Genomic DNA, 103,781 nt, shown 5'->3' with positions numbered 1-103,781 from the left:
TTATGTTGCAGGTGCTTGTCTGTTTGAATTCTGAAGTCCCAGAGCAGTTTAATTTTATCATTTTCTATGACTTTCTCTATTTTATGATCCCATCAGTTTTTGCTTACAGGCAAATGATATTTTTTGCAGATCTTCCAATGCACCATTGTTGCTACTTTGTCATGCCGCTGCTTGTAATCAGTCTGTGCAATCTTCTTGCAACAGCTTACCAAGTGGTCCACTGTTTCTTCAGCTTCTTTGCATAGGCGGCACTTACTGTCTGTTGCTATCTTCTCAATTTTGACTTTATATGCATTTGTCCTTAAGGCTTGGTCTTGTTCAGCCAGAATTAGCCCCTCGGTCTCTTTCTTCAATTTTCCTGCTCTTAGCCATTGCCAGGTCTTGTTATTATCTGCTTTCCCAGCTATTTTTTTAATGTATTGGCCATGTAGTGCTTTGCCTTTCCATGCCTCTATTCTGCTCTTCATTTGGTCTTTCTTGTAGGCCAATTTGGTCTCTCCAGTAGTCAGTAAGCCTTCCTGATATGCTAATTTCAGTGCATCTTCATCATTGTTCTTCAGATATTCTTCCAAAGCCATTTTTTCTTCTTCAACCATCTGATGTACTTGTAGCATTCCACGCCCACCCATTTGCCTTGGTAGATAAAGTCTATCAATGTCACTGCGTGGATGAAGGGCATGATTCATTGTCATTATTTTTCTGGTCTGCCTATCCATTGCTTTTAGTTCTGCTTGAGTCCAGTCCACTATTCCAGCTGTGTACCTAATGACTGGGATTGCCCAGGTGTTGATTGCCTTTATGGTATTTCCTCCATTGAGTTTGGACTTTAAGATTTTCTTCACTCTCTTGATGTATTCACCTCTAATCTTTTTCTTGACTTCAGTGTGCTTGATGTTGTCAGCTTGAAGGATACCCAAGTATTTGTAGTAATCTTCCTCATCCAGACTCTTAATGTTATTTTCGTGGGGCATCTTGATTCCTCCAGTTTTCACTACTTTTGCTTGTTTGATAGTAAGTGTGGCACATTTGTCCAAGCCAAACTCCATAACAATATCTTGGCTATATATACGGACAGTGGTATTATTATTATTATTATTATTATTATTATTATTAATCGTCGCACGGTCAGCCAGATGTTCAGACTGGATTTGGCATTTTTGTCCATCTATCCAGTCTTTCCCAAGGACCTGGGACAGGCAGATGTGGATGTTTGATGGTGTTACAGATCTCGTCGCAGGATGGAAGCAGTTCCTAGCAAGGCCGCCTTTTGCAATTGACTAATAGCGAATTTGTCAATGCCAATTGTGTTCAAGTGGTGCTCCAGCTGTTTTGGGATTGCACCCAAGGCGCCTATCACTATTGGTGCCACCCTTGCTTGCCTTTGCCACAGTCTTTCTATTTCTATTTGTAGATCTTTGTATTTTGTGATCTTCTCCGGTTCTTTCTCGTCTATTCTGCTGTCTCCAGGCACTGCCATGTCCACTATCCAGACTTTTTTGTCTTTCTCATCGACAATTGTTAAATCCGGGGTGTTATGTCGCATGTGCTTGTCTGTTTGAATTCTGAAGTCCCAGAGCAGTTTAATTTTATCATTTTCTATGACTTTCTCTAGAATAATAATAATAATAATAATAATAATAATAATAATAATAATAATAATGACAAAAAAAGTCTGGATAATGGACGTGGCAGTGCCTGGAGACAGCAGAATAGACGAGAAAGAACTGGAGAAGATAACAAAATACAAAGACCTACAAATAGAAATAGAAAGACTGTGGCAAAAGCAAACAAGGGTAGTACCAATAGTCATAGGCTCCTTGGGTGCAATCCCAAAACAACTGGAGCACCACTTGAACACCATTGGCATTGACAAATTCGCTATTAGTCAATTGCAAAAGGCGGCCTTAATAGGAACTGCTTCCATCCTGCGACGATATCTGTAATACAATCAAACATCCACATCTGCCTATCCCAGGTCCTGGGTAAGGACTCGATAGGTAGACAAAATGCCAAATCCAGTCTGAACATCTGGCTGATTTTGCGATGATCAATAATAATATAATTATTATCTTTTATTCATTAAACATGAACCTCAGTTAACTGAACATTCAAATTGGCTGGCACTGATAGTTAATACAGGTTGCTTCTTCTTAATAATAATAATAATAATAATTTGTTTGGCTTTGGCTTTAAGCAAGCGCTGGAGATTTAAATGACAGCCAGTTGACTTTTTCACACACACTCCGTCTTAAAACCTAGTTCTGCAAATATAGGACTTACGACCACAGTTGAGCCAAAAAATTGCTGCCGTTAAGCGAGACATTTGTTAAGTGAGTTTTGCCCCATTTGACCCACCTTTCTGCCACCATTGTTAAGTGAATCACTGCAGTTGATAAGTTAGTAAACTGGTTGTTAAGTGAATCCAGCTTCCCCCACTTCACTTGTCAGGTCGCAAAAGGGGATCACATGATCCCCGGGGCACTGCAGCCGTCATAAATGTGAGTCAGTTGCCATGATCTGAATTTTGATCGCCTGACCACGGGGATGCTGCAAGGGTCGTAAGTGTGAAAAACAAATCACCCAGTGGGCTTTCATGCCTATGGTGGAACTAGAACTCACTATCTTCTGGTGTTTGGTCCAAACTCACTCTGGCTTTTATGCCTAAAGCAAGACTAGAATTCACAGCCTCCTGGTGATTGGCCCAAAGTCACCCAGCTGGCTTTCATGTCTAAAGCAGGACTAGAATTCCCAGCCTCCTGGTGATTGGCCCAAAGTCACCCAGACGTCTTCCATGCCTAAGGCAGGACTAGAACTCACCACCTCCTGGTGCTTGGCCCAAAGTCACTTTGTCAGCTTTCATGCCTAAATCAGGATTTGAACTCATGGTCTCCCAGTTTCTGGCCTGGCACCTTCACCACTAGACCAAGCTGGCTTTTGGAACCTTGTTAACAATACCACAACAGGTTGTGACTACAGGCAGCAACACGAGTGGGGCTGCTTTAAAGCACCAATTCTGCGGCTGTGGTAACTTTGTACATTCATAAAATGTCCGATCATCCAGTGAGAAATATCTGATTTTGGAGCTGAAAGTAGCACTTCTTCTTTTGAATTTCCTGCACAATGACCTTGCGAGGTAGTCAGGGCTGCAAAGGTTTGGTGGCCAAGGACAGACTAGAAAGGGTAACGAACTACAGTCCTCGACTTAATAACCATTTCTTTAGGGACAATTAGAATTCACAACCGTGTGAAAAAAGTAACTTATGACTATTATTTATTTATGTTTTAGTCCATACAATGTTTATCTCTTATGATCGTAAGCTGCCCAGAGTTACCTTGATGTAAGACTCGGGGGGAGGGCAATAAATTAAATAATAAATAAATAAATAAATATGGACATAAGACTGCCCAAAAAAATATTTTTTCCTCATCTGGCACACTTCATACTAAGCCATCTTAATTCCCGCTTTTTAAGTCTGGACAGCAAAGAGTGAAGCAAGTGAAAAAGATTGGCATTAAATAGGGAGGTGCCAAATATTTTGCACGCTGGCACCACGCGCGTTTCTCCAAAAGGCAACCGGACTTTCTTTGTTTGTCCTTGAAGAGGTTTCACTTCTCGATCCAAGAAGCTTCCTTCCGTTCTGACCGAACGGCGGAGGAGGGAAGGATTGATATTCCTTTGCAGTCATCTGGTCGTTAGTACTCCCTCCGAGAGTCATTTAGGCCACTTGGAGATATATCTGTGCCCTCAGGGTCACCTGAATCAGAGTGCAAATTGGGTGTGGAGCCTTCTTGGGACTGCTGAAAGGACCGTGTGGTAAACAGGAGAGAGGTAGTGTCGTATCCCTCCCCCTCTGTTGAGAGAGGACTGTTCCGTCTTAATGTAGGTGACCCCTTTTTCAAACCCCTCTCTCAACTGAGGGGGAGGGTTACAATGCCACCTCTCTCCTGTTTACAATACGGTCCTTTCAGCAGTTCCAAAGTTCCACATCCATTTGCACTCTGATTCAGATGAGCCTGAAGGCACAGATAAACCTCCAAGTGGCCTCAACGACTCTCAGAGGGAGTACTAACGACCAGATGACTGGAAAGGAGTATCAATCCTTCCATCCTCCGCCATTCGGTCAGAACTGAAGAAGCATCTTGGACTAGCTGTATTCCTTGAAGTCATCTGGTCATTAATACTCACTCTGAGAGTCGTTGAGGCCATTTGGAAGTTGAAAGGACCGTGTGGTAAACAGGAGAGAGGCGGTGTCGTATCCCTCTCCCTCTGTTGAGAGAGGACTGTTCCGTCTTAATGTAGATGGCCTCTTTGACTCCTCTTTCGAACCCCTTCCTCAACCGAGGGGGAGTTATAACATCCCCATCTCCTGTTTAAACAGAGTCCTTTTGGCAGTTCCAAGAAGGCTCCACACCCAAATATTTGCACTTTGATTCAGGTGATCCTGAGGGCAGAGATAAACCTCCAAGTGGCCTCAACGACTCTCAGAGGGAGTACTAACGACCAAATGACTGCAAAGGAATATCAATCTTTCCATCCTCCGCCATTTGGTCAGAACTAAAGAAGCTTCTTGGATGAGAAGCAAAACATCTTCAAGGAAAAACGAGAGTCCAGTTGCCGTTTGAAAAAGCACCTTGGGGACAACCCTGACCTGGTTGACTAAGAATTTTTTGTGCGTTCGTAGTTTTTGTGCGTTCGTAGTTCCACATTTTTATTCAAAGTTCCCTGTTCGAGGGTAGAATGGCTGTGCAGGTTTGAAACGAGGATTTTTCTGAGTATGAAACACCTTATTGAGGTCTTGGGGCTGTTTCCAGGATGCTCACATAGGGTTGCTTCCTCTGGCTTGGAAAATGTTTTATGAAATTGCACACTTGGCGATGTGAAACGGATCGTTTTGAACCCTGCTGTGGTGTGAGTGTGAGCATATTTAGTAGAGGGCAGCTGAAATCGAATTTTCAGTCTTCTTGAAGCTACAGGTAGTCCTCGACTTATGACTAATTGCTTAGTGACTGTTCAAAGTTATGACAGACGTTCTAGTTCTGAGCTTCTCATGGGGGAGTCCTCCTGAGGTCATGTGACTGCATTTTGGGGGGTTGGCAACTGGCCCAGATTTAGGACTGTGTGCAGCATCCTGGGGTCGCTTGACTCCCATTTTTACGACGTTTTCCATTAAAAAAGGGTGGGATTTACTTCTGATTTTCAGCAAAACCGGCCTGCAGTAAACAATTGTTTCGCTTAACGACTGGAGAATTCGCTTAACAACCACCAGCAAAAAAGGTTGTAAAAATCAAGGTTGGTCACGTTTTACAACCGTCGTGATTTAGGGCTGTCGTAAGAAGGCTCCGTTACGGTCGTAATACATGTCTCCAAAATCTTTGGGGATATTCCAAGGATGCTGTGGAAATAGAGTATATCCCAAAGCTGTAATGTTTAAAAAAAAAACTGAGCAATTTGCTATCCTGTTCCTAGTCCCTGTGTTTGCCGAACACTTTCCATTTTGCTACTGAATTAAGCCACTTGGGAGGTTTACCCCGCGCACTTAATCAAAAACTAATTAAACTGGCGGAATTCCATGAAGATAAAACAAGCCGAACGCTAGCTGACCTTAGCAGCTAAGACAGGGGTGCCCAAGCTATGGGCTGGGGCTGACTACTGGGCCACCGGGTTGTGGGATAGGCTGACCAGTGCATGCACATGTGTGCGTGCTCATCCTCCCCATGGACCCATTTGCACATGAATGTGGGGCTGGCACGTTAGCGCCTGCACCCCTATGCAAATGGGGCCACTAGCCATGTGGATTGTGTGGTCCATTTTTGCATGTGTGCGGGTGCTAGCCGCGGTGGTGGCTAGCACCTGTGCATGTGCACAAACAGGCCGCTAGCCCCGCACGAGTGCGGGCGGTCCCGTTTGTGCACGCCTCCGTTCGCACGCGCATGCACACACACACCAATTTCCCAGCTGCTCCCTTTCCCTCTGAGCCGCTAGCCTGAAAAGGTTGGTGACCTCTGAGCTAGGAAAATGTCGTGGTAAAGTCTTTAACCGGGTTAAAATAAATCGCCAGATACTGGCCAGGTATCAGTTATACATAGAACTGTGGTTTGTTAGTTCATTTTTTTGAACTTAAATTGAGAACGTTTAATGAATATTTGCAATGCAGGTAGTCCTCTACTTACAAATATCCATTTAGTGACCATTTGAAGCTTAAACGGCACTGTTAAAAGTGACTTTTTTCACGCTTATGACCATGGCAGCCACCCCCTGATCACGTGATCAAAACTTGGACGCTTTGTAACTAGTTCATACTTATGACCGTTGCAAGGTCCCCAGGTCATGTGATTCCCTTTTGCAACCTTGTGTCAATGGGGAAGCCAGATTCACTTAACAACCGTGTGACTAATGGCTGAAGTGATTCGCTTAACAACGGTGGCAAGGAAGGTCGTAAAAGGGGGCATAACTCGCTTAGCAACAGCCTCGCTTAGTAACGGAAGCGTTGGGCTGTTGTGGTCGTATGTCAAGGAGTACCTCTATTCTTCGTCAAAAGAGCGCTTCAACTGGGAAGCCACAATCTGAGAGCAAGTTAACTCTTGTTCTTTACTACAGGCATTAGTGACGAGATTTGTTTGCAATTAGTGTGTAACACAATCCATTCGGCTCTTTTTCCACAGCAGGGGCGTTGCTTAAGGAAACTGAAATCCCGAACTAATCGTGCCCATTTGACAACAATCCTCATAAATCTGGAAAATTCCATTCAGGATTATAGGTAGGCCCCATTCAGGATTATAGGTAGGCCTATACGTTACAACCGCCCTGGAGCCTTGCCGTCATGGTCATAACTCAGGACGGTTGTAAAACAGGTTGGTCCTGTGACCAACCCGATTTTACAATCATTTTTGCGGCGGTTGTTAAACAAACACCACGGTCGTTAAGTGAATCAGTGGTTTTTCTCTGGGCGTCGTAAAACACAGGAGATTCCTCAAATTACGACCGTAATGGAGCCTGTCATTGTGATTATCATTTGGGACGGCTGTCAAGCAAAGTTGGTTACGTAACTGACCCGGTTTTACGACTCTTTTTCCCGCTGGTCGTTAAGTGAGTGGCACGGTTGTTAAACGGAACCAGTGGTTTGCTATGGGCCTGATTTTGATGAAATCTGTGGCAAATGCTAGTTTTTGGCACAACTGTCAGGGGTCGTGAAAACAGGGCAAGTAAGCCCGTGGGAACTTTGAACCATTGCTAAGCAACTGGTTGTAAAAATTAACATTATGCCACTTTGAAATCTAGGGGTTGCACCCCTATTAAGGCAGACCATTACTCTAGAACAGGGGTCTTCAAAGTTGGCCCTTTGATGACTTGTGGACTTCAACCCCCAGAATTCCTCAGCCAGCGTGCCTAGCTGAGGAATTCTGGGAGTTGAAGTCGAAAAGCAGGGGTCTTCAAACTTGGTCCTTTCATGACTTGTGGACTTCAACTCCCAGAACTCCTCAGCGAGGCACGCTGGCTGAGGAATTCTGGGAGTTGAAGTCCAGAAGTCATCAAAGGGCCAACTTTGAAAACCCCTGGTCTAGAACATTTCTGTCGATAATATATTGGTTTTTCTGTGAATAAGGAATTTTTGTTTAATTTTGGCACCTTCCAAAGCAGTGGTTCTCAACCTTTTTAATGCCGCGACCCCCCAACCGGTCGTAAGTCGAGGACTACTCAACCAGTCGTAAGTCGAGGACTACTCAACTGGTGCAGCACCATTTGCAGAATGGGACTTTTGGCGGGCTCAGCAGGGCAGAGACAGCCTGGACAATTCCTATTGGCTTTTGAAAGCCAATAGAATTAGACTCTATTCAAGAGAGTCTATTCTATTGGCTTTCAAAAGCCAATAGAATAAAAGGGAGTAGCACAGCTAAGGAAAAGGGGAGAAAAAATGGCGGACTGCGTTGTTTGGCGACCCCCGTGAAATGGTTATTCGACCCCAAATAGGGTCCCGACCCACAGGTTGAGAACCACTGTTCCAAAGGTTAAGTTAGGGTTCAAGAAAAGGATTTTATCAATTGTGCTTCAAATCAGACTGCAGGACCAGTTCAATATAGGTAATCCTCGACTTACAAGTTCATTCAGCGACCATTAAGTTAAAATACCACTGAAAAAAAGTGACTTGTGGCCGTTTTTCACACTTTTGGCTGTTGCAGCATCTCCATGGCCATGCGATCAAAATTCAGACACTTGGCAACTGACTCCTATTTATGACGGTCGACGGAGAATTCCAGGGTCACTTGATCCCCTTTTGCGATCATCCGACGAGCAGAATCAACGGGGAAGCCAGATTGCCGAACAAGCATGTCACTAACAACTGCAGTGATTCACTTAACAATCGCGACAAGAAAGGCCGTAAAGTGGGGCAAAATTCACTTAACCAAGTTTCACTTAGCGACAGAAACTTCGGACTCCAATTGTGGTCGCAGGTTGAGGACTACCTGTACAGTAAAAAGGCTTGAGATTATCTTGGGAACGTGTCCCAATCAGAGCATCGCTTTTTCCTCCATGTTGCGTTACTATGCAAGGCATCCAAGCAGATGTAGACAACCTGCAATGATGATGCATTAATTTGTGCTACCATTTTTGTTGTGGTTGTTCAAAATCCTTTTAAAATGCTTTTGAGCTTTTCTTCTACCAGCCGGTTTTATTTTGGCTCCTCATGAGGACTAGAAACTCATTTTCCAAAAAAGGAATTCTCAGACACCTAAATATCTCGTCTCGCTCACTTCCCGCTGTTTGGCCCTGATTTTGTATGTATTTTGTATTATTTCAAGAGCAAATCTTCTGTTTTTTCTCAGTTTCTTATTTTGCTGGGAAAGTTGAGGAAAAATTTCGAGAGATGATTGAATCCAGAACCGTGCTTTTCACCCATGGCAACTTCAAGATGTCTGGACTTCAATTCCCAGAATTCTCCAGCCAGCAATGCTGAGAATTCTGGGAGTTGAAGTCCAGGCATCTTAAAGCTGCCAAAGTTGAGAAACGCTGAGGTAGACTAAGGTAACCTTGACACTATTAAACTGTGTGGACCGAGTCCCAGAATTCTCAGGAAAGACTTCGCTTGCTAGGGAATTCTGGGAAATCATTCTATGTATTTAAAACATCCCCGATAAGGATGGTTGAGGAATTCTGGGAATTGAAGTTCAACTTGATAGTTATCAACATTACGAGACGTTATGGGTGACAATCACCCATGACAGCCGTAGGGGTAGGCAACCTTGGCTCTTTTATGACTCGTGGACTTCAACTCCCAGAATTCCTGAGCTAGCCATGCTGAGGGGAAAGGGAGAGGTTTCCAAGCTGAGCCATGGCTCAGGAATTCTGGGAGTTGAAGTCCATGAGTCATAAAAGAGCCAAGGTTGCCTACCAGGAAGGCAGAGAGGCCCACATTTTCATTCAATGACCTGTAGAGGACTACAGGGGTGACATCCCAAAGCTGGTTAGCAGTAACCTTGGTTAGTTTTCTTCTGCGACTTATCCTGTCAGGTTAATCCAAAAGGTTGATTTGCTTATGCTTCAGTGTTTTGGGAAACTTCCCCCAATTAAGTCACATACAGCCCGGTGGAATCAGGGAACCAGGACTTGAAAGAACTAAGGTGGACAATTAGGCCAAAATTCAGTTAGTCCTCGATTTATGACCACGTTCTGTCACTAAGCGAGACAAGTCCTTAAATGAGGTTTGCCCCGTCCTACCACCCATCTTGCCATGGTAATTAAGTGAATCCGGTTTCCCCGCTGATTTTGCTCGTCAGATCACAAAAGGAGATCACATGACTCAGCACACTGCAACAGTCCTAAGTACATGCCAGTGGCCCACAGTGGTAACGTTAACAAGACAGGTGTTAAGTGACTCCAGCTTTCCCATTGACTTTGCTCCTCAGAAAGTCACAAAAGGAGATCACATGAGCCCAGCACACTGCAACCGTCATAGGTACATGCCAGTGGCCTGCATTTTAATCATGCTGATTATTGGGACGCTGCGACAGCCATTAAGTGTGAGGGCGTTTGTCAGTCACTTTTTTTCAGCGCTATTGTAGCTTTGAACAATCCCTAACTGAACGGTCGTAAATTGAGGACGATCTGTTCTTTGGCTATTGTGTATTTTTCAAATAATTTTTCGGGGTTGTTCTGCTCCTTAGCACAGATACGATTTGCTGCATGTTGCAGTCCATCGGCTACCGCCATTTCTGTCTCGGCAGGAGATGAAAACAGCATCTTTTCTGATTTGACCCTATTTCAGGGATCTCTAAACATGGCGGCTTTCAGACCTGGGGACTTCATTTCCTAGAATTCTTCAGCCAGTCTTGCTGGCGAGGGCAGGAGTAGGCAACCTTGGCTCTTTTATGATTCGTGGACTTCAACTCCCAGAATTCCTGAGCCAGCGAAGCTGAGGGGAAAGGGAGAGGTTTCCAAGCTGAGCCATGCTGGCTGAGGAATTCTGGGAGTTGAAGTCCACGAGTCATGAGGGGGCCATAGTTCCCCCATGCTGGCTCAGGAATTCTGGGAGTTGGGAGTCCACGAGTCATAAAAGGGCCAAGTTTTTAAGACCCCTGGTTTAAATATTTAAATATTTTTTCCTCACAGTCACGTGATCAAAATTCAGGCATTTGGACAGGGGTAGGCAACCTTGGCTCTTTTATGACTGGTGGACTTCAACTCCCAGAATTCCTGAGTCAACCATGCTGAGGGGAAAGGGAGAGGTTTCCAAGCTGAGCTATGCTGGCTCAGGAATTCTGGGAGTTGAAGTCCACGAGTCATGACGGGGCCAAAGTTTCCCTCATGCTGGCTCAGGAATTCTGGGAGTTGAAGTCCACGAGTCATGAAGGGGCCAAGGTTGCCTGCCCCTGGGCTAGGGAATTCTGGGAGCTGAAGTCCACAAGGCTTAAAAGCTATCAAGACTGAAATCCCCTGCCCTATCAATTCATCCCCATGATGCATTGCAACAACAAACCATAATTCGTTTTCCTAAAAATGAATTATTTCTGGATACTTTCAAGATTTTTTGGAAATGAGATTATGAATGTGCAAGAAAAACAGGCTACACCTGAAATGCAGCACAAAAGTTTTCATTACCGGACATCCTGATTTTGGAAAAGGGCTGCTACAGAAGTGTATTACAGGTAGTCCTCGACTTACGATGACAGGAACCGGAACATTCACCGTTAAGCGGTGCAGTGAGGCTTCACATGATCACAACTTGCAACCTTCCCTGCCAGCTTGTGAGAAGCTGGCTGGGGAAGGTCACAAATGACAATCACAAGAAGGTGAGATGTTGTCACGATCATAATAAATGCATTAAATGAATGCACCAGATGGGGTGGTGCAGTGGTTACAATGCAATATTGCAGGCAAACTCTGCCCACTGCCGGGAGCTCGATCCGAACCAGGCTCAAAGTTGAATCAGCCTTCCATCCTTACGAGGTCGGTAAAATGAGGACCCAGATTATGGTTTTTTTGGGGGGGGGGACAATATGCCAACACTGTAACCCGCTTAGAAAGGGCTGTAAAGCACTATGAAGCGGTATATAAGTCTTAAGCGCTGTGACCAAGCAATCAAATCGTGATCGCGTGACTGCAGGGCTTCGACAGCGGTTGTGAAGTGTGAGAAACAAATGGTCGTTAAGTCGAGGATCGCCTGTATTCTCAAGCCAGTCTGTGGTCAGCACGCTCTGGAAGGGAAATGTTTTACACACTCCTCCGTTCTCAACAAAAACCCGGGTGCGTTTGCACACTGACCCACAACGCCTTAAAGGAGGAATCCAACCGAAAGAAAAAAAAAATAATAATCCCGACAGTCCCTTTTTTTTATCTCAATCATCTTGCATTTGATCTTTTCTTTTCCTTCGAGATGGTTTTCTTTAATATAATTTTTTTAAGTCATTCCCCAACCTTCCCACCCCCTCACCTTAAATACACAACAGAAAGACAAATCCCCCCCCCCCCAGTTCTGGGGTGTGGAGTTGTGGGGCGAAGGAGAGTTGAGAACGGGGTGACGGATCGGCTGTTCTTCCGTTCAGCACTCCCCCCCCCCTTGTAGTTTGTTTGGTATCTGTGTAAGGGCGGTGGGTTTTCCATTATTATTATTTTTGCGTCTCCTTCTTTAAACCCACGAGTTTCCATCTTCTTCGTCCAGTTCTTAAAAATTCACGTCCGTTTGTGAGGGAATACAAAATACACTGTGGGGAGGGAATCAAAAGATCGTCCCCTCCCAAAATTAAGTGTTACAAAAGCAGGAAAGAACGCGACGGGTTTAATTTTTTTTTTCTTCTCCTTCATCTTAAGTCTTTTTTTTTTAAAGGAAAATTATTTCCAGTTTGCTTTTTATGACTTTTTGTTGTTGGTGATGGTGGGTGTTCTCTCTCTCCTTTTTTTTTTTTTTTTGGTTATTGTATAGAAGTTTTTTTTTTTTTTAAGAGCTTTGGATTCCTAAAGAGGGTTTTTTGAGTATTTTTTTTTCTTCGTTTTTTGCAAGGTTTGTCAGCACGCAGCGCCCGGAGCGGCGTCTGCGTGTTTGACGAGAGTCAGTCAGTCATTCAGTGTTCTTTCTCTCTCTCTATTTTTTTTTTAGTTTTTATTTTTTTTTAAAGCCATCGGAGTAGGTTTTTTGCGTCGTTTCCCCGCGCCGAGACAGAACTTGTCGTCTATCAGGAGGAAAAAGACAGTTGAGGTTGTCGGGTTTTATTTGGTTCCCCAGGACCAGAAAAGACCCAGCTGGGGTGGGGTGGGAAAAAGGAAGAGGAGAGAGACGAAAAAAAGAAAAAAAAATTACGGGAAAGAGAAAACTCTCGCCCTGTTTGGTTGCCGATCAAATCCATCAACAGTTCAGGAATTTGTCCTTGATGGTCATTAATATACAAAAATGGGCAGCACATGCTTTGTTGAGGGTTGGTGTTAGGTTGATGTGGGGAGACTGAATTTCTCACTTAATCCCTCCCCCATCTTAAATTTCATCTCCTCGGGTTTATCTCCTTTTTTTTTTCTTCTTTTCTTTTTCTTGTCCATTCTTTCTGTTTTGTTTTTGGCCTTTTTGTTTTCCCCGTCGGTAACGCAGTAAAAGAGTAGAAGGTTAAGTGTTAAGAGAAGGAGCTTTTATGGAAGGGGGCGGGGAGATGTAAAGGTGTGTAAGTGTGTGCGTGAGAGAGGAGACTTTTGAGTATAGGGTGGTGGACGTCAAGATTGGCCAGCAACTGTCTTCAACGGGGTGAATGAAAGAGATCAAGAGAGATGGTAGCACCGATGGGTCAAAGGGAGGGTTTGGGGGCCACCTGCGGTAGGGCAAACGGAGTTATGGGACACGTGGGTGAAGAATTTTGGAACGCCGATGTGAAGATGGGTGACGTGGTTTGGATACTATAAAAGGAGGGGGACATCCCAATCTCTCGGCGTCATTAAAATAGGAGGAAACGTCTTGAGATGTTCCTGGCAGGTGGGAAAGAGGTTGAAGATGTCACTCTGGAGCCTTTTTTTCAAGAGAGGGACCCGTCTGTAGCACAGGAGGCGGAAGACTCAGGAGTACAGAAAAAGGTGGGAAGGAAAGTATGGAGGAAGCAGGAAGAGGCGAGATCACGGGCTGTCGATCTCATTGGATCTGGCCACACAATCTCGTGACCCGGGAGAGGGGGAAGAGGTAGGGAATTCGCATCAACAGGTCCTCAGGGAGACCTCTAAGTGGGAGGAAGGACAGAACAGTTCAGTGTGAAGAAAAGCTACGGTAGTAGGAGAACATGTGCAACAGCCAGGGTTGAATTGGGTACCCTCTAAAGATGAAGCTTAGTAAGGACCTCAGTGGACGAGTTGCTGTTCAGCTCAACCTCCGGTCACTCTGTGGAAGCGGAGTGACCTTTGGAATGAAAATTGCAACGGGGACCTGGGCCCTTGAAGTCAGCCTGGGGAGGGGACACAAGGAGTATCCCTCTTGAGAAAACCTCGTGGCTGGCAGTGAGAAATGGGGGCACCTAGGTCTGAAATGAACCTTGAAGGACGGTTGGGTGGAAGTAGAGGGGTGGTCCACGCAGGCGTCCACCCACCCACAGGTCCGTTCGCTAGTCAATCTCTCTCCATTGGCGGCAGTATAGCATCCATCTCTATAAAGCTAGTAGTGTCGTCGAGGTAGAGTTACTTTTTGGATTGGAGTCCGAGTGAGGTAATTTGGATTCCTCTTTGGCAAACACCGATGCGGTTGCTGTGGTGGAGCTGGCCTTGCGCCGGTGAGCGCTGGAGCGCAGGTGGGCTCCCAACGCCTCCCGGCCACTCACGAGGACCTCGCAGGCCAGGCAGTGGTAGGTGCACACGGGCACGCGCAGCGGAGGTGGCGCGGCCGGCGACTGGCGCCCGAAGTAGCAGAGCGCGGCTTGATGGGCGACAGCTGCCCCCTCGCTCTCGAAGGCGGCCTTGCACTGGCGACAAAGGTACTGGTGGGTCACGTCGACTGTAGAGATGCCGGGAGCCTCGGACACCTCGACGGGGGGCTCAGGTGTGGGTGTTGGGAGCAGGGGGCTGGGCAGCAGCCCCATAAGTGTCTGAGGTATGACGGGGTTCATGGGGAACAGCCCCTTCTTCATGCCGTAGAGCTGCTGAAAGTACGCCCCGGGCAGTTGTGCTCCGAAAAGAGAGGGGGCGGCTGCGGCTGCAGTGGCCGCTGCTGGCAACGGGAAGGGCAGGAACTGGCCTCCCAGCAGGGCCGGCACTGCAGCCTTCAATGTCTTGAGGTTCTTCAGCGTGACAGCAGAGGACAAGGAGGGCTCCTGGACTGAATTTGAAGTCAGTTCAGCCTGACTGTCACTTGGGGAGGTCTCGGGAGCAGGAACAGGCTCAGTTAAGGGGCCGACCTGGCCAGATTCGGGCGGCAGATGCTGAGGTAAGGAGAGGCCTGGCTGAGAGGAGGTCAAAGGGGTGCTCAGGATCCCCGCAGAAGAAGCAGGCGTGCCTGTTGGGGTGGGAGAAAAAAGAGAGGTGAATCGAGGAAGGCTTCTCTCGCTCATTGGGGACGTGTGTCCTTTCCAAAGGCCTCCCCCCTTTTTTTCCCCTGGTTCCAATTGCAAAACCATCGTCCCGCCTTTACAGGTTGACCATTTCCTCTCCTCCAACCTCACTACTACGAAACGGGAGTCCACCAGCAGTCCTCGATGCAAAAATGGAGGAGAGGATGGGAAATTCCTCGGCTTTCTGCATATATAATCATTTCCCTCCCCCCCCCTCACAAAAAAAGAGCAAGAAGGTTAAAGGATGGAAAGTACCAAAGTGAAAATGAGGATTAACGAACCAGAGAAGGAAACCAGAAAATAAAAATGCGGGTAGGCCAACCTTCCAGGTCAAACGTGGAGCAGAACTTAGAATTTGGGAAATGCTGGAGGACACCGTGGAACATCAACGGTGTTCCTGGAAAGATCAGAACGGGGCGTTCCTACAGCAGGGAGGGCGTTCTACACTAAACGTACAGTACGTTGTAGAGTACAGTGCACTGGACAGTAAAGCCCACTGTGCAACTCAACTCCGAGGCGCTACAACAGTGGTGGCGAACCTGTGGCACGCGTGCCAGAGGCGGCACTCAGAGCCCTCTCTGTGGGCACTTCTCTGAATTGCTGGTGGCGGGCTGCAGAGCCCCAGAGTGTGCCGGTTGAGGGGCCGGCAGGCTGCGGCTGCTGACGGACACTGTCGGCCCCCCATGCTGGCCTCTGTGTGCGGGGGCCGATGGTGTCAGGCAGCAGCTGCCCCGGCCCCTGCCTTGCCTTGCCCTGAGATAATGGCACCCCCACCCTGCCTCACCTCACCTCGCAGGACGAGCCTCCTACCCACCACCCCACCTACCAGAGACCCCCTGGATCTCCCCCAACCCTGCCCGGCCCTCACAGGCATCCCTCCCCATGAGCAACATCGAGGTGACCACGCCCACCTTAGCCACACCCACCCAGTCTGCCATGACCACCACAGCCACGCCCACCCAGTGGGCCACACCCACCTGGCACCCGGCAATAAATAAGTGGGTTTGGGGTTGCAGTTTGGGCACTCGGTCTCTAAAAGGTTCGCCATCACTGCTCTACAACGATCCTTGGATGCCCGCCGTTCTACAATCCCACTCACCTGGCACAAAGGGGGGCTTGGTCCCAAGAGAAGATGGCACGGCTGTAGGAGTCACCGGCACTCCCAGCCTGGTTGGGGAAGGTGCTCCTTTGTCTGACACCAGCTCGTAGCGCTTGCTCTCACTCTTAAGCTGGGATTTGATGGCCTCCTTTAGCCGAGCTAGGTGGCCACGAGAAAAGAGATGCCCACGACAAGAGACGTAGAAATCGTACTTGACTTCACAGTAGGGGCATTCAGATGGAGCCTGAGCAGCGGAGGGGGCCTCGTCACCGCCACTGGTCCCGCCGGAAGCAGCCTTGGCCTTTTTCTCTTTCGCCCGCGCGTTCTGAAACCAGACCTGGATCACCCGTTTGGGGAGTCCTATCTCCTCCCCCAGCACCTCGCACTCCTGCATGGTTGGGGTTCGATAGATCCCATAGCACACCTTCATGATCTTCAGCTGGAGGCTGGACATCTGGGTGCGATACCGTCTCTGCCCGAAAGAATCGTGAAACTCTCCAGAACCTCCATCCATCGTTCGATTCCGGTGGCCACCGGAGAAGTCCAGGTCAGCCGAGGAGGAAGAGGAGGAAGAATCGCTCAGCTCTCCTCCAGACAAGCTTCGGTCTTCGTGCTCCTTGGGGACTTCTTCAGCCATTTCTTCCAGGCTCTGTGGTTCCATGACAACTTCTGGCTTAGTTAGAAGGGGCTGGAGGTTAACCACAGGGAGGTTGGGTGTGAAGGACCCACCATAATGGACAGGGGTGTCCCGTGGTGGAGGGTTGAACTTTGGGAAAGTGTTGGGTTGTGTTGGTGGAGGCTTGCTGGTTGGAGTGGTGACACTGGTATTACAGCGGAACTGGCCCTTTCGCTCACGAGCTCTTGTGTTCTGGAACCACACTTGGACCACTCTCTTTTTCAGCCCAACTTCCTCAGAGATGCAGTCGAGCATTTTCCGGGTGGGGTTCGAATCTTGCATGTACCAGCGGTAGAGAATCTCCAGTTGCTCAGGCAAAATGGTGGTACGGAGACGCTTGTCCCTGGGGGGCTCATTATCTCCCCCGACAACACTGGCAGTTTCACTTCCGGTGGGAGACAAGGTCCCATCCTCGTGTTTTCGCTTTTGTGCACGTGAAGGATCTGGGTTGACTGGGCGGTCGCCAAATACTAACGGGGTCGTGTCGAGGGGAGGTTGAGGACCAGTCGAAGCCAAGGGAGGGCCAGCTGCTGGCAGGTGACTAATGCGGTGAATATTGAGGAGGTCGCTGCTTGAGAATACGGCGGTGCACTGATCACAGGGGTAGTTCTTGGAAATATCTGGGGGTACCGAGTGGACGGGCTGCTCTTCTTCCACGGGTTTGTCTCCAATACCATCTGTCTTCATATCCCTACTAGGGTCCAAAATTTCTCGTTTCTCGTCCCCTTCCTCTTCCTCCTCCTCCTCCTCCGGCCCTTCATTCTCTTCCTCACCTCCATCTTCTTCCCCCTCATCCAGCTCATTGTTGTAACACTTCTTCAGGTGGCGCATCAGCTCAAAGATGCAGCGGAAGGCCGTCCGACATTTCTTACAAGACGGCTGCACTGCGGTGTTTCCACAGTTGCCCATACTCGCTTCGTTCCCACTGCTCTTTCGGGCTTTCTGGCGAGCATTTTGGAACCAGACCACGATGACCCGATTGGGCAACCCCAAGAGGGCAGACAAACGCTCCACCTCACCATCTTTGGGATAAGCACTCGACTCAAAGAAGGACTGCAGCGCCTGTGACTGGAACTCGGTGAATTTGGTACGAGAGAAACGTCGGGTTGCGGGGAAGCTCCCGCGGGGAAGCTCCAGAACTCCAGACGATGCGCTCTTGCCTTCCTCTTCCTCCCCTCGAAACCAGAGAGACTTCAGGCATTCAGGAGGTACACAGGGAGTCTCGCTTTCTGGTGGGGGCATGACCACCGGCAAGGGTTGCATCAAAAACGGAGGACAGAGAGAGGGAATCTCCAGCGGCAGGGAGGATTGCGTCACAGTGACGGTGGTATTCTCCAGGACGGTGGTGGTGACGGTTGAAACGGCTGCTGCTGCTGCTGCAGTAGTGGTGATCGCAGTTGTCTCAACTGGGAGCACGGGAGGAGGCGGGGGATACATGCTGTCGTAACTCTTCCGGAACTGCACAGCATAGCGATTGAGTGCCTCGAAGGGCAGGAACCGCCGGTGCACGTGCTCCTCGTGGGTTTTCAGGATGAGCATGTTAGAGAACTGTTTCCCACAAGTGCCGCATTGCAGCTTGCCCATGGGGGGACGCAGGGGCACAGTCGGGGGCACGGTGGTGGTTTGTTTGCCCTCGTTGTACTGGATCACTAGCTCGAAGCCGAAATTCTCTAGAAGGGCTTTGGCGGCCGTGCGAGAAGCCTCGTTCCCTGCTTGACTTCCATCTACTTCTTCTCCTTCAGTCTCTTCGGCTGCCTCTACCTTGGAGCTACTCGCGGCCATGGGGGCCGGTTCTTCTTTGGGGGGCAGGGGTGGGAGCAGGACAGGCGACGGGGTGGGGAGGGTCAGCGTTGGCGTGGTTAAGGCCAATTTGGGGGCCACCTTCAGGTCATGTAAATAAAAGGGGAGCAGCAGCTGCTGCTGTTGTTGCTGCAGTTTAAGAAGGGACTCCGGCACCAGAGGAAAAGGGGGCAGCAGGGGTGGGGTGAAAAGGGGTGTAGGGAAGCGGGGTAGTTCTGCCGCAGGTGGAGTGAGAAACGGGAGGGCAGGCACCTGGACGCAGCTGGGGGCCTCAGTTTCCAGAGGGGTGTCGTTGGGAGGCTCCAGCTCAGCAGGGGACACGTCCACCTTGCCGGCGGCTTCCATCTTGGCCACGCGGGAGCGCGTCTGGTGCAACACGGAGCGCATGTGGATCTCCAGAGTGGAGCTCTGGTTGTAAGAGACCCGGCAGGTGGTGCACTTGTAAGGTTTGTCTGAAGAGGGCTGGAGAGCCCCGGGGGCGCCGGGCTCCCCCCGAGACGACACGGTAGGGTCCGCCGAGGCCTTTTTCATCTTGTGGAGATGGGAGACCGAATTATAGTGCACCAGCAGGATGTTCTTCTGCGTGAAGGACTCTTTGCAAACGGTGCATTTGTAGGGACGGGCGGGATCCAAGAATTTGTCCAAGGCGAAATTGGTTGCCTTGCGGTAGGACAGCGGGTGCCGGGAATCCAGATTAGGCAGGATGGGTGGAGAGGCCTCGGGAGGGTCCGCGAGGAGCGGGGCTGGCAGCGGCTGCTCTTCGGGGGTCATGTTTGGATGCAAAGGGTCGTCCTCTTCCGGCTCTTGAGGAGTGACGACGGGAGGAGGAGGAGGAGGAGGAGGTGGGGGTGGCGAGGCAGGAAGTGACTTTTCGGGCTGCTCCTTAGGAGGCGGGGAGGCGGCGACACAGGGTGGGGGGGTCTCAGGGGAAAGTACCGGTGTCGGGGAGGCTTTCTCCTCTGCGGCTGGTGCTGTTGAAAGGAAAGGGAAGAGAGGAAAGAGTTACAGGACTGTCAATATCCCTTTAGAAGGGAGCCAGTGTTGGCTAGTAATGAAGGCAGCAGGCTAGTAATTAGGAGACAGTGAGTTCTAGTCCTGTGTGAGGTATGAAAGCCAGCTGATTGACTTTGGACCAATCACCAAGGGACATTGAGTTCTAGTCCTGCCTCAGGCATAAAAGTGGCTGACTGACTTTGGGCCAATCACCAGGAAAGTGAGAGTTCTAGTTCCATCTTAAGCATAAAAGCCAGCTGGGTGACTTTGGGCCAATCACCAGGAGACTGGGAGTTCTAGTTCCATCTTAAGTGTGAAAGCCCAGCTGGGTGACTTTGGGCTAATCACCAGGAGACTGGGAGTTCTAGTTCCATCTTAAGCGTGAAAGCCCAGCTGGGTGACTGGGCCAATCATCAGGAGACTGGGAGTTCTAGTTCCATCTTAAGTGTGAAAGCCAGCTGGGTGACTTTGGGCTAATCACCAGGAGACTGGGAGTTCTAGTTCCATCCTAAGCATGAAAGCCAGCTGGGTGACTTTGGGCTAATCACCAGGAGACTGGGAGTTCTAGTTCCATCTTAAGCATAAAAGCCAGCTGGGTGACTTTGGGCCAATCACCAGGAGACTGGGATTTCTAGTTCCATCTTAAGCGTGAAAGCCCAGCTGGGTGACTTTGGGCTAATCACCAGGAGACTGGGAGTTCTAGTTCCATCTTAAGCGTGAAAGCCCAGCTGGGTGACTGGGCCAATCATCAGGAGACTGGGAATTCTAGTTCCATCTTAAGTGTGAAAGCCAGCTGGGTGACTTTGGGCCAATCACCAGGAGACTGGGAGTTCTAGTTCCATCTTAAGCGTGAAAGCCAGCTGGGTGACTTTGGGCCAATCACCAGGAGACTGGGAGTTCTAGTTCCATCTTAAGCGTGAAAGCCCAGCTGGGTGACTGGGCCAATCATCAGGAGACTGGGAGTTCTAGTTCCATCTTAAGTGTGAAAGCCAGCTGGGTGACTTTGGGCCAATCACCAGGAGACTGGGAGTTCTAGTTCCATCTTAAGCGTGAAAGCCAGCTGGGTGACTTTGGGCTAATCACCAGGAGACTGGGAGTTCTAGTTCCATCTTAAGCGTGAAAGCCAGCTGGGTGACTGGGCCAATCACCAGGAGACTGGGAGTTCTAGTTCCATCTTAAGCGTGAAAGCCAGCTGGGTGACTTTGGGCCAAGATAAAATAAACGCATTTATATTAATTACTTTTGAAAGTGACAGTTCTGATTTCGGGTGACCGTCTGAACTAATCCCTACAGTTTTCTTGGCAAGATTTTTCAGAAATGATTTGGCATTGCCTGCTTCTCAGGGCCCGGGGAGACTGACTGGCCTGAGGTCACCCAGCTGCTTCTGGGGAATAAGCAGACTCAAGATCCCCTGATGTTTAGCCTGGTGCTTTTGCCATGACACCAAACTGGCTCTCCACTGACTTAATTGCTATTAGAATAACCTGTCAGATCAAATTAATCTCCATCCAGATACTCAAGTAATCTCTTTCTCACACACTAAGAAGTTATTTTCCCACCCAGATTCCTCTCCTTTGCTCAGCAGACCCTTCCCCACCAAAAAAACAAAACCTCAAAAAGACCCGAGGATATGAATGAAACAAGGCAAAGTAGTACAGATAGTCCTCAACTTACGACCGCAACTGAGACTAGAATTTCTGTTGCTATGCAATACAGTTGCCAAGCGAGTTCTGCCCAATTTTACAACTTTTGCCACAATTAAGGGAATCCCTGCAGTCATTAAGTGAATCACACGGTCACTAAATGAATCCCTCCCCCCGTTGACTTTGCTTGTCGGAAAGAAAGGAAGATCACAAATGGTGATCACGTGATCCCGGGATGCTGCAGCTTTCAACAGTCTCTAAATGAATGGCTTTCAGTCAAGGACTGCCTGCATCCGCCATCTGTGACCTCCCGCTAGCTTTCCCAATGACTTTGGAGGCTCCGAAGGATGATCACATGATGGTGAGATGCTGTGACATCATAATGGTGAGCTGGGCACTAAGTGAGGACCAATTGCGTATCCTAATTTCATGAACGTTTAGTGAAACTGCTGGAAGTGGAGGAGGAAGGACGAGGATGAGGAGGATAAAGGAGGAAGAAGGGAGGAAGAGGAAGATAAAGGAAGAGGAAAAGGAGGATAAAGAAGGATAAAGAAGGAAAAAGGTAAAGGAGGAGGGAAGGAAGAGGATAAAGGAGGAAGGAAAAGGAGGATAAAGGAGGAAGAGGAAGATAAAGAAGGAGGAATGAAGAGGAGGATAAAGGAGGAAGGGATTAAGGAAGGAGAAAGGAAGGAAGAGGATAAACGAGGAACGTAAAGGAGGAAGGAAGGAAGGGAATGAAGGAAGGAAGAGGAAGATAAAGGAGGAAGGAAGGAAGAGAATAAAGTGGAAAGGAAGGAAGAGAAAGATAAAGAAGGGGAAGGAAGGAGGAAAAGGATAAAGAAGGAAAGTAAAGGAGGAAGGAAAAGAGGATAAAGGGGGAGGAAGAGGATAAAGGATGAGGAAGGGAGAAAGAGGAAGATAAGGAAGAGGAATGTAAAGGAGGAAGAAGATTAAAGGAGGAAGGAAGGAATAAGATAAAGAAGGAGGAAGGAATGAAGAGAATAAAGGAGGAAGAAACGGGAGGATAAAGAAGGAGGAAGGAAGAGGATAAAGGACAAAGGGAGGAGGAGGATAAAGAAGGAAGGAAGGAGGAGGAAGAGAAAGGAAGAAGAGGATTAAAGGAAGAGGATGAAAGAAGAAGGAAGCAAGACGAGGACAAAGAAATAGAAATAATCTTCAGCTTATGACCAATACTGAGCCCAAGATTTCTGTTGCTAAATGAGACGGTTGTTGTGAGTTTTGCCCCATTTTACGAACTTTTTTCCCACCTTGGCTAAGCCAATCACTGTCGTTGTTAAGTTGGTAATTCAGTTGCAAAGCAAATCCAGCTTCCCCCCCCCCTTTGAATTTGCTTGTCAGAAGGTCGCAAAAGGGGGAATCGCGTGACTCCGGGACGCTGCAACCGTCGTAAATATGAGTCAGTCGCCAAGCCTCCAAAATTTCGATCACGACGGGGCTGTTGCGACGGTCATTAAGCACGAGAAAGGCTCCTCGGTCACTTTTCCCAGTGCCGTTGCGACTCTGAACGGTCGCCAAAAGAACGGCGGTAAAAAGTCGAGAACTTACCTGTAAAGTGGAATAAAAGTGGAATAATCTTATCACAAAGATAAGATTAAAAATTAAGAAATAAATGAACCATTTACCAATAAAGGGGCCGGGGGCTTCTGGACCAGCCTCTTGTTCTACGCCGAGGGTCCCACCCGGTTTGGGTGGGTCAGGAGGGAGAGAGACCCCGGGAACGACCCTGGTGGCGAAGGTCATCTCCACCGTGGTGGCCTGAAGTAGAAAACAGAGACAGGGCCCGGTAAATGTCCCTCCATCGAAGTAGCTCATCTTCCCTCATCCCTTAGCTCCAAATTCCCTCTCCGATCCTGTAAAGACAGGCACTCAACCAACAGGTCATCCCAAAAGTGCTTTTTTTTTTTCAGGAGGCCACTGGGCATCCTTGTTTTTTTTCTTGGGAGACGTTTCTCTTCTCGTCCCAGAAGCTTCTTCAGCTCTGAATGGAAGGATTTATATTCCTTTGCAGTCATCTGGTCATTTGCATTCTTTTAGAGCAGGGGTAGGCCACCTTGGCTCTTTCATGACTCGTGGACTTCAACTCCCAGAATTCCTGAGCCAGCCATGCTGAGGGAAAACGGAGAGGTTTCCAAGCTGAGCCATGCAGGCTCGGGAATTCTGGGAGTTGAAGTCCACGAGTCATAAAAGCCAAGGTTCCCCACCCGTGCCCTATATCAGGGGTCCTCAACCTTGGCAACTTTAAGACTCCTGGACTTCAACTCCCAGAATTCCTGAGCCAGCATGGCTCAGCTTGGAAACCTCCCTTTTCCCTCAGCATGGCTGACTCAGGAATTTTAGGAGTTGAAATCCACGAGTCATGAAGGGGCCAAAGTTTCCCTCATGCTGCCTCAGGAATTCTGGGAGTTGAAGTCCACTGTTGGGACCAAAGTTTCCCTCATGCTGTCTCAGGCAGAGGAATAAGGAACTGATTAGAGCTAGGCTAGGGCTAGGCAACCTTGGCTCTTTCATGACTCGTGGACTTCAACTCCCAGAATTCCTGAGCCAGCCATGCTGAGGGAAAAGGGAGAGGTTTCCAAGCTGAGCCATGCAGGCTCAGGAATTCTGGGAGTTGGTCCACGAATCATAAAAGAGCCAAGGTGGCCTAGCCCTGTTTTAGAGGATTGTTGAGGCCACTTGGAGGTTCATCTGTGTCCTCAGGGTCACCTGAATGGTGCAAACGGGTGTGGAGCCTTCTTGGGACTGTTCAAAGGACTGTGTGTACACAGATCTGTACACTGGGGAAACAACACAACCACTTCACAAACACATGGCCCACCAGAGAACAAACCCATCAGGACATGATTCAGCCTTTAGAAGACCATGGCCGCTCTTTTGAAGACAGCAAAGTCCACATTCTGGACAGAGAGGACCGCTGGCTTGAAAGGGGTCAAAGAGGCCATCTAAGGTCAAAACTGTACAGCCCTCCCTCAACAGAGGGGGAGGGACAAACACCATCTATCTCCAGTCTACCACACAGTCCTTTCAACAGTCCCAAGAAGGCTCCACACCCATTTGCACCACTCAGGAGACCCTGAGGACACCGATAAACCTCCAAATGGCCTCCACAATCCTCTAAAACAGGGGTAGGCAACACTGGCTCTTTTATGACTCGTGGACTTCAACTCCCAGAATTCCTGCCAGCATGAGGGAAACTTTGGTTTCTTCATGACTGGTGGACTTCAACTCCCAGAATTCCTGAGTCAGCCACGCTGAGGGAAAAGGGAGGTTTCCAAGCTGAGCCATGCAGGCTCAGGAATTCTGGGAGTTGAAGTCCACGAGTCATAAAAGAGCCAAGGTTGCCTACCCCTTTTATGACTCGTGGACTTCAACTCCCAGAATTCCTCAGCCAGCATGGGGGAACTATGGCTCCCTTGATGACTGGTGGACTTCAACTCCCAGAATTCCTGAGCCACCATGGCTCAGCTTGGAAATTTCTCCCTTTCCCCTCAGCATGGCTGGCTCAGGAATTCTAGGAGTTGAAGTCCACCAGTCATAAAAGAGCCAAGGTTGCTTACCCCTGCCCTAGACCAGAGGTGGGGAACGATGGCCCCTTTTTATGACTTGTGGACTTCAACTCCAGAATTCCTGAGCCAGCATGGCTCAGCTTGGAAACCTCTCCCTTTCCCCTCAGCGTGGCTGGCTCAGGAATTCTGGGAGTTGAAGTCCACCAGTCATAAAAAGGGGCCATCGTTCCCCACCTCTGGTCTAGGGCAGGGGTAGGCAACCTTGGCTCTTTTATGACTCGTAGACTTCAACTCCCAGAATTCCTGAGCCAGCATGAGGGAAACTTTGGCCCCTTCATGACTCGTGGACTTCAACTCCCAGAATTCCTGAGCCAGCATGAGGGAAACTTTGGCCCCTTCATGACTCGTGGACTTCAACTCCCAGAATTCCTGAGCCAGCATGGCTCAGCTTGGAAACCTCTCCCTTTCCCCTCAGCGTGGCTGGCTCAGGAATTCTGGGAGTTGAAGTCCACGAGTCATAAAAGAGCCAAGGTGGCCTAGCCCTGCTCTAAAAGAATACAAATGACCAGATGACTGCAAAGGAGTACAAATCCTTCCATTCCCCCACCCATCCAGTCAGAACCTGAAGAAGCTTCCTGGGATGAGAAGCGAAACGTCTTCAAAGAAAAAAGAAGGAAGTCCAGCTGCCTCCCGAAAAAAGAGCCCCCTTGGGGCAACCGTGCCCGCAGGCATTCAACAGGTCGAGCGTCTCCCCAGTCCGGCGGGCAGAGAATCGGACTGAATGGTGGGGGGGGGGCGAGCGGCTAAGGTCCCCTCCTCCCCGGGAGGCCCGTGGTCCTTGCACCCACCACCAGCAGCAGCTTCTCCACACATTCGGCCACCACGTTGTGAACGTGGCTGAGGTGGAAGTGGAGGTTGGCCCGGCCGACCAGCTGTTCTTGGCACAGCGGGCAATGGAACTTGGGCTGCACGGCATGCTGGGAAACGGTGTGGGCCCGCACGGCTTCGGCTGATTGGTCGGCGTAGTTGCAATAGGGGCAGCAGAAGACCTGGGCAGCGCGAGAAGAATTGAAAAGAGAAAAACCAGAAGCAATTAGAAAGGAGAGTAGCCGGAACACCAGAAAGGGTTCAAACGGATCAAGTCGCCCCCCCCCCCAAAAGCAGAGCTGGCTTCGATCAACCGCCATTTCCCAAGCCAAGATGGATCTGGGAGAGGCTGGGGAAAAAAAAGTCAAGATGGTGGCTGCAACTGGGTTGGTTTGTTTGTTTCTTTTTACATGCACCTGGCATGCAACAGCAAGGCTGGCTGGGGAATTCTGGGAGTTGAAGTCTACAAGTCTTCAAAGATCCCAGCGATAAGGTGATTGTCACAGCTGGTTAGAGTTGCCTGCCAGGGTCATGTACAAAAGACTTGGTTGGGTCCACAAGGAGGGAGGGAGGGAGGGAAGGAGGGAGGGAAGGAGGAAATGAAGGAAGGGACAGAAGAAGGGAGGCAGGGAAGGAAGGAGGGAGGGAAGGAAGGAGAGGGAGGAAATGAAGGGAAGGAGGGAGGGAAGGAAGGAATGAAAAGGACGGAAGAAGGGAGGGAGGCAGGGAGGGAGGGAAGGAAGGAAGGAGGGAAGCAGGGAGGGAGGGAAGGAAGGAGGGGATGAAGGAAAGGAAGGAGGGAAGAAGGGAGGGAGGGAGGAAGGGAAGGAAGGAGGGAGGGAGGAAATGAAGGGATGGAAGGAGGGAGGCAGGGAAGGAGGGAGGGAAGGAAGGAATGAAAAGGACGGAAGAAGGGAGGGAGGCAGGGAGGGAGGGAAGGAAGGAAGGAGGGAAGCAGGGAGGGAGGGAAGGAAGGAGGGAAGGAAGAACTGAAAAGGACGGAAGAAGGGAGGGAGGCAGGGAGGGAGGGAAGGAAGGAAGGAGGGAAGCAGGGAGGGAGGGAAGGAAGGAGGGAAGGAAGAACTGAAAAGGACGGAAGAAGGGAGGGAGGGAGGAAGGGAGGGAAGGAAGGGAGGGAAGGAGGGAGGGAGGAAATGAAGGGACAGAAGGAGGCGGGGAAGGAAGGAGGGAGGGAGGAAATGAAGGGATGGAAGGAGGGAGGCAGGGAAGGACGGAGGGAAGGAAGGAATGAAAAGGACGGAAGAAGGGAGGGAAGGAAGGAGGGAGGGAGGCAGGGAGGGAAGGAGGGAGGGAATGAAGGAAGGAGGGGATGGAGGAAAGGAGGGAGGGAGGGAAGGACAGAGGGAAGGAAATGAAAAGGATGGAAGAAGGGAGGGAGGGAGGGAGGGAATGAAGGAAGGAGGGAAGCAGGGATGAAGGAAAGGAAGGAGGGAGGGAAGGACGGAGGGAAGGAAGAAATGAAAAGGACAGAAGAAGGGAGGGAAGGAGGGAGGAGGGAAGCAGGGAGGGAGGGAAAAAAGGAGGAAAGGAGGGAGGGAAGGAAGGGACGAAAGAAGGGAGGGAAGGAAGGAGGGAGGGAAGGAAGGAGAGGGAGGAAATGAAGGGAAGGAAGGAGGGAGGGAAAGAAGGGGGAGGAGGGAGGGAGGGAAGGATGGACGGAAGGAGGGAGGGAGGGAATTCAGAGTTATTCTTAATCCACCACCTTAGAGCCAAGAGTTAATTTGTATTTTTGCTCAATTTGGAACACCAACGAGGCTTATCCCTCGCCCTTCTGCATAGTGGTTTTCCTTTAAAAAAAAAAAAAAAATCTTAAAACGACCGACCGACCGACAGAAGCTTGGAATCTGAACAAAAGCAGAGAGCAGTGGGCTTCCAGCTCCCCACCTGGACGTGACTGGTTGAACAAAGCCGGACTCCCGAAAAGGGCAAAACAAGGGCCATCATCCCCAGCCCCTGGATCCTCAGGCCCCTAGCCCACCCACCCCACCAGAAAGGCCGGCAATTAACGCCCAGCCCAGAAGGGCTCCAGAAGCTGAAAATATGAGCGGCCTTTTAAAACCCTTTGACGTGACAGAGCTCCTGTTATTAGTCGGTATAAAACTCCAATCCGTCATTATAATTTTAAACAGGAGGGGAAAAAGAAAGAAAGAAAGAAAGAAAGAAAGAAAGAAAGAAAGAAAGAAAGAAAGAAAGAAGGAAGGAAGGAAGGAAGAAAGAAAGAAAGATAGAAAGAAAAAAAGAAGGAAGGAAGGAAGGAAGGAAGGAAGGAAGGAAGGAAGAAAGAAAGAAAGAAAGAAAGAAAGAAAGAAAGAAAGAAAGAAAGAAAGAAAGAATCTCGGCTAGGCTGGCAGCCCCAGCGCCTGGCGCTCCTCTGATTAACCTCCTCCGTTCACAGTTGACTGCACCCAATTGGCGTTGCGTGGGCGAAGCACCTCTCTTGCCCCCCCTTTCCGCCTCCGCAGACAACGCTAATTAATTTTAGTCTTAATTCAGAAACATCTGCCCTCCTGCTGGGAGTCGGCAGGCAGACCTGTGCTACTTTCTGTGCATTTGGGGAAAGGGGCAAGGGGGGGGGGCGGTTAAGACCCTGCAGCCCGAAATCTGGGTGGAAGGCAGGCATGGGGGGGGGGGGGAACCGATGGTGAGAAGTGTTGTTAAGAAGGCTTCCCCTCTCCACAAAAACCCAAGAAACGGATCAACTTACCGTAGTGTCCCCCGCGCTGCCAGAAGCTGCCACTTCGGTCTCGTTGGAATCTGTGGAGGGGAAAAAAAAAACCACATTTGGCCAATAAAGGAGGGAGAAAGGAAGAAAGAAAGAAAGAAGGGAGGGAGGGAGGGAGGGAGGGAGAAAAGAAAAAAGAAAGAAAGAGGGAGGGAGGGAGGAAAGAAAGGAAAGAAATAAAGAAAGGAGGGAGGGAGGGAGGGAGGAAGGAAAAAAGAAAGAAAGAAGGAGGGAGGGAGGGAGGAAAGAAAGAGAAAGAAAAGAAAGAAAGAAAGAAAGAAAGAAAGAAAGAAAGAAAGAAAGAGGAAGAAAGATGGATGGGAGGGAGGGAGGGAGGGAGGGAGAGAATATGGAGAGTGAAGGGAAGGAGGAAGGAAGAAAAAGGAAGGAAGAAAAGAGGGAAGGAAGGAAATAGGAGTGGTAAGGGAGGAAGAAGGAGGAAAAAAGGGGAGGGAATAATGAGGGGTGGGAAGGAAGGAAGGATGGAAGGAAAGAAGAGGGAGGGAATAGGAAAGGAGGGAGGGAGGAAGGAAGAAAAAGGAACAAAGGGATGGGAATAGGGAAGGAAGGAAAAGAAAAAACGAAGAAAATAGGAGGGGGAGGGAGGAAGAAGGAAGGAAGAAAAAAGGAAGAAAGGGAAGGGAATAATGGGGGAGGTGAGAAGGATGGAAGAGGAGGGAATTGGGGAGGGAGGAGGAAGGAAGAAAGGGAAGGGAATAAGAGGAAGGAAGGAAGAAAATGAGGGGGAAGGGAGATAGAAGAAAAAAGAGAAGGGAATAATAGGGAGGGGGAGGTTGGGAGGAGGAAAGAAGAAAAAAAGGGAAGGGAAGAGAGGTGGGAAGGAAGAGAGAAAAAGAAAGAAAGGAAAGAAAAAAGAGAAAAAAGAAAGGCCACCAAGTGTGCAATTTGCATGAAGCTGGAAGGGTGGGTGCGGGGGAGAGATTGGGACTTGCAATTCTCCCCCCCCCCTCTCTCTCTCTCTCTCTCACACACACACACACACACACACACACACACACACGTAGTCCTCGGCTTACGACTTACGATTGAGCACCACATTTCTCTCGCTAAACAAGACACTCACTGAGGGGCTTTTGCCCCATTTTGCAACCTCACTGGCCACCGTTGTTCAAGTGAAGCCCTGCAGCACTTAAGTTAGTCACCCCGTCGTTAAGGGAGTCCAACTTTCCCCACTTAGACTTTGCCGGTTCAGAAGGGCCTCACGCGACCCCCCCCCCCAAGGAGTGCTGCCACCGTCACAAACACGAGTCAGTTGCCAAGCGTTCCGAATTTGGATCAGACGACCACGGGGAGACGCGGCAACGGCCGTTAAAGTGTGAGGAAAAAAACGGTTCTAACTTTCATCAGCGTCGTTGTAACTCTGAACGGTCGCTAAACGAACGGTTGTTAAGTCGAGAACTAGGCCCCAAACTGAAGCCACCCAAATCCTGGCTTGTTGTTCAGACCAGGATTGAGTAAAAACTCTCGGTGGGTTGAGGCTTCCCCCAATGGGGAGTCCCCACCGTGGGGTTTTTTGGGGGGGGTCATCACCCCCTCTTCCCCAGAGGAGGACAAAGAAAGATCCATCTTTCATTGATTGACACAAAATGCCTCAGGTTTCCAACTCACGATTCGTTTAGCGACCGTTTCGAAGTGACAACGGCACCAGAAAAAACTGATTCACGATCGTTTTTCCACATTGACGACCGTTGCAGCATTGCCACGGTCATTGTGATCAAAATTCAGATGCTCGGCGACCGGTTCGTATTTACGACGGTGGCCAGCGTCCCGGGGTTATGTGATTCCCCCTTTTTGCGGCAAAGTCAATGGGGAGAGGGGGATCAGCTTCATTTAACAACCGGGTTATGAATTTATCAACTGCGGTGATTTTTACTTAATCACAGAGGGAAGCCAGGTCGTAAAAGGGGGCACCATTCGCTTCGCAGACGTCTCGCTTAGCGACAGAAATCTGGAGCTCGGTTGTGGTCGTAAGTAGAGGACTACCTGTATGGGGCGCGTGGGTTGCATTAACCCATGGAGTTACTCACCAGCGATCCACGTTTTATTCTGCTTTTCTCTTTCAGGGGTTAAGCTATCCAGGACAGATTCCTTCCCTGGAAACGGAGACAACAAAGTGGGAATCAAGGTAAATTTGAAAAGACAGAAGCGAAGTTCTCCCAAACTAACACAGGTCGTTCCTCAACGTACAACAGTTCATTTAGCGACCACTCAAAGTTAAAACCCCAGTGGGAAAAAAAAGGGACTTATCATTTTTCCCCCTTACGACCGTTGCAGCGTCATGTGATTTACCTCCTGGCAACTGGTTCATACTTACGACGACTGCAGCATCCCCGCGATCATGTGATCAAAATAGGATGCTTGGAAACTAGTCAGTATTTATGACGGTCGCAGTGTCCCCGGGGGCCATGTGACCCCCTTTCGCGACCTGTCTAGCAAAGTCAAACGGGGGAAGCCAGATTCGTGTTAACCACCGGGTTACTCATGTATCAACTGCAGTGATTCGCTTAAGGACGGTAGCAGGAAAGGTTGTAAAAGGGGGCAAAACTCGCTTAACCAACGTCTCGCTTAGCAGCAGAAATTCGGGATTCACTTATGGGGTCGTTAAGATGGGGACGACCTGTAGCGGGTGGTTTTCCAATGTGCTGGAAGTACCATCCCCCCATCTTCCTGGAACTTGTAACCCGGTCTGGGTTTGCGCCCACTTCCCTAAGGCATCAAACCAAGTTTGCATAAGCTAACATGTCTTGTCCTGTCTTTCACCATCCAGGGGGCCTGGAAGACCACAAACTCGAAAAGATGCCAAAAGAGAGAGAGAGAGAGAGAGAGAGAGAGAGAGAGAGAGAGAGAGAGAGAGAGGGCGGGAATCCCATCCAGAAGGCTGTGGAAAAACCTGAATGACGCACGATGCAGGATTTTATCCTCATCGGCGACTAATTAAACTCTCAACCTGAGTGGGATCGTTAATATTGAACGGGCTGGCCTCCCTGGCCGATAGACGCAGCCCGGCTACCATCGGCAACTCAATTAACACCGCTCAATACGCCCGCCAGGTTACAAAGACCCCCATTTCTCACTGACAAGGAGCTAGTCCCCCTCACAACACGTACGGCTCGCCGTGGAGAATTCCTGCATCCCTAAGCCCGCCCGGGTCCCGTTCAGTCGCGGCTTTAGCCTGGACGCGCCGCCGTTCTCTCCGGCCGCCCCTTCACCTCTTCTGCAAAAGGTGACATCTTTGGCCCATGGTCCTGAGCCATCACTCCGCTTTCAATCACGCGTGCCCACTGGCAACCCCTCCCCTCTATTTTTTTTTTTTTAAAAAAATTCCCGTCCTGCTGATCCCTGTTGACTTCCGCTGCCAGGTAAGCACGCAAGGTCAGGTGGATTGCAACCAATAAATCAGAGCTGGGAAGATGGCCAATAGCTACCGCTTGGATAGGGTTCCCCAGTACGGGAAGGGGGGGGAGAAGGGGGTGGGTGGGCAGCCTCAGCTGGGCGAGGGAGAAATATATATATCTTTCCTTCCACCCCCTCCCCTTCATCATCTCCCCGGCAGTGGTCTGCCTACATATCTCGGTCTCATTTCTCTTCTCCTTCATTCTTCCTGCAGGTTGCTAGGCAACCTCCCCCAGTAGCTGTCATAATCCATTATGAAGCTGGGGGGGGGCACGGAGAGAAGGAGGCTGGCGGGGGCTGGAAGAGAGGAGGAAGAACGGGGACGCACCACGCTCAGCGGTTCTGCACTCCAACATCCACGGAGCGAGACCCGGAGTTAAACACTCAGCAGGCTTAAGAAATTGCACAGTGTTTGCTACCCCCTGGGGAGGGGGGGTCTCAATTCCCACCCACCCTCAGGAACGAGAACGTGTCCCCTTCTGCAGACCTCCTCATGGGAACGCGCTTGTGGGTCCTTTCCCGCTGCTCCCCACCCATCAATCTCCCTCAAACTCGACTCTTCGCGTCCGTTGGGACCCAACGGCCGTCGGCGTGGCCCACGGCGTCATCCCGCCTGTGATCCGAGCGGCGCGGCGGTTACCTGCGGTGTTGGCGGGCACGAAGCAGACGTATCTTTCGAGACCCAACGTGCCTTCGCCGTTCTGCAGTAGCTGGAGGCGCCACTGGCCGTGAGCCTCGCGGTGCTGGGGCGAGCGTAAATGCTGGATCATGGCCAGGCGGCTGGGCGCGTCCGTGTTGCACAGGAGGCAGCGGAACTGCGTGGGTTCGGAGGCGGGCAGGGGTGACGAGGTGGTCTCCATTTCCAGAAGGAACTAGGGGCGAAGCGAGAAAGGGATTGCACGTTCTTAAGAGAACAGCCCTGTGTCTTCCCCATCAGCATTCCTAGTGGTACTGGTTTCCTAGTGAGACTACTGGTCTGTCCCCTTTTCTCCATACCCGCTTTGGACTTAAACCTCCTTATAGAGGCCTTCATCTCTACCCCTTTCTAGAATAGGGCTGGAAGGGACCTTGGAGGTCTTCTAGTCCAACCCCCCCTTGTTCAAACACGAGAGACTGTACTAATTCCGGCCAACAGGCTGTCTGATCTTTTCTTAAAAACCTCTAGTGATGGAGCACCCAGAAATTCCGGAAGCAAGCTGTTCCACTGATTGATTAATTGTTCTCGCTGTCAGGACATCTTTCCTGGGTTGGCTTTCTCTTTAATGATCTGTTTTCCAAAAGGACCAGAAGGCAGAAGAAGAAACCACGGAAGGAAACGAATCAAGGAGAGAAGCAACCTGGAAAGAAGGAGAAACTTCCTCACAGTGAGAACAATTAACCAGTCCAATGGCTTTGCCTTCAGTACTTGTGGGTGTTCCATCGTTGGAGGCTTTTAGGAAGAGACTGGACAGCCACTTGTCGGAAATGGTGTAGCAGGGGTTCCCAACCGGGGGTGTGAGACGATATTCCAGGGGTTTTGAAAACGAGGGTTTTTAAAATTGTAGTGTATATTTCGTAATTCGTTGCTGTTATTTCGAACTTTTGTAAGGGGGTGCGAGAATATATCAGAAGCGTTCGAGGGGTGCGGGGTATAGAAAAGGTTGGGAGCCGCTGTGGTATAGAGTCTCCTGCTTGAGTAGGGGGTTGAACTAGAACAGGGGTCCCGAACCCCTGGTCCGTAGACCGGTACTGGGCTGTGGCATACCAGCAACTGGTCTGCACAAACAAGCCCCATCCGCGAGACGCAGGCAGCACACAAAACCACGCATCCTCCGGTCCGCGGACAAACCTCTCTCCACGGAACCGGTCCCTGGTGCCCAAAAGGTTGGGGATCTCTGGACTAGAAGACCTCCAAGATACCTTCCAACTTTTTTTGTTATCTTCCACCCGTTACTTCCTCGTCCTGCCTTCAGTGCTTTTGAGAATAGCTCAACTCCCTCTTCTTTGGGGCAGCCCCTGAGATATTGGAGCACTGCTATCATGTCCCCCCTCGTCCTTCTCTTCATTAGACTAGACATCCCCAATTCCAGCAACTGTTCCTTGCATGTTTTAGCCTCCAGTCCTCTAAACATCTGTGTTGCTCTTCTCTGCACTTTTTCGAGGGTTCAAATTCAACCTAATCAATGTCCTTTGGGGACAGCTGCTGCACCTCTTTTCAGTAACACTTGTACAGGCAGTCCTCGACTTACAACAGTTGTAAGTCCGTTTGAAGTTACAGCAGCACTGAAAAAAAAGTGACCTATGACCGTGTTTCACATGTCCGTTGCAGCATCCCCACGGTCAGGTAATTCTACATTATTCGGATGCTTGAGAACTGGCTCATGTTTAAGACGGTTGCCGTGTTCCTGGGGGTCACGTGACTCTCTTTTGTGACCTTCCACCGAGCAAAGCCCACGGGGGAATATCAGATTCACTTAACAACTGTGTGTCTAAGTTTAACAACTGCAGCGATTCGCTTAGCGAACGTGGCAAGGAAAGCCGTAAAACGGGACAAAACTCGCTCGGTCTACGTCTCACTTAGCAACCTAAATTCTGGGCTCCATCGTGGTCATAAGCCGAGGACTACCTCTACCGACTATTATTCTCCATCCTATTTTTCTCTGCCTCCTGCCCCATTTTGGTACCTTATAACCTTGCAGGGCTTCCTGGTGGCCGCTGCCCGCCGCGTGAAGTTGAATTTTTTCCTTGCTGTTGGTCTCATATTCACACAGGTTGCAATGCAGGTGAAGGGGCGGTCCCAGCGGCAGCTCCACCCCCAGGTGTGCACTCAAGCTGCCCCCTTCTCGCAGGTGAGCGGCCAGCTGGTATTTCAAGGCGTGCTTGTCGGTCTTCAGGTGAAGCTGGAAGTTGGCTTTCAACTGGGTGCCGTACGCGCAGAGGCGACAGCGGTGCAGGTCCCCGGAAATTTCTTTCCATTCCACTTCGGGCAGGGAGCGTGGGGCGGAGGCGTGCCGCAGGAGGGCGTCCAGGCTGTCTGTGCTGAAGACTTGGCACACCAGGCAGCTGAACAATCTCTGGGGGGCCAGCGGATCGGGTCCAGATTGGGCTGGTGGTGAGGAGGGGGGAGCAGGTTCAGGAGAGAGAGAGGTGGGGGCTGCAGAGACGAGAAACAAAGTGGGCATTGTGAGTTTCGGGTATCTACAGGGCAGGGTTTCCCAACCGTGGGAACTTTTCAGATGTATGGACTTCAACTCCCAGAATACTGGGAGTTGGTCCACACTTCTTAAAGTTCCCACGGTTGGGAAACCCTGCTATGAAGGAGTGAGAATTATGAGGAAAGTATGGCTCAATGGTTAGAATGCAATATTGCAGGCTAAGTCACTGCTCACTGCCAGCAGTTCTATCCTGACCGACTCAAGGTTGACTCAGCCTTCCATCCTTCCAAGTAAAATGAGGACCTAGATTGTTGGGGTAATAGGCCGACTCTGTAAAGCAGTGATTCTCAACCTTTTTAATGCCGCGACCCCCAACCGGTCGTAAGTCGAGGACTACTCAACTGGTGCAGCACCGTTTGCAGAATGGGACTTTTGGCGGGCTCAGCAGGGCAGAGACAGCCTGGACAATTCTTATTGGGTTTTGAAAGCCAATAGAATTAGACTCTATTCAAGAGAGTCTATTCTATTCGCTTTCAAAAGCCAATAGAATAAAAGGGAGTAGCACAGCTAAGGAAAAGGGGGGGAAAATGGCGGACTGGGTTGTTTGGCGACCCCCGTGAAATGGTCGTTCGACCCCAAATGGGGTCCCGACCCACAGGTTGAGAACCACTGCTGTAAAGACTAGAGAAGGCTGTAAAGCACTATGAAGGGGTACATATGTGCTATTTGCTAAACTACTTAAAAATTGAGGTTGGTACCGCAGCATCGAAAAGCAAGTTGGATTATAACACATAACGTTGCATAGACATGATGTCCACGGATGTAAAAGAGAGACAAATCAAGATGTCAGTGGAGATTCTGAAGTAATGGTGGACCATGGATGAACCACAGGACAGGGAATACAGTCAAGCTTAGGGTCCTCGTGGGCAAAACCATGAGGTCCATATGGACATCAGGAATGGTGTCCACTAGGGAAGGTTCTTACCTGCCCCCAAGGTAGCCATCTTCCGGCCTGCTGCACTGAGATGTTGGAAGCCTCCGTTGAGCAAGAGTGGGGGTTGTTCCATGGGTTTGTCTGCCCGCAGAGGTGGGTTGCTCCCCGCGTGGGCCTGGTGGGGATGAGAGTGGTGGGCATGGCCCAGACCCTGTGCCCCATAAAATGGAAAGAGCTCGGGCTGAGCCTTGCCTCCAGGAGGAGTCTGAGGTTGTCCCAGAAGTCCCGGTAGGGTCAATGGCAGCCCTTGATGGAGCAACAACATGTTCTGCATGTGCTTCTCGGACGTCATGTGAATCCGTAAGTTACGGGAGATGTTAGTCTCGTAACTGCACACCTTGCATTGCCAGGACGACTTGCCTTTCGACTCCTTCTCCTCAGGGGAAGACGGGGAAGGCGCCACCGGAGGAGCCACCGGTGATCCGCTGCCTCCCGTGGCTTGGTAGCCCTGTAGGTTCGCCAGGTGTTTATCGGATTGCATATGGATGCTGAGGTTGCCCTTTGTAGTGGTGGAGTAATTGCAGGCCTCACAGCGGTAGGGTTTGTAACCGCAGTTGTAGCTCTCACCGCGGGCCAGTCGTGGGTGGGGACCGCCGGTACTACAGTAGGCGCAGTGGCTGTTGTTCTCCGGATGTTTCTCCTTCATGTGCACGTCCAGAGTCTGCTGGTACTTGTAATGCCAGTTGCATTTGGGACACTTGAGTGTCTTGCAGGAGTTGCGCGAATGCAGGAGCGACATGTGGCCCGACAAAGTCAACCCCGAGTACGCCATCGCCGTAAAATCTTCCCCGAAGCTAAGCGACGGTCCTCCTCCACCGTTGTGGCTGTTGTTCCCAAGTCCGTTGTTGACCTCAAACCCAACCGTCGCCACTTCGTTGGCCATCCCTACACTACTCAGGCTATCCGACAAGTCGGTGGGGCTGATGTCGCGGGCCAGCCCAATGCACGTCCGGTTGGTGTCACTGGGAACGCTGTTGGCTTTGGGAACGGACTCGGCTCTGCTGATCTCGTCTGCTAGGTCCACACGAGGGACCTTGTGTATCGGTCCTTCTTTCGGGAGCTTGTCGTTGGTCATGTCCTTGTTGACGTCCTCCTGGGGTGGCCCCGTGTGGTCAGAATTTGGGGCTTTGCTCAGCGGTGTCTCTGAGGGAGCGGCGTTAGCAGCCAAAGGTGCGCTTGATGTAGCTGGTGAACTTTGGTCTGGAAGCAGTTCCTTCTCTTTTTTTCTTTCATCCAGTTGTGCCGCCACCTCCTTCTCCTCCTCCTCTTCCTTCTCCTTCTTCTCTTCTCGTTCCTCCTCCATGGACCTGATTGCCCAGTGCGTGCCGCCGACCCTTGAATCTTTGGTATCTGATGGCTCGCATCGTCTTTCTGGGCTCTTCTCGTTTTCCTCCTCCTCTTCCTCCTCCTCCTCCTCCTCTTTTACATTCACCCATCTGCTACACATTCTGGCATTGAGGTCTGCCTTGGTGATGGGGTTATTTGGTTCTAGGAAGCCCAGGTCGGTGCCCTGGAGCACAGCCGAAGCCCCTCCATCCAAGTCCTGGTGTTCCTCGTTGCTGAGCTGCACGTCGTGCACCGTGCGGGCATGAGACGCCAAGGTGCGGCCCTGGTTGAATGAGAGGCGGCATGTCAGGCAGAGCCAGAGAGGACCCCCTGGCATCGTCTTGTCTCGGCCATGGGGGGCTTCCTCATTCTCCACGGGGGAAGTGGGGTCATCTTTGGATTTGGTGGCAGCGTTTTTGGCAGATGTACTTTGAGCTGGGGCGCCAGCCAGTCGGTAACTGTAGAAGGCGCCTTGAGGGATCACCTCGCCTGGCGCTGAGGTATTCTGAGACATTTGGTCAGCAGACATAAAGCCTTGGTTAGGACCTCCACTGTCCTGGATGTGGAGAATGGACACTTGAGGAGTGGCGGTGACGGGGGAGCCCTTTGGTAAGAGAACGTGGCCACTAGCGAGGAGGTACGCCGAGCCGTCGGGAGCAAAGAAGAGCTGGGCCTCGCGCCCACCGTCCTCGTCTCTGTGGTCTTGCGGCTGGACCCCATCTTCGGCCAGCGGCAGGTCTAGAGGGAAAAGGGGCGGATTTGGCAAGGATGAGCTGGGATCCTCTTGGAGCTGTGAGGTGGATGAGATGGCGGCGGGGAACTTGGCCAAGCTGAGCGCGGAGGCTTGCGCACTGGCGCAGGGTCTCATGACGACGTCATCAGGAGAGGGCGAGGGGGAAGAGGAAGGATCCCAGAGGGGGGGTTCTTTGGTGGGTGGCAAGGCAGGAGAGCCCTGAGCAGGCCGACCCGCGGCCCGGTCATCCTGTCCGTCTGCCGGGGGGACAGCAGTGGAGGAGTGGGAGGAGGAAGAGGAGGAGGAGTTAGAGGGGGCGTCCATGGCGGTGCAGGCGGGAGGAGTGCGGAGGGATCATCTCAGCACAGGAGCCGAGACCCTGCAGAGAAAACAAAAGAAGTCAAGCACGTGTGAATCCCACCCTGTCACAAGAGGACAAAACGGTCCTTTACTCTAATACGCATTTAGCGTTGTGGCTAATACAGCTAGCAATCTGTCCGAGGAACACAGGAATCTTAGGAAGTGTTACAGATAACCCTTGACGTACAACAATTCGTTTCGTGACTATCCAAAGTTACAACAGCACTGAAAGAAAGGGACTTATGGCCATTGTTCACACTTACGACCGTTGCAGCACCCTCACGGTCACGTAATCAAAATGCTTCCCAACTGACTCATATTTATGACGGTTGCAGTGTCGTCCCTTTTTGCGACGTTCTGAGAAGTAAAGTCAACGGGGAAACAACTGTGGCAAGCTTGTAAAACCAGACACGGCTCACATCACGACCGCCTTGCTTAATAATGGATTTTCCAATACAGGTAGTCCTCGAACTTACAACAGTTCGTTTAGTGACCGTCCAAAGTTACAATGGCCCTGAAAAAAGCGACGTACGACCGTTTTTCAGAGTTACCACCTTTGGTCACGTGATCAAAATTCAGACACTTGGCAACCAGTTGTATTTAGGAGGACTGCTGTGTCCCAAGGGTCACGTGATCCCCTTTTGCGACCTTCCGACAAGGAATGGAGAAGCCGGATTCACTTAACAACCGGAATACTAACTTAACAACGGCACTGATTCACTTAACAACCGTGGCAAGTTGTAAAATGAGACACGGCTCGCATGACAACCGCCTTGCTTAACAACGGTTTTTCTGGTAGCGATTGTCGTAAGTTGAGGACTGCCTGTAGGGGAAAAAACTGTTCCTTACAGAGATTTGCAATGCAAATTAACACCCACTGACAACTGATAAGATGAGGACTGGCCCACTGTTGTACAAGTTGTACAACACTGTTATACGAGGTGTATATTTTCTGATTGTCCGCAAGGTGTTCAGACCTGTGTATTTTCACTCCTACGCACAGTTCCTTAGTTCTTCAGGTAGTCCTCGACTTAACAACAGTTTGTTTAGTGACTGTTCAAAGTTACGGCAATGAAAAAATGTAACTTACAACTGTTTTTCACTCTTACGACCGTTGTACCATCCCCAAGGGTCACGTGATCCGAATTCAGACACTTGGCGGCTGGCTCATATTTATGATAGTCGCAGCATCCCGGGGTCACGTGACCCCCTTTTGCGACCATGTGACAAGAAGAGTCAATGGGGGAAGCCAGATTCACTTAACAACCGTGTCAATAACTTAACAACTGCAGGGATTCACTACTGTGGCAAAAAAAGGGCGGGAAAATGGACCGTAAACGCTGTAAAACTCAATTAACGTATATATCTCATTTAGCAACAGAAATGTTGGGCACAAACGTGATACTAAGTCGAGGACCGCCTGTAGTTTATCCTTTTTATAAAGTGATAAAATTAACCTTGAGCAGAATTCAGTTCAGTTTCTCGGTTTAGGATTATTCATGACCACCTCAGTTTCCCTTGCGGCTTTTGGGAAAAATTAATTGCCCACTCCGGATTTAAAGCCCTTCCTAGGATTGTCCAGATGAATCTAAAACTGAGCAAAAGCAGTCCCCGACTTACGACTTCAACTGAACCCAGAATTTCCATTGCTAAGCAAGACGGTTGAGTTTTGCCCCATTTTATAACCTTTCTTGTCATGGTCATTAACTGAATCCCTGCCATTGTTAGTAAACCCCGTCGTTATCTGGCTTCTACACTTTGTTTGTCAGAAGATGAGCAATCACATGACCCCGGCACACTGCAACCGTCATAAATACGAGTCAGTCGCCAAGCATCTGAATTTTGATTACTTGACCGTGGGGATGCTGCAACGGTCGTTAAGTGTGAAAAATGGCCATAAGTCCCTTTTTTTCAGTGCCGTTGTAACTTTGGATAGTACGAAACTGTTGTAAGTCAAGGATTATCTGTAAGGGTCCTAAGTGGGAGGAACGGGTCATAAAGTCCCTTTTTTCCGTGCCCCTTGTGACTTCAAACGGCCGCTAAACGAATAGTCGTCAAGCCGAGGACTATCTGCAGAACTGCAATTCGTTTGTTTTTTATCGGAGGGCCTGCAAACACCGTCCAAAAAAACCCCCCACACAAAACAACTAAGGACCAAGCGTGAACTTTTCCCCTCACGACTGCAGCCTCCATTTTGACTTTTTTTTTTTTTTGACCAAACTGGCGTAGAACTCGCTTGCCTTTGCTTTCTTTCTTTTATTTCTTACTTTCAAAGGCGAATGAAAGGTGAATTTTGACAAGCCGGTGAGACGGACAGCTTGTCATTTTGAAAATTGGGGTGTGTTTTTTTTTTCCCTGAGTCCGTCTGGGTTTTATATTTCCCTGTTCGTCCAATATGGCTCCCGTGTGTGTGTGTCTGTGTGTGTGTGTGTGTTAATAATACAAGGTGTATTCAAAGCCATTTCCTCCGATACGGCTGTTTGTTTCGCGATTGCTAAAATTGCTCTTAATCTAACTGTCCATCAGCAAATACCTCAGCCTCCCCTTTCCTAAACACATTATAATCCAAACCATTCAATCTTGAGATTTTTTTTCTATTTTTCTTGCAAGATGCGGGGCGATTTGAATCACTGCACTCGGCCGCTTAAAAAAAAAAAAAGAAACAGGTTAAAATCAAATTCTCATCTGCCTTTCTACAGGGTCTTTTACACATGGTCCTTACAATCATTCGTTTAGCGACCAGGCACTGAACAAAGGGACTGTTTTCACACTTAACAACCGTATGTGATCAAAATTCGGACACTTAGCAACTGGCATGTACTTATGACGGTTGTGATGCAATCGTCATCTGTCAGCTTCCCAGCAGGCTCCCAATAAGCAAAGTCACATGGGGGGGAGGGGGCGATTCGTTTAATGACCGAATCGCTGAAACGCAGCGGCCCGGGAGGTCGCCCAAGGGAGCAAAACTCACTTAACAACCGTCTTGCTTTGCAACGGTGGTCGTTAAGACGAGGACTCCCTGTAATGAGTTGGTTAAATACTGGGTGAAGGTATCCCACCTCTTAATAACGCCCACCGTTGGATGGTCAGGAAAAGGTGAATTTCGAGACGGGGCTAAATTCTGGGGATTATCCAGCATTATTGACACAACACGTGAGCCATTTGCAAACTTGGTTTATTTTTAAATGGTGGTTTGGCGGCTCAGTTGCTCAACCAAAGAAGCATCCCTGGGATCCTGCCCATGCTTGCTTAAAATCATCTCAACTTTGCTCCAGATGTTAAAGGATGAGATTTTGGGACATGGCCATCTTCTGACACCCCCTCCCATCCTGCTTAAGCGGGTGGGGGGGAGGCTGGACTAGAAGACCTCCAAGGTCCCTTCCAACTCTATTCTATTCCATTCTATTCCCGTTTCATATTTTCTATTCTATTCTATTCCCATTTCATATTTTCTATTCTATTCTGTTCTATATTTTCTATTCCATTCCATTCCATATTTTCTATTATAATTCTATTGTAATTCCATTCTATTCTATTCCCATTTCATATTTTCTATTCTATTCTATTTTATTCCATTCCATTCCATTCCATATTTTCTATTCTAATTCTATTCTATTTTATTCTATCTCACCCCCCCTCCCCCCAAGGCTGGGAACTAAAGAAGGGAGATTTAGGGAAGACTCTCGCAAACCTGCCCTACGCAATCCCTTTAGCAAGCAAGATGTACAAGATGCATCGCATGCTTGCGGACTACACGACCCAGCAGCCTCAGCCCGGTGGGGAGGGGGTGTCCCTATGCAATTTCGCGGGGTGGTGGTGGTCCTGATTCCGGGATACTGCCTGGAGCCCCCCCCTCCCCAACCCCTTTCCACATTACAGTCTTGATAGATAGATAGATAGATAGATAGATAGATAGATAGATAGATAGATAGATAGATAGATAGATATTTTTAAAAAGACCTTATTAAACCCACCGCCCCTTTTCTGTTCATTCCTCCACTTGGTGGAGCGAGGAAGAACTGGGGAGGAGGAGGGGGGGAGAAAGAGCAAATTGTGCTCGCTTCCTCTTTCCTCCCCCCTCCCTTTTCTTCCCCCCCTCCCCCTTCCGCAGGGTGGTTAGTCGATGCAAATTGTCTCATTAAGGAGAAAAGGAGGCGGGAGGCGTAATTAAAGGGCTGCTGCATATTTATTGCGGGGAGGCAGACATACAAAGGTGGGAGGGGGCGCGCGGGGAGGGGGGAAGCGCGCGCGTGGCGGAGGCGGGAGGAGGACGGAGAGAAAGCGGGAGAAGCAGCGATGAGGGAAAGGCAAGACACCCAGACACACGCGTGTGTGTGTGTGTGTACGCCTCCCCGCCGCGTGCAAGAGCCACGTGCAAAAAAGGCCGTTGCAAAGAGGCAGGGGAAATCCGATACGGGTGGGATGTGGGGGGGAAAGACACGCGAAAATAAGTAGCGAAACTCTCTCGCCGAGCGGCGCGTGCGAATGGGACCTCTGCCTTTATTCTAGAGACGCGCGCGCGGGCGGGAAGCCTCTGCACCTTGCGGAGGCAAGGCTGCACAGCCTGCATGTTGCGTGTGTGCAACCTGTGCATCCCGCGCCTGCAGGCATGCAGCGCCGTGCCTCGTAAGCAGCAAACATGTCTGCGCGCTGTATGTGTAACGCTACCCGCGCATGGAACCGCTGTGCATCCGTGACCGCACCAGGTGCGGTACACATGCATTGAATGCGTGATATGGGTGCATGCATGCATGCTCGGTGCATGTTATGCTTCCGCGCACGCACCGTATGTACAGCGTCCATGCAGGCGTGCGCTATATGTGCAGGCGTGCAACCTATGCGCGCACCGTATGGACACCGTACACCCATGCACGCACCGTGCACACACACACACACACACACGGTCGAAGGGGGCGCCAAGCAGGCACTGCCTGAGCCACGGGAACACGGGTGCAAGCCCCACGGATACGTGTGGAGGGGGGAAGAGGAGGAGAGGAAGCGCGTATTCCTGGGCGAAGGATGAAGAAGGGGGGGGGAGAAGGAGAAAGCCGGGATGACCGAGAGAAGAAGGGGAAGGGCGAGGCCGGGCTGGCCGCTGCAACAAAAGAGGGGAAAGGAAAGGGAAGGAAGGAAGGACGAAAGAAAGAAAGAAAAAAAGAAAGAAAGAAAGAAAGAAAGAAAGAAAGAAAGAAAAAGAAAGAAAGATGGACTTTATTTTGGGGTGGGGGGAGAAGCGAGCCCATGTGGCGTGCCGGCAGGACGGGCGGGGGCTGCAGCAGGGGCGGGAGGGAGAGAGAAAAAGAGGAGGGGTCTCCGGCAGGGCGATTAACGGGGAGATTAATGTCGCGGGGTGACGGGGAGGCAGCGCGAGTCAATAAAACGCCGAGCGCGGTGACAGGCGCCGCTTTAAATTACTCTGCGCAGCGGGGGGGGGGCAGGAAGAAGGGAGGGACGGGGGGGCAAGCCGGGGCGGCTTCCCCTCCCCCAATCCGCAGGCACCCGAAGACCCCCCTACCCAATATTTGCAAAAAAAAAAGCATCCAGGGAGACGCAGAGATGCTGAACATCCCCCCCCCTCTTTGCTTTAAGGGGAGGGGGCTGCAATGCAAGATTTGTGACCCCCCCTCCCAAAATAATGCATCCTCTTCCCCCCCTCCCCAAAGGAGCAACTGCGTAGCTGCGAGAGGGGAGGGGAGGGCGCGTGGGCACGCCGGGCTGGGTTCTGCAAAGATAGAGACGCGAGGTGTCGCCCCCTCCCTCTCCTCTCCCCCCCCCTTTTGTTTCATCCCGCCGTGCGTTTAAGGGTTTTATTTGTATCTGATTTGCATACAATGGGGAGGGGCGGAGAGCCCTCTCCTTTGCTCCTTCCTTCCCACTCCCCCTTCCCCAAAATGAGAGACCTTCCTCCAAACGGCGCGCGGAAACAATGCATCCCATCCTTGCAATAATAATAATAATAATAATAATAATAATAATAATAATAATAGCAAAGCATGCAACTTTGGGGGAGGGGGTGTCTCTTTTTCCAAAGGTGCTTTGGAAGGTGGGATTTGCTCCCCCCCTTTGCAAAAGCAAACCACCCTCACTAGCCTAGCAAAGGGGGGGAGGGAAAGGCCTGCAAAAAAAAAAAAACACACACACAAACACAAAAAACGGCGCGCGGAAACAATGCATCCCATCCTTGCAATAATAATAATAATAATTAATAATTATTATTAATAATAATAATAATAAAAGCAAAGCATGCAACTTTGGGGGAGGAGGTGTCTCTTTTTCCAAAGGTGCTTTGGAGGGTGGGATTTGCTCCCCCCCCTTTGCAAAAGCAAACCACCCTCACTAGCCTAGCAAAGGGGGGGGGCAGGGAAAGGCCTGCAAAAACACACACACACACACAAACACAAAAAAAAACCCGTGTTCTGGAAATGTGTCATTTGCATGCTGGTCTTAAAACAAATATATAAAACTATCCTGCCTATGTCTCTTTAAAGACCTGGAGCTGAACTTAACTAAATATCAGATGATTTATTTATTTATTTGGGTGGAAAAGGTGAGGTTTCCTGAATCTTGGGGGAAAGGGGGGGGGAACAGAAGCTCCAAATGGACTTGGGCGAGTGTTGTATAGGTGCCCGGGTGCGTGGCTGGCTGGCTGGCTGGCCTGCGCATGCGTGCCGGGTTACACTATGAGATGGTGTCCTCTCCAAGGGCATTACAATTTAAAGCCAATTGCAAAAACCCATAAAAGATGGGAGGCTGGGATATTGCATTCATTGTAAGGAGCGTAAGGTGTGTGTGTTTGTCTCTGTGTGTGTGTGTGTGTCTGTGGGTGGGTGGGTGTGGAAAGGAAGCAAATTTTAACTTTTCCAGCAAGGTTCTCCAGATGCAAAAAAGATTTTTTTAAAAAAAAATGGTGCGAATTGGGTCACTGCTTTTATTTCTTGTTCATATTTGCTCCCTGCAAAATGAAAAACCAGCTGCAAACATGGGTGATGCGTACAAATAAAATTTAAAAATGCAAACACACACACACACACACACACACACACACACACACACGTGGTCTTTCCTTAATATTTACCCAGTCTGTTGTTCTGTTCGGGTGGCTAAGCCAGGCTACATCAAAGACTAAGCACAAAGGTGGAAATATTTGGTCTGACCAAGCTGCTAGTCCTCAGGCAACAGCACCGAGTGGTAGGGAGATTTCAACCCGAGGAGACAAAATGTAGTCCAATAGAACAGGATAACACAGCTGGAAGGGACCTTGGAGGTTGTCTAGTCCAACCCCCAGCTCAAGCAGGAAACTGTATACCGTTTCAGACAAATAGTTGGTCTGTGTTAATTTTGGAAGGTTAATGTGGATAAGAGGTAAGTCTTTGACTTGTTTAGTGACTGTTCAAAGTTACAACAGCAAAGACTTCAGGACCGTTGCAGCATCTCTGTGGTCATGTGATCAAAATTCAGAGGCTTTGCAACTGGCGCGTACTTATGACGGATGCATCATCCCAGGGTCACATGATCACCGTCTGTAACCTTGCGAACTGGCTACTGATAAGCAAAGTCAATGGGAGAAGCTGGATCCACTTAATGATTGCACGATTTGCTTAACGACTGCAGCAAAAAAAAAGATGAAACGGTGTGCCTCATTTTACACCTGCCTTGTGACATTGTTGAGCAATGTTGGGCTCTATTGCAGTGGTAGCTTGAGGACTAGTTACTTGTTTATGGGCAAAAAGGGGTGCTAAAACCTTTTAAGCTATAAAATTTGTCCCTGATTATAATATAAACTGGTGAGACACAAAAATGTCCTATTTCTGTACAGTATATTTCCGAGTAGACCAGTTTTTCTCAATTTTGGCAGCTTTAAGATGTCTGGACTTCAACTCCCAGAATTTAATTTAATTTAATTTAATTCTGGGAATTAAAGTCCAGGCGTCTTAAAGCAGCCAATGTTGACAAACACTGAAGTAGATTAAGGGAATCTTGATACTATTAAACGGGTGTGGACAGAGTCCCGAATTTCTCAGGAAAGGCTTTGCTTGCTAGGGAATTCTGGAAAAATCAATCTGTCTAAAAACGGTCGAATGAGACAATTGCCAAAAGGCTGAGCCTCGATCAATTCTCTTCATTTTTTTTTCTTTTTTTTAAGAAGATTGATTTAAAGATGGGATTCCTCCTCTGTAGAGACTGAGAAAAACGTCCCAGAATTCTTTGCTGTGGTGCTAGAGAATTCTGGGACAATTCTACTTTCCTTGCCAATTAGCAAAGGCAATATTTTCAGCCAGGTTCAAAATAATAATAATAATAATAGAAAATGATAAAATTAAACTGCTCTGGGACTTCAGAATTCAAACAGACAAGCACCTGCAACATAACACCCCAGACTTAACAATTGTCGATAAGAAAGAAAAAAAGTCTGGATAGTGGACGTGGCAGTGCCTGGAGACAGCAGAATAGACGAGAAAGAACTGGAGAAGATAACAAAATACAAAGACCTACAAATAGAAATAGAAAGAATGTGGCAAAAGCAAGCAAGGGTAGTACCAATAGTAATAGGCTCCTTGGGTGCAATCCCAAAACAACTGGAGCACCACTTGAACACCATTGGCATTGACAAATTAGCTATTAGTCAATTGCAAAAGGCAGCCTTATTAGGAACTGCTTCTATCCTGCGACGATATCTGTAATACCATCAAACATCCACATCTGCCTATCCCAGGTCCTGGGTAAGGACTCGATAGGTAGACAAAATGCCAAATCCAGTCTGAACATCTGGCTGACTGTGCGATGATCGATCATAATAATAATAATAATAATAATAATAATAATAATAATAATAATAATAAAGTTGAAAGGGACCTTGGAGGTCATCTAGTCCAACCCTCTGCTCAGGCAAGAAACCCTATATCATTTCAGACAAATGGCTATCCAGTCTCTTCTTAAAAACTTCCAGTGTTGGAGCATTCACCGCTTCTGGAGGCAGGTGGTTCCGCTGGTTAATTGTTTTGCTTTACAAAAAAAAAAACCAAATCCCCAAGGAAGGGCGCAAAATTCCTTTTTCATCCCTAAACGAGTCGAATAAAATCACATTATGCTTCAAAACACTTTTTATCCAGCCCCTGTCCAATTGTAATTTCTTCATCGCTGCAAAAACTTTTTTTTTTTGCATGTATGAAGAGAGTTTTTTTTTTAAAGCTGGAATCTGACTCTTCAGCAGTCTAATTGTCTACAGCAGTGGTTCTCAACCTTTTTAATGCCGTGACCCCCCCCAACCGGTCGTAAGTCGAGGACTACTCAACCGGTCGTAAGTCGCGGACTACTCAACTGGTGCAGCACCGTTTGCAGAATGGGGCTTTTGGCGGGCTCAGCAGGGCAGAGACAGCCTGGACAATTCCTATTGGCTTTTGAAAGCCAATAGAATTAGACTCTATTCAAGAGAGTCTATTCTATTGGCTTTCAAAAGCCAATAGACTAAAAGGGAGTAGCACAGCTAAGGAAAAGGGGGAAAAAATGGCGGACTGCGTTGTTTGGCGACCCCCGTGAAATGGTCGTTCGACCCCAAATGGGGTCCCGACCCACAGGTTGAGAACCACTGGTCTACAGGAACAATGCCGCTTTGCCTCCAAGAGGACTAGCAGCTAAGTTTCATTACAGGAAAGTAATAAACTACAGTATGTTGCATACTTTAGGGGTGCCAAATTCTTTGCAAGGGCTTATTTTAAAAGGAGAATAAGAGCAAAAGTTTCTAACCACGGAGAACAGTGGCGGATCAAAGTTACCACTTTAGTGCCGCTAGAATTATAGGGTGTCACAAAACGCCATACACTGTTCAAATCTGCAAAATCCAGAGTTAGCCACCAGTATAGCAGAATTTTGTGGAGAATCTGGGTAGGACCCCCACAAACCTTGTTTCCAAATACAGGTTAGTATTTGTATGAAATGGTATAGGCCATTTGTCTGAAATTTGTCTGAAATGGTATAGGCCGCAGGGGTAGGCAACCTTGGCTCTTTTATGACTCATGGACTTCAACTCCCAGAATTCCTGAGCCAGCCAAGCTGAGGGGAAAGGGAGAGGTTTCCAAGCTGAGCCATGCTGGCTCAGGAATTCTGGGAGTTGAAGTCCACAAGTCATAAAAGAACCAAGTTGCCTACCCCTGGTATAGGGTTTCCTGCCTGAGCAGGGGGTTGGACTAGATGACCTCCAAGGTCCCTTCCAACATTATTATTATTGTTATTATCATTATCATTTAGTGACTGAAACTACAATGGCACTTATGATCATTTTTCACACTTAACGACCGTCGCAGAAACCCCCCACAATCCAAATTGGGATGCTTGGCAACTGATTTATACTTACGACGGTTACAATGTTCTTTTGTGACCTCTTTTGACAAGCAAAGTCAATGGGGAAGCCAGATTTGCTGAACAACCCAGACACTAACTTAACAGCTGCAATGATTCGTTTAACAACCGTGGCGGGGAAGGTCGCAAAATAGGGCAAAACCTACTTAACAAATGCCTCAGCAACGTAAATTTTTGGCTGAATTGTGGCCGTATGCCGAGGACTCCCTGTATTTAGATTTCTAGTTCATCTGATCATTAGACAGGTGTGTCTTTTGGCCCAGAGTCTTACGTCTCCTTAAACACGCTACTTCCATGTATGTGCTGAGCACCTTCTCTCAAAATTCAAGATTTTTATCCTGTGCGCTGTATCTGTCCAACCTGACATAAATACCTCAGGTTTCCATAAACACGGGAAGTCCTCGACTTACAAGCACAATTGGGGGGCCATTGTTAAGCAAGGTGGTTGGGCCTGATTTAATCACCTTTTGAAACCCTGGTTAAGCAAATCTCTGTAGCCACTAAGAGAATCGGTCATTAAATGAATCCAGCTTCCTCCACTTGCATCTCGGAAGCCGGCTGGGAAGGTCGTAAATGGTGATTAGGTGACCCTGGGATGCTGCAACCGTCGTAACTACATGCCAGATGCCAAGTGCCTGAATGTTAGCTATGTGCTGCAACGGTTGTAAGCGTGAGGAGCGGTTTTAAATCACTTTTTTCGGTGCTGTAAATTTGGACCTTCACTAAACATATGGATATAAGTCGAGGACTATCTATATTATGTCTTTATCTACCATATTGCAGTTTTTTCCCGCCTTTTTTAATGCATTGTATACTGCTTCTCTTTGAGATATACAGAATATAGATCAGGGGTCTTCAATCTTGGCGTGCCTGGCTGAGGAATTCTGGGAGTTGAAGTCCACAAGCAGGGGTCTTCAAACTTGGCCCTTTGATGACTTGTGGACTTCAACTCCCAGAATTCCTCAGCCAGGCACGCTGGCTGAGGAATTATATTAAAGTCCACAAATCATCAAAGGGCCAAGTTTGAAGACCCCTGATATAGACGGTGTTTTTAAAATTATTTTTTGTCTAGCTGTCTTTTTTTTTTCCCTAGCTGCTTCTTCCCAAAACTGTGAAGTCTTGGAATTTAAGCACACCGCCTTGGTGCTTTGGGTTTTTAATGCTGTGAAATTGGGCCTTTTTAAAATTATTATTGTGTAGGCCTTAAGCAGGAGCTAATGTAATGGAGGAGCCCAGGTTCTTTGCAAATTTATGATTCGATGTTTTGATCCCCCCTAATTTTTTTAGTAACAGGTTTTCACGAACATTAAACCTGTGACACGGATAATTCACAGCTGTCCCATTGCTCCGAAGAGCAGCATATTTGAATACAATTCCTTGGAAGAGGCGTGCAAAGAATTAGAGTCAAATATTCTGCACTTTGCATTGAAACACGAATTGAGGGCCAATTGAGCGTTAAAAATGAGATTGATCAGCTTGCTCTTGGCCTGCTGGTCTCGGAAAGCCGTTAAGGACTACAATTCCCATCCGGGGCCCACGCAGCTTTAGAAGGGGATGAGGCATGTAAAACTGCCTTTGATCTCCATCAACATTTGGAGGGCTCTAGATCCCTCATTCTTAATCCGGCGGGAAGCAAAATAATTTGAGGGTCTAAATCACTGTAACTGCAGTAGAGATTGTTTTCCAGAGATGCTTTGGCCCTACAATCTGGTGTTTGGGGGTAGACTGCCTCGGTGGATGGAGGTTCAATTTATCTTCTCTCCTGAATGCATCTCTTGGGGATTGTGAGCAAGTGGGCCTCCTATGTGTTAAGGCTGCCCTATCTGGGGGTCCTCGCTGCTCTCTGAGCTGGGTGGTTTTCTCGCAAACGTTTTACGCCCATAGTAGGTTAACATCCTTATTTCGTTGCACTGCACGGTACACTGATGATGTTACCTAGTTGGGTCGTGAAACGTCTGCGAGAAAAACACCCAGCTCAGAGAGCAGCAAGGACCCCACAGTCATCGTCTCCCCCCTCCCCTTGCCGTCCTCCTCTTCCTCTCTCCATAAACCCCACTCTCTTCTACCCCTGATGATGTTACCTACTTGGGTCGTGAAACGTCTGCGAGAAAAACACCCAGCTCAGAGAGCAGCAAGGACCACACAGTCATCGTCGTCTTCCCCCTCCCCCCTCATCCTCTTCCTCTCTCCATAAACCCCACTTCCTTCTAGCACTGATGATGTTACCTAGTTGGGTCGTGAAACGTCTGAAAGAAAACAAGTAAGCTCAGAGAGCACCAAGGACCCCACAGTTTAACCCTGAGCTACCAATATTCTCTCCTATCGGTATCGCACGATGTGTATAAAGCTATTTTACCCAATTTGGTGACTCTGGGAAGGGAGAGGGGCTACCCCTCTCACCCCCTGCCATTAAATTTGGCATCTGTAGAGAGTCCGACGCCACAGGATGGTTGAAAAATCCGGTTTGATAAGCGCTATTTCGTTCATACATGTGAACCTGCCGTGGAACAGGGAAGAAAGCGAGTTTTCTGATCACAGGCCATTTTTTTTTTCATGAATGGGCCGATAGGTGAGAAAATCAGAATATACCTAGCTAGCCAATTCCCTCAGGCACACCAGATATTTGACACAGGAGGTGGGACCCGCCAAGTCCGTCAAAAGGACAGGAACCGCCAATCAGACATGGTCAAAGGCTCTTTGCAATCTGCAAAAGGCCTCATTTCGGACACCCCCCCCCCAAAAAAATTCTCCCGCTTCCAAGCCTTCTAAGGAAATTATGAATTATTTCCCATTAATTGTGACGCAGCCACCCCTTTGTGCAAGGCAACGCATTGTCCTGATCGCTTTTGTACGGCGGGTATAATGGCATGTGTACCTCAGCCTGACCTCAGCCTGCCCTTTCGTTCTGCAAACGGCCTGGTGGAAAATAAAGCAAATTTGAAGGCCTTTTCCAACCTGGCCTTTTTAAGAATCGGGAAAGAAGCATCTTTCGGCACTTTTTTTTTAACCGGCGGGCGACAACGACGTGCCAAAGCGAAGGCAGCTGATCTAAGACAAAAGGATAAAAGATTTTTTTTCCCCTCCTCGCTCGACTCACTGTCCTGCAGAGGACCCAGCCGTTAACCTGGATCTATTTCGGTCACTTGATTTTGACCCCAAACCAGGCCATAATTCAGGAAACCTGCAAGGCTACACACACACACACACACACACACACACACACACACACACACACACACACATATTTATATGTATATTTCTTGTAAAATTGGAGGAATCCACGGAAATGAGATTTCGTAAACCCTGCAGAAATCTGGCAAACCTCACACCAATTTTTGTTGTTGTTGTTGTTGTTAGCCATCTGCAAAGTCGGCTTTGGAAAAATGCACATTGCAAAGCAGCCGAAGGATACTTAAAAATTGTTGCTTTTAATACCTACGACTCACATCAAGGAAGTTAGGATTTTTATCCCTAACCACAAAGGACGGGGGGGGGAGAGTGTTCCTTGAGAATTTTACACACGCGTACAGATTTTCAGGGCCTCTGCCTCCCCCCCCCCAATCCCCAGACCTCAGAAATCCAGGAAAAGCATTTGCTGGAGGATCGTATCGTCTCTCTGACTCAGTTTCCCCTTTTTCCTCATGAGGGCAATCAAAGACTTTTGCAAGAATTGTAGCATTCCATAAAACGGCCTTCAAAGACAGATACACTTGCCAATGGAGCTTACATGGCTGAATACCCCAAAAATAAGAACAGGAACAGTAAAGTCAACCGTCTCTCTGAGCATGTACAAAGCGCAGCCCTGTTGCACAGCTTGCCTTGCTATGTTTTTTTTTTTTTTTTTAGCGGAGTTGCAACGATCCACCTGCGTCCAGATTTAAGCGTTCGTCTCTGGATGCCCAAAGTAAGCAAAACACAGCTAAAGTATCCACCCTCCCGCTAGGATGCCGAGTTCGAAAGCCGCCAGCCCCAACGAAGACCCCTTGGGTAACTTTTGGGTGAGGTTTCCCTCCTTCTGCCATTTCCCTCCCCCCCCCAATTGACAGTGTGTCAGGCGAACCCAGAGAGGGTCATAAATCGGGGAGGGGGGAACGAGCGAGCAGAGAGAGGAAGGAAGGAGGGGAGGGCAGAGAAAGAAGAAAGATTGTAAAATCAATTAAATGGGTTGCTAAGGGAGCCTGGTGTCGGCAGCCTGTCGCGCAGAGGGAAATATGAGCTGCCCAAAGCCGCCCTCCACACCTCCGCCAAGGGTCTTTTCTCAGTCCTTCCATCATCCTGTCCGTCGGCTGTCAGGGGGATGAAGGGAAAAAAAAACGGGGATGGAGAACTGGGGTACCTGGGGGCAAAGACGACCCGTCGTCCGCCAGGGAGGCTGGTAAGAGGACAAGGAAGGCAGAAAGGGGGGGGGGCTCAGCCTGTGCCAGGAGTTAGGATCTGGGGAGGGGGGGGCTGGAATTGGAAATGGGGGGGGAGGTTAAGCAAGGTCTTTCCAAGAAGCAAAGGCAACTTCTGAAAGGGAGAACCTGTTCCTGGATATATGGGGGGGGGTCTTTCCACGTTTCCCAGATAGAGGGAGGGGGATGGGCAGGAAGGGTGGTGGTGGGGGTCTTCTCCGTACTTCTGGTCTTAACACACTCGGAGACAACCATTTGGGGAACCCCCCCTCCCACCTTCATTGCTCTTCCAGCCTCGGAGTGCTCTACTGGGAGAGGGGGGGGGATCAGGGAAGCCCCCTCCCCACCTGGCCAAAGTCTTCGCTGCTCCCCCTCTTGCCTCCCCTCCCCAGCTGTCCCTGTCACATCTGGAAGTCGCGTTCCCCCGCTCTCTGGCCGTTCGGGGTCGTCCCCCTCCGCCAAGCCTTCTCCCACGGCGCTGCCCACCCGGCTCCCCCTTCCCCAGCCTCGTCTCCCCGCTTGGGTCTCTCCGGCGGGACGCTGCGCCCCCCCCTCCCCGTAGTAGCGGCAGCAGCTCGCGTTCCCTCCCTCCTTTCTCCGTCTCTCTCTCCCTCTCCATTCTTCCTTCCTTCCTCCTTTTTCTTCTGCCTCCTTTCTCCTTCTTCCTCTCCCTTTTCTTCCTTCCTCTCTCCTTCCTTCCTTCCTTCTTCTTCCTCTTGCCTTTCTCCCTTCTTCCTTCCTTTGGCCCTCTCTCCTCCCTCCCTCCCTTGCTTCCTCCTTCTTCCTTCCTTCCTTCCTTCCTTCCCCTTCCCTTCCCTTCCCTTCCCTTCCTCGCTTGCTTCCTCCTTCCTTCCTTCCTTCCTTCCTTCCTTCCTTCCTTCCTTCCTTTCCATTTTTCCTTCTATCTCTCTTCCCCTTCCCTTCCTCGCTTGCTTCCTCCTTCTCCTCTCCTTCCTTCCTTCTCTACCTACTTCCTTCTCATATTCCTTCCTTCCTTCCTTCTCCTCCTCCTCGCCTGCCCGCGCGCCTCCCCCGCTCGCTCCGCCGCCCCTTTTCCGCATTCATTTATCGCTCGCCCGCTCCTCCGGCCCTGCTCCGCCTGCCTGCCTCCCCGTCCTTCCCTCCCGCGCTCCGGCCCTCCTCCTCCTCCGGCCGGCCCGGCCTGCCCTGCCTCGCTGCCCGCCCGCAGCCCCCTTCCCCGGACGACCCCCCCGGCTGCCTGGCTGCGAGGGACGGTGGGCACAGCCAGGCAGCCGGGGGTCTGCAGCGTCGGCGCTGCCCTGGCTGCTGGCTCGGCCGCCTCCTCTTCCTGGCTGCGCTCGCTCTGCCCATCCGCTCTCCTCCTCCTCCTCCTCCTCCCCCCCTCTAGTCCTCCTCCTTCTCTCCGCCGCCGCTTGCGCGCGAGCTGCCTGCCTGGCTGGCTGCCGTCCTGGCTGGCTGGGCTGGCAGGATAGGAAATCGATGCCACTTACACCTCCGCTGGAAGAGAGCGGGGACCAGCAGGCGCCGCTGACGCTCCTGGCCGGCGGGGTGGGCGGTGGGCGCGCGGGCGGGCGAGCGGGCGGGGGCGGCTCGAGGAGGGAGGTGGGGGGGGGGCCGCCACAAGCCTGGAGATTGTCAGCGCCGCTCGGCTGCCTGCCTGCCTAGCCTGCCTGGCTGGCTGGCTGGCTGCGCCGGCTGGCGGGCTCCTCCGCGCCGATCCTGGCTCGCCTCCTCGGCTCAGGCAGGCAAAAATCGATGGGGTTCGCCGCGCCGGGGCTTCCCCATTGATTTACACTCGTCCGCCTCCCAGCCTGCCTCGATCCCTCGCTCCGCGGACCTGGCGGCTGCCTCGCAACACAATGGAATAATCAATTCAGCCCTCCGCCTCTCCCTCCCTCCCTCCTCCCTCCCTCCCTCCTCCGCCCGCTCGCTCGCTCGCGCCTGCCTCCCTCCCCGCCCGCACACGCGCGCTCGCTCCCTCGCTCGCTCGCTCTCACGCACGCACGCACACCCCCCCCGCGTGCACGCCGCGCCCCCCCTCCCTTCCCCGGCCCAGCGGCGGCGGGAGGGGCTGCTCACTCCGGCAGGTGCAGCTTTTGGGGTAGGATTAGAACCGGGGTCCCCGGAACGCAGCTGGCCGGGCAGAGCCGCCCTTGATGGACGGAGGGCGGCCAGTCCTCGGTTTACGACGTTTTCGTTTCATAGGGAAGGGTGAATCCGTTCCAAGTAGTTAGTCCTCGACCTATGACGGTTTCGCTTAGGGACGAATTGTTAATCTAAAGTAATCCTCGATGGATGACATTGTCATTGAGGGATCAATTGATCCACTGAAAGTAGTCCTCGACTTAACGACAGATTTATTTCATAGGGATGACTAAAAAGAGTCCTCGCCTTATGACGGTTTCATTTAGGGACAAATTCGTGGATGGCAGATAGTCCTCAAGTTATGACAGTTTCCCTTCAGGACGAATGATGAATCGATTGGAAGTAGTCCTTGATTTCTGACAGTTTCGTTTCATAGGGATGAGTTAATCGATTCAAAGTAGTCCTCGATCTATGACGATTTTGCTTAGGGACGAATTGTTAATCCAAAGTATTCCTCGATTGATGACATTTTCATTTAGGGACCAATTGATCAATTGAAAGTAATCCTTGACTTACGACAGTTTTATTTCATAGGGATGTATAAAAATGACAGTTTCATTTAGGGGCAAATTAATGGATGGCAGATAGAATTAATCGATTCAAAGTAGTCCTCAATTTAACAACAGTTTCACTTAGGGATGAATTATTAATTGATTCAAAGTAGTCCTCAGTTTATGAGAGTTTCATTTAGGAACGAATTCATCGATTGAAAGTAGTCCTCGACTTACGACAGTTTGCTTAGGGACGAATTAATCGATTAAAAATAGTCCTCAACGTACGACAGTTTCATTTAATAGGGACAAATAAAAGACCTTAACGACAGTTTCATTTAATAGGGACGAATTAATCAATAAAAAGTAGTCCTCGACTTAACGACAGTTTCACTTAGGGACGAATTAATCAACTCCAGGTAGTCCTTGATTTACAACAGTGACAGTTCGAAGTTGCAACAGAAAGGAAAAAAGGAGACTCCTGGCCGTTTTTCACACTTATGACCATTGCAACCTCTCTGCGGTCACAAGATCGAAATTCAGACACCAGGCAAATGACTCGTACTTATGACGGTCGTGGCATCCCTGGCCCTTCTGAAAAGCAAAGTCCATGGGGGGGGGGAAGCCAGATTCACTTAATGACCGTGTTTACTAACTTAACCACTGCAGGTTTCACTTCACAAATGTGGCAAGTCAGGTCGTAAAATAGGGCAAAACTCACTTAAAGATGGAAATGATGGGCTCGTTGTGGTCGTAAGTTGAGGACTGCCTGTAATAATCAATAATGGTATTTGGTGGGGGTCACGACGATGATGTACTTGGGGGTGAGTTTGAATTCCCAGACAAGATAAGCCCTCCCACTTGAAAGTCTTACAACAACCTGATCAGGTAGGCCAGTGCAGGAAGACATCTTGACCCACTCAGACAAAGAGAGGAAGTTTGGATGGCCAGCCATCCTGAACTCAGGTAGTCCTTGACTTACAACGGTTCGCTTAGCGACCGTTCAAAGTTACAAGAGCCCTGGGAAAAGGCGTCTTGCGATCGGTCCTTGCACTTACGAACGACGTATTGTGATTTGTGACGTTCCTAGCCAGCTTCTGACAAGGTCAATGGAGGGAAACTGGATTCGTTCAACCTTATGATTCACTTAACGACCGAAATCATTGGTGAGCCTTCCCAGCCGGTTTCCAACAAGTCAACGGGAGAAGCTGGATTCATTTAACCAGCAATGTGATTCGCTTAACAACGCTGACCTGCTTAACAACAGGGGCAAAACATTGCAAAATCAGGAACCGCCTTGCTTAGCAATGGATATCCCGGTCTCCCTGGTGGTCGTAAGGTGAGGACTATCTATAATCGCATGGTGGGGGTGGGGGGGGAGGAAACCATGCACCAGGGCTTTGGCAGGGAAGCAGATGTGGCACAGGACTCACTTAAAAACCGCCTTGCTTAGCAACGGAAATCCCAGTCTCCACAGTGGTCGTAAAGCGAGGACCAGCTGTAATTTTTCTCAATCTTGGCTTAGCCCCCCAGAAAAATGGGACCGCAGTCATTTTTCTCCCCACCTTGCAAGGGTTCGCAGGAGTGCCTTGCCCCAGCTGTGGGCCCAATCCTTCCAAAATTGAGCACCCTCCAGATGTGATAAAAGAGAGCGGAAAGCCGAAAAGCTCAGGCAGAAAAAACTGCAGGAAAATTTGTTTATTTGTTTTTTTGTTAAATTGCAACCTACAAAACGTTGCCAGGTGGTGATTATATAGCGATGATGACGATGATCCCTCTCTGGGTCATTTATTCTAGCTAGGAAGATTGCCCTCCTCCTCCCTTCCCCCCCCTCCCCGCGCCATCACTTTCCTCCTGGAAAAAAGAGAGTTTATTGCAAAAATAAAAATAAATAAATGAGGGGGTTATTTTATTTTATTATTTTTTTTTGCAAAAACAGGAACGTTCTTTAAAGTCGGGACAATCTCAGATTTGGTTGCTTCCACGCGTGCCCGGCTTGTGCGTGTCTCCCCCAGCCTCTACCTCCCCCCCCCCCCAAAACAAAATACTGGGAAGAGTGGGGGGGGATGGGGAAAGTCTTGCTTGTCCTTCAGCGCAGGGAACCCGGGAATGTTGGCTTGCAAGGAGTTAAACCTGGGCTGTTTCCCCCCCCCCCATACCTTCCCTGGTTGGGAATGCACCCTCTCCCCCCCGCTGCTCTTAATTGCAGCTTTCCGGTTTCCCTGGCAACGGTGATCGAGGGAGCGAGACAGTCACATGGGGAGAGGAATAAAAAATAGAGCAGCCGGAGGAGCAAATTAAAAAAAAGGGGGGGGAGCAGGGAGGTAGACGAGCGGGCGAGGTACCTGCTGGGGAGGCGGGGAAAAACTACGACTCCCAAACGCCCTTGCGCCGCTCCCGGCCTTTGGCGCAGCTGCCCTTCCTTTCCCCAACCCCTCCTTCCCCCCGCTGAACGTCCGAACGAGGACTCGAGTCGTCCCTCTTTGTGTTCGCTTTGCAAAAGCCTCGCCGAGCTCACGGCTCGGCTCAGCCCGGCGAGCCCCTTTGCAAAGGAGGCTGGGAGTTGTAGTCCTAGGCCCGGGCAGCGCGAACATGGAGCGGGGCTCTGCTCGCCAGGCGCCCGCAGCTCCGGACCCCCAGCCGGGGGAAGGTCAGTGGCCTGCTCCGAGGACGGGCGGAGGGGGCCGGGGCGGAGTCGGAGCAACGGGCAGGAGTGCAGTTAATCCGGATTAAGCGAACAGTGAACTCCCCAAGCCTCATTCCAACCCTCCCCACCCCACCCCCAGGCCAGGCTGCGCTGCCTTTTGGCTGCCTGTCCGTGCTTAGCCGTGCAGTGAACCAGGAACGTGCAATGCACGCGAAAGGTGTCAGTTGCAAAACTCGTGCAGGGAACTAGGAACGTGCAATGCACGCGAAGGTGTCGGGGGTAAAATTGTGGGGATTTGCTAGTCCACATCTGAAAGCCATGAAGCAGGGCTCTTCAAACTGGGCCCTGTTAGGCCTTGTGGACTTCAACTCCCAGAATTCCTTGGCCAGGCACACTGGCTGAGGAATTCTGGGAGTTGAAGTCCACAAGCAGGGGTCTTCAAACTGGGCCCTTTTAGGCCTTGTGGACTTCAACTCCCAGAATTCCTCAGCCAGCGTGCCTGGTTGAGGAATTCTGGGAGTTGAAGTCCACAAGCAGGGGTCTTCAAACTGGGCCCTTTTAGGACTTGTGGACTTCAGCTCCCAGAATTCCTCAGTGAGGTACTCTGGCTGAGGAATTCTGGGAGTTGAAGTCCACAAGCAGGGGTCTTCAAACTGGGCTCTTTTAGGCCTTGTGGACTTCAGTTCCCAGAATTCCTCAGCCAGTATGAGGGAACTATGACCCTTTGATAACTTGTGGACTTCAACTCCCAGAATTCCTCAGCCAGCGTGCCTGGCTGAGGAATTCTGGAAGTTGAAGTCCACAAGCAGGGGTCTTCAAACTGGGCCCTTTTAGGACTTGTGGACTTCAACTCCCAGAATTCCTCAGTGAGGTACTCTGGCTGAGGAATTCTGGGAGTTGAAGTCCACAAGCAGGGGTCTTCAAACTGGGCCCTTTTAGGCCTTGTGGACTTCAACTCCCAGAATTCCTCAGTGAGGTACTTTGGCTGAGGAATTCTGGGAGTTGAAGTCCACAAGCAGGAGTCTTCAAACTTGGCCCTTTTAGGCCTTGTGGACTTCAACTCCCAGAATTCCTCAGCCAGCTTCTGGGAGTTGAAGTCCACAAGTCATCACAGGGCCAGGTTTGAAGACCCCTGCCGTAAAGGTTTCTTTTAAATTTTTCCCCCTGGTCCACTTTAGGTGATGCAGCTTACAAACCATGGTTTGTGCTTCATTAGCTTGTACAGATGGTCCCCAAGTTACAACCATTCGTTTAGTGACTATTACAGCGGCACTGCAAAAAATGATTTACGACCGTTTTTCACACTTAACGATCTTTGCACCATCCCTGTGGTCACGTGATCAAAATTCAGCCACTTGACAACTGACTCATATTTATGACGGTCGCAGTGTCCCATGGTTATGCAACCCTCTTTGTCGAACCTCTGACAAGCAACGTCAGTGGGGGAAGCCAGATTCACTTAACAACCGTATTATTAAAAAAATTGCAATGATTCGCTTAACAACTCTGGCAAGGAAGGCCGTAAAACGAGCCCAAACCCCCTTACCTGTCTTGTTTAGCAACAGAAATTTTGAGCTCAATTGTGGCCGTAAGTTGAGGACTGCCTGTATAAATGCATCTCAGGCTGATTTTCTCCTGAAATCATGGCAAGGCAAGGCAGCCCCTCAGAGGCCTGGGTTCAAATCCTCCACTAACCGTGACGTGGAGGGGGCACTGTTGTTCACCCGCTGCGGTCTGTCCCACCAACCTTGAGGCTGATCCTGAGTATAAAATGGATGGAAGGAAGCATCTTCAGATCAAGAAAAGAAAGCAAAGTTGTCATTAAATGAAAAATGACCTCTTCCTGAAACAAGAAGGAAGGAGAAACACAGGAAATGCTATTTGGGGAGATTAGAAACCATTTTTTCCCCAGTCTAAGCTTTCCTATAGTTGCAACCCTGTTGTGTTTTGAAACGATTAAGGCAGTGGAAGATGGTTTCTATTAGTCAAGCACTCTGATTCTGCTAGGACAGGGGTAGGCAACCTTGGCTCTTTTATGTGGACTTCAATTCCCAGAATTCCTGAGCCAGCCATGCTGAGGGAAAAGGGAGAGGTTTCCAAGCTGAGCCAGGCTGGCTCAGGAATTCTGGGAGTTGAAGTCCATCAGTCATAAAAGAGGCAAGGTTGCCTATTGCTGTGCTAGGAGGTACATCTGAAGCCTAAAAGGGACTTAGAAGCTTAAAAGCCCCTACACAATTTTGAATTCAAAGCCCTATCAATGTATTTTAAGATACTTTTCATCAGCAGGTTCTCCAAAACAGCAAAACCCGCTGAGCAAGTCACAAAGAGCAGAATCCAATTTGTTGCGGGAAAAAATCGCTGCGATTCTTCACAATTTTGGACCCTTTCTCTTTTTTGTGTGTGCCCCAGATCAGGCTTCCGGAGCCATCGAGGTAGAACAGAAATTTCTTTTCGGGCCCAACACCATCGAGAAGTTAGCCGAGCTGGGAGCAATCTTGGAAAGCCGTGTCTCTTTTCGTGACAGCTACTATGACGTCCCTGATTGGTGCTTGACGCGAGCGGATCATTGGCTGCGGGATCGCGAGGGGGTGGGCTGGGAGCTTAAATGTCCCCCGGTTAGGGTGGTGGGAAGCAAGGGGACCCTGTGTGCGGCAGAGACGGATAACCGTGCGTCCTCTCTGTTTTTGCAACCACCGAGGGACACAAGACCATCCCACGCAGCCAGTCAATACCAAGAAATGACGTGTCCCCAAAATATTGTGACGCGCCTCTGTGGTTTATTGGACAGAGACCCAGGACCGAACTGGAGTTCTTGTGTGAACAAAGCAGTAGAAGAACTGGGCTTGCAAGTGTTTGCTAGTTTTGTGACCACGCGGCAAAAATACCGTGCGGGGGATTTGCACGTTGATCTGGACACGGCGGATTTTGGCTATGCCGTGGGTGAGGTGGAAGCCGTGGTCCAGCAGTTAGAAGATGTCCCTGAAGCTTTGGAGAAGATTCAGGAGTTTTCCAGGCAGTTAGGTAAGGCTGATCTTCTTCAGTCTTGTGCAGTGGTTCTCAACCTTTTTAATGCCGCGACCCCCAACTGGTCGTAAGTCGAGGACTACTCAACCGGTCGTAAGTCGAGGACTACTCAACTGGTGCAGCACCATTTGCAGAATGGGACTTTTGGCGGGCACAGCAGGGCAGAGACAGCCTGGACAATTCCTATTGGCTTTTGAAAGCCAATAGAATTAGACTCTATTCAAGAGAGTCTATTGTATTGGCTTTCAAAAGTCAATAGAATAAAAGGGAGTAGCACAGCTAAAGAAAAGGGGAAAAATGGTGGACTGCATTGTTTGGCGACCCCCGTGAAATGGTCGTTTGACCCCAAATGGGGTCCCGACCCACAGGCTGAGAACCACTGGTCTTGTGGGTTTGTGTACGAATGTGTGATAAATTCAATATATTTTTTTTTAAATGATTGGATATCTTCGTCTTAAATTCTTTCTCAGCTTGAGAAAAGGACATTAGGAAAGTTTCAGATTTAAGTTGGCACCACCTTAGTTCATTTCTACTTGGAATTTTGCTCAGATTTTTGTTCTACCTTGTTGATAGAGATAAAACTCTTCTTCTTCCTGCTCTGCTAGGTTTGAGAGAAGAAACCGCCATTCCTGGCAAGATGTCGGTGTATTTGTACAGATTCAGACCTGCCCATTACCAGACCTTGACGGAGGCCGGAATTGTGCGGAAAGTGATCAATACGACGGAGGGCCAGGATGGAAAAGTCTGATGGGTCAAGAACCAGGATGGGGGAGAGAGAGAGTTTGATCTCCAAACTACAGGACAGTCCAGAATTATCTTTAAATTAAATTAAATTATCTTTAAATTTTAAAAAAGCATTTCAAATAAACTCTCCTTTTCCTTCCAAAAATATTGTAAGGAGAGTTTAATGTTTGTTTGTTTTTTTAATTTGGTAATTGATCTCTTCGCCTTTCCTTTAACTATGTTTGTCAGTTTCAGCAAAGCTGGCTGGGGAATTCTGGGAGTTGAAGTCCACCCATCTTAAAGGGGCTCATATTGAGAAATGCTGCTTCAGCATTTCATGAGCCTGACCTGATGTCACAGCAGGTGAGCCAATGACTGACGTGGGGAGGGGCTTATTGGCCAAAAATCACTGGATTATTCTAGAATTATCTAGGGCAGTGTTTCTCAACCTTGACAATTTTAAGGCATGTGGACTTCAACTCCCAGAATTCCACAGCCAGCAATGCAATGCTGGCTGTGGAATTCTGGGAGTTGAGGTCCACATGCCTTAAAATTGTCAAGGTTGAGAAACACTGATCTAGGGGTAAAAAAGGTTTGTCTCATGATCAGACTTAAACACCTTGAAACGTGATGGAGATCAAGAGATGGAAGAAGAAACATCTAAAGGAAGCTCAGCTTTTTAATCTGAACACACCGTCTAGCTAACTTTGCCCTTCATGCTACATTAACCTGGCTGGCTCAGGGTGTCGATGGCCGAAAATTGTGACATAGATTAAAAAGGGGTGGAGCTTGGATGATGTGATTAGGGCTGCCATCTTGACTTCCGATTTAGTAGGGTTTTAAGATTTGTGGACTTTAACTTGCAGAATTCCTAGCCTAGGGGTAGGCCACCTTGGCTCTTTTATGACTGGTGGACTTCAACTCCCAGAATTCCTGAGCCAGCCACGCTGAGGGGAAAGGGAGAGGTTTCCAAACTGAGCCAGGCTGGCTCAGGAATTCTGGGAGTTGAAGTCCACAAGTCATAAAAAGGGGCCATCGTTCCCCACCTCTGGTCTAGGGCAGAGGTAGGCAACCTTGGCTCTTTTATGACTGGTGGACTTCAACTCCCAGAATTCCTGAGCCAGCCATGCTGAGGGGAAAGGGAGAGGTTTCCAAGCTGAGCCATGCTGACTCAGGAATTCTGGGAGTTGAAGTCCACGAGTCATGAAAGACCTAAGGTGGCTTACCCCTGCGCGGCCTAGCCAAACAAAGCATAGTGGTTTGCTTGATGTTGGTTGCCCTGCTGGCTAGCTTTCCTTTCTGGTCCAGCTGACCAGAGATGGTGGGAGTTGAGGACCTCCGTGGTTAGCTTTAACCACGGGTTTATAAACAAGACATGGGCTGGCTTGGAATATGGCATGATAAGCTGGACTATCATGGCAGACATCATGTGCTCAGGAAGACACAAGGTTTAGCCTCAATGCTAGACGTGAACTGGGTTGGAGAAACCTTGTGAGAAGAACTCAAGGGAAATTTGACTTCCTCCAGCGTCAACATGTTGGACAGCTGGGGTGGAAAGCTGGAGACCAGGGCAGGAGAGCTGGTGACTCGGGTTACCCATTTGTGCCCAACATGGCTGATTCATCCATCGGGATGTGAGAAGCTGGTGGGACTCCACAGAGCAAAGTTCCCCAATCTTTTTGAGTTGTGAGCACCAGCCAGCCACTCACAGGGCCCGGCTGCGAATACACTATGGACCGGTAGTGGGCTCCAGCCCACAGGTTGGGGATCCCTACCATAGTGGACACCTTTGTGGACCTTGGAAAAAGTGCAGAGAAGAGCAACTAAGATGATTAAAGGCCTGGAGACTAAAACATACAAAGAACGGTTGCAGGATTTGGGTATGGCCAGTCTAGAGAAAAGAAGGATTGGGGGGGGGACATGATAGCAGACTTCCGGTATTTGGAGGGACTGCCACAAAGAGGAGGGGGTCAACTTATTTTAAAAAGCGCCTGAAGGCAGGACAAGAAGCAACGGATGGAAACTAACCAAGGAGAGAAGCAACCTGGAATTAAGGAGAAACTTCCTAACAATCAAGACAGTGGAACAGCTTGCCACCAGAAATGGTCTCCTGTTTGAGCAGGGGGCTGGACTAGAAGACCTCCAAGGTCCCAGCTCTATTCTGATTTTAAGATTCTTCCCTTGGTTTAGCTCGTGTTATGGGGTCCGCCGAGGGATGCGTATCTGTGGGGCAATTTAGGCAGGGCCAGATCTATGTGTGTGGGTGTGGGAACCCTGAGTCAGAACCTCTGGATTGACTCTTCCGAGGGAGAAAATCCGTGCGCGCGTGCGGCTGTTGTCGATTCGACAACCGGCTTCTCTTTGCTTCGTTCTTTATTGCCATTGATTTCCATTTAGTCTCGCTGGGTTGTTGTGGAGTTTCCCCATCTGGCTGATCAATTGAATTGATTTCCCTGGCAGTTGAAGTGAGGAGAGAGGAAAAAGCCGCGGACGAGCGATCGGGGTTCCCGTATTTACACCTCCGCACGTGTGTGCGCACCACACGCGGCAACGGTCTGGCACTGCTCGCGCGTTGGGAAGTCCTGCTTCGAAAGTACACCGTAACAGAGGTCCCCAATTTACAACAGTGCTGTTCAAAGGTACAACTGTACTGAAAAAAAGACCTATGACAGGTTTTCACAGGGAGGACCTTTGCAGCGTCCCTACGATCGTGGGATGAAAATTCAGACGCTTGGCAACTGTTTCGGACTTACGACGGTCACAGTGTCCCTGGGGTCCGTGCGATCCCCTTTTGCGACAGGCAAAGTCCATGGGGACGCCACATTCACTTAACAACTAGGTTTACTAGAAGAGAAGGAGAAGAAGAGAAGAGGGGGAGGTGAAGGAAAGGAGGAGAAGAAAGGGAAGAAGAGGGAGAGAAAAGGAGGAGGAAGAGAAGGAGAGGAAGAAGGGGAGGAAGAAAAGGGAAGAGGGAGAGGTGAAGGAAAGGCTGGAGAGGAGAAGAAAGAAGAGAGAAAGAAAGGAAAGAAGGGAAGAGGAGAAGGAGTAGAAAGGGAAGAATAGAGAGGAGGAAGAGTAGAGAGAAGGAGAGGAAAGAAGAGGAGAGGAGAAGGGCGGAAGAAGAGAATGAGGTGAAAAAGATGGAGAAGAGAAAGTAGAAGAAGAAGAGGGAAAGGAGAAGAGAAGGATCAGGTAAAGAAGAGCAGGAGGAGGGAGAGGAAGAAGAGAAGAGGAGGAAGTGGAAAGAGGAAGAGGGAAAAGAAAGGAAGAAGAGGAAGTAGAAGGTGGAGGAGAAATGGAGGAAGAAAGGAAGGGAAAAAAAGGAGAGGAGAAGGAAAGAAGAGGGAAGAGAAGGCAGTTTTAAGTGAAGAGAAATTGCTCAAGATGAGAAGGTGAGACTCAAATCTAACAAAAAAAACTAACTAAAATGGGAGAAAATTCATTTAACATGTCTCACTTCGCAGCAGAAAATTTGAACTTGATTGCGGTCGTATGTCGAGGACTATAAAGATATAAGGGAAGGAGGCTTTTAGGCTTTCCATTGTATGCACATCAGGGAAGGCTGGATGGCCTAGCGCAGGAGTAGGCAACCTTGGCTCTTTTATGACTCGTGGACTTCAACTCCCAGAATTCCTGAGCCAGCATGAGGGAAACTTTGGCCCCTTCATGACTCGTGGACTTCAACTCCCAGAATTCCTGAGCCAGCATGAGGGAAACTTTGGCCCCTTCATGACTTCGTGGACTTCAACTCCCAGAATTCCTGAGCCAGCATGAGGGAAACTTTGGCCCCTTCATGACTCGTGGACTTCAACTCCCAGAATTCCTGAGCCAGCATGGCTCAGCTTGGAAACCTCTCCCTTTCCCCTCAGCATGGCTGGCTCAGGAATTCTGGGAGTTGAAGTCCACCAATCATAAAACAGCCAAATTTGCCTACCCCTGGCCTAGTGGGTAAATCAAGGCGGGGGAGGGGGCAACGTACAGGTAGTCCTTGACATACAACCACAATTTGAGCCCAAAACTTCTTGTCATTAAGTGAGACATTTGTTCGATGAATTTTGCCCCATTTTACGACCTTTCTTCCCTCAGGTGTGAAGTGAATCGCTGCACTGGAGAGGGTTAGCAAACCTGGTTGTTAAGTGAATCTGGCTCCCCCATGGACTTTGCCTGTCGCAAAAGGGGATCGCACGAACCCCGGGGACACTGCGACCGTTGTGAGTCCGAAACAGTTGCCAAACGTCTGAATTTTGATCCCACAATCGTGGGGACGCTGCAACTGTGAAAACCTGGCACAAGTCACCTTTTTTTCAGTGCCATTGTGACTTTGAACGGTCACTAAATAAACTGTTGTAAGCTGAGGACGGCCTGTATTAAGAAGCTAACATTTAAACCCCGATAAGCCTCAACACGTAGTAACCTGCTAGCATCCATCAAGGGCCAGGAAGGCTTTAAAAAGCCAAAGCAATCGAGAATGTTTGTTCAAATGAAACTGGATTTAGAAAAGAGGAACTTGAGCGCCATATACTAATTATGGTAAAATGTCCTAATTGTTACTGGAAATTAGGTGGAAAAAATATGCCAGCTAAGCCATGTTGGCGGAAGTTGGGTAACCTGGATAAGGTCACAAGGTGACCTAAACAGAGTTGGCTCAGGGTGGGCTTACAGAGAAACAACTACAGTCAGTCCTTGAATTACAACGGTTCATTTAGTGACTGAAGTTACAAATCCACTGAAAAAAAGGGACACGTCTGTTTTTCCTTCTCGCGTCCCTCGGGGTCACGTGATCAAAATCCAAAAGCTTGCAAACTGACATGTACTTGTGACAGTTGCAGTGTCCCGCGGTGGCGTGATCTCCTTTTGCGACTGTCTGACAAGCAAAGTCAACGGGGGGAGAGCCAGATTCGCTTAATGACTGTGTGACTCCCTTAACAGCTGCCATGAAGAAAGGCCTTAAAATGGATCACAATTCACTTAACAACTCAGGAACATCAATTTTGGACTCTCTTGTGGTCGTAAGTTGAGGATTGCCTGTATAAAAATAACTCTGATTAGTGGGTGCGATCGCTCTGTGGTCTTCCTTCCACTAGTCCTCGACTTAACAACCTCAATTGGGCCCAAATGTTCCATCGTTTAAGTGAAACATTCATTTTGCCCCCGTTTTACAACCTTGCTGGCCTCAGTTGTTAGGCGAAGTTACTACCCCGGTTGTTAAGTGAATCTGGCTCAACCCCCCCCCTCCTCCATTGACTTTGCATGTCGGAAGGTCGCAAAAGGGGATCACGTGACCCAGGGACACTGCGACCGTCATAAATAGGAGCCAGGTGTCAGAATTTTGATCATGTGAACACGAGGCTACCATGAAAAACGGTCACTTTTTTCAGTACTGTTGTGACTTTGAACGGTCACTAAGCGGATTGTTGCAAGTCGAGGACTACCTGTGAAGTCTTTTGTGAACCTGGTGTGTGTTTTCATTCACACCAGGCAAAACCAGCTTTCTGGGAGAACAAGACGTGTTTATTCAAAAGAGCATTGAAAGGGAACGTAAACACCACCAGCTAACTGAGGAGTAGCTATTACTCCAGGAACTGCTTGCTCCTTGGGTAACCTACTCTTCACTTCCACGCAGTCTCTGGGAACGAGTTGAGTTCTTCGACGTGTTGTACAACAGCCCCAGAAGGCAGCGTGTAGGAAAGGCGTAGCCTCATCCGGAGCGGGATCTGGGTTCAAGAAACAAGAAAAGAGGCATAACGTCACATCTCTGCGCTAACCAAACGCTTGGAGAATCGAAACGGATCCCAGCGGAAGCCAAAGCAAGGTGTTTTATATTGTACAGGCGAGTCCTCAACTTACGACGAGTTAGTTAGCGGCCCTTTGAAATTACAACAGGCCTCCCTAGGGCAGTTTACGCGGCAGATTCGAAGTTACGACAGCTGAGTCTCCCCTGCAGTCATGTGATTGCATTTGTTGGTGTCCCGTGATCAGATGACGGCAATGTAGGTTTTGCTCTTTGTTTATATACCGGAATCTAGATAATCAATTCCTTGATTAGGGAACCGCCAGGAAGGCCTTCCCTCCATCAGTGACACGGCAAGCCACTTGTAGAAAAATAGAGAGTGAGCCCTGATGATGTTGCCTAGCTGGGTGATGAAATGTCCGCAAGAAAACTACCAAGCTCAGAGGACTCCACAGTCTTCCTCCTCCTCCTCCTCCTCCTCCTCCTCCTCCTCCTCCTTCTCCTCCATAAAACCTGCTCCCTCCTAGCACTGATAGTGTTACCTAGTTGGGTCATGAAACGTCTGCAAGAAAACCGTCAAGCTCAGAGAGCATTTTCAGTCCTCCTCCTCCCCCCCCCTCCTCCTCCTCCTCCTTTCCATAAACCCCACTCCCTTCTAGCACTGATGATGTTCCCTAGTTGGGTCATGAAACGTCTGAAGGAAACAAGCAAGCTCAGAGAGCACCAAGGACCCCAAAGTCGTCGTTGTTGTCGTCGTCATCATCGTCACCCTCCTCCTCCTCCTCCCCCTCCCCCCTTTTTCTTCCTCCACTCCCTTCTAACACTGATGATGTCATCTAGTTGGGTCAGAAAACGTCTGCAAGAAAATTCAGAGAGAGCACCAAGGACCATACAGTTTCCTCCTCCTCCTCCTCGCTCCCCAGATACAAGACAGCTAAAGCAGGATCCTCTGATTGATGGGAAGGATCAGGAGAGGCCTTATAATGGCTGAGCATGGGTTTGTTTGCAACCCCAGGTCTACAGAGCCTGCGTCTTGAGCACACTCTCCTACTGCAGTGAGCCTGGGACCCTTTACGTACGGCAGGAGAGAAAGCTGAGCACCTTTCACGTGCGCTGTCTCCCGACGTATTCTCGGCATTACCTGGCATGACAAAGTCCCAAATAGCGCAGTCCTGGAATGTGCTGGAATCTCTAGCCTGTATACACTATTGAAACAGCGACGCCGACGCTGGCTTGGGCCTGTCGTGAGAATGGCTGACGGTTGGATTCCGAAAGATCTCCTGGATGGAAAACTAGTGCAGGGAAGGCGCCCCAGCGGGAGACCTGATCTGCGATATCAGGATATCTGCAAGAGGGACCTAAAGGCCTTGGGAATGGACATTAACAGCTGGGAACCCTTGACCTCCGATCGTTCAGCCCGGAGGCTAAAGACGCAGCGTGGCCTTCTCCAATTCGAAGAGACACTTGCGCGGTAGGCTGAGGCAAAGAGGGCCTGCCATTCTCGAATCGGCCTTTTGAGCCACACCAGATGCTGCTTTAGGACAGGGCTTTTCAACCTTTTCACCCACTGTACCACTTTGAGGATATGGCAACATCCGAGTACCACCCGTCGCCTAGCAAAGTGTCAAAAACTTGATGACAAAAAATAAAAAAAAGGAAAAAAATGATAAAGTACAGGTAGTCCTCGACTTACAACAGTTCACTTAGTGACTGTCCGAAGTTACAATGGCACTGAAAAAAGTGCCCCCCAAGCCACAGCCGAGCAAGACACCTGCCTACCCGCCCGGCCACGCTCTTCCTCCTGTCCGAGGTTTTCATTGTTGTGAGCATTTCTGTTGAGGATTGGCAGCAGGGATGGGGTGGGGGGTTGTTTGCTTTTTATTCCCTCCCCCGTCTGCTGGGTGGTTGCAGCAGGTTTGGGTCACTTCCCATGACCCTGGGACACGGTGACCGTCATAAATATGAATCGGTCGCCAAGCATCTGAATGTCAATCAGAAGACCCTGGAGAGGCTGCAACATTCCAGCTGATCGGCGCTTCTTCTGGGCTCAGCAGAAACACCAGGATCAGCGCCGCTTTCCAGCTGATTGGTGCTTCTTCAGGGCTCAGCAGAAGCACCAGGATCAGCACCGAGCTCCAGCTGGAGCCTGGCGCTGATCCTGGCGCTTCCGCTGAGCCCTGACAGCCCTGCAGCTCCAGCCGTCTCTCGCTCAGGCTTGTGCGGTGCTGCCACTGATTCAGCTCATTCCCCTCCCTCGCTACCGCTTTTCTAGGATGGTCGCGTCCTGTCTGCCAGGTGCCAATGTACCACAGGTGGTACCCGTACCACTGGTTGAAAAGCCCTGCTTTAGGACCTTTTTCCAGAGCACGATAGTCTCTCGTGACTGAAGGATGCCAGTGGTGATGATGCAGAACGGGACGGGGCCTGGAAAAGTCCCCTTCCGTGTCTCCAAACAGGTAGCCAGCTTCCCCTTCAATCATGAGCGGGTTAGAAAGAGGATCAAAGCCCTCCCTAACCCGGGGGGGGGGAGAATCCGCCTTAATCCACTGGCTGATAAAACTGGGGCTAAAGTACCCAGATGGCGGCTTTACAAACGCCTTTTCCTTCGCGGAAAACCTGGTGGAAGAATCTCCTTAGGACTATCTGGATTTCTGGAGGACCTTGGCGCAACGCCCCCAGGGGAGAAGCAGATTTGAAGCTGATCTCTGAACGAGATCACGCTGTTCTTTAGCAAGTCGATCTCTCCGATCCCCTCTCCCTGTTCTTACCTTTTTGGGGTTCAGCACTCGAATGACTTGAGTGATGGGGGAGCCTCCCTGGCTCGGAACGGTAGAGCTGCTGGGGGCTAAAAGTTCCACCTGGAAAGACTGGAAGGAGGAGGAGGAGGAGGAGGAGAGGAAGGTCAAACCACGTGGGAGAAGAGAAGGAGAGGATGATGAAGAGGAGGAGGAGAAGAGAAGAGGGAGAGGTGAAGGAAAGGATGGAGAGGAGAAGAAAGGGAAGAAGAGAAAGAGAAGGAGAAGAAGGGAAGAGGGAGAGAAGGAAGAAGAGAAAGGGAAGAGGAGAAGGAGTAGAAAGGGAAGAAGAGGGAGAGGAGGAAGAGCAGAGAGAAGGAGAGAAGAGGAAAGGAGAAGGAGAGGAGAAAGAGGCAGAAGAAAAGAGAAGAAGGAGAGGTGAAGATAAAGAGAGAGAGGAGAAAGTAAAAAAGGAGAGGGGGAGGATCAGGTGAAGAAGAGCAGGAGGAGAAGAAGAAGAGGAAGAGAAGGAGAAGAAGGGAAGAGGGAGAGAAGGAAGAAGAGAGAAGAGGAGAAGGAGTAGAAAGGGAAGGAGAGGAGGAAGAGCAGAGAGAAGGAGAGAAGAAGAAAGGAGAAGGAGAGGAGAAAGGGGTGGAAGAAAAGAAGAGAAGGAGAGGTGAAGATAAAGAGAGAGAGGAGAAAGTAGAAAAGGAGAGGGGAAGGATCAGGTGAAGAAGAGCAGGAGGAGAGGAAGAAGAGGAAGAGGAGGAGGGGGAAAGAGGAGGAAGAAGAAGAGAGGAAGGGGAAGAAGAGGAAGTAGAAGACAGGGAGGAGACGTGGAGGAAGAGGGGAAGGGAAAAAAGGGAGAGGAGAAGGAAAGAAGAGGGAAGAGAAGGCAGTTGTAAGTGAACAGAAATGGCTGGAGATGAGAAGGTGAGACCCAAATTTAACTAACAAAAAAAACATGTTTCTTCTTCTTCTTCTTCTTCTTCTTCTTCTTCTTCTTCTTCTTCTTCTTCTTCTTCTTCTTCTTCTTCTTCTTCTTCTTCTTCTTCTTCTTCTTCTTCTTCTTCTTCTTCCTCCTCCTCCTTCTCTTCCTCTTCCTCCTCTCCACAATCCCTCCTCCCTTGTAGTTTGGACAATGTTACCTAGTTGGACCAGGAAACCTCTGCGAGAAAACTCAGAGAGCACCAAGGACCCTACAGTCTTCCTCCTCCTCCTCCTCCTCCTCCTCCTCCTCCTCCTCCTCCTCCTCCTCCTCCTCCTCCTCCTCTTCCTCCTCCTCACCTTGGGCACCGCCACCTGCATGGAGAAGTTCTCAATGTCTCCGGGGCTGGTGTTGGTCACCGTGGCCGTGATCAGCAGCAACGTAGGTTCCCCCGGCGCCCGACTCATGGAAAACTCCAGCAGCAGCCCGTTCTGTTTGCAGACCTCCATGCGGGAAGGGGTGGCCTCTGTGGAAAAGGTGGTTCGTTTCAGAAAAGGTGGGTCTGGTCCAGACCGATGCAGAGCTAACCAAAGTTAACCAAAGAGAAAAGCAACCTGGAACTAAGGAGAAACTTCCTGACAGTGAGAACAATTAGCCAGTGGAACCACCTGCCTCCAGAAGCGGGGAATGCTCCAACACTGGAAGTTTCTAAGAAGAGACTGGACAGCCATATGACTGAAATGGTCTAGGGCAGTGGTTCTCAACCTTTTTAATGCCGCGACCCCCAACCGGTCGTAAGTCGAGGACTACTCAACCGGTCGTAAGTCGAGGACATTCTGCAAATGCAGCACCGTTTGCAGAATGGGACTTTTGGTGGGCTCAGCAGGGCAGAGACAGCCTGGACAATTCCTATTGGCTTTTGAAAGCCAATAGAATTAGACTCTATTCAAGAGAGTCTCTTCGGCTTTCAAAAGCCAATCGAATCAAAGGGAGTAGCACAGCTAAGGAAAAGGGGGGAAAAAATGGCGGACTGCGTTGTTTGGCGACCCCCGTGAAATGGTCGTTCGACCCCAAATGGGGTCCCGACCCACAGGTTGAGAACCACTGGTCTAGGGTCTCCTACCTGAGCAGAGGGTTGGACTAGATGACCTCCAAGATCCCTTCCAACTCTGCAATTCCGTATTCTAGTTAAAGGACTGGAGGCCAAAACGTATGAAGAACGGTTGCTGGAATTGGGGATGTCCAGGTTAATGAAGAGAAGGACGGGGGGGGGGACAGGATAACAGTGTTCCAGTATCTCAGGGGCTGCCCCAAAGAAGAGGGAGTCAAGCTATTCTCCAAAGCACCTGAAGGCAGGAGAAGAATCAACGGAGGGAAACTAATCAAGGAGAGAAGCAACCTGGAACTAAGGAGAAACTTCCTGACAGTTAGAACAATTAACCAGTGGAACAACCTGCCTCCAGAGATGGTGAATGCTCCAACACTGGAAGTTTTTAAGAAGAGACTGGACAGCCAGTTGTCCGAAATGGTGTAGGGTTTCTTGCCTGAGCAGGGGGTTGGACTCGATGACCTCCAAGGTCCCTTCCAACTTTATCATTTTTATTATCATAGCGTGACCGCGTTTCTCAACTTCGTCAACTTCGAAGTTTTTAAGTCCTAAGCCAGTAATGGTGAACCTTTTAGAGACCCGAGTGCCCAAACTGCAACCCAAAGCCCACTTATTTATCGCTGGGGGGGGCCAGGTGGGCGTGGCCCACTGGTTGGGCAGGGCTGTGATGGTCATGGCAGAGTGGGTGGGTGTGGCCAAGGTGGGCGTGGTCACCTCAATGGGGAGGGATGCCTGTGGGGGGGGGGGTGAGCAGGGCTGGGGGAGATCCAGGGGGGTCTCTGGCAGGTGGGTGGTAGGCAGGGGGCTCCTGAAAAGGCATCTTTGGGACAATTGTCACCTGGATGACGGAGAATTCCGTAGCTCTTTGCTTAACAGATCCCTGTAATTCTACCTGGAGTTTTTAGATCCTGAAGCAAACCAAGAAGCGAATGGGCTGGCTTGGATGGAGCCGGAGATGTATCGACAGGTTCTCCAAGGAGGTCCAAGAGATCGAAGACCTAGACAGAGAAAGACAAGAACCGAAGAACAGAGTTGGAAAGGGACCTCAGAGGTCAGCTAGTCCAACCCCCTGCTCAAGCAGGAGATTCCGAGATAAATGGCTGTCCAAGCTCTTAGAAACCTCCATTTGTTGGCGATAAACAGACCAAAGAGGAAATAGTTTTCAATTTCCGAGCAAACCACCATTCATGATCAGAACTACTGCCACCAATCCTGATCATAAATCGTGGTTTGCTCAGCTTTTGGGTGACCTCGAAATCCACTTTTTCTGCTGGACGCAAGGAAGAAAAAAAGAACAAGTTGTTTCTCAATCTCGGCAACTTTAAGAAGCATGGTGTTCAACTCCCACAATTCCTCAGGCTGGCTGGGGAATTCTGGGAGTTGAAGTCCACTCTGTAACTAAATGGTCCTAAGTCGCTTTATTCCTTGTCGTTGTAATTCCGAACGGTCACTAAATGAAACCGTTGTAAGCCGAGGACGACCTGTACCTTCCCAGCTGTTCTTTACAAGGACTTCAGTTTAACTTCGGCTAGCAATCACAGAGCAAGAAAAGAAATTAGGTTTAAAATTAAATCCCTTCTAGCAATAATCAGATGGATACTGTCTGCCTCTTCCATTCAGGATTTGATGGCTTCGCCTGCCCCCTGCTGCCCAAAGCTGGGAACTGCATCACCTACCTGGTTAGAGTCTTGCTGTTTGGGCTCTGTGGATGGCTCCCCCTGCAGGACGATTGGGGTAACAATCTCATTTCCATTCTGGTCTGTTTCATGGCTCTCCTTGTCCTCACCAAATTTCTCCACCACGGGCATTTTTTCCAGTATGGATGCTCTGGATGAGGAAGGGAAAACGGGATGCCTGTAAATGTCATTTTTCAGCCCACAAGACAAGGTGATTTGAATTACAGAATAACAGAGTTGGAAGGGACCTTAGAGATCTTCTAGTCCAGCCCTGCTCAAGGATTGGTCTAGACCAGGGGTAGGCAACCTTGGCTCTTTTATGACTCGTGGACTTCAACTCTCAGAATTCCTGAGCCAGCCTGGCTCAGCTTGGAAACTCTCCCTTTCCCCTCAGCATGGCTGGCTCAGGAATTCTGGGAATTGAAGTCCACGAGTCATAAAAGAGCCAAGATTGCCTACCCCTGGTCTAGACTCCAGATCTTTCTCTGCTGGCATCAGTCAGGCGTATGAATTGTTGGTGCGATGTTTCTCCACCTTGGCAAGCTTTCAGATGGGTAGACTTCAACTCCCAGAATTCCTCAGTGTGTCTTGCATGGCTGGGGAATTCTGGGAGTTGAAGTCCCCCCATCTTGAGGCGAACAGAATAATTAGTCAAATTTGTTCAAATTCAAAAGCATTCACCTTCCCTGGATGGCAGAAAATTAACCCAGAGTCTCCGTGCTGATTTAAACGGAAGGGATCCCATCTTTTTAAATGGAGAATTTATTTTTTTAAACTCAGCCCAAAGCATACGATGCCAAGGGGATTTCTGGGAGTTGAAGTCCACCCATCGTTCTCAGCTTTGCCAAGGTTGAAAAATATGGCGCTAAACTAAACTAAACCAAAATCCAAAACATAAAATAAAATAATAAAATAAACTATCAAATAAACAATAAAATAAAATAAACTATCAAATAAATAAAATAAAATAAACTATCAAATAAATAAACTAAACTATTAAATAAATAAACTAAACTATCAAATAAATAAAATAGGATAAACTATCAAATAAATAAAATAAAATAATCTATCAATATATAAATAATAAAATAAACTATGAATTAAATAAAATAAACTATGAAATAAATAAAATAAAATAAACTATCAAATAAAAATAATAAAATAAAATAAAATAAACATAATTTAAAAAAAAATCTTTACTGATCATATTACAAATTGCTATCTGGCAGTCTCTTTTGGATGGCCCCCAGTGGGATTGAGAGCTACACCAAGGATCTGAGGGAATTGGGCTCTTCTGATTTAAAAACAAATCAGGTTTCTTGTCCTCATTGTGTCTGCTGCTTTGGTTCAGCAGGGATTTTGGGATGAAGGAGGGTAAAAAGGGATTAGGAAGAAATGACATAAGCCCTAATGATGACAAAAGAGTAAGAAGGGCTTCCAAAGAACTATAAAAGCTCTCCTTTCCTTTGGTCCATCTGTACAGTTTGTTCCCACAAGGCAATGAGGACTAGTAACTTAGGGATTTGTTTGACATCACCACCAGCACCACCCCGCAGTAAGAATCATTGGGCTTTTGATGGACTCGACCAGCTAACAAGTACCTGAGGTGATCGTATTTTCGGAAAAGGGTGTTGTACTCCACGGCTCTCTGTTGTAATTCCACATCGTGGCAGCTACAATAAATGGAGACCAAACTCCGAATCCGGCTTTTAATTAGGGAAGAGGAAAGGGGGGGAAAAACGAGAGAAAAGGAAGTTACTCTCTCTCTTTTCTTCTTGATATGTCACCCCCTAAAGCCCTACTCCCCGGCAGTTTACAGGTAGTCCTCAGCTTATGACCACAGTTGAAACTGGTATTGTGGTCACTAAGCGATGCAGTCATGAAGTGAATGAGCACGTGACCGGACCCAATTTTTACAACCATTTATACCGTGGTCGTTAAGCGAATCCAGCTTTCCTCGTTGACTGCTTGTCCAGGAAAGTGACAAATTGCAGTCATGGGACCACAGGACACTGTGACCGTCGTAAAGGCGAGTCAGTTGTCAAGCGCCCGAAATACGACCATGGGACCATGGGGATGTATGCAGCTGTTGGAACTCCTAAACCAGGCCTGAAGTCAACATTGAGGAGCTCCGTTGTAACTTCGAACGATCTCTAAGTTACCGGTCATAAATTGAGAACTGGCTGCACCTAACAGGGCCTGGCTATTTACCCGGGAATGACAAATTTCCGGCAAGAACAAGACTCGACCACAACTTTAAACCCACTTCAAACGGTGGTTTTTTTTAACCAGCTCCAATTTTCAGTTCAATATGCAGCCCTCTGCAATCGTCACAGCTTTGGGCTTTGACTCCCATAATCCCCTGCCATCTGGGGATTATGGGAGTTAGGGGTTTCCCGTTCTGAGCCAGAGAATGAGAAAGGAGGACAAGGGCAAGGAAATCGTAAAAGGGTTTATCCTACTGGGAAGCTGAAGCTGCAGTTCTTCCAGGTGCCCACATGGTGGCGCTCTAACTTAAGAGAAAGGGTGCTGTAGCACCCTCTAGGGTCAGAGGATAGAAAACTCACATTTGCTGGGTCAGGATGAAAATATTGTATTGTACAGGTAGTCTTTGACTTACGAGTAGTTACTCAGCGACCGTTCGATTTTACCACAGATCTCCCCAACGGTACTTACAACCCACTCCCAAAGTTCTTAACAATCGCGGGGGTCGCTTAAGGACCAGGGCAGTCACTTAATAACAGTCGCAAAAAAGGTCATAAAATCAGATCGATCGTGTGGATGACCCATTTTATGACTGTCACAACTTACAACAATGACAAGCAGGTTCCACTATGCGAATCATCACATGACCACACAATAAGGAACCGACAAAACTGGGTTTGATCACACCATACGTTAAAAAAAAAAACCTAAGGAGCAAATTCTGCTTGTCCGGGATCAAAGATAGGATATATTTTTTCCCACGCTCACTTAATGTCCGCGTCCTGGAGGCGTGTCCCGAGCTTCATGAGGGCAGTGAGGGCGTAGGCCCGGGTGGAGGGCAGGGACAGTTGTGACTGGAGGATGCGTTCCAGCAAGTTTAGCACATCCTCGGCGTCCACCTGAGAAGATAAAAAAATGAGGATATGGCGCTACGAGGATCAACAGCTACTGAGATTGTTGGCTGAGCAGGTACAAAAACAGCCTGGGAAATGATTGGAGCCTGAGGAACAGGCCCCACGTCAATCATTTACTTAGGAGGGAGCTTGGCAGCACAAGGAAATAACAGCCAACGACTTAATAGCCAGCCATCAATACCAACACAATCTACATCTAAAAAGCTATACAAAAAACCACACTCAGAACAGCCCAAAGCACATGGAGAAGTTCCCTGAGGACGGGTTCCAGCACGACTCCGGAAGCTCGGAAGGCAAAATCCCTGATCCCGCTGATAGACCCAGATTGGATCCTGCAAAATTATCCCGGGACGCCTACATTCGCCTTCATTCGTGAGGATCCACTTCCCCATCGCGGATCTTCACCGCCAGATTTCGAAGGCCTCACCTGTTGTGGTTCCACCTCATCACAATTCCCGTCAAGCAGGAAGTGCCCGTATTCACCCAGGCACCAGGTTGCCACTTGGACCAAAGGTTGCTGCAGTGGGACACAAACGGAGGCAAAGGCACAATTGTTATGCCACATCCAAGTAGTCCTCAATTTAAGACCGTTCATTTAGCTTAAAAAAGTGATTTAGAACCCATCGCCCCTGCTGTCACCTGATCACAACTCAGCTCATTGGCAACTGGCACATATTTACAACAGTTGCGGCACCCCGTGGCTTACCCAATCATCTTTGGTGGGTTGTTTTTTTTCAGCCGACAAACAAAAGTCAAACAAAAGCGGGAAGCTGGATTTGCTTAATGACCCTGTGATTTTCTTAATGACTGCGGTGAAAAAGATCTATAAAATTGGATGCGCTCACAGGATGGAACCTGCCAGTTGTGACAGTCATAAAACGGGTCGCCTGCACGATTGATCCGATTTTATGTCCTTTTTGCGACTGTCACTGAGGGATCGTTGTGGTTTTTAAGTGACCGCCATGGTCCTTAAGCGACCATGGCGGTCGTTATTGGAAGCCCATTGTAAGTATCTTCAGGAGCTCTGTTGTGACGTTAAACCATCGCTAAGCGACCACTCGTAAGTCAAGGACTAGCTGTACAATATTTACTTTTCATCCTGGGCCCAGCAAATGTGAGTTTTCTCTCCTCTGACACTAGAGGGCGCCATAACAGCCATTTTCTCAGATTAGAGCACCACCCTGTGTGCAGCGTGCGGAACTGCAGTTTTCAAGTTCCCAGCTTTCAGTGGAATAAACACTTTTTTTCTTTCTTTGAGGCATGATATATTGTTCTTAGGCCGGCTTAAGGTTCAGTCTTGGGCCTCTGACTTCCCAGGATAGATCAGAAACGTGCTAATCCCTCCTTTTTCTGTCCTGAAATGATTTCCACGATGATTGGTAGGTTTTACTCCGAGCAAGGCCTGCTGCAGACTGTAGCTTTGTTCCCTCTGCTTAGTAGTGCAAACACTCAACATAATTTTTAAGGCTGGAGAAAATGAAAAATACTCCTCGACGGATTCTGAATGTGCCAGACGGAAGCAAAACGAGAGGAGAGCGATTGTCTGCATGGGCTTCTTTGCAAGCAATTAAATCTGGAGCTTGAAAACCCTTCCTAAAATATTTAATTGTCCTGAGCTCCTTTAATGCTGCAGCAAGGGCAACTGGGGTCAAAAAAGTCAAAATGGCGGCCAGAAACCCACGAGTAAGCCCATATTCACTACTTTGATCTCCTGGACTGCACCATTATTGAAAACTAGAGGGGTGAATATGTCAATAACCCTCATCCTAACCAAAATCTTACAACAGTTCATTTAGTGCCCGTTCAGAGTTACGACGGCACTGGACAAAGGTGACTGATGACCCTTTTTTCACAATTACGCCGCAGAATCCCCATGGTGACAACGATCCAAATCCAGATGCTTGGAAACCGGCATGTACTTAGGTTGGTTGCAATGTCCCAAGGTCACATGATCCCCTTTTGCCACCTTAATAATAATAATAATAATAATAGTAGTAAAGTTGGAAGGGACCTTGGAGGTCATCTAGTCCAACCCCCTGCTCAGGCTGTCAAGCAAAATCAACGGGGACTTAACAACCGTGTGACAAACTTAACGATTTGCCGCGATTCACTTCACAACGGTGGCAAAAAAGGTCGTAAAATGGGGCAAAAAAACCCACTGAACCGCTATCTCGCTTAGGAACGGAAATTTTGGCCCTCAATTGTGGTTGTAAGTCAAGGACTGCCTGTAGTAAAAAAAAAAAACCACATTTTTTTGATACATGTTTGCTGCTGGATTGTTTAGGTCTTGGGATATCACCCAAATGCCAAAACAGACACCTACCTGGGAGATATCTAGAGCCACTGCGGCGTAGAGCTGATGCACGGCGTAACTATGAAGCTCCTTTGCACCTCCAATCAGGTGGATGAGATTGGGGACGGCATCATCCCGGATGTAGGAGCCTGCCTGCCAAGGAGGAACCGGGAAGGGGATATTTGATCCTCTTCACTTACTCCGACTTTTATCGCTCTCCTCCGAGGAGGAGTTTAAAGGAAGATCCGTAAGGAAAAAAAAAACTACTTTGCCTGCGCTACAAAACACCACCTCTAGAGGGCAGCAGCAGATTCAAGTTATCTGCATTCCCTCTGCCACCTAGTGGACACCGGGGATCGTAGCGCCCTCCTTGCTCTCACCATGATCAGAATCTGGAGGATGGTATCAATGTGCCACCGTTTGTTGGGTGCGAAGCTGTGGAAGGAAGTCAAAAGGCAGAAGAGAGCTCTTAAGATTCCTGCAGAGCTGGACGTGCTCCTCCTGCTCTCTACCGCCCTCTTGCAGGCAATGGTGGAACTGACTCACTTCTCGGCAGCCAGGAACAATCCGGAAGTGCACTCCGACTTCAGGTCTGGTGGGCTGCTTTCCATGAAGGCCAGCAACTCCTTAGTGGTTGTGCGAATGTTAGCGTGGTTGATCAGGGATAAACTCAGCTGGAGGGCTCTCCTACAGAGTGGGGGGAAAAATAAAATAAATCAGAATTACGGTCTTCTGTCTCGTCAGAAGTGGAGCCTTCTCCTACCTTCGGGCCTTCAGCTTACCTCTTCACCGTCGGGTCGGGATCCGTCAAACAACCGAGGACTGTGGTTCGGTGCCTCTGGACGGCGTTGTTTTCCGCTTTCAACAATTTCTGGAGCGACGTGAGGGCCACGTATCTGAACATCAACGAAAAGGATAAAGCCGATCGAACGGATTTAAATCTTGTTTAATTTTGATTTTCTTTCTTCTTCTTTTTTTTTACCTGATATTCCTATCCTTGTTAAGGAGAAACCGCCCAAGGATATTTATCGCCAGAACCTACGTATGAAAAAAATAAAATAAAATTCAAGACATGCCTTTAATTCTTAAAATGAATCTGACGTAAAGGCGGGATTAGGAAAGCAGATTGAGTCAAGGAGAGTTTGTGGAACTACCCGACTCATGATTTTAGGAAGGCGATGCTAACATCAGAGGGAATTTGGGGTTTCAAGAAGCTTACAATCCTTACAACCCATTGCAATTACACACCTGGAGTTTAGCCAGGTGGGCTAAAGAGAGAAAGACTGGTTGAAATCAAACACTAATGTTTACATTGTGCAATTGTGCATTGTGCAATTTTACAGTACCCGCAATCCGCTGGTAGACTGTATCCCCATGATTGTTAGCACCGTTTCGTACAAAATGGCATTGCCCACGTTGCGTGTTGTTTCTGTGTTAGTTGCCACCTGGGTGAGAGAAGAGAGACAAGAGAAAGCATCACACCTCCAACCTCTTGGTTCTGTATTCTTTCTTTTTTAAACAACAAGAACAACAACAACAATTTTATTGCTTTGCCTTTTTACTTTTTACAAATAATAATTTCATCGCTTCACGTTTTTCTTTTTTAATAATATTTTTATCACTTTGCCTTTTCCCTTTTTTAAAGTAATAATTAAAATACTTCGCATTTTCCTTTTTTAATAATAATCTTATCTGTCTATCATTTATCCATCCATCTATCTATCTATCTATCTATCCCAGTGGAGAGAAAGGGATTAGCCCAAAGTCACTCAGATGGCTTTCATGCCTAAGGCAGGACTAGAACTCACAGCCTCCTTGTAACTGGCTCAAAGTCACCCAGCCAGCTTTTTTGTCTACCTATTGAGTCCTTCCCACGGACCCGGGATAGGCAGATGTGGATGTCTGATGGCATTACAGATCTCGTCGCAGGATGGAAGCCGTTCCTAGCAAGGCCGCCTTTTGCAATTGACTAATAGCGAATTTGTCAATGCCGATGATGGTGTTCAAGTGGTGCTCCATTGTTTTGGGATTGCACCCAAGGAGCCTATGACTATTGGTACTACCCTTGCTTGCTTTTCCCACAGTCTTTCTGTTTCTATTTGTAAGTCTTTGTATTTTGTTATCTTGTCCAGTCCTCTCTCCTCTATTCTGCTGTCTCCAGGCACTGCCACGTCCACTATCCAGACTTTTTTGTCTTTCTTATCGACAATTGTTAAGTCCGGGATGTTATGTTGCAGGGGCTTGTCTGTTTGAATTCTGAAGTGCCAGAGCAGTTTAACTTTAACATTTTCTATGACTTTCTCTATTTTATGGTCCCACCGGTTCTGGCTTAGAGGCAAATGATATCTCTTGCAGATCTTCCAATGCACCATTGTTGCTACTTTGTCATGCCGCTGCTTGTAGTCAATCTGTGCGATCTTCTTCTTCTTCTTCTTCTTCTTCTTCTTCTTCTTCTTCTTCTTCTTCTTCTTCTTCTTCTTCTTCTTCTTCTTCTTCTTCTTCTTCTTCTTCTTCTTCTTCTTCTTCTTCTTCTTCTTCTTCTTCTTCTTCTTCTACTTCTCCTCCTCCTCCTCCTCCTCATTATTATTATTATTATTATTCCGACGTGTTCCTGGGGTTGACCATGAATTTCTGCAGCCACTCTCTCCTTCCCAGGCGTCCCTCTTCTTCGCTCACCTGCGCCAAGGAGTCATTCATGGCGTCGCTGGCCTCGCCATTGTCTCGTCCTAAAAGCCGTAGTAGCCGGAGAAGCTGGACCTTTGGAGAGAGAAAGAGCGGACTGCAGGTTTTTGCGGCTTGGATGGAGGAGTTAGAATAGAAGCTGGGAAGGGACCTTGGAGGTCTTCTAGTCCAGCCCTTTCTTACCTGCAGGAAAGGTTCGCTGATGCCCGCAATGCTGTTATTTGGACAATATCCGGCCACCACCAGATTGCGCAATATTCCGGCCAGCTGGGGAACAAACTGCAGAGGAGAAGAAGGAGAAGGGAGGGTGTTTCTGCAGGTCTCGGATCCCATCGTCCACAGCCAGCCCGACCTCCTGCAGGCGGGGAAGTTTTTAAACATATCAGTCGACGGCTTCCTACCTTGGAGAAATGTTCGAGGGCCAGCGAGCTTTTCTCACACATCTCCGCGATTAACATAATGGTGCTGTGCAGGATGCCTAGAAGACAGATGGCTCATATTTGAGATTTGAGACGCATTCAGTTGTGCTTCCCAATCGCTGTTTCTTCAGTTCTCTCTTGATTCCCTTCCTAACCTTTTCTTCCTCTTCTCCCTCATCTTTTCTCGAACTTTTTTCCTAACCTTTTCTCTATTTTTTCCAAAACATTTGATGATCTTTTTTCCTAACCTTTTCTTGATCTTTTCCCTAATCTTTTCTCCATCTTTCCCCCTAACCTTTTCTTGATCTTTTCCCTAACCTTTTCTTGATCTTTTCCCTAATCTTTTCTCCATCTTTTTCCCTAACCTTTTCTTGATCTTTTCCCTAACCTTTTCTCCATCTTTTTCCTAACCCTTTCTCAATCTTTTTTTCTCAGTCTTTCCCCTAACCTTTTCTTGATCTTTTTCCAAATATTTTCTTGATCTTTTTCCTAACCCTTTCTCTATCTTTTCCCTAACCTTTCCTGATCTTTTCTTTTTTTCGATTTCCCCCCAACCTTTTCACAATCTTTTTTCGAATCTTTTCTTGATCTTCTTCCTAACCTTTTCTTGATCTTTTCCCTAACCTTTTCTCCATCTTTTCCCTAATCTTTTCTCCATCTTTTCCCCTAACCTTTTCTTGATCTTTTCTTTTTCTCTATTTCCCCCCAACCTTTTCTTGATCTGTTCCCTAACCTTTTCGCGATCTTTTCCCTAATCTTTTCTTGATCTTTTTTCTAACCTTTTCTTGATCTTTTCCCTAATCTTTTCTCCATCTTTTCCCCTAACCTTGTCTTCATCTTTTCCCTAATCTTTTCTCCATCTTTTCCCCTAACCTTTTCTTGATCTTTTCCCTAATCTTTTCTCCATCTTTTCCCTAATCTTTTCTCCATCTTTTCCCCTAAACTTTTCTTGATCTTTTCTTTTTCTCTATTTCCCCCCAACCTTTTCTTGATCTGTTCCCTAACCTTTTCGCGATCTTTTCCCTAATCTTTTCTTGATCTTTTTTCTAACCTTTTCTTGATCTTTTCCCTAATCTTTTCTCCATCTTTTCCCTAATCTTTTCTCCATCTTTTCCCCTAAACTTTTCTTGATCTTTTCTTTTTCTCGATTTCCCCCCAACCTTTTCTTGATCTGTTCCCTAACCTTTTCGCGATCTTTTCCCTAATCTTTTCTTGATCTTTTTTCTAACCTTTTCTTGATCTTTTCCCTAATCTTTTCTCCATCTTTTCCCCTAACCTTGTCTTCATCTTTTCCCTAATCTTTTCTCCATCTTTTCCCCTAACCTTTTCTTGATCTTTTCCCTAATCTTTTCTCCATCTTTTCCCTAATCTTTTCTCCATCTTTTCCCCTAAACTTTTCTTGATCTTTTCTTTTTCTCGATTTCCCCCCAACCTTTTCTTGATCTGTTCCCTAACCTTTTCGCGATCTTTTCCCTAATCTTTTCTTGATCTTTTTTCTAACCTTTTCTTGATCTTTTCCCTAATCTTTTCTCCATCTTTTCCCCTAACCTTGTCTTCATCTTTTCCCTAATCTTTTCTCCATCTTTCCCCCTAACCTTTTCTTGATCTTTTCCCTAACCTTTTCTTGATCTTTTCCCTAATCTTTTCTCCATCTTTTTCCCTAACCTTTTCTTGATCTTTTCCCTAACCTTTTCTCCATCTTTTTCCTAACCCTTTCTCAATCTTTTTTTCTCAGTCTTTCCCCTAACCTTTTCTTGATCTTTTTCCAAATATTTTCTTGATCTTTTTCCTAACCCTTTCTCTATCTTTTCCCTAACCTTTCCTGATCTTTTCTTTTTTTCGATTTCCCCCCAACCTTTTCACAATCTTTTTTCGAATCTTTTCTTGATCTTCTTCCTAACCTTTTCTTGATCTTTTCCCTAACCTTTTCTCCATCTTTTCCCTAATCTTTTCTCCATCTTTTCCCCTAACCTTTTCTTGATCTTTTCTTTTTCTCTATTTCCCCCCAACCTTTTCTTGATCTGTTCCCTAACCTTTTCGCGATCTTTTCCCTAATCTTTTCTTGATCTTTTTTCTAACCTTTTCTTGATCTTTTCCCTAATCTTTTCTCCATCTTTTCCCCTAACCTTGTCTTCATCTTTTCCCTAATCTTTTCTCCATCTTTTCCCCTAACCTTTTCTTGATCTTTTCCCTAATCTTTTCTCCATCTTTTCCCTAATCTTTTCTCCATCTTTTCCCCTAACCTTTTCTTGATCTTTTCTTTTTCTCTATTTCCCCCCAACCTTTTCTTGATCTGTTCCCTAACCTTTTCGCGATCTTTTCCCTAATCTTTTCTTGATCTTTTTTCTAACCTTTTCTTGATCTTTTCCCTAATCTTTTCTCCATCTTTTCCCTAATCTTTTCTCCATCTTTTCCCCTAAACTTTTCTTGATCTTTTCTTTTTCTCGATTTCCCCCCAACCTTTTCTTGATCTGTTCCCTAACCTTTTCGCGATCTTTTCCCTAATCTTTTCTTGATCTTTTTTCTAACCTTTTCTTGATCTTTTCCCTAATCTTTTCTCCATCTTTTCCCCTAACCTTGTCTTCATCTTTTCCCTAATCTTTTCTCCATCTTTTCCCCTAACCTTTTCTTGATCTTTTCCCTAATCTTTTCTCCATCTTTTCCCTAATCTTTTCTCCATCTTTTCCCCTAAACTTTTCTTGATCTTTTCTTTTTCTCGATTTCCCCCCAACCTTTTCTTGATCTGTTCCCTAACCTTTTCGCGATCTTTTCCCTAATCTTTTCTTGATCTTTTTTCTAACCTTTTCTTGATCTTTTCCCTAATCTTTTCTCCATCTTTTCCCCTAACCTTGTCTTCATCTTTTCCCTAATCTTTTCTCCATCTTTTCCCCTAACCTTTTCTTGATCTTTTCCCTAACCTTTTCTTGATCTTTTCCCTAATCTTTTCTCCATCTTTTCCCCTAACCTTTTCTTGATCTTTTCCCTAACCTTTTCTTGATCTTTTCCCTAATCTTTTCTCCATCTTTTTTCCTAATCTTTTCTTGATCTTTTCCCTAATCTTTTCTCCATCTTTTTCCTAACCCTTTCTCAATCTTTTTTTCTCAATCTTTTCCCTTACCTTTTCTTGATCCTTTTCCAAATATTTTCTTGATCTCTTTCCTAACCTTTTCTCTATCTTTTCCCTAACCTTTCCTGATCTTTTCTTTTTCTCAATTTCCCTCCCAGCCTTTTCTTGATCTGTTCCCTAACCTTTTCACGATCTTTTTTCGAATCTTTTCTTGATCTTTTTCCTAACCTATTCTTAATATTTTCCCTAACTTTTTCTCAATCTTTTCTCTGACTTTTTCTCAGTCTTTTTCTTGAACTTTTCCTCGATCTTCTCCATAATCTTTTCTTGATCTTTTCCCTTAACTGTTTCTCGATCTTTCTCATAGCGTTTTCCCAGACCTTCCGTTGGCCATTTTAGCCATGAAACCAGTTTCCTATTGGTACAAGTAACTGATGGATCTCCATACAAACAAGAATATGCAACTCGCCAATTTTGCCCACTGATCTCTAACTCAAAAACCAGCCCTCTCACCGTGAATTTGTTCCTTCAACAGCTGCTCTCCCAGTGGTGTGAACATATCTACTAAAGCGGGCACTTTCCGCGTAATATGTACAGCGCAGACGATGGCCTAGAAACAGGGTTGGTAAAGAGGGGTTATAATTTATAATGTATGTATTTTATAACATAGACATATTACAAATGTATTATATGTTTTATTTATTATATATGCACACATTTTATAATTCCGACAGATGAAACCCTTCCAAAGAACAAGGACCGCCTATAGATACGGCTTTCGCTCAATGGCTTGTAAAAAAAAATAACGGGCTAAAAATTGCAAAGAGCTACCTTTAAAACAAAAAAAATCAAGTAGTGGAAATCTTAGAATGAAACCGGAGCACACAAACCATTTTAAACTACAGCTATTTCTCGAATTACGACGACAGTTCAGCCCAAACTCTATATTGCCAAGTTGAAACATTGGTTAATAATAATAATAATAATAATAATAATAATAATAATAATAATAATAATAATAATAATAATAATAACCTACAAATAGAAATAGAAAGACTGTGGCAAAAGCAAGCAAGGGTAGTACCAATAGTAATAGGCTCCTTGGGTGCAATCCCAAAACAACTGGAGCACCACTTGAACACCATTGGCATTGACAAATTCGATATTAGTCAATTGCAAAAGGCGGCCTTATTAGGAACTGCTTCCATCCTGCGACGATACCTGTAATACCATCAAACATCCACATCTGCCTATCCCAGGTCCTGGGTAATGACTCGATAGGTAGACAAAATGCCAAATCCAGTCTGAACATCTGGCTGACTGTGCGATGATCCATAATAATAATAATAATAAAGTTGGAAGGGACCTTGGAGGTCATCTAGTCCAGGGGTAGACAACCTTGGCTCTTTTATGACTCGTGGACTTCAACTCCCAGAATTCTTGAGCCAGCCATGCTGAGGGAAAAGGGAGAAGTTTCTAAGCTGAGTCATGCTGGCTCAGGAATTCTGGGAGTTGAAGTCCACCTGTCTTAAAGGGGCCGAGGCTGAGAAACATTGATCTAGTCCAGAGGTAGGCAACCTAAGCTCTTTTATGACTCGTGCACTTCAACTCCCAGAATTCCTGAGCCAGCCACGCTGAGGGGAAATGGAGAGGTTTCCAAGTTGAGCCATGCTGGCTCAGGAATTCTGGGAGTTGAAGTCCACGAGTCATAAAAGAGCCAAGGTTGCCTACCCCTGCTCTAAACTAATAAAGTCTACATTAATTAACATTAATTATACTTTCATATGTTCCTCTAACTGAGGGGTCTTCAAACCTGGTTCTTTTATGACTCGTGGACTTCAACTCCCAGAATTCCTGAGCCAGCCATGCTGAGGGGAAAGGGAGAGGTTTCCAAGCTGAGCCATGCTGCCTTAGGAATTCTGGGAGTTGAAGTCCACGAGTCATAAAAGAGCCAAGGTTGCCTACCCCTGGTCTCATCCAACCCCGCTCAGGCAGGAAACACTATATACCATTTCAGACAAATGGCTGTCCAGTCTCTTCTTAAAAACCTCCAGTGTTGGAGAAGGGAGGGAGGGAGGGAGGGAGGGAGGGAGAGGAAGGAAGGAAGGAAGGAAGGAAGGAAGGAAGGAAGGAAGGAAGGAAGGAGGAAGGAAGGAAGGAAGGGAAAAAAAAGAATAACAGAGTTGGAAGGCATCTTGGAAGTCATCTAGTCCAACCCCCTGCTCAGGCAAGAAACCCTATATATCATTTCGGACAAAGGGCTGTCCAGTCTCTTTTTAAAAAAAACTTCCATTGTTGGAGAAGGGAGGGGGGAGGGAGGAGGGAGGGAGGGGGAGGGAGGGAGGGAGGGAGGAAGGAAGGAAGGAAGGAAGGAAGGAAGGAAGGAAGGAAGGAAGGAAGGAAGGAAGGAAGGAAGGAAGGAAAAAAAGAATAACAGACCTGGAAGGGACCTTGGAGGTCAACCCCCTGCTCAGGCAGGAAACCCTATATACCATTCCAGACAAATGGCTGTCCAGTCTCTTCTTAAAAACCTCCAGGGTTGCAGCCTTCACTGCTTCTTCAGTGAGTTTGCCACCGTCCTACGGCTTTCCTTGCCAGCGTCGTTAAGCGAATCGTTACATTCGTTAAGTTAGTCACACACTTTGTTAAGCGAATCTGAATTCCCCCCCCCCCATCGACTTGGCTTGTCGCAAAAGGAGATCCTGTGACCCCGGGCGATGCTGCAACCGTCGTAAATAGGAACCCCTTTGTCTGAATTTTCGACCCTGCGACCACGGGAACGCTGCGACGGTCGCTCAGTGTGGAAAGCGGTCATCAGTCCCTTTGTTTCAGGGCTGCTATAACTTAGAACGGCCACCAAACAAACCGTGGTTAACTACAGGACTACCTCCAGGGAAGAAAGCGAATCCATGGGGGTCTCACCTTCCTCCGCACGGTGGGCTGCCCGGTTTTGGCCAGCTGCTGCACTTCCTGGGCCAGATCCTGCAGCATGGCCGCAGAGCCGAGCGATCCGAGGGTGCTGAGTGCTAATCCTTGCACCCAGGCGTTGCTGTGCAGCAGGTCACTTGCAGGCAAGGAGAGAAAGGAAAAAAAGAGGCATAAGAAATCTCCTCTTCTCCAGGCCACTCATTCTTATGAATCCTTTGCTCCCTTATTTTCTCATGTTTTTTTTAGAGCCCCTCTATTTTAATGTACATAGTTTTATTATATCTGCTTATGAGCGTTAGATAAATAAATCCTTGTAATAAGGTGTTTAGAGTCTGTGTCTCAATGAATGGACACAGCAGGGCTGGCTGGGGAATTCTGGAAGTTGCTAAGTCCCATCTTAAAGTGGCAAAGGCCGAGCAACAGCGGAGGACGCCATGTTGGATTTATTATAGAATTGCCAATGTACCATAACTGCACCGACTTTCTTTCTTGATCCCGATCGTAGTTCGGGGTTTTTTTTTTTTAATCGCTCGTTTTTATTATTTAATGCTGCTGGTTGATGACTGAATAAATAAATAAATTTAGATTTCGTCTTCCACACGCTTCCTTCGTCCTCCCTCCCAAATTTAAGGAGGGGGGGAAGCAGAATCTCTGCCCCCCACCCCACCCCCTGGGATGTGTCCTACTTTACTGCCAGGGAATCTCTAGCTGCAAATTTCTCTCTCTCTCTCTCTCTCTCTCTCTCTCTCTCTCTCTCTCTCTATATATATATATATATATATATATATATATATATATATACATACATACATACATACATACATACATACATACATACATACATATATATATATATATCAAATCCAGGGGTCTTCAAACTGGGCCCTTTTATGACTTGTGGACTTCAGTTCCCAGAATTCCTCAGCCAGTATGCCTCACCAGGAATTCTGGTAGTTGAAGTCCACAAGTTTGAAGACCCCTGGATTAGATAGATAGATAGATAGATAGATAGATAGATAGATAGATAGATAGATAGATAGATAGATAGATATGACAGAATGATACAGATATATAGATATACATAGATAGATATAGATATATAGATATATCTCTGTCTATCATACTCTGTCATCTCTATAATCTATCTATCTATCTATCTATCTATCTATCTATCTATCTATCTATCTATCATTCTGTCATCTCTCTCTCTCTCTGTCTACCATTCTCTGTCATATCTATCTATCTATCTATCTATCTATCTATCTATCTATCTATCTATCTATCTATCTATCTATCTATCTATCTCATTCTCTGTCATCTCTCTCTGTCTTTCTCTGTCATATCTACCTACCTACCTACCTACCTACCTACCTACCTACCTACCTACCTATCTATCTATCTATCTATCTATCTATCTATCTATCTATCATTCTCTGTCATTTCTCTCTCTGTCTATCATTGTCATATCTATCTATCTATCTATCTATCTATCTATCTATCTATCATTCTCTGTCATCTCTCTTTCTGTCTATCATTCTCTGTCATGTCTATCTGTTTGTCTGTCTATCTATCTATCTATCTATCTATCTATCTATCTATCTATCTATCTACAGCAGCGGTTCTCAACCTATGGGTCGTGACCATTTTTCGGGGGTCGCCAAAGGTGGCGATCCGCCATTTTTCGCGGCGCCGTGCACGCGCGCCACGCATGGGGGCGGCGCTGTGCACGCGCGCCACGCATGGGGGCGGCGCCGTGCACGCGCGCTGCGCACGGGGGCGGTGCCGCACATGCGCACCACGCATGGGGGTGGCGCCATGCCTTGACTTATGACCGGTTGCATAGGGACCGTTCAAAATTACAATGGACCCCCTCCCAAAGACACTTACAAGTTACAACCTGATTCTGAAGGTCGGATGGTTGCCCCCCCCCATCGGCGAACCCATCAAGAAATAGGTGGAGCTTTGATTGCATCGTCCCCACTGCCATTTTGACTTTTTTGACCACATCCAGCAGACACCCCTTCTTCTGAGCCCCCTCAAACTCCAGTTCCCTGCCCGTGGGTTCCACTAAACCACTCTTTAACTGCCATTAGGCGCCCCACCCAGCTGGGTTTGCACAAGATGCAAGGCTGAGAAACCATGATAGCTGTGTTGGCGCCCCCTTAAGCCACCGGCAAGGATTTGCATGGTGGTTTAGTGGGAGCAGGATTCTGACCACCCAAATCTTTTCCTGATCTTCCGAATTGGCAGGAATCCAGCTGAATCCCTCCCTCTTTCAATGTCCCACCAATTTTAATCAATTTCATTGATTCTTTTCTTGAGATCTCAGATCTGGCCTCACCCCCATTAGGGCAAAGGGAGACACCCAAATGTGGACACCTCCTCACTTCTTGATGCTATTGGTCAGGAGAAGGTGAGTGTCCTGCTTCTCATCCAATAGGAGGGCAGCCCCAAGGTAGCCAATCCGCTTCTCATGGAATCGGGTGGAGGCGATCAGTTTCAGGCACTCCATCTGGGTTGCGACAGGAAGAAGAGGACTTAACGTCTTTTTCCCACAATGCTTTGCAGTGGCGCTTGGTGAGGGGGCATGGTGGGGAATCAAAAGGGCGGTTTCCACATAGCGCTAGGGAAGGGCGATATTTTTATTGCTACCTTGCCCAAAACCAAAATGGTTTGTGGAATAGAATAGAATAGAATAGAACAGAATAGAATAGAATAGATATTGGAATATAGAATAGAATAGAATAGAATAGAATAGAATAGAATAGAATAGAATAGAATAGAATAGAATAGAATAGAATAGAATAGAATAGAATAGAATAGAATAGAATAGAATAGAATAGAATAGAATAGAATAGAATAGAATAGAATAGAATAGAATAGAATAGAATAGAATTAGGAATAATAGAATAGAATAGAATAGAATAGAATAGATATGGAATATAGAATAGAATAGAATAGAATAGAATAGAATAGAATAGAATAGAATAGAATAGAATAGAATAGAATAGAATAGAATAGAATAGAATAGATATTGGAATATAGAATAGAATAGATATTGGAATATAGAATAGAATAGAATAGAATAGAATAGAATAGAATAGAATAGAATAGAATAGAATAGAATAGAATAGAATATTAGAATAGAATGTAGAATAGAATAGAATAGAATAGAATAATGGAATATAGAATAGAATAGAATAGAATAGATATTAGAATATAGAATAGAATAGAATAGAACAGAACAGAACAGAACAGAACAGAATAGAAAATGAATAGAATAGAATAGAATAGAATAGAATAGAATAGAATAGAATAGAATAGAATAGAATAGAATAGAATAGAATAGAATAGAATAGAATAGAATAGAATAGAATAGAATAGAATAGAATAGAATAGATATTGGAATGTAGAATAGAATAGAATAGAATAGAATAGAATAGAATAGAATAGAATAGAATAGAATAGAATAGAATAGAATAGAATAGAATAGAATAGATATTGGAATATAGAATAGAATAGATATTGGAATGTAGAATAGAATAGAAGAATAAAATAGAATAGAACAGAATAGATATTGGAATGTAGAATAGAATAGAATAGAATAGATATTGGAATGTAGAATAGAATAGAATAGAATAGAATAGAATAGAATAGAATAGATATTGGAATATAGAATAGAATAGAATAGAATAGAATATAGAATAGAATAGAATAGAATAGAATAGAATAACAGAGTTGGAAGTGACCTTAAAGATCTTCTAGTCCAGCGGTTCTCAACCTGTGGGTCGGGACCCCATTTGGGGTCGAACGACCATTTCACGGGGGTCGCCAAACAACGCAGTCTGCCATTTCCCCCCCCCTTTTTTTTCCTTAGCTGTGCTCCTCCCTTTTATTCTATTGGCTTTTGAAAGCCAATAGAATAGACTCTCTTGAATAGAGTCTAATTCTATTGGCTTTCAAAAGCCAACAGGAATTGTCCAGGCTGTCTCTGCCCTGCTGAGCCCGCCAAAAGTCCCCTTCTGCAAACGGTGCTGCAAGTTGTCTGCAGCGAAGGCGAGCTGTCTGGAAGCTTCCACCCCTCCCTGCTGAGCAACTACTAAAAATGTAAGGAAAAGAGGGCCAGGGGTGGGAGGTGGGAGGCTGGCGGGCGCAGGGAGGGCTGCTGGCGCACATGGGGCCCGGTGGGTGCCTTACCTCCCTTGGGCTGGGCCAGCTGGTGGCCCAGCCGGTGGTCGCCCTGCGCCGTCGCTGCCCCTTGCCAGCTACGCCTCGGCTGGCGCAGGGGGCGGCACCACGCATGCGTGGCGCTCCCGGGCACGGAAAGTCCTCGACTTGCAATCGGTTGGGTAGTCCTCGACTTACGACCAGTTGGGTAGTCCTCGACTTACGACCGGTTGGGGGGTCGCGGCATTAAAAAGGTTGAGAACCACTGTTCTAGTCCAACCCTCTATACTGTCTATGTCATTTCAGACAAATGGCTGTCCAATCTCCTCTTAAAAACTTCCAATGTTGGAGCACTCTCAACTTCTGACAGCATATTGTTCCACGGGAACAACCAATAATGGAGTCAGCTGCACATCTAAGGCATGCATTTAATACATTTATAAATTGGCTGAATTTACTGAATTCTCACAAAATTACAGGTAGTCCTCAACTTACGACTGAACCCAACATTTCTTTTGCTAAGCGAGACAGCTGTGCAGTCAGTTTTGCCCCATTTTAAGACCTTTCTCGCCACCGTTGTTAAATGAATCGCGGCAGCTGTTAACTTAGTAACCCGGTCGTTAAGTAGAATCTGGCTTCCCCCATTGACCTTGCTGGTCAAAAGGTCGCCAAATGGGATCACATGACCCTCTGGGACAGAGCTTTTAAACCAGTGGTACGGGTACCACCTGTGGTATATTGGCACCTGGCAGGTGGTACGCGACCATCCTAGAAAAGGGGTAGTGGGGGAGGGGAATGAGCTGAACCGGTGGCAGCACCGCACAAGCCTGAGCGAGAGACGGCTGGAGCTGCAGGGCTGTCAGAGCTCAGCGGAAGCGCCAGGATCAATGCCAGGATCCAGCTGGAGCTCGGCACTGATCCTGGCACTTCTGCTGAGTCCAGAAGAAGCGCCAATCAGCTGGAATGTTGCAGCCTCTCCAGGGTCTTGTGATTTACATTCAGATGCTTGGCAACCGATTCATATTTATGACGGTCACAGTGTCCCATGGTCATGTGAAGTGACCAAAACCTGCTGCAACCACCCAGCAGACGGGGGGAATAAAAATCAAACACCCCCCACCCCACCCCTGCTGCCAATCCTCAACAGAAATGCTAACAATGAAAACCTTGGACAGGAGGAAGAGCGCTACTGGGCGCTGTATTGCTCAGCTGTGGCTTGGGGGGGGCATTTTTTTCAATGCCATTGTAACTTCGAACAGTCACTAAGCGAACCTGTACTTTACCACTTTTTTTCCTCTTTTTTGGGGGCGTCATCAAGTTTTTGACACCTTGCTAGGCGGCTGGTGGTACTCGGATGTTGCAATGTCCTAAAAGTGGTACAACGGGTGAGAAGGTTGAAAATCCCTGCTCTGGGACACTGCAACGAGTCATAAATGTGAGTCAGCGTCTGAATTTTGATTGCGTGATCAGGAGGATACTGCAATGGTCAAGTGTGAAAAATGGCGATAAGAGACACTTTTTTCCAGTGCCGTTGTAAGTTCAAACGGTCATTAAATCATTATAGGTAGAGGACTAGTTGTACATACCTGTCCAAAGTGAGCAGGGTACCCCAACATATGGATGTACAGCAACTTTGCCAAATTGGTGGGCCGGTTCTCCGGTTCGTCGCCCCGAAAAGCACCCCTAATTTTGGCACTTTCTCGTTGCACCAATTCCCGTTCTTCCGCCTGCGTCCGGGCGCTCCGGATGGTCCGGATCAGAACCGGTAAGGTGAGCGGTCCCTCTGGCATCCTGGATGAGAGAGAAACGTGTCGACGGGTAATCGTTCGTCAGGATTCGCCGGGAATTTCCCTTTCTCTGCCTTCTTGGCACGGCGTGTATTTTTCTTGTGATTCCCCGCCAAAAACTCAAGTTTAGAACTCAGGACACAAGGCCTCACCCATCGTTCTCAGGTGCACCTGAGTTACAAAATGCAGAATGTTCAGCCGCTTCGTTGGAGATTTGAGGAGTCACAAAACTTTTAGTCTGAACTTTCGGCGCGACTTCTCTTTGGGACACCGAACCTGGTTCAGATTAACCTGGTTTAAGGTTTAGTTAATTGTCTGAACCCAGCTTGGGTTTGCTGCTTCGTGATTTACCGTAATGCAGCAAATGGGGTTGATTTCATCATTACTTAAAGTAAATACATTAATTGAGTGTGTCATGTTTCCTGGGAAGCTCAACCCTTTTTAAAAAAAAAAAAAAAAAAATCAGAGGTCTCCAAATTTGGCAACTTTAAGACGGGTGGACCTCAATTCCCAGAATTCCTCAGCCACCTGGCTGAGGAATTCTGGGAATTGAGGTCCACCCGTCTTAAAGTCGCCATGTTTGGAGACCCCTGCTCTAAATCATGGCTGCCAATTAACGATCGTTTAAGAAAAACGTTAAAGAAGAATTTAAAAAAGATGGTTTAGGACAGGGGTAGGCCACCTTGGCTCTTTTATGACTGGTGGACTTCAACTCCCAGAATTCCTGAGCCAGCCATGCTGAGGAGAAAGGGAGAGGTTTCCAAGCTGAGCCATGCTGGCTCAGGAATTCTGGGAGATGAAGTCCATGAGTCATAAAGCGGCCTAGGCCTAGGCCAGAGTTAAGCAACTTCAGCTCTTTTATGACTCGTGGACTTCAACTCCCAGAATTCCTGAGCCAGCCATGCTGAGGGGAAAGGGAGAGGTTTCCAAGCTGAGCCATGCTGGCTCAGGAATTCTGGGAGTTGAAGTCCATGAGTCATAAAGCGGCCTAGGCCTAGGCCAGAGATAGGTAACCTTGGCTCTTTTATCACTTGTGGAGTTCAACTCCCAGAATTCCTGAGCCAGCCATACTGAGGGGAAAGGGAGAGGTTTCCAAGCTGAGCCATGCTGGCTCAGGAATTCTGGGAGTTGAAGTCCACAAGTCATGAAGGGGCCATAGTTCCCCCATGCTAGCTCAGGAATTCTGGAAGTTGAAGTCCACGAGTCATAAAAGAGCCAAGGCTACCTACCCTTGGTTAGGATAATATCTTTGATTTCTTCGCGTAGGCAGTAACCTTGCCAAGCTCGACTGGGACAGCTGATTTGGGGTGCCTTTAAATGGAAACAAAATGCTAATTATTATTATTTTAAATCGCCCCCCCCCAGGCAAACGAAATGGCGTATATTTTGCTGCTTGGTTTGTGGTTTTTCCATCTCCGACCTGAAAAAAAATTCCACTTTTGCCCACAGATTCTTGGCCCAGTTTTAGTCATTGTTCCAGGCAAACCGGAAGACTTTCTTTAGCACCGGTGTCAGAAATTATCGTTGCTTTGTGAAACCTTAAACTGCTTGATTGCCTCCGGTTTCAAAGTCTGCTCCTTCTTGAACAGTCACCCCATTCAAACATTCCTCGCAACGCACCTGTGGCCTCCACCACCTAGCTTTAAATTAACCAGGAGCCTTCTTCTCGTTTTTTTTTTGTCCCGATTGAAAAAGGGCCATTGCAAAATTAATGTGCAATTTGGATTGATTAGACCACTGAACATTCTAGTTACTTGAAACTTATTCTCTCTCTCTCTCTCTTTCTTTTTCTTTCTTTCTTTTTGCCTTCCTTCCTTCCTTTCTCTTTCTTTCTTTCTTTCTTTCTCTCTCTCTCTCTCTCTCTCTCTCTCTCTCTCTTTCTCTCTTTTAATTACTTCCTATTATCCTGCAAATGTTCCTTCACCTGTCCAAAGAAACTCCTTGGCCTTCTTCCGTTCCCAGGAAAGTGAAAATCAGCAGCTGGAATGCTTCTCTATCTGCCTCTCCTTCAGATCCCAGTTTCTTGCAGTTCCGGACAGGTAACCCGACAGGTGAGCTCACCTGAGTTTGGGGAGGCAGCTTGGCCCTAGGCGCCCTCTGTTGGACACATGATGCATGACATGCGAGGGAGGGGCTGGCCGGAAGTCCCTTCTGCCTTTCAAGACATGTTTCTCGTCTTCAGCAACGCGAAGACAGTTGGACTTCAACTCCCAGGATTCCTCAGCCAACCAGGGAATTCTGGGATTTGAAGTCCACCTGTCTTCAAGTTGCCAAGTTTGAAAAACACTGCTTTAAAATCGTTCCGAACACAACAGAAGTGTGGCCTAGCATAGAAAGGAAGACGGGGGCCTTGCCGGGCCATATCTGGTCTTCTGTAGCAAAGAAAATGGATAAATATCAATTCATTAACTAAGGACAACTGGATTAGCGATAGATTATTCTGGAGAAAACGTATGTGGTCACTAAGAGTTGACAGTGGCTTTTGGGCACGTAAGTCATCAATCAACTATTATCTATGGAGTCCGGCTCCCAACTGTCCCTTGCCACAGGTGGGGGATGAAATTTTGGTGGTGGTTAAGCAAAATAAGGATAACATTGATGATGTTCCCTAGTTGGGTAATGAAACGTCTGCAAGAAAACAGCCAAGCTCACTGAGCAGCGAGGACCCCTCAGTCATAATGCTTTATATATTGTCATCCATCTTGCTTTATATCGCTCTAGCTGCCTTATAATCTGTGGTAGAAACAAGGGGAATGTTTAAGTATCCGGTATGTGGGGGTTAAATTACAGCTTGGTCTGGCCAAGCAAAATTTTATTAATTGGCTGACTGGCTGGTTCTCTGTCTGTCTGTGTATACAAATCTATCGACCTAAATTTATCTATCTGTCTGTCTATTATCTATTCTATCTGTCTATCTATCTATCTATCTATCTATCTATCTATCTATCTATCTATCTATCTATCTGTCATCTATTATCTATGTATAATCTATTAATCTGCCTGTCTGTCTGTCATCTACCTCTCTCTCTCTCTCTCTTATCTATCTCTATCATCCATCTATATCTATATATCTATAATCTGTGTATCTGTATCTATATCGATCTGTATGTCTATCTATCTATCTATCTATCTATCTATCTATCTATCTATCTATCTATCTATCTATCTATCTATCACAGGAGGTGAACCTTTTAGAGACCTAGTGCCCAAACTGCAACCCAAAACCCACTTACGTGCCGGGTGGGTGTGACCAATTGGGTGGGTGTGGCCCATTGAGTGGGCGTGGCTGCGGTGGTAACGGCAGACTGGGTGGGACTAAAAAGTTCAATCAATCAATTCCAACTTTGCAAGATCTTTTTCTTCCCAGTGAGAAGTTGAAATTGACTGATTGATTGAACCTTTTTTTTTTTTTTTTTTTTTGCACACGACGGCAGAGGCCTAAAGCGAAAAGGTTTTATAAAACCCAGTCGAAGGCCCAGGACTGGAGCAACAGCGCACGTGCCCACAGAGAGGGCTCTGAGTGCCGCCTCTGGCACCCGTGCCATAGGTTCGCCACCACTGATCTCTCATCTATCATCTATGTATCATCTATTAATCTGCCTGTCTAGTTATCTGTCATCTATTATTTGTCTGTCTGTCTGTCTGTCTGTCTATCTCTATCTGCATATCATCTATTATCCATTTATATCTATGTCTATATCTCTGTGTATCTGTGTATCTTTATCTGTCTGTCTGTCTGTCTAATCTATCTGTCATGCATCTATTATCTACCATCTCTCTCCCTCCCTCTCTCCTCCCTCCCCCCCCTCTCTCTCCAAATCTATCAATTTAAATCCATCCATCTATCCATCTCTCTGTTGGTCTGTGTCTATACAAATCTATCTTGGCAGCCTCCAAAATTTTCTTGGACTGCAGAACCCATCATCCTTAGCAGAACCTTAGCTAAACCGTTGGGGCTGAGAGTAAAGGTAGTCTTCAACCTACGATCACAATTGAGCCCAAAATTTTTGTTGTTAAGCGAGACATTTGTTAAGTGAGTCTTGTGCCCCATTTTACAACCTCCCCTGCCACGGTTGCAAAGCGAATCACTGCGCTTAATCAGTTAGTAACCCCGTTGTTAAGTGAATCTGGCTTCCTCACTGACTTTGCTCGCCAGAAGGTTGCCCAAGGGGATCACGTGACTCTGGGACACGGCAACCGTCGTAAGTCTGAACCGTATTGACAGACATCTGAATTTTGATCACAGGACCAGGGGGATGCTACAAAGGTTGTGACTGTGAAAAGTGGTCCTAAGTCACTTTTTTCAGTGCTGTTGTAACTTTGAACGGTCACTAATTGAACCGTAGTAAGATGGGAACCAGCTGTAGTTAACAATACTAAGCCACTTCCTTGAGTACGTTATTAGAGCAGGGAGACTGGAGAGATGCAAAGAAACAAAACAAGCAGCAGGGGGCAGTAAAGCTTTCTCAGCATGATTGGGGGGGGAAACGGCTGGAGCCTCGTCATCCGGAAGTCATCTTTCTAGGGGAGGGGCCTCTCCTCTCGAAGCTTCACATTAGCATAGATATAAAACAATAGAGTTGACCTAGTTGCTTGCCTAGTTTCCAGGGCCAGTAGACTGTTTCAATAGATGCTTTTAAAGAGCGGAAATGAGAAATTAATTTCCTTCCTTCCTTCTCCTTCCTATTGCCTTCCTTCCTCCCTCCCTCCCTTCATTTTCTTCCTTTTCTTTTCCTTCTTTCTCTCCTTCCTTCCCTCCTTCAATTCTTCCTTTTCTTCTCCTTCCTTCTCTCTCCCTCAATTTTGTTCCCTTTCTTTTCCTTCCTTCTCTCCCTCCTTGCTTCTTTCCTTCCCTTCCTCCATTTTTTTCCCTTTTCCTTCCTTCCTTTTCTCTCTTCCTCCTTGCTTCTTTCCTTCCCTTCCTCAATTTTCTTCCATTTTCCTTCCTTCCCTCAATTTTGTTCCCTTTCTTTTCCTTCTTTCTCCTTCCTTCCTTCCTCCTGTTGGAAGAAAATTCTTTATCCTGGTTCATCCGAGCTGGGAATAAACATGGCAACTGCTTTGGGAAGAAGGTTGTATTTTATTGGAGAGGAGAGCCAGCAGATAGATGGCTCTGGCAACAAAGAGGAGAGAAAAAAGGACTAAACACATGTAGGGAGTAGGTTTTTATACCCTCTGAAAGCCTTTTGTTTGGAAGTTTCCTGTTCCTGTGGCATGAACTTTGAACTGAGTCTGAGTGTGTCTTTCTAGGCCTTGGTATTTGTGGTTTAATCCTATTATCATATCCTGCTTCCCTGGTGATGGGGCTAATGACTCCTAGAGTTTGGGTGGGGCATGCAGATTTTAGTTGTCTTTGTCTTCTTGATCTAGCTGGAGGCCTTGTAGGAGATATATTTTTTCCTGCCCTTTTAATATTTCCTTCTCTGGGGGTGTGTGTGACTTCCCACACTCCCTTCCTTCTCTCCCTCCCTGCTTCTTCCCTTCCCTTTCTCAATTTTCTTCCTTTTCTTTTCCTTCCTTCCCTCCTTCAATTCTTCCTTTTCTCCTTCCTTCTCTCTCCCTCAATTTTGTTCCCTTTCCTTTCCTTCCTCCTTTCCTTCCCTCAATTTTGTTTCCTTTCTTTTCCTTCTTTCTCCTTCCTCCCTTCCTTCTCTCCCTCCCTGCTTCCTTCCTTTCCTTCCTCAATTTTCCTTCCTTTTCTCTTCCTCTCTGCTTCCTTCCTTCCCTTCCTCATTTTTCCTTCCTTCCTTTTCTCTTCCTCCCTGCTTCCTTCCTTCCCTTCCCCAATTTTCCTTCCTTCCTTCCTTCCTTCCTTCCTTCCTTCCTTCCTTCCTTCCTTCCTTCCTTCCTTCCTTCCTTTTCTCTCTTCCTCCCTGCTTCCTTCCTTCCCTTCCTCAATTTTCCTTCCTTCCTTCCTTTTCTCTCTTCCTCCCTGCTTCCTTCCTTCCCTTCCTCAATTTTCTTCCCTTTCTTTTCCCTTTTTCTCTCCCTCCCTCCCTCCCTCCTTCCCTTGTTCTCCTTCCTTTTCTTTTCTTCTTTTTCTTTTTCCTCTCACCCTATGAGAAGGAATTTCAGCAAGGCAATGCATGCTTGAGGCAATTCAGAATTGTTTTCCAATTCCCCCCCCCCCCACAACTTGCTGGCTGGTAGGTCCAAGGGCTGCCACTGTTCTGAACTGAACACTAGATGGCAGCAAAGGGTTGAGTTTTTCTGTAGCTCTTGGGCGGCCTCTGTTGGTTATTTGACCCAGCCCCCTTCAATTTTATTTGTCCTAAGTGCAAATGGTCGCTAAGCGAGGCAGTTGCTAACTAAGGACTACTTCAACAACCCAAACACACTGCTTTTCCAAGTCTGAACTGACTGAATTCAGGGGAGATTGCAAGTCACCTTCAAAGGCACTCCGTGTTTAAAAGGGGGAGGGGGCAGGAATGTAAAATGCAGTCGTGGAGGCCATTTTGACTTTTCTGACCCCCTTCCCAATTACAAACCGCCCTGATTGCAACATATGTGCTTGCTAGATGAATGCTACCATCCTGGTTATTCGGGGGGGAGGGGAATCTGGGCCCCAAATATTGGCCAGAATAAAGAAACAGGAGGTGATAAATAAACTTACATTTATTCCTGGTTCATGCAGACGGGCTGATTATAGCTTGCAGCCCAAGAGAGAGTGTTCCTGATTGTAGACCTCTGCAAACTCACACACCATCACACAGACGCAAAATCAAACGCACAGCTCCACTCCCCTTAAAAACGACTTTTTATCCACACTCGCTTCCGTCATTCATCGGAATCCCCTCTGGACGCAGATTTTTTTTTCTTTCTTTTTTTCATTCCCTCCCCCAAGAAAAACACGCAGCCTCCAGGAATCGTGGTCGTTCTTTTTTAATGAATATACTTTATTAAATTATTTTTTTTTCCTGCAAGACTTATTTTTTTTTTGTTTTGTTTTTGTTTTTCTCAATCCCAAAGACATGAAATTAGAAATATCCAGTCGAAAAAGCAAACGGAGAAAGAAAGAAAGAAAGAAAGAAAGAAAGAAAGAAAGAAAGAAAGAAAGAAAGAAAGAAAGAAAGAAGGAAGGAAGGAAGGAAGGAAGGGAAGGAACGGGAAAGAAGAGGGGGGAAGAAAAAAAAGGGGAGAGAACAGGCAGTAGAAAAAATCGTACAGAAGGGTTATTCATGATTATTCGTAGGATTATTTCATATTATTTTTTTCCTGTTTTTTTATATTATTATTATTTTTTTTTCTTGGCTATACAGACATTCTCGGTATACACGGCACGCAGCAAAAGGGTCAGTCACAACCTCATGCAAAAATTCCAGGAAAGGGTCGAAAAAGAGATTCCACGGAGAGGGGGGGAAAGGGACACCATCCTAGACCAAAAGACCTTCAGCACAGCCTCAGCATCACCAGTCCTCGTTCTACGACTCTCGAGGGAGCCTCCTCAATCGTTCCCACGCACCCATCAAACGAAATGAGGGCAGGGGCCAGCTTGGCCCCCGGGCCCTCAGAAGCCCTCTTTTTATTTTTTTATTTTTATTTTTTTGACATTTGCCCTTAAACATGCCTCTCCTTGCTATATCCCAAAGGCAATTCTGTATTGCACATGACACAGCCTAGGCCAGGGGTAGGCCACCTTGGCTCTTTTCTCACTCGTGGACTTCAACTCCCAGAATTCCTCAGCCAGCCACACTGAGGGAAAAGGGAGGTTTCTAAGCTGAGCTAGGCTGGCTCAGGAATTCTGGGAGTTGAAGTCCACGAGTCATAAAAGAGCCAAGGTTGAGGACCCCTGATATAGGGCAGGGGTGGGGAACCTTGGCTCTTTTATGACTCGTGGACTTCAACTCCCAGAATTCCTGAACCAGCCACGCTGAGGGAAAAGGGAGGTTTCCAAGCTGAGCCAGGATGGCTCAGGAATTCTGGGAGTTGAAGTCCACAAGTCTTAAAGTTGCCAAGGTTGAGGACCCCTGATATAGGGCAGGGGTAGGCCACCTTGGCTCTTTTAGGACTCGTGGACTTCAACTCCCAGAATTCCTGAGCCAGCCACACTGAGGGAAAAGGGAGAGGTTCCCATGCTGAGCCAGGCTGGCTCAGGAATTCTGGGAGTTGAAGTCCACGAGTCCTAAAAGAGCCAAGGGTGCCTAACCCTGGCCTAGGAAAACAAAAATAAAGAAAAAAAAATCCAGATTTTTTTATTTTATTTTTGTTTCCTTCTGTTTCGCTTCCGACTATTCCAGGCTGTTCGCTATTGCACATTATCTCTCCAAAGGCACAAGCTTCTTGGATTCGGGGTTTTTTTTTTTTTTGTTCCCCCATAGGGGGTCAACATTTACCCTCTAGAAGGCAAATTATTTTTCCTGGGTCCCCCACCCACCCATCCCCTATAGCTCCTTCCAGCTCCTGGCTTTGCTGCTTCCTTCGCCTGTGAAGATGCTCGGAGGAAAACACAACACCGGTTAAAGTGCTTCATTTCTCGGAGTTTGCCATTCTCTCTCTCTCTCTCTCTCTCTCTTGTATTTTGCAACTTGTCGCCATCCTCAGGAATCAAAGCTGGAGTTAATTCCCCAAAAAAGGTTCTTCGCCATGAGCAAGCATCCTCCTTTTTTTAATTTTTAAGTTTTTAAACCTATCGACCTTTTTCTCCTTCCGTTTCCCCAAACAGAGGCACCATCCCCACGCGCCTCGAATTTTCCCTTCGTGGGAATCGGTGCAACATTCCCGCTTTCCCAAAGTCTTTTTTTTTCTGCCCCCACGCCCACACCCCCCCCAACCCACCTCCCCGGCATCAGGAATCTCCCATTCACCCTCTCGTTTAAGTTTATAAGTTTTTGTTGTTGTCGTTGTTTGTTTGTTTTTGTAAAGTATTCAAACGCTGCGAGAAAAAGGTTTATAAAAGCGTAACGAAAAACGGGGGTGCGGCGATGGTGGCTTGTCGTTTCTTCTTTGTCTCTGTGTGTGTGTGTGTGTAGTGTCTGGTTTGTTTCTTAGTTTCTTGGTTTGTTTTCCCCTTGTCGGTTGTTGTTGTTGTTGTTTTTTTTTTAAAAGAAGGAAGGAAGCAAGCAAAGAGAGA

General features: G+C 47.8%; 3 protein-coding genes across 10 annotated transcripts; 1 reads left to right on the top strand and 2 right to left on the bottom strand.

Annotated features, from left to right (window-relative positions):
- Positions 1-12,387: 12,387 nt before the first annotated feature.
- ZFHX2 (zinc finger homeobox 2) lies at positions 12,388-54,631 on the bottom strand. Of its 4 annotated transcripts, none has more exons than XM_039338098.1 (10): positions 54,532-54,631; positions 35,882-38,328; positions 34,426-34,895; positions 32,403-32,634; positions 30,397-30,462; positions 28,331-28,380; positions 25,587-25,787; positions 22,858-22,990; positions 16,103-19,549; positions 12,388-14,948 (listed from the first exon to the last, which is right to left on the bottom strand). In XM_039338098.1, exons 2-10 carry the CDS (start codon positions 38,271-38,273, stop codon positions 14,107-14,109), a joined length of 7,833 nt encoding a protein of 2,610 aa, XP_039194032.1. In that variant the 5' UTR covers positions 38,274-38,328; positions 54,532-54,631; the 3' UTR covers positions 12,388-14,106. The 4 variants fall into 4 exon arrangements, with proteins under 4 accessions (XP_039194032.1, XP_039194035.1, XP_039194034.1 ...); XM_039338101.1 differs by lacking the exon at positions 54,532-54,631 and adding an exon at positions 53,002-53,028; XM_039338100.1 differs by lacking the exon at positions 54,532-54,631 and adding an exon at positions 51,022-51,824.
- Positions 54,632-58,086: 3,455 nt separating this feature from the next.
- Positions 58,087-62,237, top strand: THTPA (thiamine triphosphatase). Of its 2 annotated transcripts, none has more exons than XM_039338096.1 (3): positions 58,087-58,327; positions 60,611-61,345; positions 61,954-62,237. In XM_039338096.1, exons 1-3 carry the CDS (start codon positions 58,270-58,272, stop codon positions 62,094-62,096), a joined length of 936 nt encoding a protein of 311 aa, XP_039194030.1. In that variant the 5' UTR covers positions 58,087-58,269; the 3' UTR covers positions 62,097-62,237. The 2 variants fall into 2 exon arrangements, with proteins under 2 accessions (XP_039194030.1, XP_039194031.1); XM_039338097.1 differs by having other exon boundaries at positions 58,089-58,327; positions 60,734-61,345.
- Positions 62,238-67,564: 5,327 nt separating this feature from the next.
- Positions 67,565-96,777, bottom strand: AP1G2 (adaptor related protein complex 1 subunit gamma 2). 4 transcript variants are annotated; one of them, XM_039338093.1, is made up of 23 exons: positions 96,636-96,755; positions 95,941-96,022; positions 94,511-94,715; positions 91,145-91,269; positions 88,752-88,893; positions 86,343-86,439; positions 82,745-82,821; positions 82,527-82,622; positions 82,338-82,418; positions 81,008-81,106; positions 80,644-80,699; positions 80,444-80,557; positions 80,208-80,348; positions 80,042-80,096; positions 79,692-79,814; positions 77,796-77,885; positions 77,223-77,353; positions 75,851-75,955; positions 74,250-74,400; positions 73,466-73,571; positions 71,825-71,991; positions 70,571-70,669; positions 67,565-67,785 (listed from the first exon to the last, which is right to left on the bottom strand). In XM_039338093.1, the coding sequence occupies exons 3-23, from the start codon at positions 94,712-94,714 to the stop codon at positions 67,681-67,683; spliced, it is 2,364 nt and encodes a 787-aa protein (XP_039194027.1). In that variant the 5' UTR covers position 94,715; positions 95,941-96,022; positions 96,636-96,755; the 3' UTR covers positions 67,565-67,680. The 4 variants fall into 4 exon arrangements, with proteins under 4 accessions (XP_039194027.1, XP_039194029.1, XP_039194026.1 ...); XM_039338095.1 differs by lacking the exon at positions 95,941-96,022 and having other exon boundaries at positions 96,636-96,777; XM_039338092.1 differs by lacking the exon at positions 95,941-96,022 and having other exon boundaries at positions 94,511-94,882.
- Positions 96,778-103,781: the final 7,004 nt, after the last annotated feature.

This window comes from Crotalus tigris, unplaced genomic scaffold (genome assembly GCF_016545835.1).
Source record: "Crotalus tigris isolate CLP2741 ecotype Arizona unplaced genomic scaffold, ASM1654583v1 scf7180000017690.20705106771:4171800, whole genome shotgun sequence".
Taxonomy (NCBI): Eukaryota; Metazoa; Chordata; class Lepidosauria; order Squamata; family Viperidae; genus Crotalus; species Crotalus tigris.
Note: the sequence above shows the minus strand (reverse complement) of the source record. Positions and strands in the feature narration are given on the sequence as shown.

Coding starts and splice junctions, on each gene's coding strand:
- THTPA (XM_039338096.1), top strand. CDS start 58,270: ATGGAGCGGGGCTCTGCTCGCCAGGCGCCCGCAGCTCCGGACCCCCAG. Junction 58,328..60,610: donor GGACCCCCAGCCGGGGGAAG/GTCAGTGGCCTG, acceptor TTTCATCAGCAG/GTTCTCCAAAACAGCAAAAC. Junction 61,346..61,953: donor GGAGTTTTCCAGGCAGTTAG/GTAAGGCTGATC, acceptor CTGCTCTGCTAG/GTTTGAGAGAAGAAACCGCC.
- AP1G2 (XM_039338095.1), bottom strand. CDS start 94,714: ATGCCAGAGGGACCGCTCACCTTACCGGTTCTGATCCGGACCATCCGG. Junction 82,419..82,526: donor TCAGCGAACCTTTCCTGCAG/GTAAGAAAGGGC, acceptor CTCTCTCCAAAG/GTCCAGCTTCTCCGGCTACT. Junction 77,886..79,691: donor TGGCTCTAGATATCTCCCAG/GTAGGTGTCTGT, acceptor GTCCCACTGCAG/CAACCTTTGGTCCAAGTGGC.
- ZFHX2 (XM_039338098.1), bottom strand. CDS start 38,273: ATGGACGCCCCCTCTAACTCCTCCTCCTCTTCCTCCTCCCACTCCTCC. Junction 32,635..34,425: donor AAGCCCTGCAAGGTTATAAG/GTACCAAAATGG, acceptor CTTCGCCCCTAG/TTCCTTCTGGAAATGGAGAC. Junction 30,463..32,402: donor CGTGCCCGCCAACACCGCAG/GTAACCGCCGCG, acceptor CTCCGTTTCCAG/GGAAGGAATCTGTCCTGGAT.